A 144,179-nucleotide genomic window follows, 5' to 3' on the forward strand; every position below is an offset into this window, starting at 1 on the left:
CCTCCAGATCTCAAGCTAACTTATCCTAGCATTCATTTATACATTACACTAGGCCCAAGAACTCTCAAACATACCCTTAACAGAGCTAAAAGGTACTAGAAACAAGTCTGACTCTTGATTGATTTGATTAACTTTTCATGAATGAAATTTCGGGTTGTCATAAATTGTGGCAAGATGCACGAGGGGACGTGCAGTGCGGGTAGTTCAGGATGCTTTAAGTGCGTCCGAACAAGTCATGTCACCAGGGATTGTACTACTACCACCACCACAGTATTAGATCTGATTTGCTTCCAATGCAATCAGAAGGAACACAAGCGGTCCCAGTGCTTGAGCTTAGCAGCAGCAGGACAGTTGGCGGCACCCGCTCCTACTACATTGAGGATTACCGATGGATGACAGGGTCGAATGGAGGCGCCTGTGGCGAAGAGCAGGGCCTTTCAGCTGACATCAGAGGAGGCACGTACATCTCCCAATGTTGTGACGGGATCGTTCTTAGTGAACGATATATCTGCTCTGGTATTGTTCGATTCAGGGGCTACCCGATCTTTTGTATCGCTCGCGCTTAATAAGCGACTTGTTGGAGCTCCAGAGGAGTTGGACTGTCCACTTGATGTAGAGATAGCAGATGATAGGACCGTTCAGGTTGCGAGGGTTCACCGGGGATGTACATTGCAGTTGTTTGATGAGCATTTTTCTGTGGATTTAGTCCATATTCCCCTGTGAGGGAATAAGTTTATCGTAGGTATGGACAAGTTGAGTCCCAATGGAGCAGTGATCGATTGCGAGCAGCATCTTGTACGAGTTTGGACCCCAAGTGGGGGAGGTTTGGTGATTCAGGGCGAGAGTCGCAGTGTGGACCGACTTTGTGTTCAACAGCGAGGGCGAGACGCTACCTATAGCAGGGCAGAAGTCAGTGCAGCACGTGCGGGAAACTGCACGATGGAGTTTTTCGTTCCAAGGGTTTGGGTAAGTGTATCTCTGGGTTTATTCCCTGCTTATGTTTGAATTATATCTTCAAGTGATGTCAAATGCCACTTGCATGCCATGAATTATTAATGGTTAGCGAAAGGTCAACTCCCTAATTACGGGTTGGGAGTGTTGAGTATTATCTTGGTTTTGTAACACCCGTTTATTTATTAGTTAAATAAATAAATTAGTGAACGAATGGTAGCCTTAAAATAAACAATTATATATACAGGGTGTTGGTTTCGAGGAGTTAATTGGCATAATTTAGAAGTTGAGGGTTAAAGTGTAGAAGCCAGACTTAATTGGTAAGTAATATTGAAGTCATGGGTTGCTTGGTAACAATTAGGAATCAATATGAAAGGAATTATGGAAGCAAGGGATAAAATGTAAATTTTGGATTTATATTGTAAAGAATTATGGAGTTTGGGGTTAAAAAGGTAAACCATGGATTAGTTTTGCAAAGATTCTCAAGGGGGAGGGCTGTTTTAGTAAAATATGGACTTAATTTGTAAAGGAATTGAAAGGGCAGGGTTTAAATGGTAACTTATAGACTCCTTTTGAAGGGATTTCATGGAGGAGGGGCCGAAATGGTCATTATGGCAAATATTTGATGGGGGACGGGGTTCTCCAGCCGTCAAGCCCTAACCCTAAGCCCCTTATGTTGTAGCCGCCATCGTCGGGGTTCTCCAGCCGTCACCCTCCCCATCTTCACTTCCGGTAGCCGCCACCTCCCTCCTATTCATGTTTCCGATCAGCAACGACGCCAAGGACCACCAGTATCCACCTCCTCGTTCGACTACCGTTGACTTTCCGGAATCCTCTCAACCGCCGTCGACGACGACGAAGCTGGAAGCCGCTGTCGTCGTCGTCGCTTGGTTCTTCCTACATGGCTCCCGGCGACGGGTCTTCTCTCCTCTCCGCTTCGTTCTCTTGTTGCATCCCAAGCCACCGGTCGCCGATGCTTCGCCATCCTCGTGCCCTTCTCCAGCTGCCTCACTGCTAGACTCGATGTCGCGGATAACCGTGGTTGTCGCTGCCTTTCGCGTTGCTGCCACCACCGGACGTTATGTTGCTATGGCTGCCATCACTGAGAGCCACCAGGTGGATGGCTAAACCTTTGAACGAATTCGTTATTGTTGCGTCTTCATGAGCAACCGGAAACCCTCGGGAGCGGGAAGGAAGTTCATCGCAGCCACCTGCTGCCACCATGCGCCACCACCGGCCACCATTGGGTGGCTGTGTGTGTGTGTGTGTGTTTATGTTGTTTAGTGTATGTGTTTATTTTTTAGTTTAAGCATTGTAAAGTGTATATACAAATTGAATAATGGAAAGAAACTAAAAACCACCACCTTAGGGTGGTGGCTGCCGCCTCCTGCCGCCACCGGCCGCCGTGTCGGGTGGCGGTGTGCCTTGTTGGATCGTGACTTGTTCGGATGTTTGGTCAAAGGGACTAACAAACCCTAATGGGTCTAATGGACCCTAATTGACCCAATAAAGCCCTGATGGACCTAAAAGCCCAACAAATTGATAAATGGACTAGTATTTGGGTTGGAAACCCTAATGACGATAAAACTCTAATTTTGAGAATTAATCGGGACACGCACACGAGAATTATTTAATAGTTTGAAATATTCAAATAATAGTCATTGTCAAAGATTAATCTAAGCAATATTAGACTTAATGGATTAAGTCCTTAGTGGGTTAAGCCCTTAATGGGTTAAGTAGGAACTTAACCCTAATCATCATTTTATGTGAAACCCTAATTTCACTTGGGTTTATTGTTGGGCTTTTCTATTGGGCCTTGATGATTGGGTTATTAAATGGGCTATCCAAGATCAATCAAATGGTCTAGAGTAATTTAATGGGCCTAGGGTAAGGCCCATGTAAGGGGCTTGGGCCCAATTTGAAAAATTGGGCCATAATTTGGGCCTTAATGATTATATGATGTTGGGCCTTAGATTGAGACCATGTATAGGCCTAGGCCTAATTTGGGAAATTGGGCCATGTGTTGGGCTTTGATTCCTAATTGACTTTGGGCCTATGGATTGGGCCTTGGGCTTGAATAAGCCAAGCTAGGGGTAGTGTAGTAATTACCCAAAGAATGTACTTATGGTTATGTATTAGGACCCAATTATTAATTGGGTGTTATTTTGGTGTTGACAGTTCGGGAATTTGTCCGCCAGCAGCAGGGGTTGAGTCTGCAGGACTTCAGCAAGTGTGAGATTGTGTCTTCGGGACTTCAGCAGTGTGAGGTGAGTTACCTTCCAGTAGCGGTGGGTCTACGGCCACAATGTTGGCCCACCAGTAGGAGTTATATGTTAGATGATTGTCTTTGTGATATCATCCAGGTTTGCTGCTACCTGATATGCTGGCATGATATGTTATATGTGATAGTAGTAGAGTTCAGTTGTTAGGACCGAAGGGTAGGCCAGACACCCCAGATATGTCTGATAGTATGTGATGTTATGTTTATCTGCTGGCATGATATGTTATATGTGATAGTAGTAGTAGGAGGGGAATAGTCCCCAAGTTCGGTTGTTAGGACCGAAGGGTAGTTTGGACACCCCAGATATGTCTGATAGTATGTTTATGTTATGATATATGTGATTGTAGCAGTAGGGGTGGAATAGTCCTCGAAGGTCGGTTGTTAGGACCGACGGGTAGGTCAGCACCCCATAATGGCTTGACATGGGTAGGTCAGCGCCCCAGAATGGCTTGACACGGGTAGGACGGCACCCCAGAATGGCCGCATGGGTAGGTTGGCACCCTAGAATGGCCGTACGGGTAGGTCGGCACCCAAGAACGGTCGTACCGGGTAGGTCGGGCACCCCAGAATTGTCCGGCAGTATATATGTTATGTGCTTGTATGGTATGTGGTATGATGGGGGAACTCACTAAGCTTTGTGCTTACGGTTTTCAATTTTGGTTTCAGGTACCTCGTGTTTAAAGGAAAGGAGCCGGCTTGATCGCAGCGCATCACACTATGGTTTTCCGCACATGAGATCTTTGGGATTACACTCTGATATTGTTTTATGATAATATGTTTGATTATTTCTACTTTGATTTTGACATGACATGATATTACAGATGTTTTATTACACTGTTGGTTTTTATAATGACGTATTTAAAAATGAAATTTTTGGCCTGTATTTTTGGGATGTTACAGGTTTATGGTCGAGATCGGTTCAGGGGTATTATGTGGAAGGTTTGCGGTAAGGGTTCCGCAGGATGGTTATTCAGCATTGTTAGGATTCGGTGGTTTTAGTAACTATTATTGATTGGCTAATGGAAGCGCCAAGGGAAGTGGCTCCTTGCTGAGGTATTGGTGGGAGTATCTGTCTTTTGGTCTTCAAGATTCGAGGGTGGTATAATTTCATGGTGTGACATCCCCATTTTCACGGCCAGAAAAGACCAATTTTGTTTATGCTTTATAAAAATCAGAGTATCTCTTTTAATAAAAATGTTGCAGAATTTGTTCCCAGAAAAACATGATAATCGCGTTATCAAAGCATTTCTAAAGAAATATATTTTTATTCACTTTTAAAACATTTGGGGTGTCATCGTCAATACAGAAACATAATCATAAACAGAACTTACATTCATTTACACTAGTGGTCTACATCTCTTTTAAATCTCTTAGTGTAATGTGACTTCATATCAATACCTGTGATATAAATAAACTGAGTGGGTCGGGTTGGGAAACCAGGTGAGTACATAGGGTTTTCAACCCATGATGTGCACAAAAGTACTCACTAATTTTAATATTTATAACCTAACTAACTTAAACTAACTATGCACTTATAGGCAGTGTACCTAATCAGATTACAGTATAGCTTGGGTAAGTCGGGTGTCGATCACAGGGAACGGTGTTACTAATTAATCTACTTACTATTAAATTAACCTAATTATTAATAAGTTTAAAAGGGGTGTTATCTTATTTTACAAGATCATATGAACTTAAATCAAATTCAATAAGTAAAAACACACTCTTGTTTAGTTTGAATCCACTTCTTCCTTATGGCTAGCTAATGATTACGGATTATTAAGTTGGTTTTTAGTTGTATTAGTAATTTAGTTCTAACTTTACCAATAATTAACTAATTCATGTCAAACCATGTATGTTCACACATAATTAAAACATAACTAATTATGAATGTAAATATGCTATGTGAGATTTGTTATATAAACGCAATTATAGTCACAATACACGTTCTCTAGCACATCTAAGCTTATTTATTCTAATTACTAACTAAGATTGGTCAATCCTAGCTCTAACAATTCAATGCTCACTAAATCATTAGGTAAACAAGTTCATGCAATTAATGGTCACTAAGCTACACAGAACATGCAATCAAGCAATTAATAAAAACAAACATAAGCATGCTAGGTAATACCAATCAAACACAAGCAATTTTTACCAACTAAACTTAATCCATAAAAATTGAGCTATTCATAAGTTGGAAGCTTCATCTAGCTAAACAAGAGTAGCTAGATTCAGCTGCTCATCATAGCAACTAATAAACCAAAACAAATTAAAGTAATAGAAAACATGTTCTTAATTAACTAAAATATAGACCTTTACTCTTTTTGGTGTTGAAAACCTTTTTCCAAAACCTTTCTTTCGCTCCAAATCGTCTATTGGAACTCCTTCCTTCATCCAAAAGCTCTCTCTCTCTCTCTCTCTCGTAATGATCAGGAACACTTAAATAGACTCCAAAATCCCGCGCCACGTCGTGGCTATCCAAGCCACGTCGTGGGCTCCAAGTTATCCGTACCGGGCAAGGATTCCTCCGAATCGCGATCTTTATCTTCTAGAATCCTCATGTCACGTCGTGGCCGACTTTGCCACGTCGTGATTTTAGTAACTTTCGTGGATTTATTCATTTCTTGTCTTCCAAGTCTCCCATGTTCTACATATTGTCACTTTTGGTCCCTCTCTTCGAAAATCCTTTTAATTGACTGAAAATAACAATTTAAAGTCATAAGTACCATTATTCTAAACATATTATCAACTTATTAATAAAAATGTACTTAAATATTGCCTAAAAATAGGTATAAATATGGCAATATCAACCCACAATAATATAATTATTATGTTTAAACAATCAAACAATCAACCCAATTACCCATCCCCATTATCTTCTTTATTCTTAAGGATCTACCCTAAGAACCAACTATTTCTCATTCATTCATTCCTAAGGAAACAACATGAAGTCCATTGTTGCCAATGACACATTGGTCAAGCGCAGCTGCTAATATTATCACTTAGGCGTAGCTGCCAGAATTGGGACATTTTCTATGAGGCGCTTCTGTCGGTATTGACCTTTAAACGCTACTGTCGTGGACATAAGGCTCCCTATTAGGCTCAACTGCCGATATTGTCCTTAGATCGCAACTGCTAGGACATTTACCGTAGATCTAAATCATCTACGAGTTGTGGCGCAGTTGCCAGTGCTCATCTATAGGGTACTAGGTCCACTGCTGCCAATGTATACCTATAGGGCACTAGGTCCGTACTACTAATGTTCCTCTATTTCAGCTTTTATCCCTCATCATTCATCTACCCATGTTTTACCCAACATATTTTGTAGATATAAAATACTTTATACAACTTACATCATTTAAAACATGTATAAAAATCTTTCATCAGCATAGACAACAAGTATTCAGACAATATGCACATATAGCACGTAATTTATATTAAAATACTTCATATCTATGTGTAAGATGAAAGGGACTATGCACTCACTTGGTAAGGTGGTGACTCGGTACTCGGACAGCACTTCGTTACTCTTAAAACAATTTTCCTCGGACAAAACCTAGTATCATTACCACTAGAGTTTAGTCTAATATTCACCGAGACTAATTAATAGTCTAGCTATTATTACTATTATATAAGCGTTAAACAATACTTATATAACCCATAATAATAGCCCTAGTACTTACTATAAGGTCCTAATAACATTACTATAATTAATTAGAAGCTATATTAAAAATAGCGTAGGCGTAACTCACTTACAACGGGTTTTTCGCAAAACCGAGCTTCGCTGGAGCAACGTTCCCGAGCCGAAAGGCTCTTTTCTCAGAGCCGTCGGGCGCTCCGGGGCTTCCGCTTCGTGCTAGGGAGTTACCCTAGGCTTTGGGGGGTTAGGGAGGCTTAGAGAGAGAGTTTAGAGAGAGAAAGAAGTGGGGAAAGGTGTGAGAAATGAGGGTGCCCCGTCTCCCTTTTTATAGGCTAGAAAAGCCAAAAACTCGTCAAGTTGGCCTCAAACTCGTCGAGTTCCAGGCCAGGTGTCACCATCTGGTGGCTAGCCTTGGGGAGGAAGCAACGGCCAGGATTTCGCCACGTCACCCGATTTCGCACAGCAGCCTCCCGACTTAGAAAAATCATAACTCTCGCATAGGAGCTCCGTTTTTGACGTTCTTTTTTTCCACGTGTAGGTAAAAACAAGATCTACAACTTTCATTTAGACTCCGTCGGCTAATTCTCGACCGATCTTAAATTTAACAGTAGGAGGAGATTAGACTGCTAAATGACCGTGAAGAATTCGTAACTCCTTCATACGAACTCTGTTTTTGTCTTTCTTTTTACGGTTGAGTTCCTATTAATGAGATCTTCAACTCTCATTTAGGTCACGTAAGCCAAAAACCGCTCGAACTAAAATTCGAGTTTCGGGCTGTTTGTTATTGGAGGCTTAGAAGGATGCGGGACTCATGGAGGCATGTGATTTGCTTGCGGACTTGAAGTGGTGCGATTGGGCTAGGTGCTTGCGTAAAAGAAGAAATCAATTTGGATCTAATTTATGGGCAAAGATGATGATGAGGCGGCGCGGAATCGAGCTACAAGAAAATTTGAGGAGTATTGGGTCAATCATTAGAAGGCTTTGGAATGGAAAATGGGTCTTAAAGAGTTATGATTATGGGTTGAAGCTGAAGAAATGAAGGATGGGCTTAAATGCATGTTAAATGGCCCAAGTTTCACATTCAGCGTAACCCACGCGGTCCGCGTGGGTCCATACGCGGTCCGCGTGAATTGTGCTGAGTTGTTTCCGGGTTTTAACTTGTTGACTCTATTTGTGGAAGTTTGGTGGGTAGCTTTTGGTCTCTTTTTGAATCCGGAAATTGGATCTCTTTAGCTGGAGATTGGAGGCTCATTTGGAGAGGTAGACTTGAAGAATATGCTCCACATTTTCTCTCTAAGAAGCTTTGAAAGATTTGAAGAATATTTGGAAAATTAGTGTAATTTCCTTTCATCTTGCATCTAAGACAATGTTTGGTATCACTAAACTCTATTGTTTTTCGTTTACCTTGGCCATGCTTGGCTAAACTTTCATTTGGTTGATCAGGGCTTGACCCATGGATGATTATTTGCTTTGAAGACTTGTTATTACATTGTGTTTGAAGTTTACGGGAATGTTTTCTAATTAAACATCTTGTTGTGTTTATTTATCTTTGATCATGAGCTTGGATGAATGAATGCTTGTTTTTGTTGACTAATTTATTGGTTAAGTAATGGACCTTCAAATTAGTAAGCAACAAATGGTTTATATGTTTGTTTTCATTTCATTTAAACCATGGAAATATTTCCTCCATAATGATAATGTAAGCATTTGATTATCTTTTGGATTTGGTAACTCTTTCAACTTAAAGCTAATTGATTTTCACAAGATTTTATGCTTCATTGATTTTGTGACTTCAATTAAGGAAATGTGTTAAGATCTCCTCTAACCATTTTCATTTCTAAGAAGAGTTGAGGCAGTTTCTGCTTATGAATTGCTATAGCTAAGTTAAACCAATTCACAAGTGTTATTCCATTAAGTCTAATGATAAGTCAATTATATCATCCATAAGGTGTACCCCAAAATCAACCAATTCCACTTCTTTGAATTTAATCCAATCTTTTACTTGTTTACTTGTCACATTTTCAACCTAGCGAGTTTTTAATTTTTGTCAAACACTCGAAAGAACTAAACACTCCCCCCATTTTATTTTTATTGTTATTTTACAAGTATTTTTACAAAGAGATTTTTCATATAGTTATAAATTGAACCAATCTCTGTGGATTCGACCCCTTTACCACTATACATTATTTTAGTGTGTAATATTTAGGGTTATAAATTTTGTTGGCCTCGGCAACCACCAAATTTTGGCGCCATTGTCGGGGATTGGTTTATTTTTAATCAATTTGTTTCTCTATGCCCAGATCTCAGCGTACAGGTGACTTGATTTACAACCCAGAAATTGAAAAAGAAGCAAGGCGTTTGGCGAAGGAAAAATGAGTTGAACATGGTCAGACTTCTAACCCCCATAGGGACCCGGAGGTTGAAACCTCTTCATTAAGTGATATAGAACCCAATTCTAGTCCCGACCCTCGCCAAGAAATTCCCGAAACACCACCCCTACGAAAAAATCCACCCATTATTGAACCAATTGCAATGGCAGACGGAGGAGAAGTTCCCGAGAGAATCTTAAGGCAAATGATGGAGACCGATGTTACACAAACTCCAACCGGTATCAATTACCCGGTTTTGGAAGGAGGTTCGGAATTGAAGTCAAGTTTAGTCCATCACCTACCAACTTTTCATGGATTGGAAAATGAAGACCCTCATAAGCATTTGAAGATGTTCCACATTATTTGCACTAGTATGAAGCCACAAGGGTCAACCGATGACCAAATCAAGCTAAGGGCGTTCCCCTTTTCATTAGCCGATAGAGCAAAAGATTGGTTATTCTATCTTCCACCGGGGTCAATCAACTCATGGACCGACATGGCAAGAGCTTTCCTTGATAATTTCTATCCCGCTTCAAGAGTCTCAAGTCTTAGAAATGAGATTTGTGGAATCCGCCAAGGTCAAAATGAGACTTTCCATGATTATTGGGAGATGTTCAACAACTTGTGCTATAGTTGCCCACAACACCAAATTTCGGAACAACTCCTCATTCAACACTTCTATGAGGGATTGTTGCCGATGGAGAGAAGACTAGTTGATCCCTCAAGTGGTGGAGATGTCTTTAGTAAAACCCCACAACAAACAAGACAACTTTTCAACACCATAGCCGCGAATTCACAACATTTTGGCCCTTGCCAAGATACGAAAAGAGACACACAACACAAAGTCAATGAAGTGGGAACATCAAATCTCGAGTCTCAAATCAAATATCTAACCTCCGTTGTCCAAAAGTTAGCCATGGGACAAACTCCACAAGTGATGGTTTGTGGAATATGTGCAACAATAGGACATCCTACGGATATGTGTCCCATCCTTCATGAAGATGCGGAGCATGTGAATGCCACGGGAGAGTTCCAAAACTACCACAACAAACCATCTGGTTACCAAAATGCATATAAGTCAAGTTGGAAGCCAAATCCCAACATGAGCTACAACCTAAGACCAATCCTATCCACCACCACAACCTTATTACCAACATCAACAACCACACTATCAACCCAAACCGCACCTTCCACATCATCATCAACAACCTCCTCAATCTCAACCAAGTAGCTCCGGAATGTCTCTTGAAGACATTGTCAAATCCCTAGCCACTAGTACCCAACAATTCCAAAAAGAGACAAGGACTAGTATCTCCAACCTTGAATCACAAAATGGAGATATAGTTACATCCATAAGCAAGTTGGAATCCCGTGATAAACTCCCCTCTCAAACCGAAAAGAACCCAAATGTCAATATGGTGACCTTGAGAAGTGGCAAACAAGCCGGAGAAAGTAGTTCAAAGAATAAGCCAAGGGAAGAAGAGGAAGAAATAAAGATCGTCCCCATTGAGGATCCCATAGCCAAGAATGACAAACAAGTCGGAGCCCCAAAGAAGACTACTCCTCTAGTGACACCAATAACCACTAACCCACTGTTCCCCTCCCGACTTGCAACTTCAAAGAAGAATATGGAGGAGAAAGAGATCTTGGACACCTTCCGAAAGGTGGAAGTAAACATCCCTTTACTTGATGCAATCAAACAAATTCCAAGATATGCAAAGTTCTTGAAGGAGCTTTGCACCAACAAGAGAAAGTTGAAAGGGAATGAGAAAATCTCGATGAACAAAAATGCATCCGTGGTTTTACAAAGGAAGCTTCCACCTTAGTGTAAAGATCCCGTAATGTTCACGGTCCCTTGCAAGATTGGAGATGTCACCTTTAGTAGTGTTATGCTTGATCTTGGTGCCTCTATCAATGTCATGCCTTACTCGGTGTATGAATCATTGAATGTTGGACCCTTAAGCGAAACCGGTGTCATAATATCTCTTGCGGATAAATCAAGTGTCTTTCCTAGAGGTGTTTAGGAAGATGTCCTAGTTCAAGTAAACCAATTGGTCTTCCCGGCGGATTTCTATGTGATTGACCTAGATGAACAAGTATCCTCCAAATCGGGTATAATCTTACTTGGGCGACCATTCTTGAAGACGGCTAGAACAAAGATTGATGTGTATGCGGGAAGCTTAACCATGGAATTTGATGGTGAAACAATAAGTTTTAACATTTATGATGCTATGAGGTATCCTAGTGATGTTTCATCTTTGTGCTTCATAGATGTTGTCGAACCATTGACTCAGGAATTGTTCGAGTTGTGTGATGATGACATGTTAGAGATGGTTTTGAACAAGGGGTTGGATTGTGCAAAATTAGCCAAGAAGTTGAAGCTCTATTCGTTAGACCCCGAAATTGAAAGATTAGTCAACAGTCTGGAGATCAAGAAGACCACCCAATTTAGTGTGAAGCAAATTGAATTACCTCAAACTCACACGAGATTGCCACCCTCCCTTGTCCAACCGCCGGAATTAGAATTGAAGGTCCTTCCTTAACATTTGAAGTATGCGTACCTGGGAGACAGCGAGACCCTTCCGGTTATCATTTCAACTCACCTAACCAAGTGTGAAGAAGAACAGCTCCTCAAGGTGCTGAGGGAACATAAAGAGGCTGTGGGTTGGACGATTGCGGATATCAAGGGATTGAGCCCCTCCACTTGTATGCACAAGATCCTAATGGAGGATGAATGCAAGCCAAGTAGAGACGCGCAAAGAAGGTTGAACCCGCCAATGATGGAAGTGGTCAAGAAAGAGATTTTGAAGCTCCTAAATGCGGGGATGATCTATCCAATCTCGGATAGCAAGTGGGTGAGCCCGGTGCAAGTTGTTCCAAAAAAGACGGGAATCACGGTGGTCGAGAACAACAAAGGTATGATGGTCCCCACCCGTGTGCAAAACGGGTGGAGAGTATGCATTGACTACCGCAAACTCAATGCAAGCACAAGAAAAGATAATTTCCCATTGCCTTTCATTGACCAAATGTTAGAAAGGTTTGCCATGAAATATTATTATTTTTGTCTCGACGGGTATTCCGGTTTTCACCAAATCCCGGTGGCACCAGAGAACCAAGAAAAGACAACATTTACATGTCCATTTGGTACTTTTGCATACCGGAGAATGCCATTCGGATTATGTAATGCCCCGGTCACTTTCCAACGTTGTATGGTTAGTATCTTTTCGGAATATGTTGAAAACATAATTGAGGTTTTATGGATGATTTCACGGTATATGGCAACTCTTTTCAAGAATGTTTGACCAATCTCACAAAAATTTTAAAAAGATGCATTGAAACAAACTTGGTTTTGAATTTTGAGAAATGTCATTTCATGGTGAGTCAAGGTCTCATTTTAGGTCACATTGTGTCTAAGAAAGGAATCGAGGTAGATAAGGTCAAAATTGATGTTATTTAAAGCTTACCTTACCCGACTTGTGTTCGGGAAGTTCGTTCTTTTTTGGGTCATGCAGGTTTCTACTGAAGGTTCATCAAGGATTTTTCAAAAATAACAAGACCAATGTGCCAACTCTTGCAAAAGGAGGTCGATTTCGAGTTCAATGAGGCGTGCAAAGAAGCTTTTGACAAGCTCAAAGAGTTGCTTACATCCGCTCCCATCATGCAAGCACCAAATTGGGATCTCCCCTTTGAGATCATGTGTGATGCAAGCAACTATGCGATAGGTGCCATTTTGGGTCAAAAGAATGGGAAGGCCTCCCACGTGATCTATTATGCATCAAGGACACTAGACAATGCTCAAAGCAACTACTCTAACACTGAGAAGGAGCTATTGGCCATAGTGTTCGTCTTGGAGAAATTTAGACAATACCTACTTGGTACCAAGGTCATAGTGTATTCGGATCACGCAGCTCTTAAGTACTTGATGACGAAGAAAGATGCAAACCCGAGACTCATCCGGTGGATCCTATTGTTACAAGAATTTGACTTGGAAATCCGGGACAAGAGCGGATGCGAGAACCTCGTTGCCGATCATCTAAGCCGGATCACTTCAAATGAAACTCCTCTCCCATTGCGGGATGAGTTTCCGGATGAGCATCTTTTTTCCCTTACTCAATCTATTCCTTGGTATGCCGATATCGTTAACTTTTTTGTCACAAAAAGGTATCCCGACACATTCACACGTGCTCAAAAAGACAAGTTGAAAAGTGATGCAAAATACTATATATGTGTGGGATGAACCTTATTTGTGGAAACATTGTCCCGATCAAATCATTAGGCGATGTGTACCCCAACAAAAGCACCAATCCATTTTGCAATTCTATCATGAATTTGCTTGTGGGGGACACTTCGGACCTAGCCGGACTTTGAGAAAGGTCCTTGAGTGTGGATTATTTTGGCCAACCATGTCACGCGATTGTTATATGTTTTGCAAAAGTTGTGAGCGGTGCCAAAGGACGGGAAACATTTCACAAATGAACCAAATGCCCCAAAATCCAATCCTTGTTTGTGAAATTTTTGACGTATGGGGGATTGATTTCATGGGCCCATTTCCCTTCTCATTTGGCAACGTTTATATTTTACTCGCGGTTGACTATGTTTCTAAATGGGTTGAAGCTAAAGCCACAAGATTGGACGATGCCAAAACGGTTATCGAGTTTTTAAAGTCTAATGTTTTTGCGAGATTTGGTGTGCCTAGGGCTTTGATTAGTGATAGAGGGACGCACTTTTGCAACAAAATGATGGAGGCTCTATTGAAGAAGTACCACGTGACCCATCGTGTCTCTACTGCCTATCACCCTCAAACGAATGGTCAAGCGGAGGTTTCGAATCGTGAAGTGAAGTCTATTCTAGAGAAAACAGTGAATCCGACAAGGAAAGATTGGAGTTTGAGACTTGACGATGCCTTATGGGCCTATCGGACTGCGTACAAGACCCCGATAGGAATGTCCCCGTTTAGGTTGGTCTTCGGAAAGCCATGCCATCTTCCCGTGGAATTGGAACACCGTGCATTTTGGGCGGTCAAACAATGTAATTTCAACATCGATGAGGCGGGAAGGCATAGAAGGCTCCAACTCCAAGAGTTGGAGGAGTTGAGAAATGACTCCTATGAAAACTCAAGGATTTACAAGGAAAGGACAAAGCTTTTCCATGACAAGTCCATTACCCGCAAACATTTCGAGCCGAGACATAGGGTTTTCTCTATCATTCGCGATTGAAATTATTTCCAGGAAAATTGAGGTCAAGATGGATAGGTCCGTTTGTTGTGTTAAAAGTCTTTGAACATGGAGCGGTTGAAATTCAAAGTGAAGAAACGAGGCAAGTCTTTAAAATCAATGGGCATCGATTGAAACCTTTCTATGAAGGTTTTAATGCAAATATCTTAGAATTCATCCAATTGGATGCCCCGGTGTACTGAAATCAAGAAGGGAGCACGTCTCGCCAAAAACGTTAAAAAAGGGGCAATTTTGGAAAACTAAAGTTTTCAGTTTTTCTAGTTCCGAATAAATGTCGTGGTTGGTTCATTTTTGGATTTAACATCTTTTCTTCTTCCTTATTGAGATAAAAGAATGTTGGAGTTAAGATCCCGGTGTTCGTAATGGTGAAAGAGCAAAAAGAATGTTGGAATATGTCAAGCCAGAACATGCGGTCCGCGTGTACGCGAGTATCCGTCCGCGTTTTATTAACACGACCCGTGTGTAGTCCCTCAATCGTCCGCGTCCATTATCGAGAAACAGAAGAGTTTCAGCTCAACCCACGCGGTCCGCGTGTACTCGAGTATCCATCTGCGTGTTTATTAACACGGACCGCATGTGTCCCCTCTATCGTCCGCGTCCATCATTCGAAAACAGAAGAGATCTAGTGAAGTTCACGCGGTCCGCGTGTCATCATAACCTTGTCCGCGTGTTTATTAAAACGGACCGTTAATCGACCGCGTGTCGTGAAGGATAAGTCAGAATATCTATGGGCTAACCCACGCGAACCGCGTATACCCAACTCAACGTCCGCGTGACTTGTTGACCAACGTTAACTCGTTTTTGACCAGGTTTGACCACCGTTTAAACACCCCTTTATACTCAGCCGGCCCTTCCTTCTTCCCCACTTCATCTTCTTCTTTTTTCCTAACCTCCATTAGAGAACCTCCCTCTCCACCACTAAAGCTCACTTTCCCGTCAAAATGTCGGTCGAAATTTCGCGAGACCATCGCCATTCTTCTCCAAATTCAAAGCTCTACAAACCCCACTAAAACAACGGTCCGATCTGTTGCTGTATCTCAGGGTGCCACCACCATCCCATCGCCACTTTCCGGCCGATTTTCGGCCAACTCCGGCCACCTCTCGCGATTCCGCCACCACCATTGTACTCCTCTTGGACAAGACTACAAACCCCACCAAAAATATTTCCCAAAGCTCGCCGGAAAATTTCGCCGGAATTTCAAGCCATTGCCGGATTCGTCGGGTTTTCGCGGTAAATTGCTTCTCCCGGGATATTGAACAAAAGCTTAAAGCTTGGGGTGGAGAGTTGCAAGATTGTCAAATCCCGAATTTTCGCACGCAAACTTTGAACTTTCAACAAAAATGGGTATTTTCTTTCCTTTGTTTAATTGATCAAGATGCATGTCCGTTCATATGCTATTGTATCAAATGAATTTAGGAATCCCTTCTTGCTTTGATTGTTGAATTGCTTTAGAAGTCCATAGGAAGTTAGTTGGTGATTTGGGGTTGACATATTGTTTGTTGAAATTGTGGTTCGTGTAGTGGTTATATTTTTTTCGTGCAGGAAGTCCATGTCTACTTCTAGGAAGCGTCCTGCTGCTGGCCGAGGCAAAGCCCCGGCAAGAGATCAAAGTGATGCTCCCGATGTCCCCAGGTTTCGGGATGCCAAGGCAACCGAAAACTACACAAAGAGCTTGGCTAGAAAAGTTGCATCTACCAAATTCGTGTGCAAGCCCACGCTTATATCACTTGGGGTTCTCGAAGGGGTCACCCAATTGTTCCGTAACATTGGGTGGGAAAACCTTCTCAACCTCATGGCGCACACTTACGAGCTCCCCACTAGAGAGTTTCTCGTAGATGGCGGTTACGACAGCGAAAAAAGGAAAGTCGTGTTCCAGCTTCTAGGGGACCGAAGGTACATCGATTTTGCAATGATAAACGACATCTTGGGCTTTCCTTCTTCAAACACATCCACGATTTTCGACGTCCTACCTGCTGAGTTCAATCATGAGACATTTTGGACGGAAATCACCGGGGGTATCTTCTCGTGTGCCGGTCGGGATAAAGCAACATCTATCATCCACCCATGCCTCTGCATTGCCCATCGCATCCTGGTGTGTACAGTTTTTGCCCGCAAAGAAGGCGGCCAGGTCACCAAAAATGAACTCTTCTTCCTTTGGTGTATGACAAGGCGTGAAAGGCCGCCAATCCCGTACTTTGCTTCATTCTTCTTCCACAAATGTGTCCACATGAGATCCAAGACATCCGGTGATATTTGCATTGGGGGATTTGTCAAACTTTTGGCTCGCGGTCTTGACATCGAGCTCCCTAATGAATTCCAGCCTGTTGACAGCAAAAAATCTTTTGGATGAGCGCGCCCTCATAAACATGCACCACATTCGTCGCAGGAACAGGAGCAGCTTCACTTGGTTTTGTCCTCAAGGGGTCGGGTATCTCGTTCTCCCCGACCCTCGAGTCACCAACTTCACCTTCCACGATCGCACTCAGTGGAGGCTCGCGAGGACCATTACTCAGTCGGTCAATGAGGATGTGTAGCAAGATCAAGATGATGACGAGATACCTATGGATGATGAGCCCACACATGGTCCGTAGCACGCCCAGCCACAAGCCCCTCCCGGGTACTACCCGCTCCCCCCCCCCAATTTTGCCGAGCGGTTCGAGTCGCTTTGTGTCTCAAACCAAATCATGTCCCAGCAAATGCACCATATGTGGGGGTGGCACCAATCCTAAAACCGTTTTGAGAATGTCCCACTTCCGCCTCCCTGTCCATACCCCCCATCCACCCATCCTTATCCCCCTCCACCTTACCTTTACCCCTACCCCCAATACCCGTATGCTCCTCCCGATCCCCCTGTTTAGGTACTTTCGCCTCGCCACATGCATTGAGGACAATGCTTCTTTCTAAGCTTGAGGTGGGTATTCCTTTTTCTTTTTAATTTATCATGCATTTTAATTAGGTTGCATAGCATTTTAGTATAAATTGCATTCATTTTTTTATATAAAACCCTAAAAAGATTTTATTTTCTTTTTTTTCATCTTTTATTTTTGCACGACATTTAGCTTAGGGCATTAGCATTCATGCATTTTTGTTTTCTGTTTATTCTCACCTCTCTTGGATGCCATGAAACAGGTTCATAGTTATTGTATCGTTTTTGGTCCAGAATTTTGTTGCTATCTCACCCATCGAACCGGGACCACTAGCTGCAGCTTGGGATTTCATACTTGGGATCAGATGCTGGTAGCTTAAAGGGGTAAATGATCATGGCCAGGTAGTTTTCATGAAGAATTATGCATACAATACTAACGACTGTAGGATATACTATAGCACTGAATGTCTTACCCTTGCGGTCACTACCGCCGAGAGGATCACACTTGATCATGTTAGAACCGTTAGGATGAAGCACTGGTGCTTGTCCCCGAGTAGAATCCATATCCGGCCTCTTTACATCACCATTTCTTTTTGTGATTTCCTTAGGATTTTAGAGAGTTTTTTAGTCCATACTTGGACATTTTCATCATTAGTGTTTAAAAAAAATAAATAAATAAATAAATAAAACAAGTTTATAAAGGAGCTCACATTACATCTTTATGCTCCACACATGGTCATTTTCACACTTAGACCATTCAAATTATATTACTACCCTTTCGGTTCCACTTACACACTTTTGGGAACCAAATTTTGGAGTAAAAGGGTTTTCTTGATTTCGATTGTTAATACATTACCTGCAAGTATGGTGTTTCTAATTTAAAAAAAAAAAAAAAAAAAAAAAAAAAAAAAAACAGCTGCAACTATCTTAGGCAGGTGGCCGGTTCAATTATTGAACAAATTTTCCAACATCTCGGTCATCCGGCGTTTAATATTCATTTATTTAGGATTGCATATTTGTATATAGATCGAGTTGTTTCTTTTCGCAAATTGGTGATACCAGAGAGGCTGTTGAGTCGGATACTACGGGAGGTTCGGGCCAACGCTAAGTGAGCCAATTCCTACAACGGTGCCCGAGCGATTAAACCTAGCTACACATGAGAGAAGCCGACAGACGTGAGATCAGAGTGTGCACTTAAAGAAGAGCTCCGTCCGAGCCCATCCAGTCGTTTTCTCCCTACTACAGATGTTATTCATTGTATGCATGTTCCATTGAGGCTGCGACTGACCATCCCTCCTTGCTCACCTAGAGGAGTTGTCCTGGCTGTGGTTTATGATCCCATTGTCATCGGATGAAAAAATTGTGAGATAGCAGCGAGATAAATTCTGACCATGTTGACTAACGATGAACAGGTTCCATGGTTCTATCCATTCTTTTTATTTTTAGGGTAGTTCGTCCCAAGTTCATTTTAGTCTTGTCTTACTTGGGGACAAGTAAGGTTCAAGCTTGGGGTGATTTGATAGTTTCGTTTTTATTACTTCTTTTCATAGTTTATTTTTAGTTCAAACCATCTCATTTTAGTCAATCTTCATGCATATTTTCTCTTTTTGTCATTTTTCTCCTTTACCGGGTGCTTTCTAGTCTTTTGAGCTTAATTGCAGGATTTACCGAAGACTGTTTGTTATTGGAGGCTTAGAAGGATGCGGGACTCATGGAGGCATGTGATTTGCTTGCGGACTTGAAGTGGTGCGATTGGGCTAGGTGCTTGCGTAAAAGAAGAAATCAATTTGGATCTAATTTATGGGCAAAGATGATGATGAGGCGGCGCGGAATCGAGCTACAAGAAAATTTGAGGAGTAGTGGGTCAATCATTAGAAGGCTTTGGAATGGCAAATGGGTCTTAAAGAGTTATGATTATGGGTTGAAGCTGAAGAAATGAAGGATGGGCTTAAATGCATGTTAAATGGCCCAAGTTTCACATTCAGCGTAACCCACGCGGTCCGCGTGGGTCCATACGCGGTCCGCGTGAATTGTGCTGAGTTGTTTCCGGGTTTTAACTTGTTGACTCTATTTGTGGAAGTTTGGTGGGTAGCTTTTGGTCTCTTTTTGAATCCGGAAATTGGCTCTCTTTAGCTGGAGATTGGAGGCTCATTTGGAGAGGTAGACTTGAAGAATATGCTCCACATTTTCTCTCTAAGAAGCTTTGAAAGATTTGAAGAATATTTGGAAAATTAGTGTAATTTCCTTTCATATTGCATCTAAGACAATGTTTGGTATCACTAAACTCTATTGTTTTTCGTTTACCTTGGCCATGCTTGGCTAAACTTTCATTTGGTTGATCAGGGCTTGACCCATGGATGATTATTTACTTTGAAGACTTGTTATTACATTGTGTTTGAAGTTTATGGGAATGTTTTCTAATTAAACATCTTGTTGTGTTTATTTATCTTTAATCATGAGCTTGGATGAATGAATGCTTGTTTTTGTTGACTAATTTATTGGTTAAGTAATGGACCTTCAAATTAGTAAGCAACAAATGGTTTATATGTTTGTTTTCATTTCATTTAAACCATGGAAATATTTCCTCCATAATGATAATGTAAGCATTTGATTATCTTTTGGATTTGGTAACTCTTTCAACTTAAAGCTAATTGATTTTCACAAGATTTTATGCTTCATTGATTTTGTGACTTCAATTAAGGAAATGTGTTAAGATCTCCTCTAACCATTTTCATTTCTAAGAAGAGTTGAGGCAGTTTCTGCTTATGAATTGCTATAGCTAAGTTAAACCAATTCACAAGTGTTATTCCATTAAGTCTAATGATAAGTCAATTATATCATCCATAAGGTGTACCCCAAAATCAACCAATTCCACTTCTTTGAATTTAATCCAATCTTTTACTTGTTTACTTGTCATATTTTCAACCTAGCTAGTTTTTAATTTTTGTCAAACACTCGAAAGAACTAAACACTCCCCCCATTTTATTTTTATTGTTATTTTACAAGTATTTTTACAAAGAGATTTTTCATAGAGTTATAAATTGAGCCAATCTCTGTGGATTCGACCCCTTTACCACTATACACTATTTTAGTGTGTAATATTTAGGGTTATAAATTTTGTTGGCCTCGACAACCACCACACATCAAGGTAAAATCTAGTACTGAGTTCTTTTTTCTTTCATTTAATGCCTATTAGTGTTCCAAAAATACCTTTTCGAAGTCCTGGAGAGGAAGATGCATCTTGGGTTGACATATAGTGCGACTTGTCATATATATTGGGTCATATGGGATTTCCTCGTTTTCTCCTTGGGACTTAAGATGGATAGATTATGGGAAGAAAGGGCTAAATGGTAAATTTCAGACTCAATTTGTAAAGAGTTTTGAAGGTTGGGGTTAAAAGGGTAACATATGGACTTTATTTGAGAATAATTTTTAAATGAGGGGCTGAATGGTAATTGTGGGACTACATATGAAAGGAATTATGTGAGCAGGGTGGGAAAAGTAAATTATGGCCTTGGTTTGAAGAAAAAGAGGAAAGGAGGGTTGTTATTGGCATTATTGCGAAACGTTTGAGGAGTGTCGGGTATATAGCTTCCGATAAACCCTAACCCTAGGGATGCATTCAGCCGCCACCATTCACCCTCTCAACCTTCGGCGTCGCACCACCTTCGTTGATGTCGCCAGCCACCACAACCGTGGATGCCGGCGAGAATGATGTTGCCACCGTCGCTCGTGACCAGTCGTCGCCATCGTTGTCAAAGCCGAACGCCGCCACAGCGCTGCTGCCGGACGCCTTGGGCCGCCGAGACCGAACCTTAAAGCTGTGATCGGAGTCCGCTGTCACCGCTCTTCCATTGTCGCCGCTTTCTTTCTCGTTATTGTTTGGACCACCGGTGCTCTTGTCACTGGCGAATACGGGGACGAAACTGTAACCGTCCATTCCTTTTTTCTGGTTATGTTCCGATCCACAACAGATAGCTCGCATCCTACCACCGCCACCACCGTGAGGTGGTTCCTGCCATCGTAAAATCATCGTTGCCGCCACCATACGCCACCAGGTGGGTGGTTGGCTTCTCTTTCCGAGCAAAAGACGTGAAGGTGTGCGTATTTCAGTTTGTGGGTGTGTGTGTGTTTGGCTGAAATTCTAGGAAAAGGCATCACCACCACCGTGAGGTGGTGGCTGCCACCTTCTAGCACCACCAGCCACCACAGTATGGATGTGTGTGTGTTTATGTTAGTTAATGTGTGTGTTTATTTTTGGATTAAAGCATTGTAATTGTAATTAGCAAAATATTAATGAAAAGAAACTCAAAACCACCACAGTGAGGTGGTGGCCGCCACCGTGAGCCGCCGTTGACCACCACTACCCGAGGTGGTAGTGGGTGGTGCCCGATTAGCGAAACCCTAATGGGCCTAGTGAAACCCTAATGGGCCTAATGAACCTTAATTGATCAAAAGACCTAGCTATTGGGCTATGATTGGGTTGGAAACCCTAATTAGGGTTTGGAAAACCCTAATTTTGGGATTATTGGTTTGGACTTATCGGGACCCGCATTTTGGACCATTGGAGTGGAGTGATTTCTCAAGCCCGATTTCATTGTATGTTTGGACTTAATAGATTAAGTCCTTAATGGATTAATTCCTTAATGGGTCAAGTAGGAACACTTAACCCTAATCGACATTTTATGTGAAAAACCCTAATTGGGTTTGGATGTTTGTTGGGCCACTTATTGGACTAAGTTTTTATGGGCCTTTGTAGGCCAATTATGAACACATTTATGGACTAAGGGAAATTATTGGGCTTCAGGATAATACCCATTAGAGAGGCTTGGGCCCAATTTGGAAAATTGGGCCTTGAGGATTATTAGCTATTGGGCCATCAGAATGTCAACTGTTGGGGCTAGAATAATTGGTTGGGCCTTAAAATAAGTTCATGTAGAGGTTTGGGCCCAATTTGGAAAATTGGGCCATATGTTGGGCCTTGGTTGACTATTAGGCTTTTGGGCCTTCAAGGTGTGAGTTTGGGCCTTGGTTTTTAACCAAGCTAGTTAGGGGTAAAATGGTCCATTTACCCCAAGTGTAGATTATGGTTATGTATTGGAACCCAATTATTAATTGGGTCTCATTTTGATGTTAACAGTTTAGGAACCTGTCAACCAGCAGTTAGAGTTTTATCCGCGGGACTTCAACAGTGCGAGGTGAGTCTTCTTACCATACCTATGGGTCTAAGACACCAAGGCCAACCCATTTTAATGATAGTTTGTATACTTGTTATGTAGTGGTGTGTGGCATATTTATGCAATGATGCGTGATAGAGATAGCTTTTACAGCTAATGGTAGAGATAACATTTATGGATAATGGTAGAGACATCCTTTATGGCTAATGGTAGAGATAGCCTTTATGGCTAAGGGTAGAGATAGCCTTTACGACTAATGGTAGAGATAGCTTTTATAACTAATGTTATGTGGTAGAGATAGCTTTTATAGCTAATGATATGTGGTAGAGATAGCTTGTATAGCTAATATGATATGTGATATGTGGTAGAGATAGCTTGTATAGCTAATATGATATATGATATGCGGTAGAGATAGCTTGTATAGCTAATGTGATATGTGTTATGTGGATTGTGTGTGGGGTATGCTCTGGGGGACTCATTAAACTTTGTGCTTACGTTTTACAGTTTTGGTTTCAGGTATCATCGATTTGGAAAAGAAGAGCTCAGATTGATCGCAGTGCACACACCTATGATTTCCGCAATGAATGATTTTGGGATGAACTCTGATAAATGACTCACTTAACGATGATTTGAAATGTTTGAAATAAATGGTATCAATGTTTTAACTAAATTAAAAATGAAAATTTTACCCTTGATTTTTGGGTGGTTACACCTAGTTAGGCCTAATAGTATAAGTCAACACCAAATCACCGAGGTGCCCAAAGATATCGCTTTTCCCGTCATGGAAAAATGAATGAATAAACTTTGACTCATATCTTTGTATCCTTTACTCACCAAATTGTACATGGCACTACGTTTCATAACATCAAGTTACTGATGTGTTTTCGCGATACCAATGTACAACCGACCTGTAAATTACAATTCATATATCTCCATTTTAAGAATATAAGATATTATCATCTCAAAATTACTCATGACATAATCCATGAAGTAATTCTCCGAGCGTGAGTTTGTCCAATACTCAAATCTCCATTTTCTAGGTACTCATAAACGTTGTAGCAACACAATTGTTATGTCTAAAATCCTTAGACAATCTACAATTCCATTCATAAAAGTCTTCATTCATTACTTACTTTCTAAAGTATGAGCGACTGTGGAACTTCGAATAAATCAAATTATTTATGAAGTAAAACAAGCAAAACAAAATATAAGAATAAATAATTGACAAAGGCAGTAAACAAACTCATAAATAATCTCTATTATTCAATCACCAAAATCATTTACATTTATTCTGTTACAAGTTTCAAACTAATCACATAACTACTAAAACTAATGTCATCTCTCAAACCAATGCGCCTAGCATGTTGACAATGCTTAACCCTACTCAGAGTCTTTATAAGAGGATATGCAAGATTGTCTTCTGATGAAACTCTCTTTACTATGAGATGACCTATTCATATATGAATGTTTATTCATATATGAATGTTTATTCATATATGAATAAGTATATACTCTGTCATTCATTTCTTTTTCCCATAAAAAATATTTTTCTTTTATGCAGATATCTGAAATTGAAGCACTGATACAACTTTGTAAAATTATAACAATGTACTTTTAATCAATTTGCAGTCAGTTAGGCTATATGATATTTGCTTGCAGAATCTCTAACTATTCGGTTCGTCTATCCAATCAATCGATCGATCAAGATTCAAGAAGCTAAAATCTTTTGTTTGGACCGGTAGCTAAAAGAAAGTAGTAACCCAAAATGAAATTACTATGTTATAACCAACTAACAACAAAGTTAAAATGAAAAATAGCAAAACAGTAATAAGGAATCTAATTTTGAATGAAGGAGATCATGCATACCCTATAAAATGTTAAGTCAAATCTAAAACAAAAATTACTGCCATACAATTCTTTAATAAGAAATTTATTGAAATTAAAACGTCATAATAAAAAGAATTGAAAGTAAGTTGCTAATTTTTTGCAATTTTTTATGATTGCGACATGGCAAGGTAATAAGTAATTCAACTAGGTGGTTTTCCTATGCAAAATTGTGTCATTTATGTTTACAAATTTATGCCGGTGTGTTTTGTCTTTTAAGTGGTGGCGGATGTTATTATATGCAACAATATATACGTTTATAGGATTGCTTATAATTTTTATGAGAAATAGCAATGTACCATTCCTTTGAAGTGAAGTGAAATGGATGAAATAAAGTAAAGAATGTTTGCGAGAAACCCATGTTACAAGTCCAATTGATATTCTTTTGACTCAATCATTATAATAAGGTACTTCTAATTCTTTCTACTCATTTCCAACATAAAAAAATGAATTTCTGCATATAGAATTGTTATTGTTTTGTAGAAATATATTTTATGATTTGTAAGATTGTTAAATATCTACACATTGTTTTGTAGAAATAACAAAAAGGAATGGTGGTGGTGGTGGAAATTTTATAAGATTTTTTTAGATATTTTTATGGTTGTGAGTATATTAAAATTTATGGAATCACAAAGAACATTCATGTTTTTTGTCCTTATATGGAAACACATTATTGTTGGGGAGTTATAAGCCAAATGATTTTACTATGGTTTTATCTGAACCGATAACTTAACAATGTTGACGTTGATCTCTACATTGAATAATATTTTAGTTATCGAGTTTTAAATTTATCATCTTCTTTATTTTATGTTATGCATTTATTTTATGTTATGTATGCAACACAATTATAGATATTATTTCAGGACATAAAAGAAAATTGGATAGATTTGTCATTATACATTGTTAATATAAAAATAAATAAAAGAAATATGATATAGAACAAAATAAAATCACTAAATTATTTATTTATTTGTCAACCCTCCAACAAATATAACAATAGTTGTGTGTTTATGTAAAAGTAAAAAAAAAAAAAAAAAAAATTTAATAAACGAAACACACCTACGAGGCTACGACGTTGCTACTGTGCGTGCTTGGGATGAATTTAAGCCGTGGATGCTTCTGGTAGACGAGAAAACACTCATAATTGAGAATCGGGGAAGACAGACTCACACAGTGGGGCTTCTATCAGCGAGATAGATTATTGCGTTTAGTGGCGGAGAGAGAATCATAAACCCTAGGATACGAAACCCTAATATTGGTGTCATTACTTCTACAGATCATCGGGATAGCTATTGGGTTAGGGTTTCGCCAGCAATCTCAAGATGGTTAGTCATTGTTCAAACACATCATCTTTCATGCATAGCTTACAACACTGCACTTATGTCGTTGGTTGCCTCTTTTCTCTTCATTTCTCAATAAAAAGTTCTTCTGATTATTTCGATGTCGTAAATTAGTTCCTCGGGGTCGTAGATCACCGACGCTTTGATCGTAATTGAAGTTTCTGGATATGGGTTTACCTCAGTTAGTATTTCGTACTCCTTCCCGTAATCAGAGTGATTTTGAATCTAATATACCATTGGTATTGAATATCTTATTGTTGGCTTTAAATCTTTATTAATACCCCTTTTACTGGACATTAATGTGGTCATCAACCCTTTGCTACTGATTCTAAAGTTAAAGCAATTGATTTCTTATTCACTTGAAATCATCTTACATATATTCCTAATCTTTATAATCAATGTGTAAAAACACTTAAAATCAGTCGGAGCCTCCATCCTTTTACAGTTTTGATCTTTCATAATCCAATACCTAACTCTTAATACATATACTTAGTTCCATAACAAACGCCCCTTTTCTATAGGTGGACATCAAAACTAGTTATTTGCATTTTGCATGTTCAACTATATTTTTATATCAAAAGTTACCTTGTTTATCGATCTTGTTGTTAACTTTGTGTTTTCATTATTACCAAAAGAACAAATTGGGCAGAGGACATCGCGACAAGGTTCAACAGTTCATGACAATCACTGGGGCAAGGTGACACACTTGTGTTAATTGGTTAACTTTTTATGTTCATATTGTCATCAGTTCCACAAAGTCAGCATTTTTTAACATGTTATATGGAAACTTTTTATATTGATTATTATATATTGCTTGTTTCCTTTCCATGTTTCTAAATGCAGTGAAAAAGTTGCTCTTCAATCCTTGAAGGCCAGTGATTGGCATCTTGATGGAGCATTTGATGTATTCTACAGTCAGCCTCACCCCAAATCATTCACAGATACAAAACACTTAGAGGAAATGTACAATAGATACAAAGGCAAGTTAACTATTAACCGTTTTAATTGTTGTTTTTTTCTTTTCTTTATAATATACTTCATTATTTTTTTTAAAAAAAATTGTGCTCTTATGTTTGCTTTATAGATCCTTATGCTGATATGATTATGGCTGATGGTATTAGCACCCTCTGCAATGACCTTCAGGTAACTCCACCACATATTTGCTTAATAGGTTGAAATTATTCAATCAATGATGGATTCTTTACAATATTAAACTGATAACTTGTTATCTTTCTGACAGGTGGATCCTCAAGATATTGTTATGGTATGTCAAAGTTTATATTTAAAGCATAAGTTTATTAATTTACAAGCACCAACTTACTATAAGTGTTGACCCGATAAATAAATAAAGGCGCATTAATGCATCATCACTATGCATATATACATATAAAGATACTTTTTTTCCTTTTGTAAAGAAAGACATTTAAAGAAAAGTTTATTAAAATATTATTAAATAAATACATTATTTTGCGACAAAACTGCAAATTTGGTCCTTGTGGTTTTCAAAAATCTTTGGATGGGGTCCAAAAAGTTTCCGACTTGCATGGAAGGTCCAAAATCAAGGTTTTTCTGGATTTTTGGTCCCTAATACATTTGAAAAGACGATTTTACCCTTTTCATTTCTTTTTCTATTTTCTTTATTTATTTTGGCATTTAAATAATTAAAAACAAAAAAAAAACTAAAATCTCTCTCTCTCTCTCTCTCTCTCTCTCTCTCTCTCTCTCTCTTAAAACACCCACCCAACCCTGTACTCTCCATCACACCCGCTCTTTTGACTCTACCATTCTTCTTCTTCGTCATTATGCATCTGCAAATAAGATTGAAGAAAAACCTTGCTGCAATTTGATCCCGTTTCGATTTCCCCCAAGTCCATATAGACTCATCAATGGTCCTCCATTCAGATACTTGTGGGTGACCCGATTTTGCTTCCTTCCCTCTGACCTTTCTCCTTCTATCTTCCAAATCCAAATGGGGTTTTGACTATCACTACCTCTATTGCCCCCCAAAAAAATACATCGACTATTAGGGCTCCTGTATCATCTTCCTCCCTCATCTGTTAGACGTCGTAGGTAAGGAACTAACTAAACAATCAATCCTCTTGATTGATTGAACAGGAGAACAATAATAACGAGGTGGAGAATCAGACTTACAAGGGGTGACGAGGCTGGTTGGAGATGTGATTGACGGAAGCAGCAGCTAAAGACGACGATGGTTCACAGCAACGACGACATGGTGGCAGGGGCTGCTCCGACTACTTTTGTTGCTTCGTTTCCGATGAGCTCAACGAGAGGGAGGGAAGGAAGAGGATGGTGGTGGAAACCGCCGAAATAAGGTGGCGGGGACTGTTGATCGGTAATCCAAGGAAGAAGGGGGTGGAGTTGGGTGGTTCCCGGTGACACAACCCCAAGAACGACAGGGAGGTTGTGGTGGTGGTGTTTATGGGTGCTTGGGTTCAAAAGGTTTTTTAATTTACCCAGTTGAATTCGACAAAGAGAGAGAGAGAGAGAGAGAGAGAGAGAGAGAGAGAGAGAGAGAGAGAGAGAGAGAGAGAGAACTGGGTGGGGTGGGAATACTTTTTTCCTTTTTTCTTTATTTTTTAATTAGAATAACATTAGAATAATTATAAAAAATACAAAAAAGAAAATAAAAGGGTATAATCGTCTTTTTAAGTTTTTTTGGACCAAAAACACAGAAAAACCTTGATTTTGGACCTTCCATGCAAGCCGGAAACTTTTTGGACCCCATCCAAAGGTTTTTGAAAACCACAAGGACCAAATTTACAGTTTTGTCTTATTTTGCTGACACATTTTTGTGATGCTACTTCAGTTGGTTGTTTCGTGGCACATGAAGGCTGCTACCATGTGTGAATTCACAAAGCAAGAATTTGTTGGTGGATTGCAATCCCTTGGGTACTTATACACTTTCTTTTTCTAGAGTGAAATTCATAGATTATTAGTTTAAATGAATATTAATTTATACACATTCTCATTACAGGATAGATTCACTTGAGAAGTTCCGTGAACGGATACCATTTATGCGTTCTGAGCTCAAAGATGATCGTATGTATCATAAAATTCATGATTTTTTTTTTTTTTGAAATGCAAGGGTAAAATGGTCATTTGTTCTCATGCAAACGGTTTATTCAGTCTATAACAGAAACATAACTCATGTATAAAAACACTCTTTTCAGACGTAGACAATCAGTACATCACTACCTATACAACACTTAATGAGGAAAAAAAAAACAGCCCCTAAGATTACTGGAAATGTTGCATATTATGCTTATTTTCTTGATCTAATATTTTATGTCTTGTTAAATCAGAAAAATTCAAGGAGATTTATATTTTTGCATTCGGATGGGCAAAGGAGAAGGTATATGAATATCCATAAACACACACATTTACATAGATATATTATATGTATGTGTGTATTTAAATATTTGTATGTGTATGCACATATAAATGTATTGTATAAGTTGAGTTGACTATTTATTTGATTATTTCAGGGTCAAAAGTCTCTGGCATTGGATACAGCAATAGGAATGTGGCAATTGTTGTTTGAAGAAAAGGAGTGGCCATTGGTTGATCATTGGTGCCAATTCTTACAGGTAATAATAATAAAAAAAAAAAAAAAGATTATTTATCTCTTGATATAAATTAAAATATTATAAAAATAAATGCATTTTTGTTTTCTTTTTTACTTTTTCAGGCACGCCATAATAAAGCTATTTCTCGTGACACCTGGTCTCAACTGCTGGAATTTGCAAGAGTAAGATCTATCTATATTCTATTATCTATAGCCATTTAACTTATTTTATGTGGTGATTAAAAAAGGAATCAATTTTATGTGGTGATTAATTTGTTTTTTTTGCAGAGTGTGGACCCCACACTGGCGAATTATGATGCTGAAGGTGCTTGGCCATATCTAATTGATGAATTTGTAGAGTATTTGATAGAGAATGGCATAATTGAAAAGGGTCGAGTCATGTGAAGTGAGTCTCATGTTTTTGTTATTTATTTATGATTTATGATTTATGAATTATGAATTATGAATTAAGAAGGGAAAACATATTGTCGTATGTATAAAACAGAAAGAAAATAGGGTGGTTTATTGACATTCATGATTGAACCTTGTGTTATATTAAATTATATGTGAACAGCATATAAATCACCTTAATTTATTTGGATTTTGGATTGTTTCTTGCAGTTTCTTATTTTCTCTTTCTTGCACTTTATATATGTTTCACTGTGTATCCTCTCCCCACAACCGTTAACAATACTCTTATACTATGAACCATGAGGGCATTTCAGTCTTTTCTCCCATGTGTGAGAGACGATGATGTTTCTATTTATAATGCTATGGATGTGATTTCAAGTTTCTCAAAGATGGAAACCGACAATATTTCACCAGATGAAATCACTTTTTTTTTTTTTTTTTAATCTTGACTGTGTGTAGCCATTGTAGGTCGACTCAACAAGGCCGTGAGTATTTTGATATAATGAGAATAAAATACAAGATTAAGCCACAACTAGAACATTATGGGGATGTTTAGATTTCAGTTACAATAATAGTTTATTAGGTAGAAAAACAGCATTTTAATAACAATGTTTGGGAACTTATGTGCTGCCAAAAAAACTTTTAAGTTGATAAAACATTTTTTAGTGTTTGGCTAAAACTGATTATATATGTAAAATGATAAAAAAGAAAAGACATACTTGTATATGCTGGCTAAAATTGCTTACAATAATGTTTTGAACATACACTTTACATAAATAACATCAATTTATTTTCTTACATATACATGTTCCTCCAAAACAATGAATCAACTCCATTTGACATTGTTTTCTTTAAATAAACTTTACATCTCGTGTGCATATACATGTACTCACTTACGGTTTTTTTGTATATATATGACTTAAATTTGCTTAAACACTTAAAATACACTTAATCGGTCATAATGGTTTTTTGTGAACGAGATCAACCATTATAGGCATTAAGTATAAGTTCACATCACGCTAATTAAAAACCATTAAGCATCAGGAACAATCAAGCTCCATTCTTGTAGCAACTAAAAGAATTCACAAATTAAAACGTTGTCCATATGAAAACAGTAAGATTATGTCAAAACATGGTTTAAATGAAAGCACCATCAATTTAAGGGATCGACATGACACCACTAAATCTAGTCGTTAAATGGATGCAGAAGTAACAAGAAGCTAGTAGGACCAAAATTTTATTGAACAAAGTTGAGATCAATGACAACTAATGAATAAAGAGTTGTTTGTAGGTGACATGTTGAGGATCTTGTCTGCAATAAAAATATTAATCACTAAAATATATAGACTCTAAAAATGACATGTCACCAGCAAAGAACTCACGACTCACACCATCAGACCATCTACTCAGTGACAGATTCAGAACGAAACTTAATTGGGGCACATTACACACAAAAAATGTATAAGTGGAAAATTATGAAAGTGTAAAGTATTTTTGGGTTTTTTTAGCAAAAAAAATTTAATGAGGGGGTATTTTATGTATAAGTGGGTGCCTAGGAAAGGGGTCTCTTGGTAAAATATGAAGTTTTTGAAGGTTTGTGTAGTACTAAATAAAATGGACACACTTTCAAGTGGGGTCCATACACCCCACTTAAATGGCTTGTCTCCGCCATTTCAAAATGATTTTTCTCCCCCACTGCATATACCTAAACAGTGTTGCAACCAGACTCTGTGGCAACACTTTTAGGCTAAAGGGAGTGACAACATGCTTAACATGTTAACACATCAAATTTTTTTGTGTCACATCATATTTTTTTTTAAGCCACATAGACTGGAAGTGTGTTAGCATCCAAAATGTAAAAAGGTAGGGAGATGTAGTTTGTTAGTTTAATGAGTTTTATTTTAGAAAAAAAAAATAATAAAAATATAAACTTGAATCAGCCAATAAGAACACAATATTCATGTTTCTCTCTCCTCTCTCTTGTCGTTAAGCCCATAGCGAGCCTTCCTCAGCGAGGCTGATAGCATTTTGAAGAAGATGGTGTTTAGCACTTTTAGCACTTCCTTAGTGAGAGTCTTAGCATGTCCACTCCCTTCAGCCTTATCAACCAACATCTTCCACACCGAACCAACCTCATCCCATTTACAAGGCACAGCATAAACTCTTGATAAAATCATATAAACATCACTAAACTAACCCCTTTCTTGACACCCAATGATTTTTCTTGCAATTTCTCCACTTACTTTAGTCCCCACACTTTTCTTGGAAAAAGCATCAAAAATATTATATTCCTCCAAATCACCACATTAGGTTTAATTAGCATGTTGGAAAACACATCTAGTGCCCCAGTAATGCGTAATGAGCCTAGATCTAGCCAGGAGGTCAAGCAAAGACCCGTAATGCTCTAAAACTATTTCAGTTCCATACCTTGTTGTCATACGGTTGGAGGGAGTCCTCTCCAAACTCATTCAACTCACTGTCACATCAATCTTTCTCTCCCACATCCCACCAGCCAAACCGCTTGTGACTCCGTCTTCCCTAACTAGAATCAAGTCATGGCACCAACACTCGATCATGAGGCACATAGGATGTGTGTTACTACAGTGTTGTTTAAATCTCATGTTTTCCTTTTGGTAAGCATTTTCAGAACTTGATGCACTACCCAAGGATGAAGGATCCTTCCTGTAAGTATACGAAATACCATTGTGGGAGATGAGGGAGAGGGACCAAAATACCAAATCTATGGCTAAATGAGTGCAAGCCACATGAAGCCTGAGGGCTGTTACGGCTGTTTGGATTAGGGATTACGATTATCCAAACATGTAATTTATAATTTTATATATTTTTTATTTCCTAATATTAATAACTAGCCAAACGACCACATCTACCAGCCAAATCTTGTTTTGCCAAAGGATTAAAGCGACCAAAATATCACAAGCAATGCCAAAATAATAACACCAGGTGGCAAAAGCCAACCATATATTATTATATATCTTTTATTTTATTTCCTCAAAACTTTGTATCCATTTCATCCCAAATTAACTAAACTGAAACAAAACAAGAACACTCTATAAGAGATGGTGTGTGTCTAATACAAAAAATCAAGAAAACTCCTTCCTTAATTTTAACTACTTGGAAACTGCTGCCACCAACGCCATATGCTCTATCAGGTCCAACACCCGGTTGCTGCACACAAACACACATCAATCAATCAGTGTTACACAGTACAACCTGTTCTGTCATGTTTTATTTTCCATGTTTTGCGTAACAAACAAATAATGAGAAAGAGAGGGGATGTGATTTTATGTACCTGTAACCCCATTCGTTGTCATACCATGACACCAACTTCACAAATGACGTGCTTAGCCCTATCCCAGCTTTCGCATCAAAAATACTTGACCTACAAAATATATTTTTTTTAAAGTAAAAATGAGAAAGATTGCTAACAATTTCAAATATGAAAAATAAATATTTAAAAATAATAATAATAAAGACCTGGAATCACCAACGAAATCATTGGACACAACATCTTCATCGGTGTACCCGAGAATTCCTTGCATGGGACCCTCAGAGGCATACCTTCAAATTTCCAATCACCAACAAACATCAATGCCGATCAAAAATAGGAATCAACTTACAAGGGTAAAAAAGACATTTCACATCTCAAAAAAAATAAAAAACACCATACTTTATAGCGGCTTTCACATCTTCATAAGAAGCTTTCTTCTCAAGTCGACAAGTTAAATCCACAACAGAAACATTCGCTGTTGGAACCCTAAAAGCCATTCCAGTAAGCTTTCCGTTTAGCTCTGGCAACACCTTCCCCACAGCCTGAAACAAAATTTTATAAAAAAGAATATAAAAATTTACAATTTCATTTTATATAAAAAAATAATATAATACCTTGGCAGCACCAGTGGAACTGGGGATGATGTTTTGTGCAGCACCACGTCCTCCACGCCAATCCTTCATTGAAGGTCCATCAACGGTTTTTTGTGTAGCTGAAAACAAATAATATATAACAACAATTTAATAAATCTAAATGAAAATCATAAATATGAATAAAAATGAAGGTCTAAATAAATGTCAAGACCTGTGGTTGCGTGTACAGTTGTCATCAAACCTTCAATGATACCAAACTCCTCATGAACCACCTATATATATAAAAAAGGATTGGCAATATATAAAAAACATTAAGAGCTATTTATTTTTGAATTAAGCACTTAACCATTCAGCCATTTTATCCATACATACAGGAAAAGACAAGTACCTTGGCTAAAGGTGCTAAGCAGTTAGTAGTACAGCTGGCATTGGATACAATATCCATGTTTGGTTTGTATGTTGTCTCATTTACCCCTACAACAAACATAGGTGCATCAGCTGATGGAGCTGAAATCACCACCTTCTTAGCACCACCCTGCACATTGAGTCATTCACACCAACAAAATCAGACCAGGGGTATAAACGTCTTTTGAAACTTAAAACCAAGAACGTTTAATGGTTTACCTTCTTATGTGCTGAAGCCTTATCAAGTGTTGTGAAAACCCCTGAAGATTCTACAACATAGTCAGCTCCAAAATCACCCCATGGAATTGTGGCTGGATCTCTGAACACAAATTGATTATTAGGAATTTTTTCTTAAAAAAAAAGTAAATTGACATATAACAAAAGGGATAAATAAATATATACCTTTGGCTGGTTACTTTGATTTGCTTCCCATTGATTTCTAAAGTGGACTCATCAATAACCTTGATGGTTCCTTTAAATAAGCCATGAGTAGAATCATACTTCAACATGTAAGCCTAAAAAGGAGAATCATAAATCATCTCACACAGTTGTCTTTTAGATAAATTGATGTAATTTTTACAAAATCATCATATGCTTAAACCCTTACCATGTACTTGGAATCAATAAAAGGGTCGTTGACTGCGACAACCTCAATATCATCTCTAAATGTCGCTATTCTCAAAACTAACCTTCCAATTCGTCCAAAACCTGCAAGATTGATGTTCTTTAAATTCTACCCATGGATAAACATACGCAGAAACATTAAGACCATCATTTTATCTGATGAAGTATCTGTTCAAAAGTAAATCTGGAAACATAGCGTGAAAAACCTAAGAATTTTGAGAAAGCATACCATTGATTCCAACCCTGGTCTTCCCTCCGGTACTGGTCTCTACGGAAAATCAAAGCAGGTAGAATTTGTTAAAGGAAAATTTTAAAAAAGTAGCTTCAGCCTAACATCGCACAGATAGAAGGCATGCTATGAACGCTTATACAACTTCTTACTTGAGACAGCAGGAGGTGCCTGAGTGGCAGTGGCTTTGATTGGCTGGATACGGCATGCATGTGGTTTCCTGCGTGATTAATGTGGAAAGGGATTAATTTCGAGGAAAAAGAAAGGGAAACAGATGACGAAAAAACCTTAAAACGAAAACAAAACTCAACTGTGAAGACGACGAAGAGTTGCCAGAAACGGCAGCACCAAAAACGGTGGATTGAAATTTTAAAGATGATACCTGCAGGAAGAGAAATGATGATAAGGAAGAAGAAGGGGAAAAGGAAAAACCCCACAAGACAAGAATTAGAAAGGTGGTGAGAAGAAAGTTTAGGAAAGAAATGCAACCTGCGATCTTGTAGGGGTGGAAAGCGATTGGTGGTGGGAGGATTGAAGAACTGGAGATGGGGTTGTAGATCTGAGAAGAGATGAGAAAGCCATGAATGTGGGTTGGTAGAAGAAGATCTCTCTGTTGTGTTCTTCAAAGGGGTATGCTTAAAAGGAGAAAAACCCTAGCGAGAGAAATAAAAAAAAATGTGGCTTTTGGGTTGAAAGAGCAGCCCTTTTGGGAGTATTTAAATGGTGGAAAGGGCAGGCGGCTGGCGATGGAAGACCTCACTGTTTAAACGAACACTCCACGTCCAACAAGAAAATGGGTGTTCCCTTTGCATTTTGCAGTGTTTATTATAAAATATATTTGGTAATACAATTAATTTTAACAAAATAAGCCCGACAATTCTAGAATGTGTTTTTGTTGTTATAAATTTTTATAATCAGATAAACGATTTTTGTGACTTGGAAAATATTGCTCATTTAACAAATTAATAAAATGGTTTTGACATAAAAGTTTTTATATATGTCTTATTTTGTAGGTTTATTTTACAATTTCTGTTTGTTAATGTTTAAACTTTTTTTTAATAATATCAGGGTTTTCAAGTTATTATCAAACCAAATTTGTAAAAAAAAAAAAACCTTAAGTTTACAAATGCTTAATGTTTTTTTTTTATATTATACATATTAATGTAAAAACATATTTTATACACGAAACAAAGTTTAACAAAATAACGTATAAATATGTTTTTAGAAATATAAGTATGGATTTTTAATTATAGATACATATTTATATTTTATTCTTCTAAAAAGACAAAATACATATTTATATCTCTATACTTCTAAAAACATAAAAATACATATTTATATTTCTAAAGAAATATTAATATATATTTATACTTAAAAAAAATTAAACTTCTTAAATATATATATATATATATATATATATATATATATATATATATATATATATATATATATATATGCCTCTAAATACATATTTTTATGTATTCATGCTTCATAGAAATATAAATGCTTGTTTTTATCTTTTAAGAAGTATAAATATGTATTTTTATGTTTTTAGAAGTATAGATATACTTTTAGGAGTATAAATACATATTTTTATGTTTGTAGAAGTATATTTATATTTTTAGAAGCATAAATACATATTCAAACTTCTATAAATGTGTGTGTGTTTTACGTTTTTTGAGGTATAACTATGTTTTTACATATAAACACATTTTTTTATTGATATACTCTTAGCTATGTAAAAATACGTATATATACTTATAAAAATATATTAACATTTAAAAAAAAATATCACTCTTTTAATCGATATATTTCTAGCTACGTAAAAATATGTATCTATACATCGAAAAAGGTAAATTAATGTTTCTAAAAAAAGTAAAATGTGTATTTTACACTCCTAAAATTGTATTTATACGATGTTTAGTTAAAAAAAATCTTATATAAATATGTTTTATGCATGAATAGGTAATATATATATATATATATATATATATATATATATATATATATATATATATATATATATATATATAAAACAAAAAAAACAAATTCGAGGTAAAAACATAAAAGTTTTTTTTTTGAAAATTCGATTTCATAGCAACTTGGAAACTCACTATTACAAACAACAAGGGAAAATGAAGAAAAAAACTTGGCAACTTTGGGTATTAACGCATAAGAAATCGTCACATACTTAAAACGATAAATTTTGACACAATCAAAGACTTTCACGTAAAAATCTCTTTAAAAAAACATTTCTAAATAATGTTGAATTATGTAAAATTGAAATACTAATATATGAGTTATAACCAAATTTGTCATAATGAAGTATGATATGATCTGGATGGTAAAGATCCAACCAAAATAAAATAATTATGAGTGTAAAACATGAAAACGGCATATTTGTTGTGTCGTTGAAAATTGATAAAATGTTTAAAACATTAGTAAAAAGCTTAGAAGATAATACATAAAGTCGATATTTAATTACCTAATTTAACTTAATATTAGAATTGGTACGTAGACATCATTTTCATATTCTAAATTCAAATCATTATTTCCAAAATCTCTTTTATTATCTACAATGAAAACAATACATCACACATAAACAAAAAACCATTATTGTCACAAACCGTAAAATGATAAAGTAACAGAATAACGAGTCATGTTATTGATACCTTAGGATGCACATAATTGTTCCGATTGGAGAAAAGGTATTGTGGGAACCGAAGTAGGTGAGGTAGTTGTTAGAAAAAAGAGATGTACAGATTGTTTGGATTCTCTGAAAGTCGTGAATCATTATCAAATTGAAGTATTTCGATGGTACAGATCGAACACTCAATTGGATGAAATTCAGAGATACGAAATCAGAGAATGTATGTGAAATGTTCTTCAAAAGATGTACCAAAAAAATGACCCAAAACGGCTATATGATTCCTGTCTGAAAACTGTCACTAGACAGTTACAAACTGTCATAAAAAACTACCAAACCTATCATTAAATAGATCTAAGGGAAAAAATGTCAACTTTCTAAAAATAGGATTTTTGATGCATTCGACCTCAACCAGGGACTCTCCCCCTTGGATCCCGCTAGGGGCTACCCCTAGGACCCCACTCCCAGGAGCGCTGCCCTCGAACCCCCGTTCGTTTAAGGGATTCGCCCCTAAATAACAGTGTACTTTGAATCTTGAAAAACTTGAACAAGTGTGCACTCCTACACCATCGTAACTTGTTCAATATTCAACAAGATCACTTTTGGTCAGCAAATTTAAGCCTATTACACTTAAATAATATTGATGATATAAAATCACCAACAGTAGTGTTCCTATTTTTTCCCTATATCAAGGTCATTTTCCCTTTTTTCTCTTCAACTCTCCACCTCCATCAGAATACTCATCCTCCTTATTCCCTCTTTTTCCCATCACTATATCAGAGCCTCCCTCTGATAGATCCTTGTTGAATCTATCGTATACCCCAGGCATTCTAATAGATTCACAGCAACAAAACACTCAATAATACCAGAAAATTATGACAGAATTCCCATTCATTCGAGAGGAATGGACTCTCCAAAAGAAGGACAATGTTCTCTTACAAATTAATTCTTAGCTGCCAAACAAAAACCTCAAGAAGCAAATAAATAGAAAACAAGACTCAGGGGAGTGGTCCCAAAGCAGACCTGGGACAATCAGTGATCCCACAAACAAAACAACCAATAACAACCATAACTCCTAAAAAGACCAAACTACCCCTAAATCCTAAAAGATGACAAAAACTCTAATAAATCAAAAAAGATACATAAACCCAAAGCGACCAACCATGTAATTACAACACTAGTGGCCCAAGAAAAGAGACAAAAATTCCATCAAGGTTCTTCCTAAGAGACTCCTGCTGCTGATGTTCATCATCTGTCTCTCTCAGTTTTAGCCCATCTTCGGTTCTTTTTATCATGTTCTCCATACCACCATAATCATTAACCCGCACATTTCTTTGCTTTGCAACCCACGTCATCATCTTAACAGATGTATTAGCAACCCTTAGTGTATCTTCATGGAAATACCCCACATACCAAATCTGAAATCCTAGATGCTTTTCCAAATGTGGGACATTAACACTCTTTGTAATCAGAACAAATAACCCACAAACTTGCATGGCTACCGTCGTTTCCTTTAATACCCCAATTCTAATACCAATATTCTTATTTTTGCCATCATAAAAATCTCTAATATCAACAGTAGATTGTAAATCAAGTTCGTATGAAGAGAAAAATAAGGGGACAACATGTAGGAAATATTGAACCATTCTATTCTCCTTGTTAGAGACCTCTTCCTTGATCATCTTCTCAACCCATATGGATATTGTGTAACTCATGGAATCAGACTGCTTCTTGATTAATTCCTTAAAACTGTGCTCCTCCCGATACTCTAGTTGGTAGCCCTTAAAGAAGAGGGTGATCTTTGTGTTTCTTCCACAATTTTCGTCAATACCATGGGTATTCTTGAAGGAACCACCTGCTTGAAAATTCCACATGTATTGTTCAACATCATCTTGGTAGTGTCTCTTTGAGATATTGTGGTTCTCCACCAGCTCTGTGTATGCTTCCTGCAAGCTCTTATCAATGCTGTTTAAATCCTCCTGTATTTTGATTTCAGCAAGCATACACCAATTCCCTTGCTCTATCAGATACCAACAACATGGTTCAAATGCTAGAAATGATTCATCTGTTACCGCAAGATCAAGAGCATCTAAATTTCTAACTGAGGGGTCAGCTGGTGCTCCTTCAGTTGATGAATACTCATCAACCCTCACCCCATGAATTATAAGGGATTTCTTTTGTTTGTTGTAGACGATAATTGCATCTCCAACTATTTCTTGTTTCTTCCCCCACCAAATGACAGTTCTAGCAACACCTTTCACATACAAGGTTTTCTCGTTAAACTTCAAATCATCACCAAGTTTGGTCAATATAGGCCCCCGTTGATAAGCCTAACGAATGTTCTTCTTTGATTTGTAAATACCAAAGTTAGAGTCGTAGGGTTTCGCAAAATCGGTTAGAGTAAAAACCCAACCATGAAGCCCAATAGATAAAGCAACATTACCTTTTTCTTGGGGAACCATGATATCACCTAGGAGGGGGTCCTGATGTTTGGACTAGGTGACATTAGAATCTTCAGTAATCCTTTGAAATGCTTGGTATGATTCTTCTTCTTTCACCTGATGTTCAGAGAAATACTTGTCCCTTTTGTTAAGAGTCAGGAAAAGATGAATTATTTCTCCAAAGTTTTGGCAACTGACAGCTTTTCCTACGGTACCAACATCTTTGCCGCAATCAACACTAGCTAAAACACTGTTTGTGATACATAAGACCACAGTGATCTCAGTAGAAAAGTCAACGTGCACAGGTGAATCAACAAGATTACTCAAAAACTCGTTTTTATCATGTTCTCCCTTAAAGTTCTTGATGGGTTTAGAGGATGTTGTGGATGACAGGGACCCGATATTGAACCCTAGGGTTTTAAAGGCGAGATCAGGATAAGCCAACACCTCCAAACTCAAAGTTATGGGTTTCGTGGTTGAGTGAGGTGGCCGATTGAGGTTCAATCGGCAGAAGAGAAACAAAGGTGCGGGATTGAGGAATCGGCTACAATTGTCTGGTTAATTTGGTTAGTGTGACGTGAAAATAATGTGGGCCTATTCTTTGTTTGACTTTCGTAGTCAAAGTCATAGCTGATACAATTAAATTTGGGCTTAAATTAAAAACGTTACCCATTAAGTCCATAGTATGTTCAGCATTTGGTGAGCCCAGGAAGTTGATCGCAGCCCACTTGTCTCTTTTAAGCTCATTTTTGCAAAACCCTAGAATCTCTTCCTTCCGTCCATCGACTAACGGAGTCGTTATCTCCCAGTAACGTAGTTCGCATTCTGTCTTGTGAAAACACCCATCGCAGAACTGGTTCGTTTCTACGTGGTCCGTGTCACACCCCCGAACCGAACGGCGGAAACACCCGAGGGCTCTTGTGACTCAAATTGAATATCATCACAATGAATATACATGAATCATAACACAAGTCATCACCATGCATTGGAATATTACAACTGATATTGTTTACATTCAATACATTGTTTACATTCAGTACATTGTTTTAAACATTACAAGTTATTTTGGAAAAACGTCAACTTATGAAATGTTGGTGAGTTCATAAGTAATGTTATGGAAAAATGATTTTTGTGAAGTTTGAAAAACCCAGAAAATCCGATATTTTCTGAAAAGAGTATTTGTTTATAAAAAGTGTGAAGATCCGTAAATATGCTTGTCGATTTTGAAAACATGTATAATTGTTGAACTTTGTATACATCACATAGGTGAAAATGTTGAACTTTCCGGGAAAACCCGATGTTTTCCCAATACGCAAATGACATGACTTGTTTATTGTTATACCGATACGACGAATGTTTTTGATTACCCAGGTGACATTGGATTAACTAGGGTTTGTGAGTTGTTACAATCACACATTAATGAAAATGACTAGTTTATAACTACAGGTTACGAACGATCCTTAAGGCGTCGTCCGTACTACTCACATAATCCAACCACCCTGACTTCTCTTGATTAACGCCACGAATCTGTTTACTTGAATTCTCATAAGTCGGTCAACCGAGGAGAAAGGAGGGTACGAAGCCCCCTTTGTTTCCATAAGTTATTCAAGGCTATTAGGAATGCGAAAGGCACTTGGCCCAACTCGCATTTCGACCTCACTAGCAGTACTAATGGACCATTAGGGCCCAATAGCACAATAGAGCTATTGAAAGTCCTTTTACATGGAATTGGGTCATTGGAGGCCCATTAACATGTAAGCGCGTTCCCTTCGGGCCCAAAGATCAGGTTATTGGGCTAGCAAGGCCCAACGAGCATGATTTGAAACTTTCAAGCCCAAAGTTTGAATGTTGACTCATCATAGTTATCGTGTGTTTATTGAAATACTTTGGTTTATTGATTTATCTTTTGTTATTGATTCGAGACCGAATCAATTCGTTTTGTAACGATATTTGTTGTTGAGAGTGCATTTGTTTTTCCGTTTCGTCGGTAGTCGTGGATAATGTATTTTGTCTTAGTGAATTAATTTTTTAAAAAGTAAGATTTTTACCTTTTCACAACCTTTCTTTTATAAAAATAACACTTTTAGTCTTTTATATAAAAGAATTTCATTTTAGTCCTTAAAACATTATTTTGACACTTTTGTATCATAAACTTGTTGAAAATACATTTTTAACCCAAATTTATTTTGTAAACAACCTTAGCCCTTCCAGAATGATGTTTTCTCGGTTAAAACCCCCCAGTTTCGCAACTTTTACAGTTTTGGCCCAAAATAGAAATTTTTTACATTTTTGATCCTTTTTGAATTTGAAAAGCATTTTTTACCTTTGAAATAGTTTTAATACACTTCAAATCCCCTGTTTTACATAAAATTGCATTTTCAGCCCCTCAAACCTAGAAATCTCGCATTTTGAGGCTTATTGGGCCGAAAAGCCCAAATCTAGCCCATTAGGTTCAAAATTTACACTTTAAGTCCCTTAAAAATGTTGTTGTTCAGAAAAATTATTATAGAAACTGTTTGGAACCTTTTGACCCTCCAGGAACTATAAATTTGTCGGTTTGTACCCTAAGTTTTGTATTTTTGACATTTTAAACCCTAAAATGTGTTTTATGTTAGGATATGTTCATCCTAACCTCATAAACTATTTTTGTTGACTTGATTAGTGTACAATAACTTAAGATATGTTTATTTCCTTTCTCATGCCTTAGATCTCGGTTTTTACACACTTTTTGATAACATATTCATCACAAAACACATGATATCACACACATACATGCATCAAATCACATATAGCATACATTTACACATAGATCTACACATTTACTTATATTCTCCCCCATAAAACTCATAAAAACCAAAAAGGAAGGGGTATGAAACTTACCTTGGGTATGGTTTCGGTTTTGGAAGGAAAAGATGAAGAAGAATTCGATCCTAGCAACCTTTCTTGGAGGATCTCGAACTTGGATGCTTCTAAGGTGCAAGATCATGAGTTTGAATGAATTAAGAGATGATTCTTGAATGAAAGGAAATAGCTAGATTATGGATCTAACATCAACTTACCTTAGATGATGTGTCTATGGGTTAAATCTCCTTGAAAACTTCCTTAATCTCGAAAATATGTAGAGGAGTGGAGAGAGTTTTCTAGAAAGAATTGTGAGTGAAGTGTGTGTGTGTGTGTTTGTTTGGATTCGTCCGAGAAGGAGAGAGGGAGAAGAAGAGAGAGTGAGCTTGCATGGAAAGATAAGAAGTGCATGGATGTTTGAAGTGTAATGCCTAGTTATCCCTCATACAAAAATGATGTCGCATGCAAGAAATCAACTCTTCCTTTTCTCTTGGGCTTGGACCGAGATTTAGAGAGAAAAAGGAAGGAATTAGGCCCTTAAATGCCTAAGTCCAAATCATAGCTAATTTAGATAACTATTGGCCCAAAATAAATCAAGTAATGATTTTTATGGCCCATTAGGGCTATTTAGGTTAGTTATGGCCCAATGAGATTCATTTAAATATTTGGTTTCATTCTAGGCCCAATATGGCCCAAAATATTAAAATAAATGAAATTGAGTCCAATTAGAGCCCATTCAAGAGTTCTAAGCCCATGATATTCCAGTTGGAAGCTTATTGGTCCATTGGGCCCAATAAGGAAGTCCTAGTCCAAAATGGACTTAAACAAGGACTTCTAGGGTTTCCAATTATTTGTTGACTATTTGTAGTGCTTGTATGCAGTGTTTGATTGAAATTCTATTGTCATAGAGTAAGCATCATGCATGCTTTCATGTTTTTGATTCATAGTTGACATAAGTGTTGTAGTTACAAGGCACCAAAAATTTATAGTTGTGACAGTCCGACATTGAATCCCTCGTTCTTTTCCCTTTTGATAGAATTCCTGACAGTGGTGGTGGTGGTGGTGGCGGCGGCCTATAGCTATCGAACATGTGCACCTTCATCTTTCCATCCTTCTGATTTGGGTTTGCATGGATCAGAATTGTAGCTTCTTTTCTGTTCTCGAACTCTAAAGGTGGAGGGGACAGTAGCCGTGGTAGAGACGGCGGCGATAATGGTGGTGTAGTCGGCGGCGGTGTGGGTTGTGACGGCTGCAACATTGGTTGTGGGAGCTGCAGAGTTGACTCGGATTTCGATCCCGAATCAGCAACTTTCGAAGATAGTTTTTCTTAATTATCGGACGATGGCGGTGGTGGCAGCACTGGTGGAGAAAGCGGTGGGGCCGGCAACAGTGATGGTGGAAGCTGAGGTTCCATCATAGGTTTCGATTCCAACTCCGTAACTTCCAAGGATTCTTCATCATCATCCGATTCCAACTCAGTATCTTCCAATGATTCTTCTTCCTCTTCATTGACTACTTTCTCTTTCTCCTTCAAGTCTGAGTAGTAAATTTGTCTCCATTTAGCCTTCTCAGCCTCCATCCCTTCCTGTGAGTAGTAATATTTTTTCATTTCTGCTATTTTAGCTTCTGTCTCTTCTTCTCTCTTTATCTGGTTCTGACGATGCATCTCCATCAGCTTCACAATCTCTAGCAGATCTGTTTTGATTATCCTCATTGCTGTTATTTCCTCCCCAGCATCAACAGCTCTGATACCATTTGATAGATCCATGTTGAATCTATCGTATACCCCAGGCATTCTAATAGATTCACAACGACAAAATACTCAATAATACTAGAAAATTAGGATAGAATTCTCATTCATTCGAGAGGAATGGACTCTCGAAAAGAAGAGCAATGTTCTCTTACAAATTAATTCTTAGCTGCCGAACAAAAACCTCAAGAAGCAAATAAATAGAAAACAAGACTCAGGGGAGTGGTCCCAAAACATACCTGGGACAATCAGTGCTCCCACAAACAAAACAACCAATAACAACCATAACTCCTAAAAAGACCAAACTACCCCTAAATCCTAAAAGATGACAAAAACTCTAATAAATCAAATCAACTAAAAGCACATTAGGATTAGTTTGGGGCTTAACACCCTCCTTTCAGCTTTGACCTCTCTTATGGCTTTTTCAAAGAAGTCATCATCTCAGTTAGTATCAAGTGCTTGAGACCGACTTGAAGAGCCATTACAAAAGTTAATACACACTTCATGAGGAAATTTATCGTCGTAAAGTCGTTCATTATCGGAATTAACATCATCAAAATTCAATTTTAAGTCTAGTTCCGTCATCGCCAAGCTTTTTTTTTCCTTAGGTTCCAGTTATCCTCAAGTTATAGTATATCATACACACAAAATAGTTAATTTTTGTAATTTTAATGGATTTTCTCTTATAACCTCTACCTAAACAACATAATAAAGAAATAATTGAGAAATTGGGTAACAATATATTAAGATTATGATTGAAATGGAAGTGTTGTAACTTATAAGTTGTCAACTCAAAAACACTCCAATTCCTTTTACATCTATGATTAGGAATATGTGAAGCTCAAATTCTCATGGCAAAATTATCAACTAAGATATTACATCCCCTCATGTAAGATCATTTTCCAAGGTTAAATACACTTTAGATTTTACGGTTTTAGTTTTTTAGACACCAAACATCAAAATTAAGAGGACCAATGAGATCGGATCTATATACAATCTTAAGTTCTATCATACTCCAAAACTAATTTTATTAGATTGCTTTTTACCTGGAAGATTATATAATCTTAAGTTCTTAAGTTCTATCTTACTCCAAAACTGATCTTATTAGATTGTTTTTTAATCATGGTCTCAATCTTAATAAGACTCTTATAACAATATTTTTCTTGCATATATTTGTCAATATGCTTTTTAAAAGATAACCAACCTTCTTTAATTCCAACAATCATTATTCTTAGTAATAAGAATATAAATATATAAGTCCTTTATAAAATCCTAAATTTAAGGTTAAAACGAGGGTTAATTTTGCATTTTTCCTTTCATTGTATATTCAGTCTTCTATTTTTGCATTTGGCCCTAGACCCCCAAATAACAGACAATCAAAATAACAAATCATTTTTACCCAAATCATTTTTGTGCAAATTAAGTAAAATAACATCAAAAAGCACACCATGCAAAACGAATCATATCATATGATGACAAGTATGAAGTAGATAAATTTTCTTTATTTCAAACATCAAGTCATCCGTTCAAATCTACACTAGCTTTTTCACGGGGAAAAAAAAGTAAGGAAAGGACATATTTGCCCTTGAAACAAACTCAGGTGGAAACGGCTGCCACCAACGCCATATGCTCTATCAGGTCCAAGACCCGGTTACTGCACACAAATCAGACGAACCCTAATCAGTCAAAGTCAAACATAGTACAACATGTTCTATCATGTCATGTCATGTCCTGATATGTAACAAACAAATAATGAGAAAGAGAGGGGATGTGATTTTATGTACCTGTAACCCCATTCGTTGTCATACCATGACACCAACTTCACAAATGACGTGCTTAGCCCTATCCCCGCTTTCGCATCAAAAATACTTGACCTACAAAATATATTTTTTTTAAAGTAAAAATGAGAAAGATTGCTAACAATTTCAAATATGAAAAATAAATATTTAAAAATAATAATAATAAAGACCTGGAATCACCAACGAAATCATTGGACACAACATCTTCATCGGTGTACCCGAGAATTCCTTGCATGGGACCCTCAGAGGCATACCTTCAAATTTCCAATCACCAACAAACATCAATGCCGATCAAAAATAGGAATCAACTTACAAGGGTAAAAAAGACATTTCACATCTCAAAAAAAATAAAAAACACCATACTTTATAGCGGCTTTCACATCTTCATAAGAAGCTTTCTTCTCAAGTCGACAAGTTAAATCCACAACAGAAACATTCGCTGTTGGAACCCTAAAAGCCATTCCAGTAAGCTTTCCGTTTAGCTCTGGCAACACCTTCCCCACAGCCTGAAACAAAATTTTATAAAAAAGAATATAAAAATTTACAATTTCATTTTATATAAAAAAATAATATAATACCTTGGCAGCACCAGTGGAACTGGGGATGATGTTTTGTGCAGCACCACGTCCTCCACGCCAATCCTTCATTGAAGGTCCATCAACGGTTTTTTGTGTAGCTGAAAACAAATAATATATAACAACAATTTAATAAATTTAAATGAAAATTATATATATATATATATATATATATATATATATATATATATATATATATATATATATATATAAAGAGAATAAAAATAAAGGTCTAAATAAATGTCAAGACCTGTGGTTGCGTGTACAGTTGTCATCAAACCTTCAATGATACCAAACTCCTCATGAACCACCTATATATATAAAAATAAAAAGAGTAGCCTTTTATTAAAGATTGTTGATTCATAATAAATTTGATTCATAAAATTGACAAAAAAAAAAAAAAAAAAAAAAAAAAAAAAAAAAGATGAATGAGAAGAACTCAAAAGAATAGTAGTCCAGTACCTTAGCCAAAGGAGCCAAGCAGTTAGTGGTGCAGCTTGCATTCGATACAATATCCATGTTTGGTTTGTATGTGGACTCATTTACCCCTACAACAAACATAGGGGCATCAGCTGATGGAGCTGAGATCACCACCTTCTTGGCACCACCCTGCACATCGAGTCATTGTCACCAAAAAATCAAATCAGACCAGGGGTATAAACGACTTTTTAGAAGAGTGAACCAAACCCAATGGTTTACCTTCTTGTGTGCTGAAGCAGTATCAAGTGTTGTAAAAACACCAGAAGATTCTACAACATAGTCAGCTCCAAAATCACCCCATGGAATTGTTGCAGGGTCTCTGAGCATATATAATTGATGTTTAAGGTCTTAAGGATCAAAAGGTCATTTCACTTTCACATGTAACAAAAGGGATGAATAAATAAATAAATACCTTTGGCTGGTTACTTTTATTTGCTTCCCATTGATTTCCAAAGTGGATTCATCAACAACATTGATGGTTCCTTGAAAAAGACCATGAGTAGAATCATACTTCAACATGTAAGCCTGAAAATGGCAATTAAGAATCAATATTTATGAATTATCAAGGACTCAAATGACCTCTTTCAACTCTTCCATTAAAGATTAAACTATGCATTGTGGATGATCATGGACTTAAAAAGGCCAAAATGTTAGACTAATCATGACTCATAGTTACATTGAACCTCATCCTTACCATGTATTTGGCATCAATAAAAGGGTCGTTGACTGCAACAACCTCAATGTCATCTCTAAACGTTGCTATTCTCAATACCAACCTTCCAATTCTTCCAAAACCTGCAATTTTTTATCAAGTTTCAAGTTAACAAAGTGATGTTCAAAAGTAAATCTTGAAATTTCAACTGAAGTGACAGTTTGAAATTTGTAATACCCTATGGGTAAAATTAGCATGCAGATTGGCAGATGATATAAACAAACAACAATAAATTGAGAAATCATACCATTAATTCCGACCTTGGTCTTGCCACTGGTACTGGACTCTATAGAAAATTCAAGAACATGGAATTTGTCAGAGAAACATTACATCGAACAGATAGAAGGCGTGCAATGAACGTTATACATGTTCTTACTTGGAACAGTTGGAGGCGTCTCAGTGGCTGTGGCTTTGATTGGATTGATGCAGCGTGCGTGAGATATCCTGCGTGATTAGATAAACAAGAACCAATTTCTGAATAGCGAAAGGGGAACAATTGATCATATGATCATCGTAATAAATGAAAAGCAGGGAACAGAAACAAAACTCAACTGTAAAGAAGAAGATTCTCCGGAAACGGAAGCACCAAATAAGGTGGACTGAAGCTTCACCGATGACACCTGAAGAAAGATAAAGGATTAAAGACGATGCAAAAGAAGAAAGTGAAACTGGAGCATAAATCAACACGAAAAAAAAATCAAACAAACAAATGGAACCTGTGATCGGCTAGAAAATGAAGGGGCAGAGAGTGATTGACGGGATGCTTCAAGAACAGGTGGTGGGTTGGTCGATCGGAGAAGAGACGAGAAAGCCATGAATATGAATGTGGGTTTGGTAGATCTTTGCGTCAAGACCAAAACCCTAGAGAGAGAAAGAAGAGAGAGAATTTATTTTTTTTTGCTATAGAAAGAGAGGCAAAGAGGTGGCTTTTTAGGGAGTATTTAAATGGCGAAGGTTGACGGAGATGTTAAGGGAAGGTAAGCAGCATACTATGCAAGACTCTTGGTTTCTCTCCGTTGGTCTTTACAGCTGTTTATGCATAAACCCACCGTCGAGGAGGGTGCAATGGTGGTGGTGGTGGAGGCGGCGGCAGCGGCGGTGGCAGCGGCAGCGGTGGTGGAGGAAAGATCTCGCTTTTGTCGTTTCCCCGGCTTATTGGGAGTCTGCCGGAGTGACGTGGCCTTTGTTTCTGATGTCAAAATTGTCGTCTTATGGCGTATCGCCTTAACATGCTCTTACTTTCACTCTTGTAAACGTCGCCCATTTTTTCGAAAACTAAAAAAGATTTAATATAAATTTATTTATTATTAAACAGGTATTTTAAATTTATTTCAATTAAAATAAATGTGTAAAATGTGGTATGGTATCTAAAAGGAGATTCTGTAAATATTCCATTACAAAAAGAAAATAATTAGAAATTTGAAATGAAAAAATCTGAAAGGAGCTTTACTAATTCATATGTACTTAATGAAGTTTTAATTTTTTATTCTACGAGCACTATGTGCTATTGGTTAAAATTTAAATATATTGAAAATACGACTATTAATACTTACACAAAATTCATTTTAATCTATTCGTCTATTCTATAAATAATATAAACAATCTGCGAAATAACGTCCATGAATGAGTGTTTATGTTTCGAAAACAATATATAAGTTTATCATTGTTAATATTAATTAACATATATTTCTCAATTTATAATAGACAATCAATCATAAATCGGTCACCAATCTTGTTTTGTAAATAACATAAAAACTATAAGGACATATTAACTTCTGGACAAATAAACAATTAAGACTATTTCAAAGTAAACATAACTAAAAATTAAATAAATTACCAATATGATATATTTTTGGAAACAGATAAATACAACTTTGCTAAAATATTTATTTTAAAACTTTTTTAAAGCTGAATATTAACGTATAAAAATAAAAATTCCAAAACTACTTATTATTATTTTTTTTTTGTTTTGTGTTGTCACCATTTAAATTTATAATAAGTGTTCATTAAAATTTTACAGCATAATTTATAGAACTTTTTCCAAAATCATGGGCGTCCATTACACCCTTTAGATGCATGTCAGCATGTAGGCTCGCCATTAGTATTTAGTAGAGGTATATCATAATGTTTCGAGAGCAAGAAAATTAACATCGAAACTCAAGTAAGATATCCTATTTAGACTATGTTTATGAGCAAACAATTGTAACCTACTTTTTCATTATTTTTTTTTCATGATTCTACTTTCACAACTACAGCTATCAACCAGTGTCATTTTTTTTATCGTTTATCAAAAATCAAGGGCGATGGTATCGAGGTAATTACATGAACCACCGATATATATATATATATATATATATATATATATATATATATATATATATATATATATATATATATATATATATATATATATATATATATCCTTATTTTAATAAAAGAATAATTTTAATCTCTTTTTGACATGTGTCATCATATTAGACCTCCTAATTAATACACATTTTATTCTTTTTTGTCATGTGTCACTCTATTAAACCTATTAATTAATGCATGTCACTTGTCAACCTATTGATTCTCTATTTTAAATTTTAAAATTTTCATTTGAATTACAATAAATTAATAACAATGCAATAAAAATTAAAATAAAATTAATACAAATTATAAGGTGTTATAATTTCACATATTTATTTAAATTAACGATTATAATTGATTAATAATTTTGTGTTCTAACTATTAAAGTTTAATTAATTTTGTAGCCGTGGTTTCACGGGTTATAAACTAGTATATATATATATAAAAGTATGTTCATGCGAAAACATAAATATCTTGCGAAAACGCGAAAAGAGATTTATCTTACAAAAATCAAACACATGTACTATAAAAAATAAATTTATTAGCAATAAATTAAAGAGTATAAGTTTATATTGGATCGTGTTATGATAATATAGATTTAAAAACGTTTTTAACAATTACTTTTTTTTCCACGTCCTTAACCATTTTTAAATTCACGTTTTCATAATAAAAATGTTAAAAATCATATTTTGTTAATATGAAACAATTTCTCATCTATTATCGAGTATCATAATGTATTTCGAAGTTTGGATGGATTATTGTACAAAATATAATGTTGAGGTGACACAATCTCATAGGTTTTTCTTGTTTCCGCGTTTTCGCAGATTATTTGCATTTTCGCATGAACCCTCCTCTCTCTCTCTCTCTCTCTCTCTCTATATATATATATATATATATATATATATATATATATATATATACAACTCCACTATCACATATAACATATCATGCCAGCATATAACATATCAGGTAGTAGCAAACCTAGATTAATATCACAAAGACAATCATCTAACATACAACTCCTACTGGTGGTGGGCCGGCATTGTGGTCGTAGACTTACCGCTACTGGAAGGTAACTCACCTTGTAAGGTTGACTGCTGAAAAGCTGATCGGCAGATGTCTGACTGCTGCTCTGATGATTCTCTGACTATAAATCCATAAAACACTTAATCAGACACCGATAACTACTCTTAGGGTAAAATGACTATTTTACCCCTGACCAAGTCAAAGTCAAAGTCAACCTCCAGTTGACCCGACTCGCCGAGTTGGGCCGCCAACTCGTCGAGTTCCTATCCTTTCATTTGTCCTTCTTCATGCCTCTACTCGTCGAGTTTAGCGACGACTCAACGAGTTCTCCTTCTAAAACAACCTCGAATGAACCTTCATCTGACTCGCCGAGTTGTATGAACAACTCGTTGAGTTCATCTCCATCCTATGAACAAGTCCTGCCCCTTGACTCGCCGAGTTGTATGAACAACTCGTCGAGTTCATCTTCGAAAGTTGGGAGATTACCTTGGACTCGTCAAGTCTGTCCATACACTCGTCGAGTCCTATGATTACCAGGTCTATGGCTAAGTCCAATGCATTAGGTCACTCCCCCGGACCCCTCTAAGACCACTCTAACATTCACTGGGTTCCTTCGAACCATAACAGAAAAGGGAAGTCAAGCCATGGACTCGTCAAGTCCCAAGAACGACTCACCGAGTCGAGAATGACCAAGTCTCATTTCTCGATTTATGATGTACAACACTTGACCAAAAGATAGATCTAGGCTTCTAAGATCGATCTAGCATGTAAAATTACAAACTTTATGTGCATGCATGGGACTCTGAGCTTAAATGGCCCTAAATGAGACTCTTAAGATGCATGGGGCTCTCTAAGGCTCCAAAATAAGTCCCTTTCTGCCTTGTAACCCCTTAAAGACCTTGGATCTGAAGTCTTAGTCCCTAACCATGCTTGCACTTGGTCACCAAGAATGGCTCCTAAAAGCCCTAAATCACCCCAAAAAGGGATCTTAAACATGAAAGAGCTAGGTATCAGCTTTATACCTCTAAAGAACTGCAGAGGGTGAACAAACTCGAATTCCTCTGGCCTCCTCTTGATTCTTCAAGCTTTTCTCTTCCTTCTTATGTTCCAAAATCACCAAAAACCACCACAAAGGTCGTAGATCTTTACACAAACGATTAGGGTTTAATATGGAGGGTTATGAGAGCAATAAGGGCAAAGGGTGGCTGAATGAGATACTTAAATAGGATGAAATCCCTTAGATTAGGATTTTATCCAAACAACGCCTACTCGTCGAGTCGGTTTGCCGACTTGTCGAGTAGGTCACTAAACTCTCGTGTCCAAAGTCGATTCTACTCGACGAGTTGGACCTCAACTCACCGAGTCCCAAGCCAAAATGTTATAATTACTTGAATGAAAATATGTACCAGGAACCGTGTGCTAAAAAAGCGATCGTAATTTTTATTTCATTTGGGATATCGACCCAACATCATATATCAATATATTATGGTTATAAATTTAAGGTTAAATTACATGATTGGTCCTTGTGGTTTGGGCTAGCCTTCGTGTGCCTAGTCTCCTAAGTTTTTTTTTAACCTTGACCATCCATTTAGTTTGTTTTTATTTTGTATTTAGTCTCAGAACAACTTAAAATGATTAAATACGAAAAAAGAAATCCTAAACCTAATATGTTCCATTTCTCATGTTCATATACTTGTACACTTAACCTTAAGCTCTAACCATTACATCACCAATTCTCACCCTCTAATCATATATCCTTTGCCTTTGGCGACCACCACTGTAGGTACCGAAAAACGAAAATACATCAAATAAAACAAAATTTTGAAACCTAATGAAAAGCATAATCTTGAAAACATATCATATGAAAACCTCAAAGATGGGAGTGGGACGACAATAATCCACCTGCCTACTTGAAATTGAATCCAAAAATGTGATTATGGACCAAAATCAAAACAAAACATAATTATAAGGATGGTCTGAGTTTAAGAAATTAAAGGATTAAACACGCATTCTACTCAAAACTATAAGGACTATTGTGTAATTTATCCTAAATTCAAATCGGTCTTAGTTGTTGATTTTACAAATTCGACCAAATTAACAAGAGGTCTAAATGAAACAATAAAAAGTCAAATGCATTATTCACTTATAATACTCATTTAACAATTCATCTAAAAAGATCATACTTTGAGGTATTATTTGATTTTACGAGCATTTATATTTCTTATAGTATAAAATGGTGTGAAGTAAAATATGTGGGAATATCTTACTTTGTCAACAACAATATACATGTATCTAATGGAGATGAAGTTTCAATATGTAAATCGGTTAAATAAATCATTGAAACATTCAAAGCTACAAGAATCATAAAATATAGAGAACACACAGAAACAAAGGTGTGAAAAGATGACATTTAAATAGTTCTAAGTTTCAATAATATCGTTTCAAAATATTACAAAACGTTTATTGAAAAACAGTTGCTTTTTTAATACTGCAAAAATTACTTGTAGGCTCCAAAATTACATATTTAGCTATCTCATGTATAACTCTTGTTCTCTCACCCTTTTGCTACAAATTTACCTGCATTATTTATTTAATATCATCAGATTCATGAAAGGAATATGCATAATAAGTCAAATAGTGTCACCAACATTATGGATAAATGAAAGGGATAACAACATACTCTTACTTATTTGTTAAAATAGGCTCTTAAACCAATATTTGTTTGACATTCATTCCTTTTACAAGTTGAATTTGATGATGCATACAGATAACAGGTATGGTTATGGTTGATGAATGGTGGAAACCAATGTTCAAAAGGAACATTTAGGTCAATTAAGGATCACGATTGGTCATGAGGAAGACTTTAAATTATCTTTGTGTCGCTATTCTTCTTTACATAATCAATAAATATAGTAGAGAGAAGAATATCAAGAAAATAAGGGGTTGTGATTTTTGACAAAGACAACTTTAAAAAAAATTAAAGGAATGGCATCAATAAGGAGGACATTGTGCTTAAACATAATTAAGAAATGATTAAAAAATAGAAAGCAAGTTTTCTCTTATATTCACTGAAGAACAATGAAATCTCAACAAAACCCAGAGCAAAGGCTATGCTTTGTCAGTGGGGTGGGGGCTACATTTTGGCAGAGAGGGTGGAGCAGTGGTGGTGACCGCAACTGATAATGATCATGGCATAGCGTGAAGCACTTGCATCCCTAAGGGTATTATGATCATAATTCTAACAAGGGTATTCTAATCACATTTCTAACCAAGGGTATTTTGGTCATATTTCTACCCAAGCTTATTTTGGTTTATCTTATCCCACTCATAGACATTAACATAAAAGGTCATTGAATACAAGCTTGAAGATATCTTTTTACGTTCGATTTAATGTCTTTTTCTTCATAGTAATTTTTTTTTTCCGGAAGGTAACATTTGTCCAATTAATTTAAGCTTACATATGGATCAAACAGTCTCAGAATGTCCATCCTCATGAGCTTTGTTGCCAATACATGTCCAGTTGGCTTACCTAAAAGATAAAATTTGACAAATACGCCAGAACTGGAGGGAATATATAATGGTTACATGATGCAATGTGCATTCTGTTCTTGCTTTTTACCCATAATTCCTCTATTTGGACTCATTCTCCTTTCCCTTCTTTGTTTTTTCATTATGAAAATGTTATCCTTAATACCTTGGAAAAATTACCTTTCCCCGCACCAAGCCTTAAACAACCACCGATTTTCTAGGTTGTAGTTGTTTTTGAAGGAAGAAAAGCTTTTAAATCCAACACCCCTGTGATAAATCAAAAAAGAAAGGTAAAATAATTACCTTTTAAACAATGTTGCACTAAAACAACCAGGAGAAGAAACATAGATGAAGAATTTGCTAATAGCGAAAACTAAGTTTAAGATTTGGAATTAAAACTTCTTATTTTTTAAGTTGTTTTCTGCAATGGATATACGACTTTTTGATAAAGGGCTTCACGAAGAAGAAAATGTCAATATATGTCAAAATAAAGACCCTATCACAACAAAAACTGCAGAATTAGAAAAAATGGAGCCTGAGGTTAAACTTAATTTTGCCGATTTCACATTTTTTGAAGCAATGGCATTGTCTAGGATTTTACATACAAGAAAATGAGGACCAATGAATTGAAGCAACAACATATGGAGAAGCTTAACACCAGGAAATCACAACAATACTCCTATTGGTGTATGTCCAGTACATCACACCAAAGCCTTCCTATACACTCAGAACACACACCTAAGATTCCAATATCATCAAACAAACAAAAATAAGCATAAAAATACTATTCGTAATCTACCGTACTTACAGCTACTTCGTATTTTAATGATTCAACTCACTACTTTATTAAATTCAAAATTCACCTTTGATCCTTGAGAAATATGTCATATGGCTTCATGTTTTGGCCCCTTAATTCAATGTCCTATTTTGGGACCTATAAACACATAGACACGGTTAGAGAGATGGTTTTTATGATGAAATTAAATATGATTGTTATATTTTGTTTGATTACAAAATCTTATGTAATTACATTTAAAAGCCAAGATTCTTAACAACTACAAACGGTTTTTATGATGCAATTAAATATGATTGTATGGTTTATAATGTTATTGTATATCAACTAATTTGGTTATCATATACCTGTAAATAATTACATCCATTCCTTTAGAAGTTCCGATTATAAACTAAGTCCAACTCTACATGAGTCAATATATTAACATGAACATGATGCAAAGTTGCAAACACACCTAATATGTAAATCAAAAAGAATGATACAGTAGACCAACTTATGAACAAGAAAACATACAATTAAAGATGGAACTAAGAAATTATAATGAGATTTAATGGATGGAACTTTTATAATATATTAAAAGAATAGTCGAAAAAAATTTACGACTTTAAAAGAGCGAACATCTGTGTACATGAGGTTGTTTAGCAACTCTTAGAAGTGAAGTTTTCATCAATGTCATCTATTTCCTTACTGCTAATTCCATCTTTTATGCAACATTTGAAGCCATCTCATAAGCAGCTCCAAAAACTTTATCAACAAAAATGAAAGAAAAAATGATTACAGGTTCAAAATTGGAATGAACTATAAGTTGTAGATAATCTAACAAAGCATATTGCAATATACAAAAATAACATACATACCATCGGTAAGCTAAATTAACCTAATAATCTTATATACAAAAATACTACATGTAAATGGAAAGGATTCCTCAATCACCAAATTACAAACATAAACAGGAATGTTGAGATGATGTCTTTCTTCCTCTATAGTAGAAAGCAAACTATCAAAAAAATAATAGTGAAATAAAGACATACATTCATCACCCGGTAAATTCATTTAGCCTCCATTGAACTTTCAGCTACACAGTTTCTTTAGCCTATGATCATTATTGCCATTGTACACAACATCTAAAAAATCTCGAAGACAAATCATCATTCTCTCAATAATATTTTCATTTAAAAAAATCAGAAAGATACTTCATCCACAAGATGAACATCACAACATGTCAAGTGCTACATGACCGGGTATAGCAGCTCCATCCCTGCCATTCAATACATGTTAAAGCATATGACATAACTTCATTATAAAACATAAAAACTATTGCTTTGTAAATACATTCTACACAAACCCTGTACAAAAACCACTAAAACACATGACATAAACTCACAATAAGATGCTCCCCTAAAATCTAACACTTACCTTTGTTTCTCTTCGATTAATAGAAAAATAAAACACAACAGACTGATGGATGGACGTCTGGAAAAAAATAACCCTAAAAATGGGCAGACTTTTAAAAGAGAAGATCAAGCTAATAAAAACATATGAGATATAAAGTTTACATTTTAGATAGATATCACGGTTAGAAAAAAGTGAGAGTAGTCTGATGGCGGTGGAGACAATAGGTGAGTGATTGGTAAAAAAAATAGAACTTGATTTTTATATAAAGATTAGAAAAATAGAGGATTTGACCGAAAGCTATGTAAAAGTTTACCTGAAGGGAATAGTCCATGGGCTCCTCTGACCTTCAAAGAGCAAGGATGTCGGTTTGTTCACAAATGAACGATCAAACCTGAAACATAGAAGCATTTAAGAGGTAACTTGGATATGTTTTCACAATTACACGATGAAGAGTGGGGTTCATACCATTCCAGCCACCAGCACATCTATAATAAGCTCCAAAAAAAAAACTTTGTTTGAAATCAAAGTGTGGTCAAAAATGGTACATGGAAGTGGAGCAATGAAAACCATTATAAAAAGTAATACTTAATAGTGAGAGAAGCGCATTGTGTGTCTTTATGCAGATTACAGTTGCTATGTAAATCCACCAAACACCTTTTTCGCAAGCCATGGTGGTGACCAGAAAGCTAATCGACACTTGAAGGTGGTATTCAGATCTAGAGTTTCTTAGAGAGAGAAGTAAGGAGTAGCTTGCATTTAAACGATTTGTAGCCGATTAAGAGGGAATTCAAACGAAAAAGATCTGGTCAAGATAAGCCTGATAGAATGTGGGTGATAGCTTGCCCAGATCTTAGGAATCAAAAGAATTGGTCGCCCCAAATATTAGATTTCAAAAGAATCAGTCACAGATTAAAGGGGTCATCGAGAGATATAGGAGCCAATTATGAATTTCAAAAATTCCAAAATCACTATTGTCAGCGGATAAAAAAATTATTATGCATAAATTGTAGTATTTAAAGCATCATATTTTGAACGTCTTAAATCTATTTTTAGAAATAGTAAGGTTTGTATAATAATATAGTAAGATATATATATATATATATATATATATATATATATATATATATATATATATATATATATACTAGTTTATAACCCGTGGGAACCACGGTTACAAAATTAATTAAACTATTATAGTGAGAACTCAAAATTACCAATCAATAATTTCAAATAAATTATTAATTAAGAGATATGTTTTTAGTTATATAAAATTATAATCATTAGTTTAAATAAATATGTGAAATTATATCACTTTATAATTTGTATTAATTTTAATTTAATTTTTATTCTAATGTAATTAAATTAATGTAATTAGAGTGGGAAATTTAAAATTTAAAATTGAGAATTAAAAGGTTGATAAATGGCATGCATTAATGATGGAGCCTAATAGGGTGACACATGGCAAAAGTAGAATAAAATATGCATTAATTAGGAGGTTTAATAGGATGACACATGTCAAAAGGAGATTAAAACTATTTTTTTATTAGAATATATATATATATATATATATATATATATATATATATATATATATATATATATATATATATATATATATATATATAGGAAAAATGAATATACCCTTAAAGGTATATAAGCTTAGGTACTCAAACTCACCACAATACATCATTTTGTATCATATATATATATATATATATATATATATATATATATATATATATATATATATATATATATATATATATATATATATATATATACATTGCAATTGTCCAATGTTCTTATAATTAAACTTTTAACTTGAATTACTTCCAAGATTTTTATAAATTTCACATTTATCTTCCTCTCATATAATTTTCATTTTCAACTATATTATATATAGCCTAGTAGGTGTTCGGCAAAAAGATGTGATGTAAAAGGAAGATAATAGTAAACTTCTAAAAATCTTGAAAGTAAATCAAGTTAGGAGTTGAAAGTTAAGAACATTATAATGAATATATCAAACAAAATAAGGTATTATGATATGTTTGACTTTCATGTATATATGTAATATTAGAGTATAGAATCATCTAAATTGGCTTCTTTTTTATTAAAAAAATATATTTTTTCTTTCAATGTTAGCTTCTTGCTATTGTTTTTGAACTCATATTATTTTTTATTTTGGAATTATTCCCAACATATATGTATTTCAAATGTGTTTTTACTAGACCTCTAGTAGAAGCTTCATAACTTCCTTCGACACATACCTTATGTATACTCGCATTGTTTTTTTTATGGATTATGGGAAGAGGTTTATCGGGTTTTTACTGAAAATTTTCAATCTTTCACTATAGTTTTCTGTAATAAATTGCAATATACTGAACTATATGTGGTTGGTAAAATATTATTATACACGGTTTGTGGTGCAAAAATAAACTTATAAAACTCCATAAAAAATATATACAAGGCCTAACATAAACTCTAATAGATGACACAAGAGATATGGTAGAGATATATGATTGAATTTTGTTAAAATTATGTAGTTTTTGATGGTTCTATACCTAATATCATGGGGCATCTTGTTCTCCAAGATCGATTTGAGTTATGGTTACCATCAAATGAGGGTGCGAGAGGAGGATATTCAGAAGACGATCTTTTGAACTCGTTATGGACATTACGAGTTCGTGGTGATGCCTTTTGGACTTACCAACGCACTGGCGTCGTTCATGTATCTCAGGAACCGAGTGTGCAGGCCCATGTTAGATCGATCGGTGATTGTCTTCACCGATGACATTTTGGTCTATTCGAAGACCAGAGAGCAACATGAAGAGCATTTACGCGAGATTTTCAGAGTTTTGAGGATGGAAAGGCTCTATGCCAAGTTCTCAAAGTGTGACTTTTGGTTGCGTGAGGTTCAGTTTCTAGGACACCTTGTCAACCAGAACGATATCTTAGTCGACCCAACCAAGATAGAGGCGGTGATGTGGTGGGAAGTGTCGAAGTATCCATTTGAGATTCAGAGTTTCCTCGGTTTGGCAGGATATTATCGGAGATTCATTCGAGACTTCTCCAAGATTGTTGTTCTTTTCACTAAGTTGACGAGGAAGAATGTTGTGTTCGGTTGGGGGCCTGAGCAGCAGCCATCATTCGAGACCCTTAGCTAAAGACTGTGTGAGGCACCGGTGTTTGCCCTCCCTGAGGGAGTTGAGGATTTTGTGGTCTACTGTGATGCATCCATTGCAGGGGTGAATGTTGTGTTGATGCAGATGGGGCATGTGATTGCATACGCTTCGAGGCACCTAAAGCCTCGTGAAGTGAAGCATCCCACTCATGATTTGGAATTGGGGTTATGGTTTTCGCTCTCAAGATTTTGCGTCACTATATTTATGGTGTTCGGTGTATCATCTACACAGACCATAAGATCGTGAGATATCTTATGGATCAGCCTAACGTGAACATGAGGCAGAGAATGTGGTTGGATGTAGTGAAAGATTATGATTGTAAGATTTTGTATCATTCATGCAAGGCCAATGTGGTGGCCGACACCTTGAGCTTATGGATCAGCCTAACGTGAACATGAGGCAGAGAAGGTGGTTGGATGTAGTGAAAGATTATGACTGTAAGATTATGTATCATTCATGCAAGGCCAATGTGGTGGCCGACACCTTGAGCTGGAGGGCGATTAGTACCCCGATTTAGGATGTGCGTATGAGGATGACTATGATGACCCCAGTTTTGGAAACGATCAAAGATGCACAGTCTGAGGCCATAAAGGAAGAAAATCGGAAAAGTGAACGTGTGATCGGTTAGATTTCAGCATTTGATATCGACAACAAGGGGCTTTTAACGTACTTATGGCTACACCCAACAATGTCAGGGCTGACCCCGACTCTCTTGATTCTTCAAGTACGCGGTGCGTGAGAAGCATACGCCCAACTTACTGGGAGGTTGACTTTTTGTTGAATTTGACTTTTAGTCAAAGTTTTAGGGTTTGGGCCATGAGAGGGGCAAAATGGTATTTTGACCTTAAGGAGAATAGTTGTGGGATTGGACATGTGAGTTGGGTTGTGGACCTTAATTATTAATTAGGGTTAATTATTGTGTTATTTGGCAGAGTCTAGTTCCGACAGTTCGGGTGTGGGATCTATTTGTCATCAGTATAAGGCGAGTCTCCTCACTTATTCTAACCTATGTGGTAGAATAACTATATTTGTGATGACCAACTGGGTCTAGCTGTTATTATTGTGTTATGTTGTTTATGTGTGACTGAGACTTTGGGTAGTCTCCAAGGTTGCTGATAACCCAAAGGGGGTGCTGTTTGCCCACTGGGACTGTTGATAGTCCCAAGTGTTGTTGATAACTCATATATATTTATTTATGGTGTGTTGTATTTGGTATTTTAGGGAACACAGTAACCTTCGTGCTTGCAATTATTGATTATATGTGTTTCAGGTACTTTTGAGGACTGCGGGAAGACGAATGTCTGATTGTACACACTCGCTGAGAGATATATTACTGGGCATTTTGTGATACTCTGATATTTTGCGATGATGCTTTGTATTAGATACTTGTGTTTTTCCGATGACTTGGTTTATGAACAATATTTTAGGTAATTTAAAATTGAAAATTTTGGTTTGAAATTTGAGGTGTTACACGATCAAACATGAATTGAAAATTTTCGGAAGACGAAGATAATGACATTTTCAAGTGATTTTGAGAGAAAAAGCAATATAAATGTAACAACGTAAATTTTCAAAACAATTTTTCATTTTTAAAACATACATTTTCTCATAAAATAATGTCAAAACATATTGTATCAAATGATATCATCACAAAACATCTCCCCAGAATCTCAAACATAAACTCCAATGCGTGTGTGTACGAATCATGCCGGCGCTTTCCCGCGCTCATCACTAGTACCTGAAACACATAACACAGCAACTGTAAGCATAAATGCTTAGTGAGTTCCCCAAAATATCGCATACAACATATACGCCGCTCGAGGCTATAATACGACCTTCCGGTCTATGTGTCTCAGCGGGAACCTCCAGTCCCGTAGCTCGTTGGACCCTCTGGTCCGGTCATAGCTCGTTGGGCCCTCTGACCCGGTCTATATCGTTGGACCCTTCGGTCCGGTCTATAACATCATACAACATACATATAACACATAGCACATAATCTCATACATAACACATATGACTCTCTGGTCCACACAATATACCACTCTAGGTAACGTATAGTGAGAAGACTCATCTCGGTGCCTCGGTAAATATCTGACTCGGTGGGAATGTGATCTAGCCTCCGCCTAATCACATAAAGTAAATACTCTCGTAAATACAACTGTACTCAACCCTAAAAGTCAACAAGGTCAACGGTCAAACTTTGACCCGACTCGTCGAGTGCACTAGGGCGACTCGGCGAGTCTACACGTGTCCACTGACTCTCTTAGTCCCTCTCTTGGCACGTCGAGTACTTCTCCTGACTCGACGAGTTCCACCTGGCATGAATCGTGGGGCCACCCCGACTCAACTCGCCGAGTCTCAAGAAAAACTCGGCGAGTTCCAACTTGAATCAGACCCCCCCCCCCGACTCTCCCTGACTCACCGAGTTATTCCCCAACTCGGCAAGTCCACTCACTGAGTGATTAACGGGCAACCTTCATACTACTCGCCGAGTTTGTTCTTCGGACTCGGCGAGTTCATGCCATGCACAAACTCTATACAACTGCTGAGGTCAGATCTGTTCCATACAATCATAGATCTGGCCTCCCCAAGCATGATAATCACGTAAAGTTCGGACCTTGGCACTCATATAACATCTAAATGGTCCATAATGGTGATTTAGCCCCAAAAATGACATCCCTAGCTCATGGCTCCCAAAAAGACTCATAAAGCTCCAAGGGTTAAGGCCTCTGGACCTCTTTGGGTCCAGATCCAGAACACAAACTCGAGAAGGGACCAAATGCTCCACTTAATCAACCTCTAAAAGGGTTAGAAAACCCTAACACAAAGAATCAACACCGAAACTGAAGAAGGTCCGAGAATAATACCTCAATACAATCTCTATGAGCTTAAAAACCACCAAAATCGCACCTCCTTCAGCCTCCTCTTGCCTTGGTCACTTCCTTCTTGCAAAAACACTGACAAAAGGATCAAGAATGGTCTCTCCTTCCTCACAAACGCTCTAGATCTCTTAGGGTTTCTCTGTGGGGGTTGGTGGCCGCAAATAAAGGCCCTAAGACCCTTTAAATAGGTCTCAAACCCTGGAAATTAGGGTTTCATTAAACAACATGGACTCGCCGAGTCCACTCGTGAACTCGCCGAGTCCAGCTGTGAACTCGCATACGAATCCGCGACCATACTCGGCGAGTTTAGACGCCAACTCGTCGAGTCTCCCCACAACATTCAAAAAAAATAAAGGAACAAAATATAATACTTGGGAACCCAGATGTTACAATTCTCCCCCACTAGAATCAGACTTTTCCCCCGAAGTCTCACTCTGCAAAAAACTCTGGATGCTGCTCCCGCATCTCACGCTCTGGTTCCCAAGTTAACTATGACCCCTTCCGATGCTGCTACTGGACCTGCACCAGAGGCACCTCCTTGTTCCTCAAAACCTTGATCTTCCGATCCTTAATCGCCACCGGTCTCTCAACATAATTTAGGCTCGCATCCACCTAAATATCTTCTAATGGCACCACTGCCGACTCGTCGTCTATACACTTTCGCAACTGCGACACGTGGAAAGTGTCATGAATTTAACCCAACTCTGCCGGCAACTCCAAACGATAGGCTACCCTGCCTACCTTCGCGATTACCCTGAAAGGACCAATATATCGGGGCCCCAACTTGCCCCTCATCCTAAATCGGATCACTCCTTTCCAAGGAGAGACCTTCAGGAGCACAAAGTCGCCGACCTGAAACTCGAGCTCGGACCGGCGTCTGTCCGCATAACTCTTCTGACGACTCTGAGCGGTCAACAACCTCTATCTGACCTGTTGGATCTGCTCTGTCGTCTGAAGCACAATCTCGGTACTACCCATCACACGCTGTCCTACCTCCCCCCAGCAAATAGGGGTCCGACACCTCCTCCCATACAACAGCTCAAAGGGCGGCATGCCAATGCTCGAATGATGGCTGTTGTCGTAAGAGAATTCCGCCAAGGGCAAATACGTGTCCCAACTTCCGCGGAAATCCAACACACATGCTCGGAGCATGTCCTCGAGCGTCTGAATCGTCCGCTCACTCTGCCGTCAGTCTGTGGGTGGTATGCGGTACTAAAATGCAGTTTCGTACCCAATTCCTCATGAAACTTCTTCCATAATCTGGAAGTGAAACGTATATCTCGATCTGAGACAATCGAGATCGGCACTCCATGCCACGATACCACCTCTCTCACATACATCTCCGCCAACTTCTCCGTGGAAGAGCTCTCACTGATGGCCAGGAAGTGAACACTCTTCGTCAACCTGTCCACAATCACCCAAATTGCATCAACACCCATCGCGATCCTCGGCAATTTGGTGATGAAGTCTTTGGTAATATGTTCCCATTTCCACTCGGGAGTCTCTAATGGTTGCAGCTTACCATGTGGACGCTGGTGCTCGGCCTTCACCCTGCAACACGTCAAGCATCTCTCTACAAACCATGCGACATCCCTCTTCATACAGGGCCACCAATAATCCTTTTTCAAGTCCAAATACATCTTAGTGCCCCCGGGATGGATCGAGAATTTCGATCAATGAGCCTCCTCCATCAAAATGGTACGCGTGTCGCCCACAGACGGTACTCGAACCCGACCCTGAAATGTCATAAGCCCCCGGCTATCGGTAACTAATTCCGATACCAGCCCGACAACTCGCTCTCTTTTCTGGCTCTCTGGCTTCACAACCTCAGTCTGGGCCCCACGAATAGCATCCAAAACCGGGGTAATCAATGTCAATCTCAAACAAACATCTCGTATTGGGGCGCCCTCTGCCCTACGGCTCAATGCATCGGCTACAACATTAGCCTTGCCCGGGTGATACAGGATCTCACAGTCATAATCCTTGACCACGTCCAACCACCTCATCTGGCGCATATTCAGGTTGGGCTGATCCATCAAATACTTCAAGCTCTTGTGGTCCGTGTATATCGTACACCGAGCCCCATACAGATAATGTCGCCAGATCTTGAGAGAGAACACTACCGCTCCTAGCTCCAAATCATGAGTGGGATATCTCGACTCATGAGGCTTAAGCTGCCTCGATGCATATGCTATCACATGCCCCCTCTGCATAAGCACCGCTCCCAATCCGGATATCGATGCATCACAATATACCACAAAATCTTCCATCCCTTCCGGAAGGGCTAACACTGGGGCTTCGCATAATTTTTGGCGAAGTGTCTCGAACGAGGTCTGTTGCTCCGGACCCCAAGAAAACGCAACACCCTTCCGGGTCAACTTGGTGAGTGGCACGGCGATCTTGGAGAAATCCTTAATAAATCTCCGATAATAGCCGGCCTAACCCAGAAAACTCCTGATCTCGGTGGGTGATCTCGACACCTCCCACCTCAAGACCGCCTCAATCTTGGCCGGATCGACCAATATCCCATTCTGGTTAACGAGATGCCCCAAAAACTGAACCTCTCGTAGCCAGAACTCACATTTGGAGAACTTGGCATAAAGCCTCTCCAATCTCAAAACTCTGAGGATCTCCCTCAAATGCTCCTCATGCTGCTCTCTGGATCTTGAATACACCAATATGTCGTCGATGAACACGATCACTGAGCGATCCAACATCGGTCTGCACACCCTGTTCATGAGATCCATGAACATCGCCGGTACGTTGGTGAGTCCTAAAGGCATCACCACGAACTCGTAATGCCCATAACGAGTCTGGAATGCTGTCTTCTGGACGTCCTCCTCCCGCACCCTTACCTGATGATACCCAGACCTCAAATTGATCTTGGAGAACCAAGATGCTCCCTGCAACTGATCGAACAAATCATCGATCATCGACAATGGGTAACGGTTCTTGACCGTTAGCTTATTCAACTCACGATAATCAATGCACATCCGGAGCGAACCATCCTTCTTCTTGACAAAAAGAATAGGCGCCCCCCATGGCGAACTGCTCGGCCTGATAAACCCCTTCCCCAGCAGCTCCAAAAGCTGCGAGGATAACTCCTGCATCTCCGGAGGCCCAAGGCGATAAGGTGCCTTGGCGATAAGCGCAGCTCCCGGAACCAATTCAATACCGAACTCTACCTGCCTCTCCGGAGGCACACCCGACAACTCCTCTGGAAACACATCCGGAAACTCACGCACTATCGGGACCTCATCAGCTGACTTCGGTCTCTCTGAATCAACCCTCGCATCCATCACATATGCCACAAATCCCCTACAACCCTGATGTAGACTCTGTCTTGCCCTGGCGGTCGAGCAAAATGTTGACCCGGTACGTGTACTCTCGCCGTACACCGTAAGAACTCCCCCACTAGGGTCTCGAATCGTCACCAATTGACGCTCGCAGTCTATCACAACTCCATATCGGCTCAACCAATCCATACCCACTATAACACACACGTCCCCCGCGATCAGAACCAGATCTATCGGGAACTCCAGACCAAAGATCTCAAGGACACATCCTCAAATCACATTCGAAGCATACACTGCTCGCTCATCAGCTATGGAAATTCGCAGAGGCCGATCCAATGCCTCTCGACGGATACTAATATGCTGACTAAATGTTATGGAAACAAACGACCGACTCGCACCCGAGTCAAATAATATCAACGCAGGCACAAAACTCACAAGAAAAGTACTAGCCACAACATCGGGCGCCGCACGGACCTCCTCCGCGGTCAACTGAAATTCTCTCCCACGAGCCTTCGAGGCCTCGACCTTCACCGGCCGAACCTCGGTAGCCCTAGCAGCAGATGCAGATCCCTGTGCTGACCCCTAAAGAAGATGAGGGCACTCGACCTTCCGATGGCCGGTCTGGTTGCAATGAAAGCAAACTGAAAATCCCTTAGGGCAATCCCTCGCGATATGCCCCTCCTTCCCACACTTGTAGCATACTCCAGCCCTGCATGACCCCTCGTGACTCTTACCGCACTTCCCACAAGTGCGGCCCTTCGCGCCCCCAGATCTCGAATCAGTGGGTCTAGCCCGCTGGGTTGCCGGCTGAGACTGAGCCGACTACTGATCCACCCTCTGTGACTCGGCCTCCTCCCTGGCCTAAGTCTCTAACTCAATCTCCCTCTTCCGGGCATTTGCCTGGAGCTCAGCAAATGTCCGGTAAGTCGAGTTCGCCACGAACTCCCGAATATCTCTCCTCAGCACACTCAGATAACGGCTCATACGAGCCTGCTCAGATGACACCTGCTCAGGGCAAAACATCGCCCTCTCATGAAACTTCCTGGTGATTACTGACACAGAATCAGTACCCTGCTTGAGGGTCAAGAACTCCTGAATCAACCGTTCCCTCTCCACCGGGGGAACATACTCCTCTTTGAACATAACAGTGAACCTCTCCCAGGTCACCTCGGAAATCTCAGCCAAAGTGAAGTTCGCCGTCATGAACTTCCACCAATCCTTCGCTCCCAGGCGGAGCTGGTTCAAGGAGAACCGAACCCTCAAGTGGTCTGGGCAAGAGCACGTATAGAAACATCCCTCGATGTCAGAGATCCACCTCATAGCGGAAATTGGATCCTGTGTCCCGTCGAACTCTGGTGGCTTCGTGTTGCTGAACTCCCGGAACAACAACGAGTCACCTCCCTAAGGTCTGGCAGCAGCAACAGTAGTAGTAGCTGTAGTTGCAGCAACCTCAGTCAGCGTTGCGTACCGCTCATCAAAAGTCTCAATCAACGTGGTCTTGATGTCCCCAAACATCTCAGGAATCTCAGCCCGGATGGCAGCAGCCACCTCCTCATGAACCAATCGACGGATCTCCTCGTCGCTGACACCACTGCTCTCAGGTGCGTGTCGAGTCCCAACCATGATGCCTCTGAAATACAACAAAAATTATCAGAGACTCGATCGAGCATACACATACTCGATGACGCAACCCTACTTGTCCTCCGCTGTCCAAAAGATTCTTACTTGGAATTCCCACTGATCCGGTGTCTTCAGTAGTACGAGCCCAATACTACTGACCACACCGCATTAGCATTCACTTCAATTCATCCTCCTTGGATCTTGGATTACAAGTACTCTATTCTCATGAGCTCCTAACTGTTATCTACTCGCTCTCAAAGCATCCCAGCAGCAGAAATCTCCTAGGCTAAGGCATCACAAATCAGGCCACTCTAGTCCTAATATGTATACCTAGCCTACTCTAGCATGCATAATGTAACATAACATATCTCATAACATATAATGTAAGGGTACTTTTGGGGATTCACCGTTCGGGCGCTGGCTGATCGTACACACGGCTCTGCTCTGTTTGTCTCAAAAATCTTTTTACTCTTTTCAAAAGTTTTACTTCATTATCAAGATTTTCCTCAAATCCTCAGTTTGAGTTCAGATACGCCCGAAGATGCATCCGAACCCCTCAAACCAAGGCTCTAATACCAACTTGTAACAACGTAAATTTTCAAAACAATTTTTCATTTTAAAAAAATACATTTTCTCATAAAATAATGTCAAAACATATTGTATCAAATGATATCATCACAAAACATCTCCCCAGAATCTCAAACATAAACTCCAATGCGTGTGTGTACGAATCATGCCGGCGCCTTCCCGCGCTCATCACTAGTACCTGAAACACATAACACAACAACTGTAAGCATAAATGCTTAGTGAGTTCCCCAAAATACCACATACAACATATACGCCGCTCGAGGCTATAATACGACCTTCCGGTCTATGTGTCTCAGCGGGACCCTCCAGTCCCGTAGCTCGTTGGACCCTTTGGTCCGGTCATAGCTCGTTGGGCCCTCCGACCCTGTCTATATCGTTGGACCCTTCGGTCCGATCTATAACATCATACAACACACATATAACACATAGCACATAATCTCATACATAACACATAGGACTCTCTGGTCCACACAATATACCACTCTAGGTAACGTATAGTGAGAAGACTCACCTCGGTGCCTCGGTAAATATCTGACTCGGTGGGAATGTGATCTAGCCTCCGCCTAATCACATAAAGTAAATACTCTCATAAACACAACTATACTCAACCCTAAAAGTCAACAAGGTCAACGGTCAAACTTTGACCCGACTCGTCGAATGCACTAGGGCGACTCGGTGAGTCTACACGTGTCCACTGACTCTCTTAGTCCCTCTCTTGGCACGTCGAGTACTTCCCCTAACTCGACGAGTTCCACATGGCATGAATCGCGGGACCACCCCGACTCAACTCGCCGAGTCTCAAGAAAAACTCGGCGAGTTCCAACTTGAATCAGACCCCCCCCCCCCCCCCCCGACTCTCCCTGACTCACCGAGTTATTCCCCAACTCGGCAAGTCCACTCACTGAGTGATTAACGGGCAACCTTCATACTACTCGCCGAGTCTGTTCTTCGGACTCGGCAAGTTCATGTCATGCACAAACTCTATACAACTGCTGAGGTCAGATCTGTTCCATACAATCATAGATCTGGCCTCCCCAAGCATGATAATCACGTAAAGTTCAGACCTTGACACTCATATAACATCTAAATGGTCCATAATGGTGATTTAGTCCCAAAAATGACATCCCTAGCTCATGGCTCCCAAAAAGACTCATAAAGCTCCAAGGGTTAAGGCCTCTAGACCTCTTTGGGTCCAGATCCATAACACAAACTCGACAAGAGACCAAATGCTCCACTTAATCAACCTCTAAAAGGGTTAGAAAACCCTAACACAAAGAATCAACACCAAAACTGAAGAAGGTCCGAGAATAATACCTCAATACAATCTCTATGAGCTCAAAAACCACCAAAATCGCACCTCCTTCAGCCTCCTCTTGCCTTGGTCACTTCCTTTTTGCAAAAACACTGACAAAAGGATCAAGAATGGCCTCTCCTTCCTCACAAACGCTCTAGATCTCTTAGGGTTTCTCTCTGGGGGTTGGTGGCCGCAAATAAAGGCCCTAAGACCCTTTAAATAGGTCTCAAACCCTGGAAATTAGGGTGTCATTAAACAGCGTGGACTCGTCGAGTCCACTCGTGAACTCGCCGAGTCCAGTTGTGAACCCGCATACGAATCCGCGACCATACTCGGCGAGTTTAGACGCCAACTCGTCGAGTCTCCCCACAACATTCAAAAAAAATAAAAAATAAATAAAGGAACAAAATATAATACCTGGGAACCCGGATGTTACAATAAAGATATAAAAATTTGATTTTGGTTTGAAAAAATAAGGTGTTAGAGGTTATATATATATATATATATATATATATATATATATATATATATATATATATATATATATATATATATATATATATTCTAAATTTGATCGTTCAACAGTCTAGGGAAATGAGAAAGCAAGCAAAAGTTGTGCGACCAAATTTAGCCATGTGCGGAAAGACCACATCGGAAACCTCATAAGGGGGCGGTGTTCCCCCTCCCACGGTGGCAAGGATTGCGGCCAAACAACTCTTACTCCCCAAAGTCTTAGTAATTAAAGTGATGATTGGTAAGTTTTAACCTATTAATATCATAAATATGATACTTGATACTCGTAGATAGGGTTGTAAACGAGACGAACGAATGATTGTTCATATTCGTTCGTTTAAGCTAGTCAAACAAACAAACAAACATTAATAAATAAACGAACAAGTTTTTTTGTTCATGTTCGTTCTTTTAACAAATTATATTGTTCATGTTCGCTCGTTTATGTTTGTGAACATGTTAAGCGAACATAAATAAACAAAGATAAACAAACGTAATTGAATATGTATAAATATAAATGAAGATATAATACAGTAATGTAATCAAACTCAATTGAACAACAAAAGGAAATTAAAATGAATGAACATAATTAAACGAACGAACACGTGGAAAGATTTACAAACAGTTCGATGAATGTTCGGTTCATTTACGGTTTTACCCACAGGTATACCCACAAACCCAAATGGATTTACTAATCGGGTATCATATGGAATGGATAAGACCGAATTTTACCGAACATCAATATCCATCTCCTTATCGTCCCTATTTATGATGCAAACAAAACTATGGATGTGCAACACATGGGATGCTCTCTATCAACTCTTCAAAAGACAATAATTTTTCTATAAGACGTCAAAAGGCTTAGCTACTAAATAGTTCCAACTATTTCTTAAGGCAAAAGAAAAAGAACTCGTACAAAATGATGTAACAAATAATAAAATTCATTAATGTCTACATCAAACGAAATAAAATTCAAAATCTTTCGGTTCTTTTATATAATTTATTTTTATAGTCATATTAAGTATGTTTTTTAATAGATTAAAAAAAGTGTTTTTGACAACATCATAGTGAGAAAGAAGTCGATTTTTTGTAGGATATGAGTGAGGACTTGATCGTTTGACTTGGATGAACAACAAAAACCTCAAAAATCCCAATTTTAGTCTGCCCCCAAAAAGGCGATTCCAAATTAAACGAAGATAGAGTGAGACTGCGTGCAAATACGTGTATCAGCCTATAGCTTAATCAAGAAATCACAATCAGAAACTGTTTCGTTAAATTAGGAGACTCTTCCAAGATGTTCTTCAGGTATATGATCTACCCTTTAATCTACTAGTGTTTTTCTTATCGGCGTATTTGAATTACGACAGTTCCAGATCTGGGTTTTTAGAATCGAGGAGGTTCTTGATTGGATCTTCTAGGTTCCTAACTTGCATTCCTGTATCCTATTCGTTCACCAAACTAACTGTTTCGATTTTTAAATTCATGGGCACCTATTGCACAAATTAACCAGTGAAGTATGAAAGTTTGGGTATTGATGAACTTATCCATCTATGTGATTCTAAATTTGTGTGTATTCAACTCCTAATTCCGATAATAGTTATGTCAACCGTTTGGGTTGCTTGGTAATGGGTTGAAGTCAGCTCGATTCAAACCGATGTTTCAAGGCGTCTGCTAAACGATTGCATAAAAAAAAACCTTTTTTACATTGAACATTCAAATTTTCTTGCATCTAGAATACATTACAGCATATACTATCAATGGGTTCTATGTTTAATTTCTTTTGGTTTATTCTATTTTGAAGGTTCCAAGCTCATTAAACTGAAGGTGGTATTCCGAGAATCAGTTATTCCTATACAGATTCATTCTACTTTGATCTTATACCTTTGAAAATGAGTTACCCCCATACAAATTCCTTCCAGTTTTCATGGTATTCTCAAATCAAGATTTGCCACCATTAATTTTAACTTTCTAGAAAGGTCTAAACATACAGTTTCTACAATGGAGCAATCAAAAAGCGACAACCATCTTCAATACAATTCCATTCAATCCGAGAGTAATGATTCTCTACCTAGATCATCTTCAGTTAAACCCGTGTTGAATTATTCCATCAGAACAGGTGAAGAATTTGCCCTAGAATTCATGCGGGACCGAGTAAACCCCAGAATGCCCTTTGTCCAATTTCCCGCAGGTGACCCTGGTCACACAACAAACTACCTGGAACTCAAGGGCATTTTAGGAATTAGCCATACGGGATCCGAAAGTGGGTCCGAAATCCCCATGCTCAATACTATAGAAAGAACTGCAAAGGATCTTGAAAACAGTAGTTCACGAGGAGCTATTCATGATTATGCTTCTTCTTCTAGTGCTTCAGATAATTCATCAAAAATCAAGATTTTATGTAGTTTTGGTGGTAAAATATTACCACGTCCAAGTGATGGAAAGCTAAGATATGTTGGAGGAAATACGCGAATTATCCGTATAAAAAGAGATATTTTTTGGCAAGAATTACGCCAAAAAGTGATGGAAATTTATATAGAAACTTATGCGATAAAATATCAGCTTCCTGGTGAAGATCTTGATGCTTTGGTTTCTGTTTCTTCTGATGAAGATTTACAGAATATGATGGAGGAATGCAGTGTGTTAGGTATAGGCGAAGGGTCACAAAAGCTTAGATTGTTTCTATTCTCTTTGAGTGACTTGGATGATTCCAATTCCGTCCATTCTAATTCCGGAGGGGATTCCGAATTCCAGTTTGTAGTTGCTGTAAACGGAATGGACATGGGGGGTTCAAGAAAGGAATCGAGCATGCATGGTTTAATGAGATCTTCTGCTAATAATCTAAACGAGCTTGATTCACAAAATGTCGATGTTCCATCTTCGATTCCCGTGTTCCCTTCCACAGGAGATAAATCCCCTGTAGAAACTCCGGCATCAGTCCCACTCCAACAAAATATAAAATCTCCCAGAGATGATTTGGAGGGAAAGTTACCTCCAAAACCTAAAACAAATGAGGAAAAACACCATGAACAAGTACACGTGTCCTCAAAAGCTGTTACACCTAATGAAAACGATTCGTGTGCAACTAACAGTGTTGTGGGTCCCGATAACTCGGGGTCTGATCTTATTGATTTGAGTTACCTTGAGCCCCCGCCACCTGTCGTGCCACCTGTTGCACCTCCACGTGTTTATCATTCCGAGAGGATCCCACGTGGGCCCACCGAGTTTAATCGGTTGACCAAGTCAGATGATTCACTCGGATCTCAATTCCTTGTTTCTCAATTACAATCCGATGTTGACACATCGGAATCCATTGAAGATCCAGCTTCTCAAAATGAAGAAAATCAGGTTCAGAATCAGAATGATGGTGGTGCTACCGCCAGTGGTGGTCATGGTCATGGTCAGGCTCAGGTGGCTAGTGGTGTCACCACCACCGGTGCTCCGGCGGCTAGTGGTGGTTCCCGGGCGGAGCATGGGGACATTCTGATTGATATAAACGACCGGTTTCCGCGTGATTTTTTATCTGATGTGTTTGCAAGGGCAATGGCGGAAGATTCACCTGGAATGGGTGTATTACCACAAGATGGAACAAATTTGAGCATGAACATTGCAAATCATGAACCTAAAAACTGGTCTTTTTTCCAGAAATTAGCAGGTGATGAGTTCAGAAACAAGGATGATCATGTTTCTCTTATCGATCAAGATCATCTTGTGTTTTTATCTGGACTTCACAATATTAAAGAAGAAGCTTCTGTGGTCCATAAAGATGATCATGCTAAAATTGAAGATGAAGAAAAGTCAACAACATCTTTGCAACCGAGTTACAATCCTTCGCAGATGGAAGCCAATGAGGGGATACAGTTTGAGGATTTAACAGAAAACATGAGAGTTCCAGATTCAGAGTATGAGGTAGTGTTTTTTTATTGACTTATTGTGCGTGTATGTTTGACTTTTCTAGAATGTTCCTTCATTGCTCAATTATTATTATTCTTATATAGGTTGAAACAAGAAATGATGCGCTACCTTCTATCGATCTTTCTTTGGGTGATCTTGATATCAGTTCTTTACAGGTATGTTGAATTGATGATGCAATATGAAAAAGCTTTAAGGTCATGAAAGATTAATGTAGTTTTGAACTTTTTTTTATATGGTTCTTGTTGCAGATTATAAGAAATGAAGATCTTGAAGAGTTAAGGGAGCTTGGATCTGGTACTTTTGGTACAGTGTACCATGGAAAATGGAGAGGGACAGATGTCGCGATCAAGCGCATCAAGAAAAGCTGTTTTGCAGGGAGATCATCTGAACAAGAAAGACTGGTTAGCATCATATATATTCATCTTGTCAATGTATTTTGTGTGATGAATGAGGGTAAATTTGTCATCTTGTCTTTTTATTGTAGACAATAGAGTTTTGGAGGGAAGCTGATATTCTGTCAAAGCTTCATCATCCAAATGTAATGGCATTTTATGGTGTAGTACAAGATGGGCCTGATGGAACTTTAGCTACTGTAACAGAATTCATGGTTGATGGCTCATTAAGACATGTTTTACTTCGCAAAGATAGGTAAAATTTTGCAAAAGATCATAAATGCATCTTTTGGTTGTATAAATTTTAGTATATGTTTTGTAATAACTGATCTGGTTTTATGTAATTTTTTAGGCATCTTGATCACCGAAAGAGGCTTATAATTGCAATGGATGCAGCATTTGGAATGGAATATCTACACTCAAAGAACATTGTTCATTTCGATTTAAAATGTGACAATTTGTTGGTGAACATGAAAGATTCTTCTCGCCCTATATGCAAGGTTATGACATGAAATATTATGCTTTTTAACCCTGTGTCATATATTTGCCCTTTGTGTTTTTCCTGTCACGTTAAGATTGATGGGTATTGTGATTTGGAATGTAAGGGTAAAATGGTCATTTAGTCTCATTCAGACGGTTTATTTAGTATAGAAAAAGATAAACAGACTGTATGTATACAACACCTTATCCAGACAAGACAGAGAAAAATCATTATCCATTAAGGAGTTAATAGGAAGAAGAATGAAGTTTTAATTGGATACCCTTATTATTATGCAGGTAGGTGACTTTGGACTTTCAAAAATCAAACGCAACACTTTGGTTTCAGGTGGAGTTAGAGGAACACTCCCATGGATGGCTCCAGAGCTACTAAATGGTGGCAGCAATAAAGTTTCTGAGAAGGTTTAAATAGTAAAAATACGTTTATTTGCCTTGAATGTATTTTTGTTTTTTTTTTTTCTCATTTTTATTTTATAAAAAACGTAACAGGTTGATGTTTTCTCATTTGGGATTGTGTTATGGGAGATTCTTACTCGCGAAGAGCCATATGCAAATATGCATTATGGTCAAATCATAGGTAGGCTTTGACCTTTTTTTTTTTTTTGCCAAATTATTAGTATCACTTGTTTTATATTATTATATATAATATTATAGGTGGTATTGTGAACAACACACTTAGACCCACAATTCCAAGTGATTGTGATCCGGAGTGGAGAAGGTTGATGGAGCAATGTTGGGCCCCGGATCCGGTTGTGAGGCCGTCTTTTACAGAAATAACAAATCAATTACGGGTCATGTCTGCTGCTTGTCAGCAACAGAGTAAAGGGCATCACAAGGCGTCCTAGTAGATTGCTTGAACGCTTATATATATACAAACATGGTGTACTTTATCATGCATAAACTCATCTTATTATTATTATTATTATTGTATTTGTTTCCATTTGGATATTTCGTAACATACATGTCAAGACGGACGCGAGAAATGTAAAATCATGAAACAAGGACTTGTTATTGAATACTTGTTTGTGTAAATACGTGGATGCCCTTTTCATTTTCATCATCGATGATATCATGATAGAGATAGAGTCCCCTCTAGTTTTATCCTGTATAACAAACACAAACACGAACTTAATGATCATTATTAGTTTTGTGTAGAGGCATACGTCTCAATTAGAATGTTTTACGGCTCTTTGTCGCTAAAAAGGATACATCTTGACATCATTCCCTGAATCTCATAAGAAATCCCATCCAAATTTAAAGCAATGATGTATAGCTAAGACCTCATCCCTACTCATCATCAAATGGAATCAAGTGAGTGGTCATCTAGGGGATGTTGGTTATATCGTAGAGGTCACCTACCTCTTTAATACGGGCAATGGTGACTACTTAGCACTTAACAAATTTACATGTAACACCTTAAGCCAAAAAAGTTATCGGCTAACCCAATATTGATAATCCACAAGTTAAAAGGTCTTTAAAATTTTCACACTACGCATGTGAGACACATTGGCATATACAGTAAAATCTTACGAATTCCAATCACTTTCTTTCAAGTGAACAACATAAACAATAATTTTATGAAACTTTAAACTTGGAACTACAATAGATTTGGTGGAATTGCAAGATCTCAATTGGTTCTTAATTGTGTGTATGGCATAGGAACCATCAAAGTAATTAGATTAAGACTCCCCTTGCCTTTATTAAGCAATCAATTAATCTCTTTTACATGAAATGTAGATTAATTTGTCAATCGACTCCCCTTTGGTATTACATACAACATTATGATATTATGATATTACATTGCATGACATGTTTTTATTCCACCTAGGTGAAAGTTGTCATTGTAAAAAGACATGATTACCCTCGTCAAATTATAGTATAGCATGTATTATGTATATGGAATGTAATAAACCGGGCCAAGAAGAAAAGGAAAGGTGGCCGGAGTGAGGCGGCACTAGGAGGAGGAGCTTGGCAGCCAAGCCGCCGCCAGCATGATCGGCCTCCCTTTCCAACCAAGCAAAACATTCCCTTTCTGATCATTCCCCACTGTATACCCATCACCACCGCCTAAACTCTTCATCACCATAGCTTGCCGGTCTTTCATTCCGGCCACCACCTGAAATCCCGCCCTCCCCAACTGCCGCCGCCATTGATCAGCTCTCTCATGTCTCTCCACCCTTTCTGTTCCCTCATACGCCACTATATTCCTTATCTCCTCCGCAAAGTGATTCCTCTCAATCTTCATCCTCTCCATACTGTTTCTCCCCATTCTTGCTTCCAATGAATCAAATATCGCCGAATAATAATGTAACGATTCAAGAAATCGCCCGAGAAAAAACGGCCCGTTGTGGTTCGCGTCTTGCTCCGCCACCGTTAGCAGCGTCGGCCCTAACTTCTTGATCGCCTGAAGTATCGTTTTCAGGGAACCTCTGCTCTCCTTCACATACGTATGCAAATGGAGTATGCTGTTTACAAACAACGATTCACCTTCTTTTATTCCTAGATTCTCTCTCGTTAGCATCGCCGGAGTGGCTGGCCCTGGAATCAGTCGGAACTGTACTTCAATTCCGACGGAATTCGCTCCGGCGACCACGGATTCCATTTCCGATTCCAACTCCGCCGTTTCTCCCCGTTCTCCTAAAATTCCGGTGATCCGGATGAGTTTTGTTGATGCTAGGGTTCTTATCAATGACGGCCACTGGAGCGTGTGTTCCATTCCCAAATCGATAATGTGGATTTGATCTTTCCCTTGGGCCGCTTGAACAATGGCGTCGTTTGCCACCATGAATCCGAACGAAATGTATGGTGTCGTCTGGTGGAGGAGATGAAAAGCTTCGATCTTCTCCTCCCTCGTGACATCACCTTCTTCCCAATTGTTCGCCATTGAAATGGTACCCTTTTGAAGATGGATAAGTCTTGATTTTAACCCCATTGCAAAACAATAGGATACCCTTTGTAAGGAATCACCAAAAGGGTTAGCAGAGTACCAAATCTGGGAGAGAATTGAGTCGGCGAGTTGAGTGTCCCGGCAACCCACCGCCTCTGCACAGGCTAAGAGGAGGTGGACCAGTTGTAAACCGTCGTCGACACCATTTACGTTCACATGATCCTGGTTGTCTACGGTGGCTGCCGGTTGTACAGACATTTCCGGCGAGGTAGCATCTTCATATGAACTGCTCATACTCATATCGATCATCATCGGAAAATCTCCATTGTCGTCAGGGATCAAGAAAGTGTCATCAAGAACAACTTCAGGGAAGAAAGAGTTATTATATGATGAGTCTTCATTGTAGATATTTTCAATGTTGAAGAAGCTGTCGACAAATTGAAACTCTTCCATGGAATCCGCAGAAGCAGGAGCCATTTCCGGTGGATAAACTTGATCATCAAGGTGATGAAGGAGCTCCCATGATGAGTTATGATCATCCGATAGGAATTGGTGGTGTTCTTCAACACGTGCTGCCTGTGAAAACCGGCGAATTGGTAGGTGTTGATGAATATTGGTGGAAGAGAACCCAAAATGGTTGAATTCTTCCATAAAGATTGTTCTTTTATTGAGTTTATGGTATAACAGATTTGAAATATGAACTATGAAGTGTGTGTGTTTATATATAGTTAAGATTATAAATGGATGAAAATCGGCAAGCAAGGCATCTGAAATATTTGTCAACAACCACCCAACACACCCAAACAAGGTAAGCTGGCTAAAAGGTTAAGGTTCAAGATTTTTGCTCGAAATGGTCAAATATGAATATGATGTAATCATGCAATAAAGATTCGATCTTTATACCAAATAAAGATTACTTTAATGTAAAATTGCGGTGTTGTCCTTGTCCGTTTTAGATTTGAGTTTGTACCAATTTGATGTTTTCGTTTTGTAGGCTTTGTTTTTGTAAAAATGGGTCCTACAAAATGAAAAGTCGCATAAAATGGTTCAACCAATTTAGTTTAACCAAAATCATGTAAACTTGTTGGCCGAAAGTATGTAATGTTGAGTAGCTATGTGCCTTGAGTAGCTATGAGGCTAAGGCACATCAACATATGTCGCCAAAATGTATTGGTGCATAGTTTTTACAAATGTCTAAATCACTATGGCAATCTGATTTACGAATCCAAATTGGCCGGGGATATGAAATCCCTGAATAAAGATCCACGGTGGGAATAAAAGTGGGGGATAAATTTAACAATGGCGGCTCTGAAGAATGTGTAATATGGACGACTGTATAAGACTCATGTCATAAGAGGGGCCAAAAAAGGTTATATAGACATATATGTATGTATGTAATTGAAAAAAAATATTTAGATGACTTATTAATTTCAAAAGAAATATGAAAATTATTTTTTATTTGATTATTTCATCATATAACTAATAAAAGGAAAACTAAATTGATAGATGGTGGTTAACAAAAATAAATATTTTTTTAGATAATACTCATAGATATCAATTATCAAAACTGAAATTGTTAAAGTCTTTTTTATGGTCCACAATGTCCCAAAAAAACTTAATGAACTGAAAATGCTAACTATTGAGACCAATATATTGGAGCGTATTGGTTATGAATAGTTGGTGTCTTTCTATGTTCCCAAAAATATTAGAAGAGTTTCACGATTCATATAATTATTTAAAATTATATATATTGTATTACCGTTATTTTATTTTGATTGTTTTTATAATATTTATTAACTTATCATAATGTTGATGAAATTTTCTTATATGAAAAAAAATTCATATTTAGGGATTCATTTTATTTTCGAAATGACTTTTAAAATCAAAAAGACGTCCTTACCAAATAGATGAACTTTGAAGCCTTATTTATACTACTGGTGAGTCTTTAGCCTATTTATTCTTAAATGTGAAAATGTTAGGTCGGTTTAATCAAGTTTTTAACCCATGTAGATTATATATACAAACCTTTTTTCTCTTTTTATAAAGTACTAGGTTTAAACCCGTGGAAATCACGGTTGAGAAAAAAAACTATTCAGAATCTAAAATCAGAATGATTAATTAAATATTTACAACAAAAAAACATTAATTTACAAAGAAGTTTGTGCAAAAAAAACTCTAAAAATTGTAGAATTTGTGTACAAGAAAAATAATTTTAGGAAAAATTTGTAAAAAGAAAAAGACCGAGTTTAGACAAAAATCTAAATATATAAATAATACCGTTTATTTCTTTATCATCCTTTTTAGTTGAAACTTTGTAATCAAATAACCATCAAAACCAACATATTGTTGAGTTTTTATTCAAAACAAACACATAATTTCATCCAAATTACATCTTAGATCATAGAAAAATGGAGCTCCAAAATGTAGGATTTCTTATAAATGATTAATTATATTATATATAATATGAAATGGAATAATTACAAAAATAACCTTTTATAACCTGAACACTATTTCACTAATTGTATAACATAACTATTTTTTTTATTTAATCTCTTAGATTTAGAAGATTACTAAAATGAAGTTGTAAACTAAATAAAGAGTTGGAAATGGTGAATTAGATAGTGTGTGGGTGTGTATTTGGAAGAGGTGTGTGGGGTTTGCAATAAAGTCATAACTTTGGGTGAGTCGGCCAACAAGCAATGAGACATTATTAGTTGGCCTATGCTTTCTCTAAGGCAAGGCTATATAGATTGTAATAAATTATAGTTTATGGTTTTGTTTCTTTCTTCTGTTTCTAGATTATTTATTAAATAATGCAACTCCAATAATAAATGAAAGTCAAATTATTTTTTTTCTTTTTCACAGATGAATATCCGTATCTTTAGTATTTAGGTTATCATAAAAAATCAAAACAGATGATCATATTTTCATAAATTACATGAAAATGAATAATTGATGATTATTTTGTGATATTTCACAAAAAGGTAGTCGTTTTATGCTCAAACACCCTCCATTTTTATCATTATCGTTAATTGTGATCACCTCTAAATATTTTCTAATAATAATAGTCGATGGTCACATTAATCATCATGCATAAAAATCCAACAATGCTGTTTGAAACAATAATTTTTTTTGTGATGATGAAATAGATTCTAACATAAATAAAGACATAATATTTTAATTAATGTTTAACATTAATAGTAGCAATATTTATCCCTTCTGATACATTTTGTTGACTATTTCTAAAGCACGACTTTTATATATCAAGTATCAATATTGGGAAAGCTTCTACACCTAAGCTAAACATAGCAATAAATATATAATTAAAACAAGATTATATAAAATGTGAATAATTTGATTATATAAAATGTGAATAATTAGATGTCTAAGTATACATTTTCTTTTATTATCTAATTGTTTTCATTCCAAGTCATAAAAAATTAATTTGTATTGTTTGAATGAATATATTAACAGAGATTGATCTTGAATTGGCTTGAATGAATAATGTATTCACAATTCTTGAATAAATATAGAGAGATGCTCATCAATTAAAGAGTAATACATGAATGAACCAAAAATAGATTACAACAAACTTTGAGTATCTATAATTAAAATAATATAAGTATTATTGCAATTTAGTTCCTGAAGATGTGTGAGTCGTGTTACGCCCCCGCAAGATGGAGGATCAGAGATTCCAATCTTGGATCGTAATGATAAAAATGAATCCTGGTGTAACATCCCGACTCCCAGGTATACATTTTAAAGCTTTTATATTCATAATTATAGATCTACTCGATGAGTTGGCTACCTACTCTCATTGTGTAGAAACTAATCAAACCGCATGGACTTTTGGCCCTACTCGACGAGTTGGAGGACCCAACTCGACGAGTTGAGGTTGTGTTTGAAAACCCTGTTTTTTAAGGTTTGCACCCTATTTAAATGATCTTAAGTCCTCCATCCAACCTCCCTTACTTCCTTCACGTCCAAAAACAAACCCTAATCGAGCTAACATCCTACTTTGAGTGTGTGAGAGGCTAAAAATGTGTGTTTGGTGCATTTCTTGAAGAGACTTGAAGATTTAGAAGCTTGGAACAAGAAGGAGCTTGTAGATCCAGCATCTACTTCGTTTGGGCTTTCATTTGAAGGTAAAAAGTCATTACCTTGATCATTTTCTTGTTAGATCTCTTCATTCAAGAGTTTAGGGCCATTTCTAGCTTATTCTTGAGGCATTTTTGGTATTGAACATGTTTTGAAGTGAGGAGTTCATATCTGGACTCCTATAGGTCGTAGTGATGCATGATCATATCAAAAAAGTCAGATGTTGGCAGGTGTAACCCCTCTTCGAATAAAGGAACAAGAACCCCCACTTTCCCTCGAGGACAGTCATAGATCGATAATCCCTTCGTCAGGATCATCACACCATGCTTTGGTAAGAAACCAAATCGTTCTTGCAGAAGTTGGAATTCATCTATAGTAGGGACTCTTCCATAACTGTCCATCGCCAAGAATGGATGAATGATAGAAAAGAAAAATTCGCAAAATGCTTGAGTCGCAACAACGAAAGCAAGGAAAGGAGGCAAAGATGAAAGGTATTAGGTAAAGGGGGGATTTTAAAGGCAAAATTGGTGTCACGAACCGTCTCGTGATGGATCTGACACACATTGACAGCGTTGTCTAAATTCTGTTGAATGCTAGAAATAATCTCAGACATACATATGTTGTAATATAGGCTTGAACGGCGACGCTACCAAGCCAACGCGTACGCCTACAAGCCTAAGGGACTTGTTAACGTATCCCTCACGAAAAACGTTAAAGAAGGAGAAGTCAAACTAGTGCTAAGCTCGACCTGGTTTGAATCCGGTCGCATCCAGTCTGAGGCCAAGGTCGAGCCTCCGCCAACGCGGATTCACTAGTATGGCGGTTAAGGGGCAGAACTGCGCCTTTCCCTCTTCTCCTAGAAGAAATACCCCGGAAAACGCGGAACCAATCAGAGAGTTCTGCTTGCCCACCTGAAGACAACCACGATCATCATAATATCGAAGATTCTCCTCCAACCAATGAGGCAACGAGACAGAAAGACGTGATGAAGGATCCTTCAATACGGATCCGCAACGTCACATCTCATGAGAGAAGGCTCAACAGAATCAGTTAGGAGGCATGCGCCTCTTGATCATGTATAAAAGGACCCATCTTCCTCATGAAGTAGGGGACGAAACTCTTTTTCTCTCATAATTACCATATCTTCTCTCGGAATCAATTCTAACTTGATCGTCGGAGCATCGTCCCGCGAATCCCTCCCGGACGCCGTCTAATGATCATCTCTTTCTTTTGCATTGTGATATCAGGAGAAGGAACCACCACAACATTCACCCTCAGTCTCGATCCCACCATCTCCGATATATCACAAAAGTAATAGTGTGTTATCTTTCAAGTATTGTTGTAATTTGGTACTTTTGAAATTTGTGTATGAATGACAAGTATAATTTGTTTCAAGTACTTCGAAATTTCTCGAAAATATTCTTTTGTTTCTTATGAATTAGAGTTATTTCTAAGTCTTAGATCATTTATGGCTATAAGCACTTATGACATCCTAGGAAAATGTTGGAAATCCTTAGTATGCGACCATTGCTGAAAGATAAGTTTTCACTTTGTAAAAGTTTATATGGAAATTTAGCAAAGTGTTCTTAACACCATAGTCTTGAAGATTTTGACACGACGGTCTTGGAGTTTCAGAAACCGTAGTATTGGATAATATAAGAAGATAATGAAGTAGTTTTCTCAAACTCTAAAGACTCTGTGATAAATATCAAAGATGAGTTGATAAAGTTGTTTACAACACGTGAGTTGAAGAATCCTAAATAAAATAAGAGTGACAATGGCAACGTAACAGCCCAAAAACTTTGGTAAAAATTTTCATTTAATACTTAGAAATCACATTCATGTGTATTATCCAAAATTCCATTACATAACATATTGTTCAAAAGATCAGAGTATCTAAAACAACTAGTGCGGAATACTAGAGAGTGCACGTTGCGACATCAAGTCGGGCCCTCTCCCTTAGTACTATAAGCACCCGAAACACCCAACAAAACCGTAAGCACATGAAGTGAGTTTCCCAAAATACACGAATCACATAACCATATAATGTCATGCATATATACACATAAAATTGTCATGGACTCCCTCCATGGTCTTCAACCGGGATGCCATGGGCTACCCCCATGGTCTTATACCCAAGTGTCATGGGCTCCCCCTCATGGTCTTACCAGATGCCATGGGCTCCCCCATGGTCTTTACGTAAATCAATACACACCAAATAAGAAACAATTACATTATCGATTTAAAAGATTTCACATCAAGTAATGGGTTGTCATTGGTGCCTTCGACCCATTGGTATAGTGAGAAGACTCACCTCAGTCTGCTAAACACAAAAGTTGCTCGACTACTATCCCAAAATCTCACACTGAACAAATATACAAAACGCCCTAATTAGAATTGAGTCACAACATAGACAACAACCCAACATCTTAATCTAAGGCCCACCACCAAAGCCCAAAAATCTAACCTACATTAATGGGCAAGATCAATAGTCTAACCTGTAGTGAGCCACATGGCCCAATAAGGCCCAAACATGACATTAATGCCCCAACAAGAACAAAACTCCAATATATCTAAATGTGACCTGGACCAAGGCTAAATAGGGTCCAATAAGCTTGCAAGCCCAAAGAAGCCTAACTCTCCTGTGATGCGTACGCCCAGCATACCACATCAGTACGCTTAGTGTACTCGACCCTTTGGTTGTACACACTGCGTACACAACCCTACGCTCAGGGTATAACTAGCCCATGCACAAAAGTCTATTAAGTGCTTAATGCTTAAGGTTTCAACGTCCAACTTCATATTTGAGTCTGTTAAGATGTCCTATGGCATAAAGTTGGCACCTTTATTCCCTTACATGCCACATGGGTCCCCAATACTTCATTTCTCCCATTAAGGCCACATTTAAGACCTTAGACTCATGCATGGTCTCAATACAACCCTCATAGAAACTTTATGCATCAAGTATGCTCAAGGAACTTAGATCTGACAACCCTAGCCTCTGGAGTTGCACAACTCACAAAAAAGGGTCTAAGAACTAAAAATGGACTTCATAACAAAATGCTAACTCAAACTAGCAAAAGAGATGGCAAGGTTTGAGATTTTTAGCTCCACAAGCTTCCCAATGAGCTCTAAATGTAGGATCCAAAGTCTTTTCCACGTCCAAGGCTTGCTTCCACTTCCTTATCCTTGCTAGAAAACCAAAAAGGAGGTATTTGAGGCACTTACAAGCTCAAGAGGCGCACAAAAAGGATTTTAGGGTTTTAGGGTTGTTAGAGAGTGATGGAGGTTGGTTAGGGTAAGGTCCAAATGACTTAAGGTACATTTAAATAGGTCACACGTCCGAATATTAGAGTTTTAGTCTTGAGCCACGTATGCCCCACGTACTCTTGGTACGCCCCGCGTACGTGGTGCACAACCGCGACCAACTTCCCCCAGTACGCTAAGCGTACAACTATGTAAGCCAAGCATATGTAGGGACCCTTTTGCAAATAAATTTCATTCCAGGGGAAAAAGAGTAATTACCTAAACCTTGATCGTTACCCTTAAGCCCACAGTATCATTCTGGCATGCCTATCGGGCCCTCATCTCATATATAGATTTCTCTCGAGCCCACAACATAAGTATGGCTTGACCTCGAGGCCCACAACTTATGTCTAGATTGCTCCGGGTTTGTCGGCTACCACACAAAGCAGTACACCTCAACCCAAACCAATATGTCGAGAAATGAAACAGTTAAAATTAAACACAGAACCAACAAATACAGATAATCATGCATATCTACTACTCAGCCAAATACTAGTATATCACTATCCTATAACTAGGATACATAAACTAGTGGGCTGGCATGGTGCCTTCGACCCACGGTATAGTGAGGAAAACTCACATTTCAGTCGGAAATACAAGCTGAATAAATCTTTGTCCCGAAAAATCGGCCCAACGATCACCTAACCAAAACCAAAGACCTAATCTTAGATAACAGCTCAAAATACCCAAAATACCCTTAGGTCCAACTTGGTCAAAACTCTGGTCAAAGGTCAAGGTCAACGAGTCAACTTGGTCGACTTAGCTGAGTACACTGGGCATACTCAGCTCATATGTTGGGCGTACTCGAGCCTTGATAGGTATCGTGCAATTAACCACATATGCACAACATACGTTGGGTTACGCGCGCTGTACGTGCCAAAGTCCTTTTTCCTAATAAGAACTTAATGCGTTAAGCTCTCACGTCCCAAATGCATATCCAAGGTCAAAATACCACTGAGAGTCATAAAGTTTCCAACTTTATGAATTCGCATGCCCATTAAGTGCTTAATACCAACAAACTTAACATCTTAATACCGAAAGACCATCCTAGAGCATGCATAGGGAAGAACTAAGCATCAAGATCTCATTTTTATGACTCAAGACCCCTCATAGTGTCTGAAAGGACGACTTATTTGGTTAAGAGCATGCCATGCTCAAGAATCACCATGGTTGGGACCAAAAATGCCCTAAATGGAGAAATGACTAAACCTATACTAAAAGATGATCAACCAGGAGCTTTTTACCTCCTGGAGGTTGCTAGCAAGTAGAGAATCCCATATCCAAAGTCTTTATGAGCTCAAATGACTCTTTACCACCTTCTTCTTCTTTAATAATACCACCAAAACACAAAATGAGCTCAAGATGCACTCTTCTCACTTAGGGTTAGCTAGAGGTACGCTTTCTCAAGTGGAGGATGATGAGGGTGAAGGTCATGGGCTATAAAGGGGATTATATAGGGTGCAAAACCCTTAAACTACAGTGTTGGTCTAAACAGCGTACGCACTTCATACTTGCTGAGTACGCCCGACGTACGTGTCCAAGACCTGCCTCCTCATGCATGAGTACGCCATGCGTACACCTTGAGTATGCACGGCGTACAAACCAAAAATGCCAATTTTTCTAAAGTTTATTGTTAAATGTGTACCTTCTCGGAACGGGTGTAACATAAAATTGTCAGATTTTTCACAATTCTAAAGAACAATGTGGTAGATAGACCTCTGAGGCCAATTTACATTTATGAGAAGTTTTAAGGTTCTTCATGTGATTCTACTCATCAAAACTCCAACTAAATCCATAGGTATATTGAAGACTTAGGACATCACAACTTCTCCTCATGCCCTAGTATGTAAGTTGCTCGTACTAAAAGATCATGAAAGTGGATGAAGTCATATTGTTGACATATAATAATAAGCATTACGTCCAATATGATGTTGTGAAGTCTAATGTACAGTCCTATGATTTTGATAAAAAAAAATTCTTTGAATGAACAAGAGTGATGTTGTGCCTCTACTTTAGTTGGGTTATACTAAAACTGAGACCATTTACATCTGTATGGAATTAATCATAGACTTTGCAACCTTGATTTAAGTAGTTTCACTAAAGCAAAAAAGTTAGGTAGTATAAACATATTACCTAATGGTTTCTAAAGTAAGCTAAGGTCGACGACCAGAATAAGGCCAAGCCAAGGCCAATGAATCCAACGATCAGAAATGTGGTCAAGGCAAGTAGTGATCAGGAAACGAGGCCAATACAAGGCAAGGCCAAGACGCCCAATGATCATGTTACAATGCCAAGATAAGGAAATCCAGTTATACACAAGGCAAGACAAAAATGAGGCCAAGATAAGGACAAGCGAAGGGCAACGATCAAGAAACATGGTGAATCCAATGTCAAGACAAGTCTTAGGCACATAAAAATTTAAAAACGAGGCCAAAGAAAGCAATGATAAAAAAAGTCAAGGCTAATGCAAGGTTAAGCCAAACCAAGGGAAGGCATGAATAAGGTGTCTAACTATCAGAACATGAGCCTAAAACAAGGGGTGTCCAATCTAATGCACCTAACGATTAGGAAATGAGGGCAAGGAAAAGCAAGATAAGTTATCATGAAACAAGACCAAGGAAAGGCAGGACATGAGGCCAAGGCTAATGTTTAGGAAAGAAGGTATTGTCTACTCTCATAAGGAAATCAAACGTTTTTTTTTATATTGGATCAAAGGCAAGGATTTCTTAGTGATGATTTGAAAGGTATGGTTGAAGCGATATGGAAGATCAATGATGCAAACAATCCTCTGAGGAACAAGTACATGTATCTTCTCGAGTGGTGTATGTATTTTAGAGATTTGTATGGTTTTCATCAATAGTTTGTTATGTTTCAAGTATTATTGTGAAGTATTTAAAAACTGTAAAAGTTTTCCTCATTAAGTTTTTTTAATAGTTTGTTATGTTTCAAGTACTATTGTGAAGTACTTAAAAACTGATAGGAAATTTTCTTTATTTCTTATGATTAAAAATTATTTCTAAGTCTTAGAGTTTTGTATGGTTTTCATCAATTATCTCATTAGGTAAAATATTTGAAATTCTTAGTACGTGACCATTACTGAAAGATTTTTTTTTTACTTTTAAAAGTTTAGGTGAAAATTTGGCTAAGTGCTCTCGACACCACAATCTTGAAATCCTCAACATCATGATCTTGATGTTCTTGACACTGTAGTCTTTGCTTTGACACGACAATCTTGAAGCTTTGGACGCTGTGTCTTGGAGAATTTGGAAAGACTGTCAAGTAGATTGCTCAAGACTCCAAACTCTTTGATATATGTTGACGATGAGTTGATAAAGTTGTTTAAAACAAATGAGTTGTGGAAGCCTAAAGAAAAGAATAGCGACAATGATAAGGAGGTTAATGAATCTACTACAAAGACACATAAAGATTGGCGATGCTAGTGCAGAAGGTAAGGTGGTTATTTCTGATGTTGGACACACTAATAGTAGCAATATTTTATTCCCTTCAGGTACAGTTTCTTAATTATTTCTAAAGCACAACTTTCATAAATCAAGTATGAATAGCATTTGCTCCTTGGATAGTGTAATTTCAGTTGTAGATAAAATGGGAAAATCTTGAGCACCTAAGGTAAGCATAGCAATAAATGAATAATACCACAAGATTATATTAAATGGTTAGAATTGCATATTTTAATTTTAATCCGTTATATGAATAATACCACAAGCTCTCAATCCTATTGAGAGGCCTTTCAAAATCAACATCCATCCACACACGCCAAGACCTGGGTATGAGATTCCATTTCCCAATCGTGTTTTGTTGTTAGTGGTGCTTTCCCCAATGCTCCATTTAGCATTGTCCAGTAGTAATAACTACTAAGCTGGCAACACCAGCAATATGCAACATTAATTAAGTACAAAAAATGATATTTTATGGCTGTCCTTTTTCGTTAAACTCTGTCTAAATGTTTTAATTAACACACAATAAAGAAGACAGAAACAAATAACTAAACAGAGTTGGATATATATATTTACTTTCTTTATTAAGTCAATTTTCTACTCTATGTTAGAAACATATTAAATCTATCAAATAATAAAGCAAGGTCAAATCCCACTAGTTATTAAATCAAATAAATAAATAAATAAATAGTATAAGCAAAATGTAGTTAGTAATAAGATAGTGAGAAATTGCATCATAGATAACATAAAAAAAAAATGGCAACTTCCACGTGGTGGTTGAAGCAACCAAACCCAACCAAATCCCACATAACATGTCATAAATCAAATACTAAATTTGGTACAACCAAAATCTGTATAACAAACAAGTTTGACCCAAAAAAGGAAAAACAAAAAACAAGAATCATCAGCCATCAATGTGTACACGCAAACCGGAATAAACTGCTTTTTTGAATAAAGGATGAACAGTTTCTGTTACTATTTCCTCCTCTAACTTATCCATGTGTGGCCATATCTGTTCAAAGTTGAAACACATGTAATTTTAACCAAATAATAATAATATTGATGAGTAAAAAAAGTTGAGGGACTTGATTGTAACAAACCTCAGAAGCATATTGCCTTGAAAAAGCCTTGACATAACCCAAAGTTGACAAACACCATTCTTGTTTCTCACTCGTAGTATATCTGCTACCATACACCACAGAAGCATATGTTTCTATTAACTATCAAATACTAATAATTTACACCATTCACTCTAAAACCTATAAAAAAAATTTTTTTTACCTCTTTGAGTTTGAGGTCCCGTTTTCTTTATCCATATCCATTGCAGGATTCTGATTCTCATTATCTTCTTCATCAACATCAACAGCCATTGCTTGATGTTCATGATTCTCATTCTCTCCAAATGCATCATCAAGTCGTTCCATCAAAACATCACGAAAATTTTTATACAATGACATAAACAAAGCCTGCAGCACCCACCACATAAACAACAACACAACATATAAACATCACTTGAACAATTTTTTTTTTTTTAAATAATAAGAATAAGAATATACCTGGTTTTCTTCAAGAGCACGTGCAAAAAGAGCTTGTTTGGATTCTAGAGATTCACGAATTGAGAGCTCATCATCTTTTGTGGTTGCAGCATTTGACTTCAAACGTTTCATTCTTGCAGGGTTTTCACCAACAACAGGCTCACCATCCACAAGCATCAGCTTTGTCTCTGCAGCATCCAGCTCAGCTTTGGCCTTGGCTGCACTTTGCTCCGCTTTTACAACATTCTTTTTTAAATTTATAATCTCTTTCCTTAAATCAGATATCCGATTATACGTTTTATTTAGCGCGTTTCTCAGAATCTGTAATACAACAAAACACTCTATTCATATCAAATGACTGAATTACATTTTTGGTCCCTCAGTATAATATATAAAAATAAAAATAGAGTACCTCCCACAAACGATCTGAGGTGTGAAATAAGTCGAGGTTTGACTGAGAGAAGACCCATTTGACAATGGCCAAATTGGAAATAAGGCGATAACCCATCATTCTGTCGATTGTTATGGCTGTTGTTTGAGCACTGTTTTTCCAAAATGAAGCCACTTCTGATATCAACATAATTTGTGTTTCTTCATTTGGACAAATTTTGGCAATAACTTGTCCATATCTCTCCAAAACCGTAATCAAATGGGTAAAACTCTTTGACCCGATGTCCAAAAGTGTCTGAACAACTACTCTTAATGCAACTTCCACTCCATTCACTGGGATCACACTTTCTTCAACCCATATAATAACATCGCGTGCAGTTTTTCTTCCTTTTACCATACCATTCACTTCTGTTGAAAGGCTATATTCCGTTTTATCTTCATCTTCTGAACTGTATCTGAAGTCAGGCCCACCTTTTGGTGGTAGTAATTCCTCTAAAGCAGGAGTACTTTCAATGCTCTGTTCAAAAAGATCAAATATTACAATTTTTTTTTCAGATGTATGTAACTGTTTATATATTATAATAATAAAATTACCTGTTTCACTTTATCCCAGTATGATAAACGGACTTCCCTATCGAGAACTTCCTGGACAAATACACGTTGTGGGGCCCATTTTGGAAGCTCCAAGACATATGCCCACTCTTCCCATGGCCAAATGAATTGAAAGTTTGATCTACAATATCATAAAACTAGCCATTTTAACAAGAAGATTACACATCTTTGGACCCTGAGTAAGCTGGTTTTTTTGCAAATTGGTCTCTTACATGTTACAATATTGGTCCTCATTTCAGGTACTGGTAACGTTTTTAGTCCTTGTTCCAAATAAAATGACAATTTACAGAGACCAAAAATGTTACAAAAACCTCAAATAAAGACCAAAATTGCAGGAGAAAACTTTATGAGGCCAAAGTTGTGATACTCAACTATATTCAAGGATCAAAAGTGTAATTTAATTAATGTTAAAAAAATGAAGTGAACTTACAAATGGTGTGAAAACCAAAGGATGAGGCGTGTCCTACACTCCATATCTAACTCACTTATTCTATCAAAAAGGGCACGCACAGCCCCAGCTACAACAGCAGGGAAGGCACCTGGAAGAGACTACCACAAAATTGTGTTTAAAAAAAATTGTAAACTTTAAAGATATTTTTTTATAACAAGTACAAAAAAGAAGGAAAAAAGGGTACCAAGTTAGGATCTATAATACCTTACAAAGGTCTATTATCACAAGTGTGTAGTACATGGGCTTGAATGGTGGCTGAGGCAATAAAAGAAGCTGAAAAAGAAAAAAAAATCACATTAGTATTTAATTATTCATGAGCAATAAAGAAAAGGATGCATGAAAATAAGTTTATACCTGAGAAAAAATAGTCTCTGCCATGAGATATTCATATCTGAAAGGGACAGGTAAGCCAACCATGCATGCAGCACATTCCTTTCGACTAGCTTTCCACAAACCAACAAACATATGAATAAGGACCATATTATAAAATAAAAAAGTTAAACAGGTTACAAAAAGACCTTATCAAAAATAGATATAGTTAAATAAGTTACAAACCATCCATTCAGGAAAAAGAGCACATCCAGTAAATACTCTTCCACTACAAAGCGGTCTATAGGTTGTACATCCTGCCAACCAAAAAGTTTTAAAAAAATTACATGAGGGAAAAAACTATGTAAAAATCTTGGATTAGTTATTTAACTGTTTTAACTACCTCGGTTTTGCTAGCAGAAAATATATTTAGCCTGCGAATCCTCTGAGGATATTTCAATTCTGCCTCGTGTTTTTGTCTACCAAAACTGACTTCAGTGAGTGCCTCAGGGGTATCTGGTTGCTCTGGACAACTGATGGCTCCAAAATCATGAGACTTTCCAGCAACTAGTTGTGCTTCATATAAAAGATGTGGCCTTGGAACTGAAAGCATACAATCAACAAAACTTAGAAAGGATATAATGGGAAAACTGCAGAAAAAGATTAACAAGTTTACAGTAGAGTATAGTACCACTCTCAAGTTTCCAGCTGTTCTTGGAGAGATCTTGGATTCGACCCCACAAGTCTTCCACAAAATCCTGTGAGTAGAATACCAAAGTGAGTAAATTTATTAACAACTAAAAAGAATTGTATAACAACATACCTGTTCAACATGAAGTTTATCTTTGTTGATATTTTCAAACACGGATAGACCAACATCAGAAACACGTCTTCTGATGCTTAAATAGGCTTCTATACCAACCATAACTCTTTCAATTTCTTCCGGAATTTGCTGCAAAAATCAAGATTCTCACATTGTTGAGACAATTTTGATAAGCTTTTGTAGTGCTAACTGTATGAGCCAAAGTGAATGAGTAAGAAATATAGGGAATGTACCTCAACAAGTTCTGATCCACCCCATGGAAGACATGAAAGAATACAGGTTATGTAGAAATCAGCACGGGCTTGCCAAGATGGGTTTCCTTTCTCATCATCCACTATTGTTGCAGCACAAGATAATAATGTTTCAAAAACCACCACTAGTGAACTTGGTTGAACCACTTTGCTACACATCTACAACAGTGAAGATAATAATGTTTCAAAAACAACATGATGTATAACTGTATATGGTTGTTGTTCTCAAATATAAAGGAATAACATACCAAAACAGTTAGAAACCGCATTGATATACGGATCTTGTTGCAATCTCCAGAGTCAAGGGCATCCTGCAAATAAACAGTTAGAACCCGTGAAATGCACCAATTCAGGAAGAAATCATATGTGTTGACTGTTGACCAATATCCATTGCCTGCTCACCTGTAAACTCTTTTGAGTAGTCTCCAATATTTTCTTGACAAGGTCCTCATTTTCCAAGTTCAATAACCCAATCTAAGCACCAAAAACAGAAGAAAGCAAGATCTTACAGGAAGAGATCAAGAATTATCTTCGAGAAAGCAAAAGAAAAAGGTAAACGGAACCTACCAGCGTCCCATACAGAGGAATTTTGTGAGGCAATTGCTCTGAACATTGAAGAAGAAACTGCGAAAACAGGTGTAATCAAGTAACTCAACAAGCCTCCATGCACACGATTTGGTAGAAAAATACTAAAATTAGAATTAAGAAATGGTAAATAGTAAATCACAGTTAAAATTTCGTCTTCGGAATGCTCAAGCTCCCGCCGAACAGCACCAAAGCAAGCATCCTGCAATAAATAATGAAATTAGGGTTACCAACATTAGGGTTTATCGTAAAAAGGGATAAAAATAGGGTTTTATGAAACTGAAGTGGACAGAACGAAAAGAACTAACAATGTGATCTTTGTGGTCGATTGTTCCGCCATATTCAGGGGACTTCTCGCCGATTCTCAAAATCAAACTCCTCCAGCTGCTCATATCTTCTAGTATATAGAACACCGACGTCAAGCGAAAGATTAGCTTCACTCGAACCAATACACAAAGCGGAAGAAACTTTTTGTTGGTGTAGATATGTGTATATGTATGTATGTATGTATGTCCCGAAGGAAGGGTGCCCAGTGCCCACTGCCCAGTAGTGGTATCAGCCAAACCCCCAATGGTTTTGGACTCGCAGTACGAGTTTGAGTTTACTACAAGCCCTAGTCCCTACCAACCCGACTCCGACTTTGTAGTGTCACTGAACCGGTTTAAGTGGCTAAACCGGGTTTCCTGGTATACTTACACCATAACACCATTTTTACTCCACTTTCACCTCAACAATAGTTTTATAACAAACAGGTTTATACAGATCAAAGTTGAAAAAAATTTAAATTTTAAATTGTAACGACTATTCATAGATTTATAAAAAAAATATTAATTTATAAATATAGATATTTTATTTGTAAATTTATAATAATTAATTAAAATTAATATATACATTGTTATGAATATCGATCTATCTTCTATATGTTTAGATATGATTTTTTACGGTGCAATATAAATTTGAATATACTATAAAAATCGTAATAATTAATCATGAACTTGCAAACAATTACTTTTATATAAAATCGGATGTTTTGTTCATAAGTGTGTCATCATTATTCTTAATTAATATGTAATATGGTTTCAAAACATTCGTAAGTCTATAATTTTTATTTACAATTATTAGTTTAGAAACTCGTGTACTACAAGGATTTATAACTTAAAAAAATATATATAATCCATAAAGCGACTTATTATTAAAGGATATACAACATATTAGATAAATAAAAACCAAGAATCAGTCATTGAAGACATTTTACACTATAAAAATCATATCTATGAGATAAATTAAAACTAATGAGACATATGTGAATAAGGTTAATGACATTAATTTTAAGCTCTTTAGAAATCAATATATATATATATATATATATATATATATATATATATATATATATATATATATATATATATATATATATATATTCATTTTAATGAGAGATCCAACTATTGTAACAACCCGAAATTCATATCCCTAAATGTAACCCTACTCGCGACTCGTTCCGATCATCCAATCGCCGTTTCCGATTTCGTTTCCGATTCCGGCATTTTATTAAGTCATTAATGTATATTTTATTTTATGACTTAATAAGTGTCTTAATACCCCTAGAACTCATTCTAACGTCTCATATTAATGATCGGAACATTTCTAGAATCAACCATATCGGGTTACGGCAAATTGGCCGGGTGCGACCAAAAGTCCCGTCTAACGCCGGTATCGGGTAGAATTCTACCGTGTCCCAAACTTGGACACTATTTAAAGTGATCCAAGTCTTCATTTTGAAGCTTTTGCTCCATTCTACAACTTTCACACGAACCTCTCTCCTCAAACTAGAATTTAAGGTCCAAATCTCAAGTTTAAGGTCTCAAATCTTCAAGGTACCTTCCTATACTCATTTTGCATCATATTGAGCCTTCAAATTCGAGTTTAAACCATGGATTAGGACCATTACCATGAGTTTACGGCCCTAGAACAGTCCTAGGCCGTAAACTCATATAAATGGGGTTTTTGGAGCAACAAAACCCTTCCAAATCACAATTGGACCTTAGATATGGCTAGATGACTTTATGGAATGAGCTTAGAATGCCTCAAACCATAATTTAGAGCCTTATATATGAGTTTACGGCCCAGGATAGTGCTTAGGCCGTAAACCCATATTTAAAGGGTTTTTAATCCCTTAAACCCTTCCATGGCTCAAACAAGACTTAGATACGACTTTTAGAATATTGGTTATGGACCTAGAACACCTTAGACATAAATTTTGAGGGGTTTGTATGAGTTTACAGCCAAGTCATGTGCTTGGGCCGTAAACTCCTCAATCATGGGTGTAAACTCACTTCTAAGGTGTTAGAAAGCCATCCAACACCACCAAAAGCCTTGGAATAAATCATAGAACCAACCAAAAATAGTTTAAGGGCTTTAAACACATCAAAACTCTTCATTTGAGAGTTTACGGCCATAGAAGGTGCTCCATGGCCGTAAACTCCTAAAAGCATGTCATTTTGTGCCCAAAAATCATTTCAAGGTTTGTAGGAATTTTTAGAATCACATGTGATTAACTTTGAGACCTTAAAAACAATTATTCAAGGGAATATGAGAGTTTACGGCCATAGACCCCATGCCAAGGCCGTAAACTCCCTTAAGTGTTGTATTTGGTGATTTTAATTCATTCCAAGCCTTAGGTAAAATTATTCCAAGCATTTCCAAGTGATAATAGCCATTTGTGACCCATTAAGCTCCATAACCCTTGCCAGCATGAGTTCACGGCCGTGAACTCATGTGTGGGTAGTGTTTAGGCCGTAAACTCATTAGGAAGTTTACTCTTGGGGAGTAAACTCAAATCCCAAGTCCCTCGCTTCAATTCCCGTTCGTAGATGTCACCCGGGTCACTCCAAACACCCGTTTTGAGGTGTTTTCGTTCGTTGGAGTGTGACTTCATATCTTATTAGAGTTTATGAATTTAATTAGATATATTTGTATGCCATTTCATATTACATAGGAACCTCGCGTGTTATCAGGCCTCGATTCGACGTTTAGCATCCGAAACCGACACATTTTCGTGTCCGGTGAGTTCATACCCCTACCCTTTTTCCGTGTTTTCAATGGTTTTTCAATGTTTTCAGGGGGGAATACAAGCAAAAAGTACAAGTGTATTTTGTACTTAAACTGATTTTCAACTCAATGGTTTTACTTACTAAATGTCTTGATTTCCAAAGATTTGTGGTAACTGACGTTTCGAATTGGAGGTTAAACATAGATTTCTTTTAAAAAGTGTTATAACTATATTCTATTTGAATAAGAAATCATACTAATCATATTTAAGATCAACGAATGTAATCGAATACGAATACGAATACGAATACGAATACGAATACGAATACGACTACGACTACGAATACGAATACGACTACGAATGCGAATACGACTACGAATGCGAATACGACTACGAATGCGAAATGACGCCTTTGGTTGACACTAAGACTTCGAATATACAGTTAGTGTACTCCTTGAGTGTCACCAGAGTTTCGAATCTAATACGAAAATACGCCTCTGGACCTCTACTGAGTTTCAAATATATCCGCCTCAGAATGTCGACAGAGCTTCGAATACACAACTAATATACTCTTTTGGAACTCAGCAGAACTTCGAAAATATTGTAATGTACGCTTCTTTGTGATTCCAAATATTCGAAAATACAACTAAGTTAGTAGATTATAGTCATCCGAATGTAGAATAACTAAGGGTTTAGAACACATAACTAATACTACTCACATGGTAATTACTAGTACTTCGAAATCAGACTTAAGAACCAAAAACCACACATAGGAAAATATGGGATTTTCCTGGGTAGCACAACAACACATAAACGGATAAAGTAACAAACGAATAACTAAAACTATAAGGAAAATATGGGATTTTCCTGGAACGACATAACCAACCGTTTTCGAAATTGTATCAAAGGATAACCAAACCGTTTTCATAAGAAAATATGGTATTTTCTTAATCAACAACTTTTTCAGAAAGTAAAGGAACTCGTTCTTTTCAAAACTAAACCGCTTATGAACTCACCAGCTTTATGTTGATTTTCAAACCGCTTGTATTCTCAAGTCAGCATTAGACAGGTACACCGCAACCATTTGGAGAAGACGGAGCGTCCCGAAGACTCGTCTTTACTTTTTTTTATATTACTTATGTAAAACACTTGTACAACTTTATTTTCAAACAGATGTAAACAATATTATGTAATGTAATGTTTTGTTATTACTGCTTTACTATGTGCATTGGATTTGATACTCAACGTGGAGTCAACCCCGGAAATGTTTCCTCCTTTGGTTTTCGGGGTGTGACAACTATCAACCATAAAAATTGGACAAACTCATGATAACAACCACAAATATGCATGGTATTCTTCTAATAACCTCAAAGCATAATGTAACCCAACAAAGCTAAATGTAAGAAAACTACAAAAGATCTTCATCTAATTTTTTTTTGTAGGTTAACAGGTGGCATCGCAGTAGGTGCTTCAAAATGTCCAAGTGTTGTAATAAATAGTAAAATAAAGCAAGCAGCCAAGTAGTTTAAGATCTTAAAATTAAATGCTCAAAATCACAATATAATTTTATTAAATGCTCTAAATAGCAACATACTTTATAAATCATGTATACAAATAGGTAAAACTATTTTTTTAAATAAAAATGATCGAAATTAAGCAAGAGGTTTAAAAATTTTATTTTATAACTCCTTGAAATAGCAACATACTTTAACAAAGTTTTAAATTTTTTTTACTAAACTAGAATTAGCATGCTATTTTGCCTTCGAAATAAAATTTGCTTGCTATTTTCCGCTTAAAATTGAAAGTAGGATGTTATCTCTTCCTTGAAAATGAAGGTATCTACCTATTTTGTAACAACGTAAATTTTCAAACCAATTTTTTTCATTTTTAAAACACATAAAAACTCATAATATATTTCTCAAAACATAATTGTTCAGTTGTCAACATAACTCCACATAAAAATTATCGTTATCCCAGAATCCACATGATCTCGAAATCGGTGTGTACAATCAAGTCAACGCCTTCCCGTGGTCCTGCAAAATACTTGAAACACATACCACACAACACGGTAAGCACAAATCTTAGTGAGTTCCCCAAAATACCACATACACAAATAATAAGCCTATCATGGCTATAACTCGGCATGGACCCTCCGGTCTCATGCATCTCAGTGAGGAACCTCCGGTCTCACGGTTTAGTGTAGACCCTCCGATCATGTGTCTCAATAAGGACCCTCCAGTCTCACAACTCGGGTTGGACCCTCCAGTCCTATATCTCAGTGAGACCCTCCAATCTCACAACTTGGTTTGGACCCACCGGTCCGATCTTAGTAAAACACAGAATATCATAGCATATATCACAAAGACATAAATGCATAATATCACATAACTCAATATAAGCACATAGGACCCTCTGGTCGATAACTCAAATAAGACCCTCCGATCACTCGGTATTACCACTCTGGTAAGTATAGTGAGAATACTCACCTCGTAAGTAAGCAAGGAAAACTAGATACCCCTCGAACAGCTTAATCTCCGCCTACATGTAACAAGCATCTCTAATTAACTCATAAAGATCACAACTTTATATAAACTCATGCTAATCTCTTTCTAACTCTTGGGATGGGTAAAAGACCATTTTACCCCTCCATGGCCCCCATAACCCTACTTTGACCAAACCTTAAAGTCAACAAAAGTCAACACTCGAGTTAACTATCCATGCTGACCTGACTCGCCGAGTGCACCTGTGTAACTCACCGAGTCCCCGTTGTTCCTTAGAACATCGTGAAAACTCAACTTAACTCGTCGAGTTGTCTCATCAACTCGCCGAGTTACCCTTGTCCAGACTCACTAGGGAAACCCCTAGCTGACTCGTCGAGTCAGCTCCTTGACTCGTCGAGTCCCTTAAGTCAAATTCGCATTCAAATGTTTTAGGCATAACCCATGCCCCTTACTCCATATCGGACTTCCTAAGGATCGATTATGACGTAAAGCTTCGATCTTTACGTTTACGCATGGCATATTTGCTCCATAATGCCAATTCAAGCTCCAACAAGGGTTAGATGCACAAGATTTTATCTCTAGCTTAATAAAGTTCGGTTCTTTGGACTCACAAGACCTCCTACACTCCAGATATGAGGTTTCAACCTCAAATCATGCTCAAAGGACTCAAATGACACAAAAGGGATGGGAGAAAACCCTAGGAACTCCTTAAACCAAGATCTCATAAGGAAATGATCAAGTTAGCATCTTTTTACCTCCAATTGAAGCAAAACTCTAACGAACCTCTTGATCCAAGCTTTGATACTCTCCTCTTATCCTTCAAAAGTGCACTAATAACCACAAGATTAGCTCCTCTCTCATTGTGACATCCCCAATTTCACGGACAAAAAAGATCGATTTGTTTATGCTTTATTTGAAAATCAGAGTATATTTTTAAAGAAATATATTGTGGAATTTGTTCCCAGAAAACATGATAAACATATTATCAAAGCATTTCCGAAGAAATGTATTTTGTTTATATTAAAACTTTGGTATGTCATCGTCAATACAAAAAACATAAGCATAAACAGACCTTATTTACACTAGTGATTTACATCTCCTCTAATCTCTCAGCGTAATATAGCTTCGTATCGATACCTATGATACAAATATATTGAGTGGGTCGGGTTTGGAAACCTGGTGAGCACATAGGGTTTTCAAACCACAATAATATAATTATTATATTTAATCATCAAACAATCAACCCAGTTACTCATCCCCATTATCTTCTTTATTCTTAAGGATCTACCCTAAGAATTATCTATCATTCACTTTTTCATTCCTAAGGATTCTCCTAATGAACAGGCATGAAGTCACATCATCGCCCGGGTTTATATAACAGGAACTAAATTCATAGTTGTTAAGGTTTATACAACATACACTAAGTCCATAGCTGTCAGGGTTTATACAACAGACACCAAATCCATAGCTGCCAGGGTTTATACAACAGGCACTAAGTCCATAGCTGTTAGGGTTTTTAGAGTACAACTAATGAACACATAGCTCACACACTTACAGGTTGTGAGTATGCTAGTGTTCCACATACCGTCTAGAATACTCCATGGTTGTCATCCATAATCTGCTGAATGACGGAGCCATCGCTTGGGTCATCGCTTGGCTCATCCCTCGGTACATCGTTTGGCTCATCGTTTCTCACCATATTTTATCACTCATATTTCATCGCTCATCATTTGTCTCGTCTTTAATCTACCTATCTTTTACCCATCATAATTATAGGTAAAAAATATATATACAGTTTAAATCATTTCAAACATGTATAAAATCATTCATCAAGCATAGACAGCAAGTATTCAGATAATATGCACACTTGGTATGTAATTTATATAAAATACTTCATATCTATGTGTAAGATGAAAGTAACTATGCACTCACCTTATTAGCGTGAGTTGATAGAATTTAACTAAAAACGGTCAGCAGTTCGTGATCGTCGGGCTCAGGATGCAAAACGCCTTCAACAAACGAGAGATGGAGAAAAGAATTAATGTAAGGAATGAAAGGGTTGCATCTGCTATTCACGACGTGAACATGATAGGTTCACGTCGTGAACTTCCATGAGTCATCCCATAGCTTTAACACGTGTTTTCTAGCCCCGATTAGTGTCCCTGACACGTTTCACGTCGTGAACTTCATGCTCACGTCGTGACTTAAGGCGGCTAGGGTTTATGCCATGTGTCATGCCCTTAGACAGCTGCATCTTCGGAAGGCCATAACTTTTGCATACGAACTCCATTTTCGACGTTCTTTATATCCACGCGTAGGTGGATACGTACTCTACAACTTTCTTGTAGATCACTAGGGCTAAAATGTAGTTTATCATAAACTCACTTTTTACAATTCCCAATGTCGTGCCAGTTTTGTCGTGAAACTTCGACAGATCATAACTTCTTCGTTATAACTCGGATTTCGGCGTTTTTTATATGTACGAAATCTTGTGACATATACTACAACTTGGTTAAGATTATTTATTTTAAATAATCCTCTGTCAAAAAGTCATTTTGACGCTCATTGTCTCTAAATTGACTAGCCCGAATATCCGGGCGTTACACTCACTCTCTAGCTCAAGTGGACGATTAGGGTTTCTCTCAAGGGTGTAGGGTGACTGATGAGGCAGAAATGAGGGTTTAAGGCCCCTTAAATAAGTCACAAACCCGGGGATTTAGGTTTTCCTCACACAGCGCCAACTCGGCGAGTCGGCTCTCTGACTCGTCGAGTCAGTCATTAAACCCACGTGACCAATCCAACTCTACTCAACGAGTTGGACACACAACTCATCTAGTCACTCATTAAAATCCAAAAATAAATAAATAAATAAATGTAATACTTGGGATTCGGGATGTTACAATTCTCCTCCACTAGAATTAGACTTCGTCCTCGAAGTCTGGCTCCGGAAATAACTTTGGATACTGCTTGCGCATCTCGGAATCCGGGTCCCAAGTCCACTCGGACCCCTTCCGATGTTGCCACTGGACCTGAACCAGGGGCACCTCCTTGTTCCTCAGAACCTTCACCTTCCGATCCAAGATCGTTATCGGCCTCTCAACATAATTCAGGCTCGCATCCACCTGAATGTCCTCTAAGGGTATCACCTCCGTCTCATCGGCTACACACTTCCTCAACTGAGACATGTGTAAGGTGTTATGAATTTGACTCAACTCTGCAGGTAGCTCCAGCCGGTAAGCTACCTTACCCACTTTGGCGATCACTCTGAAAGGACCAATGTATCGGGACCCCAACTTACCCTGTTTCCTGAATAGTATCACCCCTTTCCATGGGGATACCTTCAGGAAGACAAGATCTCCAACCTAGAACTCTAGCTCAGATCGTCGCCGATTTGCGTAACTCTTCTGGCGACTCTGGGCTGTCAGTAACCTCTGTTCGACCTGTTGAATCTGCTCAGTCGTCTTCAGTACTATCTCAGTGCCACCCATCACTCGTTGCCCTACCTCTCCCCAAAAGATGGGAGTCTGACACCTCTTCCCATATAAGAGCTCGAAGGGAGGCATGCCAATACTGAAATGGTGGTTGTTGTTGTAAGAAAACTCAGCCAAGGGCAAACAGGCGTCCCATCTTCCTTCGAAGTCCATAACACATGTAACATCCCAATTCTCAAGTATCAATTTATGGTTATAAATTCTCATGATTTCAAGGTCTTCTCGACGAGTTGGTTGCCTGACTCGTCGAGTAACAGCGGTTTGGTCCACGTGTTTAAGTGACCTACTCGCCGAGTCCAATGAGGGACTCGACGAGTAAGAGCTGGAGGATGAAACCCTAATTTCCGTGGTGTTGCAACCTATTTAAAGGATCATTGGCCTCCTCAACTTCCCCTTATAGCCTCTTGATAGTCCATGAACCTAATCCGTGTGTGTGCATCATTCTTGTGTGTTTTAAGCTTTGGAAGGATGATCTTTGTAAGGAGAGCTTGGAAAGCAAGTGGCTAGATGCAAGGAACATGTGGGATCTGATATCTACCTCAGTTTGCATCTTTTGGAAGGTATCAAGTCGTTACCTTGACCTCATTTTATTTTAGATCTCATTTGGTTAAAGATTTGGGCTTTTCTAGCATATTATGAAGCTATTCTTGGGCATGAGCTCATATCTGAAGTTGCAACTTCATATTTGAACCCTCTTTGGTCTTTAAGTCCATAAAGCTATCAACTTTGGCAAGTATGAACCCCTCCTTAAGTGTAAAACTCCATTGCAAGCTTGGTATTATCATTATAAGACTTTAGAGCCTTGCATGCAAGTAAAGTTTGCAAATTTACGTGATAAACATGCCTTGGGAAGCTTGATGTGCACGAAAGTACCCACTAATTTTAATATTTATAACCTAACAAACTTAAACTAACTATGCATTTATAGGCAGTGTACCTAGTCGGATTACAGTATAGCTTGGGTAAGTCGGGTGTCGATCACAGGGAACGGTGTTACTAATTAATCTACTTGCTATCAAATTAACCTAATTATTAACAAGTTTAGGAAGGGTTTTATCTGATTTTACAAGATCAGACGAACTTAACTCGAATTCAATCAATAAGTAAAAACACTCTTGTCTAGTTTGAATCCACTTCGTCCTTATGGCTAGCTAGTGATTATGGATTATCAAGTTGGTTTTAATTGTATTAGTAATTTAATTCTAACTTTACCAATAATTAATTAATTCATGTCAAACTATGTATGGTCACACACAATTAAACACATAACTAATTATGAATATGAATATGTTATGTAAGATTTATTATACAAACGCAATTACAATCACAATCCACATTCTCTAACACAACTAAGTTTATATACTCTAATTACTAACTAAGATTGGTCAATCCTAGCTTTAACAATTTAATGTTAACTAAATCATTAGGTAAACAAGTTCATGCAATTAATGGTCATTAAGCTACACACAACATGAAATCAAGCAACTTGAGAAACAAACACAAGCATGCTAGGTAACTATAAATCAAACACAAGCAATTCACCAACTAAATAAATCCATAAAAATTAAGCTATTCTTAAGTTGAAAGCTTCATCTAGCTAAACGAGAGTAGCTAGATTCGGCTGCTCATAATAGCAACTAACACACTAACACAAATCAAAGTATAATGAAACATGTTCTAAGTAACAAATAAGTGAACTAAATTATGGACCTTCACTCTTTTGGTGTTGAAAACCTCTTTCCAGGACTTTTCTTCTACTCAAAATCACCTTCTGGAACCCCTTTCTCTAGCCAAAAGTCTCCCCCATTCGTAATGACCAAGAGTGCTTAAATATCCTTAAAAATTTTGCGCCACGTCGTGGCTATCTTCGCCACGTCGTGATCCCCAACTTATCCGTATCGGGCAAGGACTCTTTCTTCACGTGATCTTTATCTTCTAGAATACTCATGTCACGTCGTGGGTATCCATGCCACGACGTGGTTTTAGTAATTTTCGTGGATTTATTCATCTCTTGTGTTTCAAGTCTCCCATGTTCTATAGATTGTCGCTTTTGGTCCATTTCTTCGAAAATACTTATAATTGACTGAAAATAACAATTTAAAGTCATAAGTATCATTATTCTAAACATATTATCAACTTATTAATAAAAATATACTTAAATATTGCCTAAAAATAGGTATAAATATGGCAATATCAAAGTTGGATCTGCAATATGGAACCTTAAGATGGCTTATAAAGCATCTGAATGGATAATGGACTGAAGGGACTCGACGAGTTGCATGGTCAACTCGGCGAGTCCGATGAAGATTGTCGTGGACTCGGCGAGTCAGTTAGGGTTTTCCCGGTTTTTGGCACACATGAACTTGGCGAGTTGCAAGGGAAACTCGACAAGTTGTCTAAGGAGTTTACGGTCGCAAACATTAGGAACTCGATGAGTCACTCAAGTGACTCGGCGAGTTGAAGAGTTATTCAAGGAACTCGACGAGTGGATAGTTGTACTCGACGAGTTGAGGTCGACATGGACTGCTGACCTTGACCATTAACTTGGGCTCTGACCAAGGGTTGACTAGTTGACTTCTGGGGGTATTTTGGGAAATAGGAAATTTATGGATATGGTTTTATGGTGAATATAGGTGGTGGAGTTGTGACAATGATCCGAGAGTGGAGCTTATCACTTCAGCGCGTCAGTTGTGAGGTGAGTTATCCTCACTATACCAACAGGGTCTAAGGCACCAAGGCTGGTATCACACCCCCAAACCGGAACAACAGAAACATTCAGGGGTGGAGGACGTCATGTACAATATCATATTAATGCATAATAGTAAACAAGCAACAACATCATCCATTGAATTAATAGTATAATTCAATACAAGTGCGTTATGTGTATAGTTTGAAGGACACCAAAATATGAATCAAAATAAAAGACGAGTCTCGAATATGCTCCGTCTTCTCAAATCTGGTCCAGTGTACCTGTCTACTGGTGACCTGAGAATACAAGTTATTTTGAAAGCGTAGATCAATATTTAAGTTGGTGAGTTCATAAGTATTTTAGTGTCATTGTTTGTATAAGTTTGAATGAAAGTGTTTGTAAATGTTTGTAAGTGTTTAATGTAAATGTTGTATCTCCTAGAAAATCCTATATTTTCTACTTTATTATGAAATGTAGTCTTCTACCAAGACTCGACTGTTCTGAATGTTTGTTCTTTTGTAAAAGTGAGTGTTTTTCCCAAGTATGACTATCATTACCAAAATATAGTTTACATTACCGTTTATGTGAGAATATCACAATGTGAATGCAAATGGAAAATAAAGATGTATTGTAGTATTGTATATAGTAACTACCATTGTACTAACTACCTTAAACCAATTGTTAAATTAAGGTAAAATGTGATGAGATTATAACCATACCTGATTGACTAGTAAGACACGACGTTCCAAGACGTCGAAATGGTATGACATTTGTCACCCGTAGAACTGCAGGTCTCACTGTAGCTAGTAGCAAGGTGTAGGATGGTCAATCCCGTATAGATCTATACACAAACTCACACTCTCCCTCCAGGAGACTCTGATTATAAAACGTGACACAATAGTATATTGTCATGCCATGAAGTAGTGGCTCACATTAATGTTATAATATTCTTGTATTTGTATAGTATATTCTCTCTGTTCTAGTATATAGTATGTTCTCTCTGTTCTAGTGTATAGTATGTTCCTCCCTATTTCTCATTATATTATGCTCTCTCTCTTTCTCGTTATAGTATGTTTGAACTGAGTATTGTATGAACTGACTCTTGTATGTTTCATTGTTCTAGAAATAGTTAGTAGTTATTCTCTAAACTGTGCCTATTATAGTTTACTAGTAATGTTGTTTGAATGACTGAGTATGTTTGTACACCTTTGCTACCCAAGGGTGTTGAAATGATGTAAGAACTTATATATATATATATATATATATATATATATATATATATATATATACACACATATACATAATATGTAACTAAGATTCAAACGACACTCGGACAAACAACCGATACCCCAAGTCCACAACCAAATAAGGAACAAAAAATAAAGTGAGTTATCAGTACTAAGCCCTTTCAACCTTATTTATATAAGTATATCTATTTAGACGTGATTTTGACAGTATATAAGTTTAAAAGAGTTTGACAAAGAGTTAAGCATGTAAAATAGTTTTAACTATCTGAATGGTTCTAGATGACTTGATGCCAATTTATAAAATGTTTTGAAATAGTTTGTTTGATAACACAGTTTGAAGTATAAGAAATCCACTTGTTTGATAGTTAGTAATCACATGTGATTAATATAATAACTATAATGTTTTCTACTTGTATCCCCCCATAAAAGAATTTAAAATCATTTAAAAGATAAGTTAGGGGTATGAACTCACTTGGTTGTGAGTAATCTGGAAGGTAAGATAGATATAGGATGCTTGAGTTCACAAATGAAGTCCCGAAGCACTGTTGGATCCTATAAGGCATATATCCACATATATGGTTAGTCAATTAGTGTTTATAACTTCTAACTAGTATAGGGAACTACCTGAGGTTGTAGGAAACACCCTAAATGAAGTGTTAGGCTCACAAATGGAAGCTTGGAAGAGGTTTCACGACCACCAGAGGATGGGTTTGCGGCCCTATAGAGTTCACTACCTCATGAGGTGTTCACGGTCCAATGAACCTATGAAGGGTTCACGACCCTTATGAAGGGTTCACATTCACGATCCCTTCAAGTTCATGAAGGTGGTGATGAATCATGAAGAATCAAGGCTAGGATCTAGCAATCTTTAAAGTATAAAAAGTTTAAGGTTGAAACACTTACGTTTTTTGAGCTTTAGAGGGTTCACGATCGAAGCTTTTTGAGAGAGAATGGGGATGTTAACGGTTGGGAGGAGGAGAAACGGGGAGAAAAAGGGGTCACTCTTATATATATATATATATATATATGTGTGTGTGTGTGTGTGTGTGTATATATATATATATATATATATATATATATATGAGGTGGTTCACGGCCGTGAACACCTTGTGAGTAGTTTTCTAGTTCGGATTAATCCTCCCGATCACAAGCTAACTCATCCTAGCATCCATTCATACAATACACTAGGCTCAGAAACTCTCAAACAGACCCTTAGCAGGGCTAAAAGGTAACAAAAACAAGTCTGACTTGTGATTGAATTGAATGGCTTTACAAGATTGAAATTTCGGGTTGTCACAGTCGACCCTTTATCGGATTTGTATCCGGGTATTTGTTTGATATGTTTATTGATCTGCTAGATCTGCATCCTGGTAGTTAGGATGGTATTATGTTAGTGACCTGGTTTAGGTCGGTATCCTGGTATATAGGATGATGTTATGTTAGTGACCTAGTTTAGGTCGGTATCCTGGTATATAGGACGATGTTATGTTGGTGACCGGTTAGGTCGATATCCTGGTTATAAGACGGTTGTTGTGTTAGTGGTCTATTAGATCGGTATGATTATCTGTTATTTACATGTTAGCGTATGATATTTGTGTGCACATGATTGTGTGATTGGTATGGGGGTTGGGTTGAGGCGGGTCCTGCTTCGTGCTAGAGGCCAACATACCCAAGGAGGACCGGATAGACTGTAGGCCCAGGAGGGCACCTAGTCAGGCCAAAGGCCCGACGAGCGGTCCGGATAGGTTGAAGGCCCAAAGAGGGCGGTCCAGACGTGTCGAGGCTCGGAGAGTGGGCCAGATAGACTGAAGGCCCGGTGTGGGCGGTTCAGTCATATTGTAGACTCAGAGAATGGACCAGGTGGGACTAAAGGCCCGGTGCGGGCGGACTAGTCACACTGCAGATTCGAGATGCATGGTTGTTTTGTTGCTTATATGTTTATATTATATAATTATCGGTATGGCGTTGGTATTTTGGGGGTAACTCACTAAGCTTTTGGGCTTACAGTTTCAGTTTATTGTTTCAGGTTGAGCGGATGACTGCAGGAAGGCGAATGCATGACCATACACTTCCTCGATTGATGATTATGATTTTTGGGAACTCTAATGTATAAACTATTTTGAAAACAAATTGTAATAATTGAATGGTTTCAAATGATTTAAATGTCTAAATTGGCTCGAATTTTATGGGTGTTACAACACATGCACGCAACATGTCCTAAAGCGTCTGAATCGTCCGCTCACTCTGCTCGTATGTCTGCAGGTGATATGTGTTACTAAAATGAAATCGAGTACCCAACTCCTCATGAAACTTCTTCTAGAACCTGGAAGTAAAACGTATATCTTGATCTGATAATATTGAGGTCGGCACTCCATGCCGTGCTGCCACCTCTCTTACATAAATCTTGGCCAGTTTCTCTGCAGAAGAGCTCTCACTGATGGCGAGGAAGTGAGCACTCTTCGTCAATCGGTCTACAATCACCCATATCACGTCAAACCCACACACGATTTGATGGGTTTGAGCAATAAGAACTTTCCTATGTGCACATGCAAACCCTAATTGCTTGGATCTAGGTTTCTCTGATTGAACATGCATTCTATCCAAGACTTTCGGTACTAGATCTAGTGTAAAAAATTGATTCTAATCATATGAATTAAGATCTAGAACAATACCTTGGATTACTTGCTTGATACTTCTTCTTCTTGGAGCTTAGAGTCACAATTGTCACTCCTCTAATGGCTTACAAACACCAACTAGCAAGAAGATGATTTTAGAGAGAGAGAGAGAGAGATAGGAAGGTGAGAAACCGGCCCTAGGGTTTCTTGCCTTGCATGAGTGCCGATTTCCCTCGCCCTAGGGATCTATTTATATTATGAGATACTAGGGTTTCACCTTTAACCCTAATTGAATAACTTAGGCCCTAAGCAATCCAAGATCCTTCTAGATATTAGGCTTGGACTATTTTAAGGTTCCCAAACCCTAAATTTCGTCCACCCTTATATCCATAAGGATACATAGCCCAAAACACAACTATCACACATTTGACAGTTTATGCCCCTTTATTCAATTAACCTCTTTAAGTCACCAAATTAATTCTTAATTAATATATGACTTATATTAATCAAATAATATTATTATTCATTTAATATATTATTCTCATAATATATTAACAATAATATTTCTTCTCTCTTAACAAATCATCCTGTCAAGTTGTTATGGTGAAGGCAACCCAAAAGGAGCATGCACAACCAGGTCAAGTACTTACCAAATATAGTTACAGCCTTAGACACTAATCCAACAGTCTCCCACTTGGATAAGTCTAGTAACTATATATGCAAACACAACCCGATTACCAATCGTAGCTCTCAAAGACGATGTCAACTCTGATCTTATCAATCTCCTGTCCTTTAGATAAGGGATTGTACAGTCCTCTATTTGGATATTATGCGGACAATCTTATGGAACTTATTGTCCAACATTTGGTTTCTCGATCTCAGATTCATTTGACATATAACTTAATTGAACACATCAATTCAGTCCTGACCGGGCCCGGCACATAAGTCAAATCAAATCATCGAGCGGCCGTGATATCGCTTTTATCCTCTTGGATGAAAGTAACAGATCAACTTCGACTTATATGCATTCACTATTTACTAATCAACTATACACAACAATGCGTTTTATGACATCAATTTACTGATGCGGTTTCGCATTGTCAATGCACAACCAATTAATAAACAATAAACCATATATCTTGGTTTTAAGACAATATGATATTATCGTCTTGCGATCACTTGTGTCACATTCTAAAAAGTGATTCCAGCAAGCGCGGGTTTATTCCAATGCTCAAAACTTGTTCATAAGCACTCATGAACGTTGTAGCAAGCCTTTGCCATGTCTAATACTCTTTTAGACAATCTACACACCAATTCATGACAATCTTCATTCATACCTACTTCCAACATATGAACGATTGTGGACCATTCGAATAATTCGATTATTCTTAATAACTTAATTATTCAGGAAGTCAAAACATGCAAAGCGAAACAATAGTTAAACAATTAACATAAGACAATATCTTTACTTATAAATAATACTCTTTTATTTAATCATTAAATGTCAATTACATTTATCTATTACATGTTTCAAAACTATATAATCTAAACTAATATCGTCTTTCAGCCCAATGCTCCTAGCGTGTTGCAAATGCTTAACCCTACTCAGTCCCTTCGTAAGCGGATTTGTTGGGTTATCCTCTGACGATACCTTCTTCACTACAAGGTGTCCTTCTTCTACTCGATGTCTAATAAAGTGATATTTTCTGTCGATATGTCGAGATCTACCATGATCCCTCGGTTCCTTGGTCAAGGCAACCGCTCCTTCATTATCACAAAGAATTTCCATAGGCTCCTTTATGGCAGGCACAACTCCAAGATCACCAATGAAGTTCTTCAACCACATCGCCTCCTTTGACGCTTCGCTCGCTGCAATGTACTCTGATTCGCACGTTGAATCAGCTACGGTCTCTTGTTTGGAACTTTTCCAAGTCACTGTTCCTCCATTAAGGGTATAGACCCAGCCCGACTGCGAACGGTAGTTGTCCATGTCGGTCTGGAAGCTGGCGTCACTATACCCTTGCACCTTTAAGTCATCACTCCCTCCGAGGACTAAGAACCATTCCTTGGTCCTCCGAAGGTACTTAAGTATATTCTTGACTGCAATCCAATGAGCTCTGCCAGGGTTCCCTTGATATCTACTGACCATGCTCAAAGCAAAGGCCACATCGGGGCGAGTACAAGTCATAGCGTACATGATTGAGCCAACTGCGGAAGCGTAGGGTACTCGGCTCATCTCAGCTATCTCGTCTTCGGTACTCGGAATTTGAGTCTTACTCAACTTGGCATTACTTTGTATCGGTAGTTCTCCTTTCTTCGAGTTTTCCATACTAAAACATTTTAGTACTTTATCTAAGTAAGTATTCTGACTAAGTCCTATTAGTCTCTTACTTCTTTCTCTCACTATCCTTATTCCCAAATATAGGAAGCCTCTCTGAGGTCCTTCATAGCGAAGCACTTCCCGAGCCAGGATTTAACCTCCTGCAAATTCGGGATGTCGTTTCCTATGAGCAGTATGTCATCGACATACAAAACGAGGAAGCTAACTATACTCCCATTGGCCTTGACATATACACATGATTCATCTTCACTTCGTACAAATCCAAACTCTTTGACTTTCTCATCGAAGCAAATATTCCATTTGCGAGACGCTTGCTTAAGCCCATAAATGGACTTCTCAAGCTTGCACACTCTATTGGGATGCTTTAGATTGACAAAACCCTCTGGCTGAGCCATGTAAACATCCTCAGCCAACTTCCCATTAAGGAAAGCGGTCTTGACATCCATCTGCCATATCTCATAATCATGAAATGCAACAATTGCTAGCATCACCCTAATAGATTTTATCTTAGCAACTGGTGAGAAGGTCTCATCATACTCAACTCCGGGAGTTTGAGTAAAGCCCTTCGCCACTAGTCGTGCCTTATACGTGTGCACATTCCCATCCACGTCGGTCTTCTTCTTGAAGATCCATTTGCACCCAACCGTCTTACGTCCGGGCACATTGTCAACCAAATTCGAAACTTGGTTGTCATACATGGACTGAATCTCGCTGTCCATCGCCTCTTTCCATTTTACAGACTCTGGGCCTGCCATGGCTTCCTTATAACCGTTAGGTTCATCTAGATTTATTAGTGTACCATCACTAATATATGTATCCCCTTCGGTAGTAATATGAAAACCATAGAACTGGGGTTGAACCCTAACTCTTTCGGAACGTCTAAGAGGTAAGGACTCGTCAATTGGTTCAATCGGAGTTTCCTCCTCGGGTTGAGCGCCAGCGTTAGAGGTTCCTTCATCGCTCGACTCATGAATCTCTTCAAGATCGATTTACCTCCCACTGTCTCCTTGGCTTATGAGTTCTCGCTCTCAGAAAACCCCTCTCCTCGCAACGAAGACAACATTGTCACTCGGTCTATAGAAGAGATATCCAAAGGATTTCTGCGGGTAGCCGATGAAAATACATCGCTCACTTCGAGGTTCGAGCTTGTCGTGAGTCTCTCGTCTTACGAAAACCTCACAACCCCAAACCTTGATATGTGCCAACGAGGGTGCTTTCCCTGTCAACATCTCGTGAGGTGTTTTGGCAACCTTCTTTATAGGGACTCGGTTAAGGATATGAGCGGCAGTCTCTAAGGCATACCCCCAAAATGAGATAGGTAGTGAAGCACGACTCATCATAGAACGAACCATGTCTAACAGGGTTCGATTACGCCTTTCTGCCACACCATTCAACTGCGGTGTCCTAGGTGGCGTCAATTGCGAAACTATTCCGCATTCCTTGAGATAGTCGTGGAATTCAAGACTTAGGTACTCTCCTCCTCGATCAGATCGAAGCATCTTGATTTTCCTGCCCAATCGATTCTCCAATTCATGTTTGAATTCTTTGAACTTTTCAAACGTTTTTGACTTGTGCCTGATTAAGTAGATATACCCATATCTGCTATAATCATCGGTGAAAGTCACGTAGAAACGTTCCCATCCTTGGTGGTAGATCTAAAGGGCCCACACACATCGGTATGTATGAGATCCAATAAACCCTCACCCCTCTCACAAGTGCCAGTGAAGGGTGACTTGGTCATCTTTCCAAGTAAACAAGATTCGCACGTGTCATCTTCCCTAAGGTCGAATGACTCCAACACTCCATCCTTTTGGAGTTGGGCTATGCGCTTCTTGTTGACATGTCCAAGACGACAATGCCACAAGGATGCTCTATCCATACTATTGGAAGAATTTATACACAACACATCATTTCCTAGGTTATCTACAACCATAAGAGTTTCATAAATTCCATTACAAGGCATTGCTTCAAAATATAAAACACCATTTAGATAAGCATAAATTGAACCATTCTCATTATTAAACGAATATCTAAATCCTTGTTTAAACAAACCATGAAAAGAAATGATGTTTCTTGCCATATCTGGCGAGTAGCAACAATTGTTTAAATCTAAATTCAGTCCATTACTAAGCACTAAAGAATACACTCCAATCTTGGTAACAGACGACGATCTTCTGTTCCCTATGATTATATTTATTCTTCCAAGCTCCACATCCCTATTTCTTCCTAGTCCCTATAAATCAGAACAAATGTGGTAACCACACCCTGTAGCATGGGATGAATCATTAGATTTAATTGTGTATATACCTGCAAAAGATGGCTTGATATTTCCATCCTTGATGGCTTGCAGATATTCCGGGCAGCTTCTCTTCCAATGCCCTATTTTGTGGCAATGATGACACTCTGCCTCTTTTGGGTTAGGGTTGGGCTTAGCAAGATCAACCTTGGTCCCACTAGAAGAGGAACCATCTTGGGACTTTCCCTTGCGGTGGTTCTTCGAAGAAGCCTTCCTCTTCTTGTCCTTCCCTGCCCAATAGCCAAAACAGGGGCAGCAGACGGATTGGGAGATGGTGCAATAGACTTGTCCTTAAGGTTGCTCTCAGCAGTCCTTAGGAGCCCTTGGAGTTTGCTTAGGGTGACCTCTTCCTTGTTCATGTGGTAGGTCATCCTAAATTGGTTGTAGCATGAGGGCAAGGAGTGGAGAACAAAGTCGATAGCCAAATCTTCCCCAAAGTTGACATTCAACTTGCGAAGACGATCGAGATACCTTTGCATCTTTTTCAAGTGCACGGTTAGAGACTCTCCACTTCCCATTTTAGCAGTGATCATATTCGTTATGATCTCATGGTGCTCTTGCCTCGCACTTTGGTGGTATTGCTCCATCAAGTCTAGATGCATCTCATAAGGATACATGTCCTCATAGGACTTTTGGAATTCGGAGTTCATGGTGGCTATCATGACGCAATGAACTTTCGTTACATCACGCTCATGTGTCTCAAACACAGCCATTTCCTCGGGAGTAGCAGTTTCTGGATTTATCTTTTCAAGATTCTCATCGAGAACATACTCTTTGTCCTCGTAACGAGCGATCGTGCAAATGTATCTTATCCATTCGCTAAAGTTCGATCCATCGAAGGTCACTTTTTGACAAAGGCTCATTAGCGTGAATGAGCTAGCAGCAACGTTGTTTGCGTTAGACATATACAAATAGAAAGGAGCAAAGTTGATTAGATTTAAGTCCCTAATTAACACCCAACATGAAATTTAGGGCTAGGACCCAACAACATTATTTACATATTAGAAAAGGGATACCGTAATCCAATATCCAAATAATTCGGAGGTAAGTGAATGACGATTCACTAATTCTTCACCATGAAAAACAAAAGCTTTAAGTTTTAAATGTATTGAGAATTCCTAGATTTTGAGATTCATTGAACTTTTCAATGGCATGTTTAAATCTCGATATGCCCCTCTGGTTTGTGACTGGGATTCCGAGGATCACAAAGCGGGTGTGAATAACCATGCAAATCTACATGGTGCCTTCATTGTTACAATCACCTATTCGATGTGTCGGTAAACCACACACACTCCACCGAACTATGACAAACAATGAATCATCCTTTTCCACCTTTGCTTAGAACCAATAGTGTGCCGGTTAACCACACACGCTCCACTAACATCTAAACAATGGTGCAAAGTGTAATTTCATGGGATTGCATCAATTCACTTTTCCTAAAGTAACTAAGATTGAGAATTTTATAAAATAGTTTAGTTACTTTAAATAGATTCATTATACTTATTAATGAGAAGAGGTTTGCCCTATCCTACCCGTTCGGCTAACGACCATCCACCAGTCAAACAAGCGGTGGGTGTGAGTGTACACCCATTAAGCGCCATTTTATAGGCAGCAACCTTATACCCACCTTATAGACTGGCTTCGTGAATGAGGCCTACTAACGTTAAGACTAACATATTTTAACTCATATATATATATATATATATATATATATATATATATATATATATATATATATATATATATATATATTAAGCTTGTAATCATATAATAGTATAGGGTTGAATTTTAAACTTGTAAAATTCTAGGGTTTGAAATTTAAATTATTTAAATTAAACTTTTAATCACAAAACTTAAATTTCAAAACTTGAGGACAAGTTTTAAACTTTTCAAAACATAAGGGTCAAATAGCAAATAATGTAAATCAACAATTAGATTATCTCAATTTGATCTTATTCAATGTTACTTGCAAAACAATTCACCAATTCAATTCAAATAATCAATTATTATCATATAAGGAAATTATTATTCAACTAATTGGTAATTATCTTTTGTTTGATCAAGAATATACTCATATATATGGTTAAAATCAGATTTTAATGACCCAAAACAGTTAAGGCAAATTTCCTCAAGTAAAACAGCAAGAAATCTCGAAACTCCCTCTTTCTGACGATGGAACTCGCCGAGTTCCCACTATGGACTCGTCGAGTCCACAGTGGAACTCGCCGAGTTCATCAGGAAGAAGACCAAAAATCGAATTTTTCAAGCAACAAGCAATAACCAATGCATCAATTCAATAGAAATCAATCAAAGCTCTGATACCACTGATGGATTTGAGCCATAAGAACTTTCCTATGTGCACATGCAAACCCTAATTGCTTGGATCTAGGTTTCTCTAATTGAACATGCATTCTATCCAAGACTTTTAATACTAGATCTAATGTAAACAATTGATTCTAATCATATGAATTAAGATCTAGAACAATACCTTGGATTACTTGCTTGAGACTTCTTCTTCTTGGAGCTTAGAGTCACAATTGTCACTCCTCTAATGGCTTACAAACACCAACTAGCAAGAAGATGATTTTAGAGAGAGATATGAGGGTGAGAAATCGGCCCTAGGGTTTCTTGCCTTGCATGAGTGTCGATTTCCCTCACCCTAGGGATCTATTTATACTATGGGATACTAGGGTTTCACCTTTAACCCTAATTGAATAACTTAGGCCCTAAGCAATCCAAGATCCTTCTAGATATTAGGCTTGGACGATTTTAAGGTTCCCAAACCCTAAATTTCGTCCACCCTTATATCCATAAGGATACATAGCCCAAAACACAACTATCACACATTTGACAGTTTATGCCCTATTATTCAATTAACCTCTTTAAGTCACCAAATTAATTCTTAATTAATATATGACTTATATTAATCAAATAATATTATTATTCCTTTAATATATTATTCTCATAATATATTAACAATAATATTTCTTCTCTCTTAACAAATCATCCTGTTAAGTTGCTGTGGTGAAGGCAACCCAAAAGGAGCATGCACAACCAGGTCAAGTACTTACCAATTATAGTTACAGCCTTAGACACTAATCCAACACGATCCTCGGTAGCTTGGTGATAAAATCCATTGAAATCTGCTCCCACTTTCCAATGGGGAATCTCTAGAGGCTGTAACGGGCCATGTGGATGTTGGTGCTCCACCTTAACCCGACGACAGGTCAAGCACCTCTCAATTACCCATGCCACGTCCCTCTTCATACAGAGCCACCAATAATCTCTCTTCAGGTCCAAATACATCTTAGTGGCCCTGGGTGGATCGAGAATATCGATCTATGTGCCTCCTCTATCAATATACGACAAGCTCCACCCGTACAGGGCACCCAAATCCGCCCTCATAAAGTTATAAGCCCATAACTATTTGTCACAAACTCAGAAACCTGCTCATTCACCTGCTCCCTCTTGCGGTTCTTCGGTCTTGCGGCCTCCACTTGGGCCTCTCGAATGGTATCTAAGATTGGAGCCATCACTGTCATCCTCATGCACACATCTTAGATCGGAGCACTCGATGCTCTACGGCTCAGGGCGTCGACTGCCACATTAGCCTTGCCCAGATGATATAAGATCTCGCAGTCATATCCTTCACCACATCCAACCACCTCCTCTGCCTCATATTCATGTTGGGTTGATCCATAAGGTACTTCAGGCTCTTATGGTCCGTATATATGGTACACCAGACTCCATACAAGTAGTGACGCCAGATCTTGAGGGCGAACACCACCGCCCCCAGCTCCAGATCGTGGGTGGGATACCTCGTCTCATGAGGCTTCGGCTGCCTCGATGCATATGCTATCATATGTCCCCTCTGCATCAACACCACACCCATCCCGAATATAGAAGCATCACAATAAACTACAAAGTCTTACACTCCCTCGGGAAAGGCTAACACTGGGGCTTCACACAATCTTTGGCGAAGGGTCTCAGATGAGGCCTGCTGCTCGGGCCCCCAAGTAAAAGTAACACCCTTCCGGGTCAACCTGGTGAGATGAATGACAATCTTGGGGGAGCTCACTAAGCTTCGTGCTTACATTTTTCAGTTTTGGTTTCAGGTACTTCTTCTAGCAAAGGGAAGGGCTCGAGATGATCGCATGACACAAACCACAACTTTCAGCCTGGGATTGATTGAGACTCTGATATTTTTCTCATTTAGTTTTGATATAATATTTGATATGAGATTTTACGATACTTGTCACTGGGTTTCCATTTGATTATGGATGATTATGGGTTTTGATATTGTTTTTCAAACAAAATTTTTGGCTAGTATTTTTGGGATGTTTCATGTGATGATGATGTTATGTTTCGATTATATACTATGTAATGACACTACATGGATGAAGTCATGCACAATCCCCCGGACGTATCCGCCGTCTGGTTCAGGGGTGTGACAGGCGTGTCTTTATCATTTTAGGAGGACAGATGGTGGTTGAAGATCGATGAGAATTGATGCTTTACGATTAGTAATACAAGAAGATAAACTGATTATATTATTCTTCCAATAGCGGGAAGTGAAACGGGGTGAAAACTTTTTGTTCCTAGAAAGGTAAATATTATGTTATGTCGCGTTCTTTTGTACATAATTCCTATTACTCTATTAGATATAACATTGTATCTCGAGGGATAAATGCTTCGTCCATTTTGTGTCCTATTTCTTTGATAGAGGCGGGACAATTAAATCATATTTTGTTAATGTGAGATGACAGGCAAAACTTGGAATGCGGTGTTCAAGTGGTTGGATATTCAACATATAGAGTTTGATTCGGTGCAATGATAACTTGGCCATGAACTTGAAGAAGAAAAAGACTATAATAGATGTTATTGTGTATGTCTTGATTTAGTACAATTGGAAGTTAAGAAAAATGACATTTTTTACTCGATTAGAGAGTTCTTGTTCCTCTGGTATTTTAATAAAATAAAAATTATATTTTAAATTGGGTTAATTGGTTACAATATCTTTTAAATTTTATATAATTGTTTTTTTTACTCTCATTCCTTGCTAATGCTTTTATTATTTTTTAATATCTGGTTGGTTGTTTATAAAAAAATGAGTTGAACCAAAAAACTGTCTACTTATTTCTAAAGCACATCTCATATCATGTCAACGTATTACAAAAATAATATTAGTATCACAAGAATTATAATAGTTACATTTGATGAAACATACTTATACTTATAAAAACATAAACAAAAAATAACACCCGGTCAAGTAGTCAACTCAACATGGCATGTTTCGGCCCACCCCATGAAAGCTGAAGTAATTCAACCCGTGACGCCCAAACCGGCCTTTTTTTCCTTGTGGTCCATACACATTCTAGAAAAGAATACCATAAAAGAAGAACACGGTCGCTCATAAAAGCATAAAAAAAGCATCGATCCAGTTGATTCTTTTCTCTCGATCTCACAACCTCAAAATCATCGTAAGTCTGATCTAATCCGATCGATCGATTCTTCAGATCTTTCTCAATCCATGATGCATATCAATGATTTGAATTGTTTTTGTTTCTGATCGTAATATGTGTTTTGATTATTTTTTTTGGGGATTTTGACAGGGAAGCTAAGATCTAAGTAATCGTTTTTGTTTGTGAGAAATGGCGACAAAGAAGAGCGTAAGCAGTTTGAAGGAAGGAGATCTGAAGGGGAAGAAGGTGTTTGTTAGGGCTGATCTTAATGTACCCTTGGATGACAATTTTAAGATCACCGATGACACACGTATCCGCGCCGCCGTCCCTACTATCAAATATTTGATGTCCAATGGCGCCAGAATCATCCTCTCTTCTCACCTGGTATGTGTTCTGTTCCTCATTTGATTTGGGTCGTATGTTTGTTTCTGATATACGTGTTGCAATCTATCTCCAAATCACATGTATATGGATAAGTTTCTTCTGTAATCTTCATCCATAGCAGTTAAATCTCACGTATATAATAACGTGACTAAGATGTGGTTTTTGAATCCGTTTTGCTCATTCTTTGATCGCAATAAAGATGCTAATCACTTTCTTTTAGTTGATCTAAGGGGTGCCTAAGAAGGAAGATTCAGATTTGGGACCTCATAAGCTTAATTAACCAATAGCTACCTCTTAGGCTTTGAATTGTTTGTAAGGGGGGTTTAATGCTGTATGTTCTTTTGTTTGTTGTGAACGTATTTACAGGGACGTCCAAAGGGTGTTACACCAAAATACAGCCTGAAGCCACTTGTGCCTAGACTCTCCGAGCTCCTTGAAATCGAGGTTAGTTTCTCCATGCATCTTCATTTATACACACCTCTCATCATCTAATTCAACTCTTTTCTGAAATGCTCTCTTTGCACCTTGTAACAGGTCAAGATGGCAAGTGATTGCATAGGTCCAGAAGTTGAGAAACTGGTGGCTGAGCTCCCAGAGAGGGGTGTTTTGCTTCTTGAAAATGTCAGATTCTATAAGGAGGAAGAAAAGAACGATCCTGAATTTGCAAAGAAGCTTGCATCACTAGCAGACCTGTATGTTAATGATGCATTTGGCACTGCACATAGAGCACATGCATCCACAGAAGGTGTCACAAAGTACTTGAAACCTTCTGTTGCTGGATTCCTCATGCAAAAGGTCTGTCATTTCTTAATCTTGATTAAGTGTAGTCAATTGGCAATCTATTTACATAAGTTTGTGTTTTCAGGAGCTTGACTACCTAGTTGGAGCTGTATCCAATCCCAAGAAGCCATTTGCTGCCATTGTTGGAGGATCAAAGGTATCAAGTAAAATCGGTGTGATCGAGTCATTGTTAAAGAAGGTTAATGTCCTTATTCTTGGTGGAGGTATGATCTTCACTTTCTATAAAGCTCAAGGCCTCAAAGTTGGATCTTCACTTGTGGAAGAAGATAAACTCGATCTTGCAAAATCACTTCTTGAAAATGCCAAGGCTAAAGGGGTGTCTCTGTTACTCCCTACTGATGTTGTAATTGCTGACAAGTTTGCTGCAGATGCCAACAGCAAGGTTTTCTTTTTTCCCTTTTCTTTTCTTTTCTTTTATTTTCTTTTTCCCCATATTGCCCTTTCCTTATTATATATATTTGCTCCATTACAGATTGTTCCAGCCAATAGTATTCCTGATGGCTGGATGGGATTAGACATTGGTCCAGATTCCATTAAGTCATTCAGTGAAACTTTGGATACTACTCAAACTGTTATCTGGAATGGACCTATGGGTGTGTTTGAGTTTGAGAAGTTTGCTGCAGGAACAGAGGTACACATACATACATACATACACTAGTGAAATTACTAAAATACCCTTAATAAACAAATGCAATGCATAATCTAAATGGGTTATATTTGTTTTGTTTCCAGGCTATTGCAAAGAAACTGGCGGAGCTTAGTGGAAAGGGGGTGACAACCATCATTGGAGGTGGTGATTCGGTTGCAGCAGTGGAGAAGGCTGGGCTAGCTGACAAGATGAGCCACATCTCGACAGGTGGCGGTGCCAGCTTGGAGCTTCTAGAAGGAAAAACACTTCCAGGTGTGCTCGCCTTGAATGACGCTTGAGCCCCTGTCTTTTGATCTTGTTTTTGGTGTTTTGAACCAGGGTCAGAAAAATGTCATAATGGAAACCAACTTTTGCGGTTTTTTGACGGTTTTAAGTTTAGAGTAGAAGTTAATAAAAAGGTCATGTGAAGGTGTGTGTGAACATATTGTGGCCTTTGTTTTTTTGAGTATTCATATGGTTCTTGAGTTGGAATCATTTTCCCTTATATGAATGACACGTTGTATTGGTGATTTGATGATGTGTCTTGTCTTGGTAGATTATGTTGCTTTATAGTTTTGTTTTATTTTCATAAAGTTTTGAAAAGGCTTTTTCAACATTCGATTAACGTAAAGGTAATTTTGATAATTTTTCTAGTTATTCTTAAAACAAATAAAAACTTAAAATATGAAAGATGGGAAATTTGGGGTTAAATGTCACAAAACACATCTAGTTTTTTAGTTTTTCTTTTTACAAATTCGAACATTGTTTTTTCTTCGTTCAATTTTGATCATTTTCTTCGGTTGCCAGATATGACATGATAATTGGTGTCAAAATTGTTTAAAAAAACAAGATATAGTGGCTTAGTGAAAACTATAATCAATTGTCAAAATTGAAAAAATGATAACATTTAGCATAAAAGAAAATATAAAAGTGAAGTCAATGTTATTGGTCAAAAAATGAGGACATGCGTTATTTGTATTGACATGCAATGAACGATCTCATAACATGTTACTTTGAAAATAGGATAATTGAATGAAGTATGGTGACAAGAGAACACACCAACATATTAATATTAGCTCAAGGAAGTGTTATCCCATGCTCCTCTTCCATATCAACACTGAGTCATCCCCTTCTTGACCAACCTTCCACTTGAAGCACTAACCATTGCACCCAAAGCCACTTGTGTTGGTTGCATCAACACATTTGACATATCAATGACATGCATCAACCTTTTTATTTATTTATTGTATCTTACACCTTTGATCGTTCTACTACATGTTCACTGCGTAGCATCCATCTTATGTGGTCAAATTTGAAACATGTCCAACATTTGTTATATTACATGCATTTGCAACAAGTCACTCCAAGATTGCAACCTATGCTATAATATTTGAACGCATGCCAACTCCTTTTAAAGTGTTTGATCACCCCTAGACCACCTAGACATCTTATTTGGTTTAATTTACACCATACAAACAACTTGAAGGTTACATTAGACTCATATCACACAAATTAGGACCTCAAATCAAAATTCAACCTTTATTCGTGTTTAACATAACATCTCGGAGTTTGAATTGCATAATCAAACAAGCTAATCCATCCAATATTTCGATCCACCAACTCATGATCAAAACCCTCTACTTATGTGCAATTCAAACCCTAATCCATCAACCAAATTGATACTCAACATGAAAATACAATTTTGTTGCCTAAGTCAGACACATAGGCACCGAAATACACTGACTTTTTAGTTGCATAAAATCGAAAAGAATCCACCCACCAAATCAAACAGTTGAAATACAAAGTCCATATGTTTATGATGCACAATCTCCATGTTTGTGCTTGTTCACATGTGCCCATAAAATTGTTGTTTGTTAAAATCAAGATGTTGGAGTTGGAGTTGAAGTTGCAACAGGAGTATCTTCTTGTGCTCCCCATTCTGTCCAAGATCCGTCATAAACCGGAACATCTGTCTTCCCAAGTCGATGGAGTCCCTACAATTACAAAATCATTTTTTGTAAAAATATACAAAATGCCATTTTTGTTTTATTGTTCAAATCCAAAGAAAAAAATCAAAATAGAATATCTCACCAATGCAAGAATGCATGCGGTGACTCCAGTGCCACATGAAGCCATAACAGGTCCCTCCAATGAGATTCCTGTAACAGTAATTTTCAAGTCATCAATGAAAAAAAATCCTTTTTTTAAAAAAAAATTTATTTCAAGAAAGTAATCTATCTTTCCCTCTAAATGTCCCAAATTTACTGCAAGACTTACTTTTTTATTAACTTTTCGATACCCAAGTGAAAAAGACACACTACCATTAAAGTTCAAATGGAATGCAATCATAACAGGGGTAAAGTGGTTAATTCATTATTCAAAATGAGTCGAATCCATATAAGGGGTTGTTTCTTTTTTACTTATGTGCTTAATGGGTTAAGCACTTATTATAGAATTGCTATACATGGTTGTTTCTATTTTACTTAATCTGGACAAAATGACTTAATGGTTTAAGAATTCAGTAACAAAAGAAGTATAATTTTGAAATTGACGAATTTACCCTCTTGTTCAAACTTTTTCTTAAGTTGGTCTGCTGATAGTAGTGTCTGTGAGCTGTCCAACATCTGTAAGAATCAAGAAACATTTATAAAAACATAGTCTTTTTATATATGTGTTTCGTTTTTACTTAATACAGAGAGAACGCCTTGATAAAAAAAAGGAAGTCAGGAAAAGGAGGATTTCACTTTTCCCCATTAATCCTAACTTTTTACAAATTTGCCCTTATTGATTTTTACTGTGATTTATAGACAATTCATGATTACCTGAGCAAAAGGAATGCACTTGCTCCCAGGCACATGGCCACTTCTTATTCCTTTTCTAGGCTCAGCTGCAACTCCATCAAACCTGAAAACAAATCAAAATTAAAAAAAAAAAAAAAACACCATTAAAGTTCATAATATATAATTAAAAATCATTAAATTTGACATTTTTTTATACCTGGCCTTTGACCGAGCATCTACATGTTGATGTGTTTGGTCTTCTGTGTTCTTTTTAACCTAAAACAATCAATAACAACAAATACATCATAAAATGGGCCCAAAAAACAAACTGAAATGAATTTACAAAAAAAAAAAAAAAAAACAACAAATTTAATCCAACAAACCTGTTCAAGTGTCCATACAAGATGTGGTTGATATTTTGTTTGAAATGTAACTGGACCAACCTGCCAAAAAAAAAGAGATCAATTCCTAATAACTTTGATACAGAAAAAAATTATATAAACTTGGTTTATATAAATATATTATGTGAAATTTATGGACTTACAGCTTGGCCATGGTATACTTTTTCTATTGCCTCGCTGGCAGCACTAGCTTTCAATATAGCATCACTTGAAGCACTCGATTCAACATCAAAACCTGAAGCTCTCCACATAGGAAGGCCTCCATCTAACACCCATACTCTATCATGTCCAAAAACTCGAAACATCCTATACAATTTTATGATGACATCAGCATGATGACATAAGCCCTAACCCATAGCAGGTAGTGTAGGCCCCATTTGTTACACGTGGCATGACATGTCATAACTCATAACTCAGAACAGAACATGTTGTACTGTGTTTGGTGGATCAATGTGTAAAAGACAAAAATGCCCTCATAGTTTTAAGGAAATGAAACTTACCACCAGACACGAGCAGCACTGAAGATCCCCTTACCATCATAAACAACAACTCCATCTTTGTTTTCAATACCAAGAGCAGAAACAGCAGCAGCAAATGCTTCTTCAGATGGCAACATGTGTGGCAGCTGAATTAAAGGTTCCATATTTTCAGTTTTACTTCAAAAGAAAACACAGAAAAGGATTGAAAGATAAGTGTCTCACATTAGTAGTGCGATCAGATATCCCATCTACATCAAAGAAAAGAGCACCAGGAATGTGTGCAACCTGTTGAGACCCCATTTGAACAATATTAGCAAGTGATCTTAGTATCTTACAAGTGTTTGATAAAATGCCACATGAAGTTCAGAGATCAAAATACGTACTTGATACTCTTGAAGTGGATTTCTTTGTTCATCAGGCATGTACCAGGATGCATCCAGTACCTTCATATCAGGCTCACGAAGATTGGCATGAAGCCAGTCAACTGAAACAACAGGCTCAGAAGTTGACATGGACTGTGTTGAGAAAGGAGAGGTAGATCCAACCATGGTGGAAGCCATGTCACTACGAACTAAGGTCTGCCTCCTGTACACCGATTGAGATGGGAAAGCCCACGAATGAAGGGGTTTCTTCTGAAAATGAAGAAAATAGCTACATGAGGTAACTGCAATGGTTACGAACCTACTAAGTTTGCATTCAAAAAGTGATGGATTAAACATTTTCCATCTAATTTACCAAAAAAATGGTACGAAATCCAACCTATTAGAAGAAGATTGGATTATGTTATGAGACAATCGACAACTATCGCCGATTGAATTAGAAAAAAAAAATCCAATTAACTACTGATATGAAATGATTCCCAACCTACCAGCAATAATTACAAGCGGAAGACAAATCAACAGAGCAAATAACTAAATTCGGATATGTTAATATGATCAAAAGCGGATACTTACGAAGAAAAGGGGCGCTAATTTTTGGGGTTTTTGGTTGAAGGCGAAAGACGAGACGAAACGATGTGCAAAGAGAGTTCTTGAAAGAAAGGCGGATGCCATTTGATCAGAAACCGAGAGAAGATTCTATAAACACCATATATGAACAAGCGGAATGCGAAATTGAGAAGCCCCTTTTGTAATCGGTTGATCAAACAGTTGATGATCAACGTAGCAGCGGTGTTTCACTCTTTATCTCGCCACTCCACCCAAAGCAGACTTGTTTTTGGTATGATGATGAATTGATGATGAAGAAAAGGGTTTGCAACCTGGCCCCTGTATTTTTGAGTTTTTGTTACGATTCTTTCTTTTTAGAGTAAACTATAGGAACGGTCACTTAGTTCTTTGTCTTAACTTGTTATTCACTTTGATATAGGATTAATGATTTAAAAATAAAAATACTAAAATTAATATGTATCCGATCATATGATGAGATGTTATGATGTCTTTTCTCGGTTAATGTCGTTACAACCAATATTATGACAAACAAATAGTACTTAATTTGATTTTGGATTATTTATAATGTAATCAATATGTTATTAAATTTATATTTATATAATTGGTAAGTTATTGTTTTTTGGTTTCATTATAACATTGCATTTCAATCGGGTAATTTTGTCATATATAGACATAATGTTAGAGTCTGATAAATGAAAGTTTTTTTTGTCACATGTTACATTCCCATTCAATTTGGCAAATGTTATTTTGTAGTTATTTTGAATAAATTTCTTTTCCATATATTATTTTATTGGTTTTTCTATTTTAATAAATTCTACACAATATTTTAATGTAAAAATTACAATAAATATATCAATTTCATTAAAGGACTTACCTTTTTATTTCAAAATTCTCAAATTAAAGCTCATTAGTTTATTTTGTTTATTTATTTAACTTTAAAAGAAAAAAAAATCAATTTTAATAATTTATTATTTTTTTTATTTTCTTGTAAATCTAAAGTTCTTAAATATTTATATATTTATATTAATTTTTTTTAATTAACCTATGTAATACATGGGTCTTACACCTAGTAGACTTATTATATCAGCCAATTGTGTCATATTGAATGTGATGCTGAGTTGACACCCATCATTATAATAGTTAGTAAAGGGTATAACGGATGCCCTTAGTATATAACTTATTATTAAACAACAAAATTTTGTTAGGTACACAAAACACCAAATATTCTATAACCAAAACACGTCTCATTATAACTAATTATGTAACTTAAATTATTCAAATCGTAAAAATATGTTTGTGTTCTTGGAGTATTTTTTTTTTCTAACGGATGGCGGTATCTCAGATAAAGTTCTATTAATATAAATAATTAATATAATTACACGTTGGAATGCCCCACCTATGAAAATAAAAATATCCTTTTGACAGCCTAGAGATGAAAACAACCTATCTATTACAAAGTAAACAAATATAGGATGAAAGAACAAGCTCTAACCTCTAATTCAAATAGATAAAAAAACTTATATACAACAAAACAAAACAAAATCATAAAGACAAAGAGAAAAACAAATATTAGATAAATAGTCAAGACGGTGTTCAGTGACAATATCTTCATTTTATTACGTTTAGGAAAAAAAAAAAGATCTTTAATGACCTACTTTCCAATACTTTTCTTATAGATATAAATTACTAATTTCCAATAAGACAACACAAAAGTATAAAATGCTTAATTGATACAAAATATGGTGGACTTTATCTAAAAAGATAAATGTATTTTATATTTTATATATTTTATCCATAAAATATTATGAAAAATAATACTTTTATTCGTTGTTTATGTCAACTCTTATCTTCTTAGACTTATTTCTACAAATTAAATTATTTCTAACATCAATTATTTTTAGGTTCCTTATACTCTTGTGCCCATTGATGGTAATAGAAACAAAAAAACAGATATCTTTCAGTCATTTAATAAAGGGAATATGACTTAGGAAGGTAATTAACTTTTCGATATGTTCACATCTGGGTAACTATCTTTTTTTTGTACAAATCTAGGTAACAAACTTGTTGGAAGTGTTCACATATGACCATTATGACCTGCTATAGCAGGTTAAATCCTAAATGTGAACGGTTTCAACAAGTTCGTTACCTAGATGTGTACAAAAAAAAATAGTTACCCAAATATGAACAAAACGAAAAGTAAAAATTAAATTACACGAATGGTCCCTGTGGTTTAGGGGAATTTGTGTTTTTGGTCCCTAACTTATTTTTTTTAACTTGGATGGTCCCTATTGTTTATTTTTGTTGCGTGTTTGGTTCCTGTCTTACCTAATGAGACTATTGTGCCTTATTAATTTATTTTTTAATTAATTTTCTTATTTATGTATGTATTTTTTGTATATTTAAAAAAATTAATAGACCACCCTACTGTTTATTTTTTAATTAATTTATTTTTTTTAACTCGAATGGTCCCTACTGTTTATTTTTGTAACGCGTTTGGTTCATGTCTTACCTAAAAAGACTATTTTACCCTTATTAATTGTTTTTAATTAATTTTCTTATTTATATATTTATTTTTTATATATTTACAAAAATTAATATACCCCACATATCTGTATCTCCTCACCGTAATCCTGAAACCACATTTGAGAAATTTAATTTGAGTCTTACCGGTCACCATCTCATCTCTCATCCTCCCAAACTTCTATTTCTTTTCCATCTTTAGTAACATCGTTGTCTTCACCATCCTTCTTTTTTTGGTACTTCAACTCTAGCGAACCAACACCATAACCTACAGTCTCTTCATCTTTAGTGGGTTGCGGTATTGATTCGACAGAGTTAAAAGACCGAAAAAAGAAGTGATGATGAAGACGTCAACATCACTAAAAATGGAAAATAAATAGAAGTTGAGAAGGATGAGAGACGGGATGGTGAGGAGATACATATATGCGGGGTCTACTAATTTTTCTTAAATACATAAAGCATAAGTACATAAACAAGAAAATTATTTAAAAAAATAAATTAATAAGGGCACAATAGTCTTTTTAGGTAAGACAGAGACCAAGCTCATAACAAAATTAAACAGTAGGGACCATCCGAGTTAAAAAAATAAATTAATTAAAAAATAAATATTAGGGATCATCCGAGGAGATACAAATATGTGTGGTCTATTAATTTTTTTAAATATGTAAAAAATAAATACGTAAATAAAAAATTAATTAAAAAATAAATTAATAAGGGCACAATAGTCTTTTTAGGTAAGATAGGGACCAAACACGCAACAAAAATAAACAGTAGGGACCATCCAAGTTAAAAAAATAAGTTAGAGACCAAAAATACAAATTCCCCCAAACCACAGGGACCATTCGTGTAATTTAATTTTTACTTTTCGTTTTGTTCATATTTGGGTAACTATTTTTTTTGTACACATCTAGGTAACGAACTTGTTGAAAGCGTTTACATCTAGGATTTAACCTGCTATAACAGGTCATAATGGTTATATGTGAACACTTCCAACAAGTTTGTTACCTAAATGTGTACAAAAAAAATATAGATACCCAGATGTAAACATACCGAAAAGTTAGTTACCTTCATAAGTCATATTCCCTTTAATAAAATATCATATATGGATATAGCTATCTTTTAATATTTTATAACAAAATAACCATATAAATTGGACAAAACTGCAAATTTGGTCCTTGTGGTTTTTAAAAACCTTTGGATGGGGTTCAAAAAGTTTCCAACTTACATGGAAGGTCCAAAATCAAGGTTTTTCTGGGTTTTTGGTCCAAAAAAACTTAAAAAGACGATTATGCCCTTTTATTTTCTTTTTTGTATTTTTTATAACTATTCTAATAGTGTTTTAATTAAAAAATAAAGAAAAAAGAAAAAAGTATCCCCCACCCCCACCCACCCTCTCTCTCTATCTCTCTCTCTCTCTTCGTCTTTCTCTCTCTCTCTCTCATCTCTCTCTCTCTCAAAAGAAAATTGATATCTCAAAATTGAACCACCTGTGGATTCATTCTCGCCGCCACCGAAACCACCGGAGCCGTCAATAACCCTACTTTCGGAACTGTGGGCAAAGAAATTGAAGAACAAGAAGTTCAAAAGTGAAGCCTAAACTAAGATGAAGCATCCCACCATCTCCTATTTCTTTCCCCCACCATTTTTCATAAACTCATATCTACAAGCTTTTCTTTCAATTTGAATCTGCATTTGGATCGAGATTTGCAGGTTTGTGAGTTTTTCATCATCAATTTCTGGGTTTTGCATCATTGTTTGTGTGTTTATTGTGTTGTATGTGTATGAATGTGTTGAAGAAGATGAAGTGATTATTACAGGAACCCATAAATGATTATTACATCAGCAGGGGTGATGAAGGCTCTGTATCCATAGACGGTTCTTCTTTAGAAAGATGTGAGAGAAGAAACCCATAGCATATGGTCGTCGATGACTAGTTCATGAGTGTGTTCAGGTAGATGATAATATGTGTGAGAGAGAGAAAGAAGGGTGACTAGAAGCTCTGATTGTGATGACGGGATTGTTCCGATAATGCTTAAGGTGTGATTAGGGCTTGGAAACCCTCAATTGGACCTTAATTCCTCACATTCGATGTCGTGTCCGTCATTAATAAACGTGGAAGGTAATATTATCATTTCTTGAATCTCCCTTCTCTTCTTCTTAGTTGATTGCTCATGTACGACATCCTTCTGAAGATGATGTTCCTAGGAAGAAGAGACAGGTAAATGAAGAGAATATTAATAAAATGTTGGATTTCATTTTCACCACCACCAGTGATGATAAACAACAGGTATGGACAAGTCTAATGCCCCGAAAGCCTACTTGTTCGTGTCACTTTTCTCAAATGAAGATGACAGATGGTGTTTATGAAACTCATATGCAGGTGACCAAGGAGGTGTCGATATTTCCGATTCTAATTGTATTGTGATGATTCATGGTGCCTTGGAAGCTTTAATGTTTCGTAAATAATGTGTGTATGCAGTTTAAATTGCAGGTGAAGTGAGGTGAGGTGAGGAAGATGGGGAAGAGAGAGAGAGGTGAGAGAGAGAGAGAGAGAACCGTGGGTGGGAGATAATTGAGAGAGAGAGAGAGAGAGGAGAAAGAGAGAGAACGGTGGGGTGGGAGATAATTCTTTTTTTCTTTTTATTTTTAAAATAAAAAAGTCTTAGAATGATTATAAAAATGCAAAAATGAAAATAAAATGGCAAAACCGTCTTTTCAAATTATTTTGGACCAAAATCACAGTAAATTCTTGATTTTGGACGGTCCATGCAAGTTGAAAACTTTTTGGATCCTATCCAAAGTTTTTTGAATACCACAGGGACCAAATTTGGAGTTTTGTCTATAAATTGTTTAAAAGGTTGTAAATTTTAGATTTTTTGTTTTACAAAATACTTCCTATTTTTAACTGCGAATCGCAATATATGAAAAGTCACAACATTAGGTAGATAAAATAAATAGAAAAATATAAACAAATAGGTAGATAAAATAAATAGAAAAATATAAACAAATGATAATATAGTTTTTTTTTTTTTTGAAAAGAATATACTCACGGCAAATAAACCTTCATGACCACAAAAACAAAAAAGCAATAACTGGATTAGAACTCGGGTAGATAGATATCATCCACATCTCCCAAAATGTTTTACTTCTTCTAACAAATTTTGTTTTCATAAATATTTTTTTATTCAATCGAAAGATTTTCCAACCTCACAAAAATAAAATGAATATCATGATTTTTTTTAACGAATTCATAGCTAAAATTTACGAGTTTTTTTTTTGTCTTCGTGGCAAAAATACATATTCATATAAATTTCTAGACTTTTTTTTATTTATTTAAACTAAAGTAATCATTTTATGAAAGATGAACGACCACTTTCAATAAGTTTTTCAATGGATAACTCACCAAATAAAAAGTGGGGTAATTACAAATCTAGCCTTTTTTTAATTACTTATCAAAAAATAGCCAAAAAATACCACTTAGTCAAAAATAGCCCACAAAATAGTAGTCAACTTATGGTTGACTACGGTCAACGCCGTTGACTGCTATTTTAGATCGAAAAGTAATCTTTCGTGCTAATGGTCTACTGTTTCTGTAACGTCCCGTCTCTGGTATGTTGTTTTCATGTTTATTTATTTAGAAGTTTTCCGGAGGGACTCGGCGAGTCTATAGCCCGACTCGTCAAGTAGAGACGGGATTTCGAGTACGTGTAAGTCGGCGACTCGACGAGTCCATATTCGGGACTCGGCGAGTCCGCCTGTCTGGAAGAAACCCTAAATCCTCGGGTTTGCTCACTATTTAAGCAATGATATGTGCCCCAAACTCGCCTCTTTCACCCTCAGAGAGCCTGTGAGCAACCCTAAACCATTCCTTGTTTGATTAAAGTGTTTTGTGTGGATTCTTGAAGGTTTGAAGAAGAAAAAGAAGAAAGGACCAAAAAGAAGAGGTGTAGAGCAAAGATTCAAGGTCAAAATCAGAGTTCATTGAGGTATTTCTCGGAATCATTCTATTTTGTGCTTAAAACCTCCATTGGAACACCTCTAAGGCTAGTTTAATGTATTTTCCAAGCTTTATAGTTGTATGGATGCCTTGATGGGTCGAGATATCCCTAGATCTGTTCATTTAGGAGTTGTAGAGCCCTGATCTATTGCCTTTTTGAAGTTGCTTTGCATGAGAACCCTAGATCTAGCCTTTATTATGTTTTTTTGAGCCTTTTAATCTTCATGGATGCTTATGGGCACGTAAAGATAGAATCTTTACGTGTTAATCGAGCCTAAGGAGCCCAGATCTACAAGTTATATGCGCTGGATTCAAGCAGAATCGAGTTTATGGTAACTGCATGCATGCGACTCGGCGAGTCGTTCTTCGGACTCGGCGAGTCGAGCCGCGAGTCCTCGATTTTCCCCTTTTTTAGTGATTCCGAGTGGGGACCAGTGAGTAGTGGAATGGACTCAGTGAGCTGGGGTCAGACTCAGTAATGGAGGGACTCGACGAGCTGTTCATACAACTCGGCGAGTCCAAGGCAACCTTCTTAGTTCAAGAACAACTCGTCGAGTTGTTCATACAACTCGGCGAGTCGGATGCAGATAGCCTGAGTTCTAGAATCGAAAGAAAACTCGTCGAGTTGATGTCATACTCGACGAGTAGCAGCGAACAGGGTTGAGAAGTGAGAGTAGGGACTCGGCGAGTTGGCGGCCCAACTCGGCGAGTCAGGTCACTTGTAAGTTGACTTTGACCGAGAGAGTTGACTTTGGCCAGGGGTAAAAGAGTCATTTTACCCCAATACAATTATTAGTATTTGATTGAGTGTTTTTGTGGAATTATAGCCGGGGAGATACCGGAGCAGCAGCAGATAGCTTCCAGAGCCATACACTCAGCAGCCAGTTCACGAGGTGAGTTCCCTTCCAGTAGGAACGGGTCTAAGGCCATAATGTCAGCCCGTTCAATTAGTAATAGTTTCCGGACCTCGGTCTGATGCAGTAGTTAGTATGTTTGATGCCTTCGTGGCTCAGACAGGTTTGCATGTTATGTGTTCCGGGTTATGGCCCGAAGCAGTATGCAGTATATGTTGTTGTGTTAGTTGATATGTTTATGCTATGCTATGTTCAGTAGTTCCGGACTTCTGTCTGATGCAGTCAGTTTCGGACTTCGGTCCGATGCAGGAGGCAGGGCCTCAGTAGTTCCGGACTTCGGTCCGATGCAGAGGGCAAGGCCCTGGTTAGTTCCGGACTTCGGTCCGATGCAGTGGGCAAGGCCTAGTAATTGTTATATGTTTGTATGGTATGTGGTAATTTAGGGGAGCTCACTAAGCTTCGTGCTTACAGTTTCAGTTTTGGTTTCAGGTACTTCCGCAAGTAAAGGGAAGAGCTCGGGATGATGGCATCGCACACACCACCACTTCAGTTTTTGTCTTGGGAGATTGTTTTGATAATTAGTTTGATTTGATACAGTTGTATCACGACATTTTATTATGGTTTGAGATATTTGACGTATGGTTTTATGATATGACGTTCAGCATATGATTTTTATTATTATTAAAACAATTTTTTTTTGAGTTGTATTTTGGGATGTTACAAGTTGGTATCAGAGCCTTGGTTTAAGGGATTCGGATACACTCTCGGGTGTGTCTGAACTCAAACTAAGGGAAAGATAAAAAGATTTTCAAAAGAATTTTTTTTTGAAAAGCGCTTAGAAAGAAAAGAGTTTTGAAAACAAGATAAGGGTGTGGTGCATGCGATCAGCCGAGCTCAAGTAAGTACTCCCAAATTACCCATACAAGTTTATATTATGATTAATTGTTTCAGTTTCAGTAGAACAATATGCTAGTATAGGACTAAGGATCTAGGGGATGCCTTATGTGCCTGCTTTGTGTGTTCCAGCTTTATGACAATTGCATGTTAGCACCAAGTAGACAACAGTAGGATAGCTTGTTTAGGTTATGCATGATAGCACGAGCTTAGCATTGTATGCTAGTACAGTTTCTCATTACGAGGATAGAATTGTTTGAGTAGTTCCGTGTCCGAATGCTACTTGCTTTGTGCTTTGTGGGACTCTGAATGATGGGAGTTAGCCGTTAGGTGAATGCGCCACATCACATGTGAACGGCGTTGAATAATCTCAGAGTGTTGGATTTGGCCCTACTGCGTAGCTCTTGTTTAAGTCTAACCGTTGTGGGGACGAGTTCTATACTCAAAGGATTATCTGAGCCTTGCCACATGTGATGAAATTCATGTAATGACTAATTGGCATCACAAGGAGGCCTTCAGCAGCTGAGGACTGGTAAGGATTGAGTCAGATATTTCCCTAGGGCAAGCCTAGGATGAGTGTAGTAGAGATCAGCAGCAGTAGTAGTGGTCGGGTGGAGTCGAGGCAGTTCTTGAGGAAAGTACGGATAGATGTGGAAGGTAGTAGGGGCCCATACTACTGGAAGCAGAGGATCTGTACTCGAATCAAGGAAGGCCGAGATGAAACCGGAGGGTCTGTATTAGTAGTGATCCCTCGAGAAATATCAGTGTTTCTGACATTTATCTTAATGTGTTTTCAGAATGGTGGTTTTACGCTCTAGACCAGCAGGCGGCAGTTCAGGTGCCGGAGGAGGATCGGGATCAGGCTCAGGAGCCAAACAGTTGGATGAGCAGACCAGAGAGTTCTTCACTTCAGAAGTCACTCGTATCATTCTTGAGCAGACTCCAGTGATCTTTGGTTCGATCAAGGAGGGTATACTAGAGTTGATGGAGGAGAAGTTAGGCACCTTTCGTGCTGAGGTGGCGGCCATGATGGGGTCGCGCACGCTTACTTTCAGGGAGTTCCGGGCATGTGGAGCTCCAGACTACCACGGGGCGCGGGACCCCATAGCGAGTACTAGATGGTTGGCGGATGTGGCCAACGCATTCTGTTCGAGCAGGTGTCCCGAGGGGGACAAGGTCAGATTGGCGTCCTGTCTTCTGAAGGACAGGGCACGGGATTGGTGGGAGGAGGTTGGACATGCCATTGGAGATGATGCAGCGTTAGATGCCATGACCTGGGCTAATTTCTCTACCAAATTCAGGGCAGAGTTTGCACCGGTTATTGAGGTGCAACAGTTAGCCAGGGAGTTTCAGGACCTCACCCAGACTACAGAGACCGTGGCGGAGATCACCGCCAAGTTCAGGGAGAGGACTCTTCTCGTTCCTCAGTATGCAGCTGACGAGGAAATGAAGAAGGCCCGTTATCATGAGATGCTACGGAGTGATATTCGCCAGTTTGTGAGCCGGTCCAGCTGTAAAACGCTGGATGACATGATTGCTAGGGCTCAGGAGAGGGAGATTGACCTTGAGATGGAACGGAAGAGGAAGCCGGAGGCGGTTTCGGGTACAGGTAGTTCGGGCAAAAAGCCCAAGGTTTCAGATCACAGATCCAGGAGTCATCAGAGCCACGGTCGATGTGGCAAGTGTGGGAGATTGCACGAAGGGGTGTGCAAGGCAAGGAGCTCCGGCTGCTACAAGTGCGGTCGGACTGGGCATTTGAGCAGAGATTGTACAGCCCCTGCTACCGCCATTGCGACATCAGATCTGATTTGCTTTCAGTGCAATCAGAGGGGACATAAAAAAGTCCCAGTGTCTAAGTTTAGCTGCAGCGGGGAAGGTGGCGGCACCTGCCCCTGCTACCTTTAGGATTACAGATGACCGTCAGGGCCGAGCCGAGGCGCCAGTGGCGAAGAGTAGAGCTTTTCAGATGACAACAGAGGAGGCGCGATCGACTCCTGATGTGGTGACGGGTATGTATCTTCCCTTCATCTCTATATTTATTATTGATTATTGCTTATGGTTATATGTTTTGTATAGGGTCGTTCTCTGTGAACGGCATTTCTGCTACAATATTATTTGATTCGGGGGCTACCCGATCGTTTGTATCGCTAGCGCTTAGCAAGAGATTTAGTAGAGCTCCAGGGGAGCTGGAGTGTCCACTAGAGGTTGAGATAGCAGACGACAGGACCGTGAGGTTTGCTAGGGTGCACAGAGGATGCTCTCTTCAGTTGTTCGACGAGCAGTTTCCGGTGGATTTGGTCCCTATTCCCCTGCGAGGGAATAAAGTTATAGTGGGCATGGATTGGTTGAGCCCCAATGGGGGCGGTGATAGATTGTGAGCTGCAATTAGTGAGGGTTGGCACTCCCAGTGGGGGAAAGTTAGTGATTCAGGGAGAGAGGCTACAACGCGGACCAGTTATGTGTTCAGCAGCGAGAGCGAGACGTTATTTTCAGCAGAGTTGCGCCGGTTATGTAGCTTATGTCTTGGAAGCCCGGGAGAAGGGCAAGACGACAGTTGACGATGTTCCGGTGGTGCGAGACTTCCCGGATGTATTTCCAGAGGATTTACCGGGAATACCTCCTGAGAGACAGGTCGAGTTCGGGATCGACCTAATTCCTGGTGCGGCTCCGATAGCTAAGGCACCGTACCGGTTAGCTCCCCCCTGAGATGCAGGAGTTGTCTACGCAGCTGCCAGAGTTGCTAGACAAGGGTTTTATTCGGCCGAGTAGTTCACCTTGGGGAGCGCTGATCCTGTTTGTGAAAGAGAAGGATGGGTCGCACCGTATGTGTATAGACTACCGGGAGTTGAATAAGGTAACGGTGAAGAACCGTTACCCCCTCTCGAGGATAGACGATTTGTTTGATCAGCTTCAGGGGGCATCTTGGTTCTCCAAGATCGATTTACGCTCCGGATATCACCAGATGCGGGTCAGAGGCGAAGATGTGCAGAAGACTGCTTTCAGGACCCACTATGGTCATTTCGAGTTCGTGGTGATGCCTTTTGGGCTCACTAATGCTCCAGCCGCGTTCATGGATCTCATGAATCACGTATGCAGACCGATGCTGGATCAGTCTATGATAGTATTCATAGATGATATCTTGGTGTATTCCAAGACTCAGGAGCAGCATGAGGAGCACCTGAGGGAGGTGCTAGAAGTTTTGAGGAAGGAGAGACTTTTCGCGAAGTTCTCCAAGTGCGAGTTCTGGTTGCGTGAGGTGCATTTCCTTGGTCACCTCGTCAACCAGAAGGGTATTTAGGTAGATCCGGCCAAGATAGAGGCCGTGATGCAGTGGGAGGTCCTGAAGTCTCCATCCGAGATTCGCAGCTTCCTAGGTTTGGCAGGGTATTACAGGAGATTCATTCAGGATTTCTCCAAGATAGTAGTACCGCTCACCCGACTGACCAAGAAGTCGGTGGTGTTTCGTTGGGGGCCTGAGCAGCAGGCGGCGTTTGAGACCCTCAGGCAGAGATTGTGCGAGGCTCCGATCCTTACCCTGCCAGAGGGAGTAGAGGAATTTGTAGTCTATTGTGATGCCTCAATCACAGGTATGGGAGCAGTATTGATGCAGCGAGGCCATGTGATAGCTTACGCCTCGAGATAATTGAAGCCTCACGAGGCTAACTATCCTACCCATGATTTAGAGTTGGGGGCGGTGGTGTTTGCCCTCAAGATTTGGAGACATTACCTCTATGGGGTCCGTTCTACCATTTACACGGATCATAAGAGCTTAAGGTACCTTATGGATCAGCCGAATCTAAACATGAGGCAGAGACGGTGGTTGGATGTGCTGAAGGATTATGATTGTGAGATCCTTTACCATCCAGGGAAGGCCAACATAGTGGCCGATGCCCTAAGCCGCCAGGCGACAGCAGCCCCCATCAGAGACTTATGTCTGAGGATGACGATGATTACTCCGTTGTTGGAGCGGATCAGAGAGGCACAGGTTGAGGGCCTCAAGGAGGAAAGGCAGAAGTGCGAGAGGATAGTGGGCCGAGTAGCTTCGTTTGATTATGATAGTCGAGGGTTGTTGACTCTTCATGGGAGAGTGTGGGTACCGTACTGGGACAGAGTACGCCAGGTGCTGATGGATGAGGCTCATAAGTCTCGATTTTCTATCCACCCAGGGGCGACGAAGATGTATAGAGATCTTCGACTCGATTACTGGTGGCCTTGCATGAAGTGGGATGTCGCCTGGTATGTAGAGAGGTGCCTGACCTGCAGGAAGGTCAAGGCAGAACACCAGAGGCCTCACGGCAAGATTCGGCCGTTAGACATTCCCATGTGGAAATGGGAGGACATCACCATGGATTTTATCACCAAGCTTCCCAGGAGCGCACGTGGGGTAGACTCGATTTGGGTAATAGTGGATCGATTGACGAAGAGTGCTCATTTTATACCGATCCAGGAGAGCATATCGGCGGAAAAGTTAGCCGACATCTATGTGCGGGAGGTAGTGGCACGTCATGGAGTGTCGGTATCGGTGGTGTCAGACCGAGACGTCCGTTTTACATCTAGATTTTGGAAGCGGTTTCACGACGAGATGGGTACTCGTCTCCATTTCATCACCACTTTCCACCCTCAGATAGACGGGCAGAGCGAGAGGACGATTCAGACTCTCGAGGACATGCTCCGGGCATGTGTCCTAGACTTCGGTGGCAGTTGGGATACGTATCTTCCGTTAGCGGAATTTTCGTATAACAACAGTTACCATGCGAGTATTGATCGACCTCCCTTCGAGATGCTCTATGGGAGGAAGTCAGGACCCCGATTTGTTGGGGCGAGGTCGGTCAGCGAGTCATTGGGAGCACCGAAGTGGTGCTCAAGACGACCGAGTTGATTCAGCAGGTTCGTAGTAGACTGCAGACTGCGCAGAGTCGGCAGAAGAGATACGTCGACAGGAGGCGTTCAGACTTGGAGTTCCAGGTGGGCGATATGGTCCTCTTGAAGGTCTCACCCTGGAAGGGTGTCATCAGGTTCCGGAAGAGGGTCAAGTTAGGCCCCAGGTTCATTGGTCCTTTTAGGATTTTGGCCCGGGTTGGATGGGTTGCGTATCGGTTAGATCTTCTGGCGGAGCTTAGCTAGATTCACAACACTTTCCATGTTTCCCAATTGAGGAAGTGTTTGGTGGACGAGTCAGCGGTGGTGCCCCTGGAGGACATTCAGGTCGATAGCGGCCTGAATTATATTGAGAGGCCGATAGCGATCTTGGATCGGAAGACGAAGATCTTGAGGAACAAGGTGGTTGAGTTAGTGAAGGTACAGTGGCAGCACCAGAAGGGGGCTGAGTGGACGTGGGAGGCTGAGGAGGAGATGAGAGAGCACTACCCGGAGTTGTTTGCAGATTCAGCCGTAGCAGACTTCGAGGACGAAGTATGAGTCAAGTGGGGGAGAATTGTAACGTCCTGTCTCTGGTATGTTGTTTTCATGTTTATTTATTTAGAAGTTTTCCGGAGGGACTCGGCGAGTCTATAGCCCGACTCGTCGAGTAGAGACGGGATTTCGAGTACGTGTAAGTCGGCGACTCGACGAGTCCATATTCGGGACTCGGCGAGTCCGCCTGTCTGGAAGAAACCCTAAATCCCCGGGTTTGCTCACTATTTAAGCAATGATATGTGCCCCAAACTCGCCTCCTTCACCCTCAGAGAGCCTGTGAGCAACCCTAAACCATTCCTTGTTTGATTAAAGTGTTTTGTGTGGATTCTTGAAGGTTTGAAGAAGAAAAAGAAGAAAGGACCAAAAAGAAGAGGTGTAGAGCAAAGATCCAAGGTCAAAATCAGAGTTCATTGAGGTATTTCTCGGAATCATTCTGTCTTGTGCTTAAAACCTCCATTGGAACACCTCTAAGGGTAGTTTAATGTATTTTCCAAGCTTTATAGTTGTATGGATGCCTTGATGGGTCGAGATATCCCTAGATCTGTTCATTTAGGAGTGGTAGAGCCCTGGTCTATTGCCTTTTTGAAGTTGCTTTGCATGAGAACCCTAGATCTAGCCTTTATTATGCTTTTTTGAGCCTTTTAATCTTCATGGATGCTTATGGGCACGTAAAGATAGAATCTTTACGTGTTAATCAAGCCTAAGGAGCCCAGATCTACAAGTTATATGCGCTGGATTCAAGCAGAATCGAGTTTATAGTAACTGCATGCATGCGAATCGGCGAGTCGTTCTTCGGACTCAGCGAGTCGAGCCGCGAGTTCCCGATTTTTCCCCTTTTTGAGTGATTCCGAGTGGGGACCAGTGAGTAGTGGAATGGACTCAGTGAGTCGGGGTCAGTCTCAGTAATGGAGGGACTCGAGGAGCTGTTCATACAACTCGGCGAGTCCAAGGCAACCTTTTTAGGTCAAGAACAACTCGTCGAGTTGTTCATACAACTCGGCGAGTCGGATGCAGATAGCCTGAGTTCTAGAATCGAAAGGAAACCCGTCGAGTTGATGCCATACTCGACGAGTAGCAGCGAACAGGGTTGAGAAGTGAGAGTAGGGACTCGGCGAGTTAGCGGCCCAACTCGGCGAGTAAGGTCAACTGTAAGTTGACTTTGACCGGGAGAGTTTGATGGGTTTTAGGCATAAGAACAATCCTATATGCTCATACAAACCCTAATGCTTGGATCTAGGTTTCTCTGTTGTACATGCTTTAAATCCAAGACTAATAAACTTAGATCTAACATATTATAAACTGAATTAGGGTTTAGAGAATTACCTTTGATTGTTATATAGCAATAACAATCAATTCCTTGCTTGGATTGGCCTTAGAAAGCTTAGTGCCTCAAGTGCTGCACCTCTAATGGAGTCACAAACACCATATGCAACTTGGATGAAGAGGAGAAGAAAGGAGGCTGCCCAAAAACGACTAGAAACCCTAGAGAATCAGTTATCCACGTTTTTGGAGCCTAAGGGGTCCTTTATATACTTGTGTGGGCTGCTAGGGTTTCAGTCAAAACCCTAATGGACAGCTTAAACTCTAAGCAGCCCATGGAACTTTCTGGATAAGGCCATGGACGAAAATATGATGGGCTTCCATCATAATTTCGTTCACCCCTTATTCCTTTAGCATTCCTTAGCCCAACAACTCAATTATCCAATAATTGCAGTCCAGTCCCCTAAATTTAATTAATCTCTTTTAGCCACAAAATTAATTATCAAATAATTCTTGACTAATATTAATTAAACAATATGATTTCTCCTTTAATATATTATTCTCATAATACATTAATAAATCATATTTAAACCCTTCTCTCCTTAAATCATCCTACATATTGCTATGGTGTAGGCAACCTAAAAGGACCATGCTCATAATCGGGTCAAGTACATACCAAAATAGTTATGGACTTAGACACTAATCCAACAGTCTCCCACTTGGATAAGTCTAATAACTATTTTCCGTATGACTTCAGAACCTGATGAGCAATCATAGCTTTCAAAAGCCGCTGTCAACTCTGATCTTATCAGATAGCGTGTCCTCTAGATAAGGGATCATATATTTCTCCATTCTCAAGATATCGTATAGACATAAGACATGAATCTTAATCATTCTCTCTATATTGTTTCCCGACTTCTGATTTATGACGACTGATAAGAGACTACAATTAAACACATCAACTTAGTCCCGGCTTGGCCAAGCGCTTAGGTGTCATCACTAAATCATCGAGAGGTCCACATATATCACTTTTATCCCACTTTGGGTAAAAGGAATGGATAAACTTCGACTCAAATGCTCGCTTGCATTTACTGATCGAATCACACACAACAATAAGTTTTATGACACCAAGTTACTGGTGCGTTTACTTATTATCAATGTGTAACCGACCAACAAATAACAACTCACATGTCTCGGTTTCAAGAATATACAATATTAACGTCTCACTAATCACTCGTGATAAAACCATGAAGTGATCCAAGTGAGCGTGGGTTTAATCCAATACTCTAATCTTATCAAAGCACTCATGAACTTTGCAGCAAACTTGTGCCATGTCTAAACACTTCAGACAATCTACAGACAGATTCATGACAATCTTTATTCATACCTACTCCCAACGTATGACCGACTGTGGATGTTTTGAATAACCTAGTTATTCTGGAAGTCAAAACATGCAAACTGAAACATGACAATAATACTTAATCCTATATGGCCCCGAACTTGTGAGCGTAAATAAAACACTTCTATTTATCCACCATATTGATCACTCATTATTTATCATTTAATGTTTCGAATAATCAACTCATTACTTGAATTACAACAACAATTGTCCCATGCTCTAAGAATGCACACTTTGTTTCCTATGGTCCATGCTTTGTGAAATAGAACAATTGAAAACTTTTCCAATGATTCTCATTTCATAATTCCTCAATCCCCATTATTAGTGTAAGAACACAAGGTTCTTCCACTACTAGAATATGTTAGATTCTAACATTTTACGCAACGATCCTTTCGTAAAGTCATAGCACAAAAGTCACCAAGACTTGGCTAATGAAATTACAAAGTACTTTCTTAGAAATTGTTACAAGACAATTCCATAGACGTGAAGTCTCACATTCAAAGTACATTCCTTTGAACATCCTTCTTGCATAAAGTTTTCTAATCTAGACACAAAATCTCAATATCCAACTCCCAGTATGGAAACATTTCCACATTTGCCATATGACAGTTCATTCTTAATAGAATCTTATCTATTCATAATAATGTCGATATGGTCCATCCAATACCATACTTCCAACTACTCACAAGCGACCAATCCTCATCGAACTTTGGATCGTCCTTTGATAGTTGTTTAATAATTTTAGTCAAAATCCATTCTAGTCCTTTTTCCCTCTTAATGTGCTAGACATTTGAAAATTTTTAGAATGGTAAATATTATAGCATTTGCAATCGATCCTATACCCGAAGCGTATGGGACACGATGCATAATGTCTTACATAAAGATATGATACTTTACCAATCTTTTGCCATAATATTTTATGTGTCATGTTCTCACAATTCGAACTATGAAGAGGGATGTCGTAATCATAATCGAATTTTAAGAACACACAATGTATCCTTTGACTGAAAATGTTAAAATTTCTCAATCTAAGCTTTAGATTTTGAAATGAAGTATAATATTCTCTACCTTAATTATATTAAAACAACTTTTCAACCCATGCAACTTTGCAAATTGAATCTTTGTTTTTCTATAATTAATATTGCTAACTTGCAATACTCGCCATAATAATCATACAAGCATAACACTTATGATCCCACTATCATGATGATTATTATCATATAAGCATAACACTTATGCTCCCACTAGCTTTGACATGTATTCAGAAAAGAAATGAACTTTCAGAAAACAATGCCTATTGAATTTGTGAAATTTATATTTCTAATACCAGATGCTTCGATAAGCCTTTATCTAGGCTTCTTAACCTTATACACCTTTGTCTTAGATAGCTCATATGTGTGTTTAAACAATTCAGAACTTATGTTACTAAGTTCCAAATGTTGAAACTAATTGCCAAATCTCATAATTCGAACTATGGAAAGGGATGCCGTAACCATAATCGAATTTTGAGAATACAATTTTCACAATCGCTATCTTCTTAAAATCTCTTTTAGTGAAAGCATTTCCTTACAATCATTTTCATGAAGGAGGGAATCTTATGACACTTAGATTTTATGGTGTATGAGTTCTTATCCATGTGA

General features: G+C 37.9%; 8 protein-coding genes across 9 annotated transcripts; 3 read left to right on the top strand and 5 right to left on the bottom strand.

The window, feature by feature from the left end:
- The first annotated feature begins 25,452 nt into the window (after positions 1-25,452).
- LOC111884966 (uncharacterized) lies at positions 25,453-29,939 on the top strand. The gene is made up of 11 exons (XM_023881274.3): positions 25,453-25,725; positions 26,376-26,437; positions 26,584-26,720; positions 26,825-26,883; positions 26,981-27,004; positions 28,568-28,650; positions 28,736-28,800; positions 29,064-29,113; positions 29,247-29,348; positions 29,450-29,509; positions 29,615-29,939. Exons 1-11 carry the CDS (start codon positions 25,723-25,725, stop codon positions 29,729-29,731), a joined length of 762 nt encoding a protein of 253 aa, XP_023737042.1. The 5' UTR covers positions 25,453-25,722; the 3' UTR covers positions 29,732-29,939.
- Positions 29,940-32,678: 2,739 nt separating this feature from the next.
- LOC111884967 (glyceraldehyde-3-phosphate dehydrogenase GAPCP2, chloroplastic) lies at positions 32,679-35,614 on the bottom strand. Its single transcript, XM_023881275.3, has 14 exons — positions 35,367-35,614; positions 35,189-35,259; positions 35,030-35,097; positions 34,878-34,916; positions 34,632-34,732; positions 34,427-34,539; positions 34,244-34,343; positions 34,008-34,154; positions 33,831-33,891; positions 33,641-33,738; positions 33,426-33,568; positions 33,233-33,316; positions 33,048-33,137; positions 32,679-32,923 (listed from the first exon to the last, which is right to left on the bottom strand). Exons 1-14 carry the CDS (start codon positions 35,457-35,459, stop codon positions 32,866-32,868), a joined length of 1,266 nt encoding a protein of 421 aa, XP_023737043.1. The 5' UTR covers positions 35,460-35,614; the 3' UTR covers positions 32,679-32,865.
- A 10,429-nt stretch (positions 35,615-46,043) lies between these two features.
- Positions 46,044-49,355, bottom strand: LOC111884969 (glyceraldehyde-3-phosphate dehydrogenase GAPCP1, chloroplastic). Its single transcript, XM_023881277.3, has 14 exons — positions 48,839-49,355; positions 48,675-48,742; positions 48,499-48,566; positions 48,370-48,408; positions 48,105-48,205; positions 47,823-47,935; positions 47,630-47,729; positions 47,393-47,539; positions 47,181-47,241; positions 46,934-47,031; positions 46,719-46,861; positions 46,526-46,609; positions 46,341-46,430; positions 46,044-46,210 (listed from the first exon to the last, which is right to left on the bottom strand). Exons 1-14 carry the CDS (start codon positions 48,935-48,937, stop codon positions 46,153-46,155), a joined length of 1,269 nt encoding a protein of 422 aa, XP_023737045.1. The 5' UTR covers positions 48,938-49,355; the 3' UTR covers positions 46,044-46,152.
- A 22,269-nt stretch (positions 49,356-71,624) lies between these two features.
- On the top strand, positions 71,625-76,419 carry LOC111884952 (uncharacterized). Its single transcript, XM_023881250.3, has 9 exons — positions 71,625-71,890; positions 72,387-74,491; positions 74,581-74,652; positions 74,746-74,898; positions 74,982-75,145; positions 75,242-75,389; positions 75,667-75,789; positions 75,877-75,964; positions 76,042-76,419. Exons 2-9 carry the CDS (start codon positions 72,584-72,586, stop codon positions 76,230-76,232), a joined length of 2,847 nt encoding a protein of 948 aa, XP_023737018.1. The 5' UTR covers positions 71,625-71,890; positions 72,387-72,583; the 3' UTR covers positions 76,233-76,419.
- A 659-nt stretch (positions 76,420-77,078) lies between these two features.
- On the bottom strand, positions 77,079-79,073 carry LOC111884953 (GRAS family protein RAD1). The gene has a single exon (XM_023881251.3). It carries the CDS (start codon positions 78,923-78,925, stop codon positions 77,342-77,344), a length of 1,584 nt encoding a protein of 527 aa, XP_023737019.1. The 5' UTR covers positions 78,926-79,073; the 3' UTR covers positions 77,079-77,341.
- Positions 79,074-89,852: 10,779 nt separating this feature from the next.
- LOC111884951 (nuclear cap-binding protein subunit 1) lies at positions 89,853-94,693 on the bottom strand. Its single transcript, XM_023881249.2, has 19 exons — positions 94,398-94,693; positions 94,232-94,291; positions 94,072-94,128; positions 93,907-93,978; positions 93,753-93,815; positions 93,487-93,663; positions 93,254-93,382; positions 93,122-93,188; positions 92,834-93,033; positions 92,677-92,747; positions 92,476-92,560; positions 92,326-92,394; positions 92,101-92,219; positions 91,653-91,791; positions 91,081-91,575; positions 90,690-90,989; positions 90,415-90,599; positions 90,234-90,315; positions 89,853-90,145 (listed from the first exon to the last, which is right to left on the bottom strand). Exons 1-19 carry the CDS (start codon positions 94,479-94,481, stop codon positions 90,038-90,040), a joined length of 2,562 nt encoding a protein of 853 aa, XP_023737017.1. The 5' UTR covers positions 94,482-94,693; the 3' UTR covers positions 89,853-90,037.
- A 24,948-nt stretch (positions 94,694-119,641) lies between these two features.
- On the top strand, positions 119,642-122,125 carry LOC111884980 (phosphoglycerate kinase, cytosolic). The gene is made up of 7 exons (XM_023881287.2): positions 119,642-119,798; positions 119,931-120,164; positions 120,531-120,608; positions 120,699-120,959; positions 121,030-121,347; positions 121,438-121,596; positions 121,698-122,125. The coding sequence occupies exons 2-7, from the start codon at positions 119,970-119,972 to the stop codon at positions 121,890-121,892; spliced, it is 1,206 nt and encodes a 401-aa protein (XP_023737055.1). The 5' UTR covers positions 119,642-119,798; positions 119,931-119,969; the 3' UTR covers positions 121,893-122,125.
- A 971-nt stretch (positions 122,126-123,096) lies between these two features.
- LOC111884958 (thiosulfate/3-mercaptopyruvate sulfurtransferase 1, mitochondrial) lies at positions 123,097-126,515 on the bottom strand. Of its 2 annotated transcripts, none has more exons than XM_023881265.3 (11): positions 126,207-126,515; positions 125,637-125,882; positions 125,476-125,538; positions 125,275-125,399; positions 124,918-125,080; positions 124,757-124,816; positions 124,591-124,649; positions 124,416-124,497; positions 124,154-124,217; positions 123,685-123,752; positions 123,097-123,587 (listed from the first exon to the last, which is right to left on the bottom strand). In XM_023881265.3, the coding sequence occupies exons 1-11, from the start codon at positions 126,303-126,305 to the stop codon at positions 123,474-123,476; spliced, it is 1,143 nt and encodes a 380-aa protein (XP_023737033.1). In that variant the 5' UTR covers positions 126,306-126,515; the 3' UTR covers positions 123,097-123,473. The 2 variants fall into 2 exon arrangements, with proteins under 2 accessions (XP_023737033.1, XP_023737031.1); XM_023881263.3 differs by having other exon boundaries at positions 125,637-125,885; positions 126,207-126,514.
- Positions 126,516-144,179: the final 17,664 nt, after the last annotated feature.

Source organism: Lactuca sativa, chromosome 7, assembly GCF_002870075.4.
Source record: "Lactuca sativa cultivar Salinas chromosome 7, Lsat_Salinas_v11, whole genome shotgun sequence".
NCBI lineage: Eukaryota > Viridiplantae > Streptophyta > Magnoliopsida > Asterales > Asteraceae > Lactuca > Lactuca sativa.

Excerpts from the sequence above, each read along its gene's own strand:
- LOC111884966 (XM_023881274.3), top strand. Across the intron at positions 26,884-26,980 it reads CCCTCTGCAATGACCTTCAG|GTGGATCCTCAAGATATTGT; the intron begins GTAACTCCACCA and ends TCTTTCTGACAG. Across the intron at positions 29,114-29,246 it reads TCGGATGGGCAAAGGAGAAG|GGTCAAAAGTCTCTGGCATT; the intron begins GTATATGAATAT and ends TGATTATTTCAG.
- LOC111884967 (XM_023881275.3), bottom strand. The coding sequence starts at position 35,459 with ATGGCTTTCTCATCTCTTCTCAGATCTACAACCCCATCTCCAGTTCTT. Across the intron at positions 35,260-35,366 it reads CCACCCCTACAAGATCGCAG|GTATCATCTTTAAAATTTCA; the intron begins GTTGCATTTCTT and ends CTCTTCCTGCAG. Across the intron at positions 33,138-33,232 it reads GATTTCGTTGGTGATTCCAG|GTCAAGTATTTTTGATGCGA; the intron begins GTCTTTATTATT and ends TATATTTTGTAG.
- LOC111884969 (XM_023881277.3), bottom strand. The coding sequence starts at position 48,937 with ATGGCTTTCTCGTCTCTTCTCCGATCGACCAACCCACCACCTGTTCTT. Across the intron at positions 48,743-48,838 it reads CATTTTCTAGCCGATCACAG|GTGTCATCGGTGAAGCTTCA; the intron begins GTTCCATTTGTT and ends ATCTTTCTTCAG. Across the intron at positions 46,431-46,525 it reads GATTTCGTTGGTGATTCCAG|GTCAAGTATTTTTGATGCGA; the intron begins GTCTTTATTATT and ends TATATTTTGTAG.
- LOC111884952 (XM_023881250.3), top strand. The coding sequence starts at position 72,584 with ATGGAGCAATCAAAAAGCGACAACCATCTTCAATACAATTCCATTCAA. Across the intron at positions 74,492-74,580 it reads TTCCAGATTCAGAGTATGAG|GTTGAAACAAGAAATGATGC; the intron begins GTAGTGTTTTTT and ends ATTCTTATATAG. Across the intron at positions 75,965-76,041 it reads GCATTATGGTCAAATCATAG|GTGGTATTGTGAACAACACA; the intron begins GTAGGCTTTGAC and ends ATAATATTATAG.
- LOC111884953 (XM_023881251.3), bottom strand. The coding sequence starts at position 78,925 with ATGGAAGAATTCAACCATTTTGGGTTCTCTTCCACCAATATTCATCAA.
- LOC111884951 (XM_023881249.2), bottom strand. The coding sequence starts at position 94,481 with ATGAGCAGCTGGAGGAGTTTGATTTTGAGAATCGGCGAGAAGTCCCCT. Across the intron at positions 94,292-94,397 it reads TCGACCACAAAGATCACATT|GATGCTTGCTTTGGTGCTGT; the intron begins GTTAGTTCTTTT and ends TATTTATTGCAG. Across the intron at positions 92,395-92,475 it reads CAGAGACTATTTTTTCTCAG|CTTCTTTTATTGCCTCAGCC; the intron begins GTATAAACTTAT and ends TTTCTTTTTCAG.
- LOC111884980 (XM_023881287.2), top strand. The coding sequence starts at position 119,970 with ATGGCGACAAAGAAGAGCGTAAGCAGTTTGAAGGAAGGAGATCTGAAG. Across the intron at positions 120,960-121,029 it reads CTGGATTCCTCATGCAAAAG|GAGCTTGACTACCTAGTTGG; the intron begins GTCTGTCATTTC and ends TTGTGTTTTCAG. Across the intron at positions 121,597-121,697 it reads AGTTTGCTGCAGGAACAGAG|GCTATTGCAAAGAAACTGGC; the intron begins GTACACATACAT and ends TTTTGTTTCCAG.
- LOC111884958 (XM_023881263.3), bottom strand. The coding sequence starts at position 126,305 with ATGGCATCCGCCTTTCTTTCAAGAACTCTCTTTGCACATCGTTTCGTC. Across the intron at positions 125,886-126,206 it reads AATTAGCGCCCCTTTTCTTC|AAGAAACCCCTTCATTCGTG; the intron begins GTAAGTATCCGC and ends CTTCATTTTCAG. Across the intron at positions 124,218-124,415 it reads AGTGCATTCCTTTTGCTCAG|ATGTTGGACAGCTCACAGAC; the intron begins GTAATCATGAAT and ends TGATTCTTACAG.